This window comes from Lipophrys pholis, assembly GCF_963383615.2.
Source record: "Lipophrys pholis genome assembly, chromosome: 18".
NCBI lineage: Eukaryota > Metazoa > Chordata > Actinopteri > Blenniiformes > Blenniidae > Lipophrys > Lipophrys pholis.
In genome coordinates this window covers 8379839-8524017 of record NC_137646.1, presented here as the reverse complement: position 1 = coordinate 8524017, position 144179 = coordinate 8379839, and the positions used below count along the sequence as shown (strand labels likewise).

At 42.9% G+C, this 144179-nt stretch overlaps 4 protein-coding genes across 8 annotated transcripts; 1 reads left to right on the top strand and 3 right to left on the bottom strand.

Moving 5' to 3' along the window:
* Positions 1-29809: 29809 nt before the first annotated feature.
* On the top strand, positions 29810-57343 carry rap1gds1 (RAP1, GTP-GDP dissociation stimulator 1). Of its 4 annotated transcripts, none has more exons than XM_080486471.1 (15): positions 29925-30245; positions 35434-35541; positions 39106-39228; positions 40184-40309; positions 46043-46189; positions 47805-47933; positions 49282-49407; positions 49976-50119; positions 51528-51659; positions 51745-51879; positions 52919-53050; positions 53892-54031; positions 54193-54319; positions 55100-55228; positions 55664-57343. In XM_080486471.1, the coding sequence occupies exons 1-15, from the start codon at positions 30242-30244 to the stop codon at positions 55789-55791; spliced, it is 1830 nt and encodes a 609-aa protein (XP_080342597.1). In that variant the 5' UTR covers positions 29925-30241; the 3' UTR covers positions 55792-57343. The 4 variants fall into 4 exon arrangements, with proteins under 4 accessions (XP_080342599.1, XP_080342597.1, XP_080342598.1 ...); XM_080486472.1 differs by having other exon boundaries at positions 29927-30245; positions 52919-53044; XM_080486473.1 differs by lacking the exon at positions 46043-46189 and having other exon boundaries at positions 29810-30245.
* A 2960-nt stretch (positions 57344-60303) lies between these two features.
* LOC308123799 (tetraspanin-5-like) lies at positions 60304-67065 on the bottom strand. Its single transcript, XM_080486481.1, has 9 exons — positions 66714-67065; positions 64812-64862; positions 64252-64398; positions 63994-64164; positions 63619-63744; positions 62742-62789; positions 62515-62631; positions 62365-62426; positions 60304-61372 (listed from the first exon to the last, which is right to left on the bottom strand). Exons 1-9 carry the CDS (start codon positions 66792-66794, stop codon positions 61360-61362), a joined length of 816 nt encoding a protein of 271 aa, XP_080342607.1. The 5' UTR covers positions 66795-67065; the 3' UTR covers positions 60304-61359.
* Positions 67066-72648: 5583 nt separating this feature from the next.
* On the bottom strand, positions 72649-120796 carry ndrg2 (NDRG family member 2). Of its 2 annotated transcripts, XR_013936257.1 has the most exons (17): positions 120589-120794; positions 89839-89924; positions 86816-86857; positions 85870-85975; positions 85247-85367; positions 80984-81046; positions 80502-80562; positions 80326-80412; positions 77842-77898; positions 77655-77758; positions 77541-77579; positions 77397-77448; positions 77010-77057; positions 76890-76925; positions 76209-76260; positions 75466-75896; positions 72649-73322 (listed from the first exon to the last, which is right to left on the bottom strand). XR_013936257.1 is itself a non-coding variant. In XM_080486475.1 (16 exons), the coding sequence occupies exons 2-16, from the start codon at positions 89911-89913 to the stop codon at positions 75733-75735; spliced, it is 1107 nt and encodes a 368-aa protein (XP_080342601.1). In that variant the 5' UTR covers positions 89914-89924; positions 120589-120796; the 3' UTR covers positions 72649-75732. The 2 variants fall into 2 exon arrangements, 1 of the variants encoding a protein (XP_080342601.1); XM_080486475.1 differs by having other exon boundaries at positions 72649-75896; positions 120589-120796.
* A 7259-nt stretch (positions 120797-128055) lies between these two features.
* On the bottom strand, positions 128056-141946 carry LOC308123930 (uncharacterized protein; the record flags this gene model as incomplete). Its single annotated transcript, XM_080486678.1, has 8 exons — positions 128056-128079; positions 129039-129161; positions 131076-131134; positions 133170-133261; positions 133423-133576; positions 133658-133815; positions 135059-135169; positions 141942-141946. 8 exons carry the CDS (start codon positions 141944-141946, stop codon positions 128056-128058), a joined length of 726 nt encoding a protein of 241 aa, XP_080342804.1.
* Positions 141947-144179: the final 2233 nt, after the last annotated feature.

Here is a 144179-nt window from a genome sequence, read left to right as displayed (position 1 = left end):
ATAGAGCAGGGGTGGCCAACCAGTCAGAGACTAAGAGCCACATTTTTAACTGTGATACTGCAAAGAGCCACATCATACACATGGGCACACATGATCACCACCCCATCCCTTCCACACACACACACAGATCTCTGCTAAGCCAGATTTATTGTAAATGTCACACACAAACATGATAATGACAGATATTGACTCCTACAAGACCACAGGCCAGTCATTTTCAACAATGAACATTGTGTGCACTGTCTCACACACACACAAACTCTCAGTTCAACCAAGTCCACAAACAAAAATGTGATTTACAATAGCGTTTTTTCTCTTACTTTGTTTGTTGCTTAGTGGGACTTCTGGCACTCCTTGTCTTGAACAATCCTCTTCAAATCTGGCTTATATTCCGTTGTTGCCACTCGAAGCAATTCTTTCACATGGGTGTCAGTCAGAACAGATCGATGCTTTGATTTCACATGTTTCAGGGTAGAAAACACAGACTCGCAGACGTATGTTGACCCAAACATTGACAGTATCTTCAGCGCAGCCTGTTTGACATTGGGGTATTTTTCCATTGGCACACTTTTCCAGAACTCAATGGTCCCTTCCCTTAAAGCAGCTTTCAGTTGGTCCTCCTCACAAAGATCAATCATTTCCAACTCAGCCGCAGCCTCATCTGTGACTAGAGGGGCTTTCAAACAGTCCATCTCCGCATTAAATGGGTCGACGAGGCACGTAATCTGTGGCCTTTTCAGTTGTAGATCACGGAACCGGGTCACAAAGCTTTCGTGCAGGTTTTCAACCAGTGTTGCATATCTGGCTCTTTGCTTATTCAGGGCGGCGCTGGTGACTTGCCCGCAGGCTTTTGAATATGAGCCTTGAACAGCTTCAGTTTGTTGACAAACGCAAACACACTTTGCACCAGGTCAGGTAGCATTTCTAACTTACCCTGCAGGGTCAGGTTCAGTCTGTCCAAGTGACACAGCATGTCGACCAAAAAGGCCAGATCCATAATCCACTCGAGGTCCGAGAGTTCGGGATAGTCCTTGTCCTTCTCTTCCATGAACAGTTTCACGGCATCCAAAAGCTCAAAAAAGCGAGAGAGTACTTTGCCTTTTGACAGACACCTCACAGTGCAGTGCAGCGGCAGGTCACCTGGAAGCCCTTGGTCCAGCTCAGCGATGAGATTCCTGAATTGCCTGTGGTTAAGCGCATGCGTGCGGATGTAGTTGACCATTTCCATCACTGGCTTCATGACGTTGTCTAAATTCAGTGATTTAGACACGAGTTGCTCCCTGTGGATGATGCAGTGGAAATTCCAAAATGCGGGAAATGTTTGGTCAGCTTTGCACAGCCCCACAAGCCCGTTCACAGATCCGATCATGGCTGGCGCTCCATCCGTGGCTATTGCAGTTAGTTTTGGTATGGGCAGATGTGCTTTCGCGAATGCAGCCATCATTGTTTCTTTCACATCTATGCCACAGGTTCTGTCTTTTAATGGCACAATATCAAGGAGTTCTTCTTTGATCACACAATCGTTTGACACAGACCGTGCAAATATTGCCAACTGAGGCTTATCTTGTATGTCACAACTCTCATCCAATGCAACACTAAAATACTCACATTCTTGAAGGTCAGAGTGCAACTGTGTTTCAATAGCCGCGTTAATGTCCGATATTCTGCGTTCAACAGTGTGGCGGGACAGTTGGACGTCTGATATCATTCGTTTTAATTTGTCATTTTCAGGAGACAATATTTCAACAGCGTCGCTGAGGCATTTTTTCACGAACTCCCCTTCATTGTATGGCTTTTTAGCCTGTGCAATGTTCAAAGCCAGTTGATAAGACGCAAGCGTTACGGTCTCGGAGTGCTTCGTAAATCTTTGGAAAAACTGTGTCTGCTTTTCTGCCTGACTTTTCAACGTTACCAACTTGTTTTTGCGAAGTTCAGTCCCTTTTGGAAATTCCTGGTCGTAGCTTGCGTGGAGTGAGCTGAAGTGCCGTTGAAGATTAGAAGCTTTAAAATGCGCTAGCGACGCCTGACATATGAGGCAGAATGGCTTGTCATTACGTTCAATAAAAAAATATGAACTCTCCCACTCTGTTAAAAATGTCCGGTGTTCATCTACATATTTTCGTTTTGCGGTGCTTTTTTTCCCTGCCATTTTGAGAGCACACAAAATTACTCGAAAGATCTATTTTCATCTCACGCACATGCGCGTTTGACGTCACTCAAACCGGCTTCCTGGTCAGGTTGCCATATAGGGAATGAATGACAGCGCCAGCGCCGAGCATTTTTGACGCCTGTCATGTGAGCCCCTTAAGAGCCGCATGAAACCAGCCAAAGAGCCGCATGAGGCTCGCGAGCAGCTGGTTGGCCACCCCTGGGATAGAGGCATAGTCCATTGAGCAAGGCTTTATAGGGAAGTTCAGTGTGTGTTGTCTTCATACAAATGAAAGTTAACATTAAGGCCACCCATAACAGACCCTTGAGGGACACCACAACAAAGAGCAGCACAAGAGGAAGAGGTCTCTCCAAGCTGAACAGAAAATGATCTGTCTGATTAATATGAGGAAAACTATTTATTTCGAACGAACGAACGAATGAATGAACAATTTAAAATTCGATGAAACAAATGGAAAAGACAGAAAATAAAAAAATTATTCAAAAATGAATAAAAAAGCCCATTTTGATATAATACACTTTGACTCGTTCGAAAACGGATAGGAAGAAGCCTTGGCTTATCAAGTTCTACCCCCATTCTTCACCCAGCAACACCAGTTATTCAATATGATTTTTCAGAGTGTTAATTAAAATCTTATGATTGACTGTATCAAATACTGAGTGAAGGTCAAGAAGAATTAAAAAAAGTACAAGTCATTATTGGCTGCAAGAAGTAGATGGTTGGTGACCTTAACCAGCACAGTGTCAGAGCAGGACCAGACTGAAATGTCACAAAGGTTTTATTTGAATCCATCAAAGAAATGAGCTGGGAAGCAAAGCAAGTTTTTATAAAATCTTTGATCAAATTAAGTTTTGAGGCCAAAGTAGAGGGAGGCTGGGTAAGAAGAATTCTAGGATTCTGCAATGAAGTGTGCTTTCAAACACTTGTGGAACAAACAGCGCCATCTCGTGGCTTCGTAAAACAAAGGCAGTGGTTCATTAAGCTTCATTTGGCCATCACTACCTCAAGGGCAATGGGAAATAAAACCACTGCATGAAAGAAACACTAGACCAGGGATCGGCAACCCGCAGCTCTTTTGTCCCTCTGCCGAGGCTCCTTGGCCCTTGGTTCTACTGCAGTTCATCCCTGAGCGCGGCGGGCCGGGACGGTACGTTAAGGTAAAGCGCACCCAGACCGAACTGTGTTGCATGGTCCCACTACAGAGAGTGAGGTAAATTGTAGGTTGCTAACAATGCAGGGATGTGACGTTATTACGCAAAAATAGTGGTGTGAAGAGCTTGGAAGATGCGACAGCTCTGCGGCCATCTGAAGCCGTGAGCTTCCTTTATCTGTGACACAGTGAAAACATTCTCATTCCGGACTGCAGCGTCCATCTCCTGCTGGATCTCCTCTCCTGTTACTGAGAGGAGCGTCTGAACCTCGTCAGTAGACCGTGGTGCTGTGGAGCAACGACGTTTCAATAAACCCAGTCAGCAAAACAACCAGTGTGTGGAAGGCGGCGTATGTGAACATTAACAGGAGGGTTTACGGCAGACGAGGTATTGAAAAATACTCACAGTCAAAGTCAAATTTATTATCAATACTGCAATATGTACAGGACATACAGAGTTTTGAAATTCCATTTCTCTCTGGCCCGTGGTGTGAACATAAAAGCATAAGAAATAAATTTAATTTCTTAATATCCAATCTAAAAGAGGGTGATAGGTGTGCACATTTTGCACAAATCACATTTTTACTATTACTGCTTTTTAACAATACAAAGTTGTAGTATATTTTGCATCATTTATCTATTTATTTATTTGCACTACCTGCTCTATGTGACCTTTTAAACACCTACACAACAGTACCACTTCAATAGTAACGCTACAATAGTAATGCTACAATAGTAATGCTACAATAGTAAAGCACAGTGACTTGGATAAGTAACTGTAATGTGATTACTGGTTTGGAAATAGTATAGATTATTAATACATTAGATTACTTGCTACTGAAAAAAGTGGTCATAACAGAGTAGCGCGTTACTAATTAACTCGTAAACAACAACACTAGAACTGACCAACTTTTTTTTTAAAGTTGCTCAAACTCAAAGTTCGGCTTTCTCCTCTCCGGTGCACATGGCTAATTTGCATATTGCAGAACTGACTCCAGCAGCAATACTTGCTAATAGCGGTATTGGTCCTTGTTCAACAAAGAACACCATCTGATGTTGCTCATCCACAAACAGTTATGACGTCCATATAGGATGAGCACGCAACTCAAGCTGTTGCAGGTAGTGTGGCAGAGCAGTCCAAGGCGCTGGATTAAGGCTCCAGACTCTCAGGAGGTGTGGGTTCAAATCCCACCATTGCCACTTTCTCTTTTGGTTTTACTTCCTGAAATCAGCAAGTAATGAGACTCTGTTCCTGATAGATTGGGGAATTTCTACACCCCTGTGAACTTTCACCCACTGGTCCATTTGTACAAGCAGGCCAAGCAAGGTGACACTGTTTGAGAATGAGCTAATTACTCACACCCTAAATAGAAGACACAATTATTTTAGGACATCTTGTCAAGAAAAGACAGTCAGTTGAAGGAAGCTTTGCTTGTCTGACTAGAAACTCCATCTTTGGATGAGTGAGTGGGCCAATTGTTTTTTTTAAAGTTACTCAAACTCAAAGTTTGTCCGGTGCACATGGCTGATTTGCTTATTGCAGGACTGACTCCAGCAGACTCTAACCTTCAGTTGTGGATGAAGTTCATCTGCAGATACTTCTGGAAGAAAAACCCTTGAGTTATTACCTCCTGCTGTGATTGAAACTCCAGTGTTAAAAGTTTGTAGCTCACAGGTGTGTTTAGTTGCATAATCAGAGAGCAGCAGAGTCCATCAATGTCTCATTACCACCTGTTGATTCAATTCGGGGGAAGGTTCAAAATCATAAATGGATTTCAAGTTACTCAGTTTCCACTGGTGGGGGGTGTGACAGAATCCGAACAACAGTGAGCAAACAGAGACAGATCCAGGATCAGCTGGGTCGGAAGCGGTGGTCTGACCAGAGGTGGCTGGGGCCATTCCAGATCCAGCTGACCACTCATACCGCCATAAAGGTCGCTGAAAGGACAACGTGGGTTCACACATCGCACTGCAAGAAGGTTCCAGAACCCGTCGATCCGGTTCCTGACTGGACTGCAGCACCAACCAGCTTGACCACACCAAGCCGACACTTTAGCCCCGTCTAATGCACGGAAAACATACGGAGTGACGTGCTGGTAACCTCTCCTCCCAGGCCAATAGAAGATCGCTCCTATAACAATAGAGGATCGGTGCAACGACACACACACACTGTGGTTGAAGAAGAAGAAAGACGGCTGCATGACCACGGGAGAACCCGGAGTGTGGGTTACCCCAGGTCCAACCATCAGGTCTCCTTTTAATCCTGAAAACACTGCACAGGTTGTATCTAATCATTCTTACACCCCTTAAAATGCTGATGCTTTGATTGTGACATATTTTGTGGGAATCTAAATCTATATACAACGTGGACAGCAGGTTCATTTGACTCGGTCAAGATATTCCTGCCATGGACTTGGGTAGACCGCCATGGCATCCTTTCAGACACCCAGGACTTTGTGGACTCAGAGGAACGACCTTAGCACTCCTGTTAATCTCATTAATAGTGGTACTGCCATTAATGTTCCTGCCGACATGGACCCCGACTCATCCTGCCACAACCCCGACTCCTACTCCTGCCAACCCTCCGACCACCCTCCTTAGTCCAACAGACATGCGAGCTCAACCCGCTGCTGTGATTTTCAGGTTTTCACGATCTTTCCTGACCCCTTTCCTGACTTCTTCCCCTTATCAGACTACTTTGACGACTCTGACATGGTTGTGTAAATAGCTTCTCCCTCCATATTTACTTGCTCTGTCCCCCACAGAGGTGCCTTTGCCTCGCAAAAACAGCTATTTCCATGTAATGATTTCTGAAGTAATGTTTAAAACTGTTTTCAGGGTAACATGATGGATGTTTTCATTACAGTCTTTAATGATAATTTTTTTCTTTAGTTGGTCAGAAGTAGATTATGACCAAGAGGAGGGGATTGTGATGGAAAAATTATTATATGCGACTGTTGGGATTTATGGTTGGTTATTAGCATTAAATTACTGTAAGTAATAGATTACGAGAAAGTAATAAATCACTGGAAGTAATTTATAAAAAATGGAAATTATTAATGGGAGTAAATTCATGAAGTCATTTACTCATTAACAACTCCTAAAGTAATGGAGTAATTACTTAAGAGTTAATAAATTATCAAAAATAATTTATTAATGAAAAATTATTAATTTGCATAAATGTGTTATTTATGTATTAATAATAAATCGGGGCACCACCAGATAAACTGGAAATAGCCAATACCAAAATATCAGTCTCTTTGTAAAAGGTTTATTTAAGTTAGTTAATATTTCTGCATAAAATATAACAATCTTAAATAAAAGGGAAGGTGTGAGATCCGAGCACAGACTGTTACAAACCAGTGAATTGTCAACAATAAATACACAATAATCACCAAGAATCGTTAAATTCAGCTAACAGGCGTTTATTAACAAAATGTATTAATTCGTAAATAATTCAGAAATCATTCCATAAATCAACACATTCAAGTAGGAAACGACGTCAAACATGGAGATCTAATCTATTAAGCAGGTGATGGGTGTAATGACCACGAACGTCCACCAGGCGGAGGCAGACTTTGGCAGGTCAGTGTGAGTGGGTGTGATGACCCCGAACTCTAACTGTAACCTCTTCACCCGAACTCATCCCACAACTCTGACGATAACTGGGATTGTTGGGAGCTCCAGGTGACCGTAGACGTGTGTGGACACGCTGTGGGATGAAAGTAGATCTGTGCATGTCTGAAAGAATACGCTAAGGACACTGGGAAAATAAATAGTTTTTCCTAAGTTAATGTAACTGGGATACATCAAGTTAAGCAAGTTATCCAACCCCAAATTACTACTCAATTATTTAAAAGTAGTCTTCTCAACAGGTTGGTAAAAATGAGTTTGGTTAACTGATCTTTTTTCATTCATTTGTATGTTAACATTAACAGTGTAGCACCTATCAACGAGTGTTGCAGTAACCAGCTTTGAACCATTTCATCATCGGTGGCCGCAGTGCAGAAGTCAAACACACAGAATAACAGAAGAGTGAACAAAGTGCTCCACATCTGAAATGCTGCTGGTGGACCTTCAGACCTCCATGTGCCAGTCAGAGCTGGAAATTAGAGGCACCAGAAAGAGCATTGTAATCTGGAAGAACAACTCTCAAATCATGAGATATTAACTTCATCTACTTCAGTGCTTGTATTTGTTGTAACATTTATTGTGACAAGATGTTCACCTGATGTTAGGTAGACCTTAAGGGTTTTTCTTTTTTGTTTTTTTTTTTGACACATTGTCAGTCGCTTGGCACTTGTGTGCATTTCCATGATAAAACAGTTAGTTACAACTTTATTTATTATTTTGTTTAAACCTTGGGATTCATATAAACTTTCTTTTTCAAGCCTGCAAAAAAACTTACCACTACCCATTCCTGTACATTGCAGCCAGTCGTACTTATTATATTTATTTCCTTCATATTTTATTTCAGCTGCTTGTATTTGATGTTTTTAAAGCTTGTTGTGGCTGTGTTTTTATAAGAGAAGCCATCTTTGTATGTTGTTTTTTTCTGCTTCCATCAGGTACATATTGCTAGTTAACAATAAAAGTAATCTAGATTTACTGAATCCAGTCTGGGTTGAAATGAAATCTCGCCTTAACTAATCTTTGGTGTTGTTAAAGCCATTGAGGCTGAGCTGCACTTTGTTTTTTACATTAACTTTTGACTGCCGGTGTTTTTATTCAGGGCGACACAGTAGTCGCAGAATCTGTTTGCTGAGCCGTGGCGAGTCATTTGATATTTGTCTCAACGTGTATGCTACGCTTAAAAAAAAAAATTATTTTGAAGAACCTGTTTAAATATTCGCAAACTTCCTCCTCCTCCTCCTCCTCCTCCCCCATCAAACAATAAAAACAAACCCCTTCCACTTCAAAGCCGTTGTAAAATAATTTGGGAAGTTGTAAATTTGGTATTTTCAGAAGTCACGTCTGCAGGAGCCATTTTTATACTACTATGATAACAATGGTTGAAGCTTTTCACCATGTCTTGCAAGCTAATAACAATAATGAAAATAGTGGTAATAATACAGTATTCATACATTTAAGATAAGTAAAGAGATAACGTAACGGTTAGCAGATAGTCATTATGTTCGGTCAGTCCCCGACGATCACAAAGATAGGCCTGAAATTGTCTGAGAGGTCCGGTCACAAAAACCCTATCCCTGGCAAATTGTATCCTGGCCAACTTATGCAGAGTTTAGCTTTTCTTGAGAGGATAAGGATTCTTTCACATCTTCTATCTTGACTTCCCTACCCGTCTCGTTTTGACGTCCCGGCACTCGGCTCTGTTCACTTGGAACCTCGACCGAGCCGGTACCATTAAAGTACCAGGTCAAAAGTGAGGCAAGTCAAGTAGGGCTGAGCAGGTACTTGTGGAAAAGCACCAAAGGTTGACCAAGTAAGAAAAAAAGCCACGGTGTAATACTTATATCAACTCGTCACAAAGATGGGTTTGCTAAAGTTCTGTTGCATTGGCAGGGAATCAAACCCACACATCACACGTGGCAGGCGAGAATTCTACCACTGACCCACCACTGCTTATATGGGATCACAGTCCAACCAGGGGAGGTCAGGTGAAACAACTGGTCTGGTCCGTGAGCCCCTCCCCCACAGTTTGAGTGATACTCAGCTCTCATTACACAAGAGTAGATGTAAAGTTTGGCGACTTTGACTTCTGAGATGCTCTGACAGAAAGTTGAAGCTGCCAACATTTCCTCGTTAGTATAGTGGAGAGTATTCCTGCCTGTCACGTGGGAGACCGGGTCTCAATTCCCAGACGGGGAGAGCAAAACCTTTTAGTTTTGTTATTGAAAACCATGGGGTTCAGATTGGTCCCCTGGCTAGCTCAGTTGGTAGAGCATGAGACTTATAATCTCAAGGTAGTGGGTTCATGTCCCATGCCGGTTGCCACCTTCCCGTGGGCTCACTCCCCCAGGAAAGGTTCTGATTGGGAATGCCAATTGCCAATGTGAACATAAAAGTTGCACAGTATGACTCTGGAGTCCATTTGTGGTTTGCTTTCTAGGACCTCATCACTGGACACCAGGTTCTGTAAACCTTTTTCTTAGGGGCCGAGCCCGGAAGGGAAGCCGCCTGGAGGCGAGAACCCTATTGGCACACTCATCAGGACTGGTGCAGACTAGGGATGTCTCGATCCGATAGGTAGATATCGGATCAGGGCCGATATTATTGATTTGTGAGTGATCGGGAATTGGCAAATCCAGCCGATGACCCCCGCCGATCTAAAAAAAAAAAAAAAAATAACTTTTTCACGTCAGCTGCCATAAAGCAAGCCGTAAACTGACGTTAGCAGCCTAAAGCCATTGAGGGGATAAAATGTCAGCAGTCTGGAGGTATTTTAAGGTTGACAACGAAACCAGTCCAGCAGCCAATTGTACTATTTGCTTCACCACAGTCCCGAGAGGTGGAGCACCAGAGCTTCGTTTAACACAACTAATTTGATAAGACATCTAAAAAGTAAACATGCGGTGGAGTACGCTCAGGGGCCGTCCACACCAGGAGACCGGTGAACCTAAACAAGCTGTTTTTGGCCTCTCATCCACATGAGGCAGTGTTTTAGGAGCCCGAAGACGGGGTTTTTTGAACACGGGTCCCCGAGTGGGTAAATTCTCAAACCTCTGCAAAGACGATCATCCGTGGAAAAAAGATGACGTAATCACCCCCCTCCTCCCCCCACCGCGATCCGCAACGTCACCTAATAACCACAACAATCACGGACTACAAGCTCCGGTCGAGCTGCAGAAGCTAAATGCAGGCGGAGCGGGGCCATAGACCTATAAAACTAGAGTTATATGGCGGTTTATTTGTTTATGTGCAGAAGTCTACTTCTAAATTTCTATGTGGTCTGTCTTCTTCTGCGCTTTTGTTGTGTTTGGTGCGTCACAGCGCCCCGAAAGGCCTGGCGTGTGTACTACATGCTCTGAAGCTTCGTGTTGAGCCATGAGGTGTGGACGGAAGTTTTATGGGAGAAGGCCAGGGAGGAAAAACATTGTATTCTGAATAAGTTTTTGAGCGAACTATGTTCAGACTACTTTTGTCAAACAGGTTTTACCACTTTGAAGTGGAATATAGTGTTTATAATTCACATTGAAATGTAAATGTTTTGTGACAATTCAGGACAAACCTCTCATACTGTGTTAAGTGAAACTGAAATTGAATACATAAAGAAGTTACATTGGAGCCTAGGAGCATTTATGTTTAAGATTTATTTATTTACCTTTTATTATTGTATTTGCACTTTTTTAGGACTTATTTTCAACCCGACCTGTCAAAGACACTTTGAAGTGGAATTGGGTTCTTCTGATTGGTTTTACTGAATATTGTTTATCTTGTACTTTTTTATGGTTTCTCTGTTAGTCAAACTGATTCACTGGGTTTCATTTAAAAAAACAAAAATTTTTGCCACAAAATCCAGGTGAAGTTGTTTAAGTTAACATAAATAAGAGATACAAGACTGCAGAGTTTAATTGGGTTTTTTGTTGTTATGACTGAATAAAGTTTAAGTTCTTAAGTCATTCTGAGAAGAATTTTGATTCAATAAGTGAGTTTTACAATACTTTCTAGCTAAACAAAGCTTCTGTCAATAGTGCTTTTAGCTTCAGACATCTTAGTTGCTCCAAAAATAGACTATTGAGTATATTGGCAATAGAAATGTAAGTATCGGATCGGGAAAGTATCGGTATCGGCCGATATTCTGAAAAATCAGATCAGTATCGGGGGCAAAAAAGTGTGATCGGGACATCCCTAGTGGAGACTATAAGAAAATGTAAACAATTAACAAACAAAGTGCCAAAGTGTGCTCTCTAGTGCCACCTACAATCACTAAAATGACCAATGACCACCACAGCCATGGTGTGATCTCTCTAGGAATGTTGTAGAGAGATCAAACCAAAACTCATTTGTTCGTCTCACCAAGATCAAAAAATCACACGCTGACACCCCTGACCTAAGTCCAACAGGAAGTCTGCAATTTGACTTCAGAAATACGATTATCAGCAGAAATTTAAATTGGGTCTCATGGCCTGTAGGAAAGTCATAGAGAGATGAAAGCAAAACTAACTTGTTCGTCTCAGGAAGACCTGAAAATCATGCAATGACACTCCTGATTTAATCAAACAATAAGTCCACAACATGCCTTTCAAAACAAGATTTTTGCCCCTAATTCAAATAGGCTCTCGTGCAAATGCTATATCCTCTGAGGGTGAACATCATATCAGCGTCAAAACACTAAATGACAGAGGAGACACTTCTGCTAGAAATGACTTTGACTGATTTTGTGGTTGCTTGAAAGGTTTGGATTTAATGAGCCCTCAAAACTCCGAATGACAAGTCCCAACGCCTGCCTCCTCTCATTCAAATACATTGGAATACCAAACACCACGGTCAGTAGAAATTTAGTAGAGAGATCAAACCAAAACTCACCCTGTTATGGCCACTCTTGTGTGTGTCAAAAAATTAAAAAAATAAGAGTCGGCCTTTGAGGAGATTTTTGACTCGCAGAAAATAAAAGCACTCACGGAGAGATTTTCCAGGTTTCAAATCAAAGAAAAACTATTTATTTAAACAGACAAGAAATACTTGACTACTTCACTGACAAACATTTAATATAAACTTTACTTTCTACAGGCCTCTCCCTGTGCCTGTTTGCCTGCCTGCGGTAGAAAAACGGTCACTTCTTCCTCCTTCCCCCTCTCAGCTGCACCTCCTCCTGATTATAAGGAGGAGGCCAGACGAAGAGGAGGAGTGATCTACACTATTCTAATTATCGAATAAACTATAAAAACAACAATAATTCAAGTAATATTTCTTATCATTACACAAGTTTGCACCAATTTTAGAATGAAAAACTTAAGACACAATTGGCTCCAACACACCCGTTCATCTCATCAAGATGTAAAAATTACGCTCTGACACCCCTGACCAAAATCCAACAGGAAATCCACAATTTGCTTTTGTTACCTAAAACTTTAATATTTGCCATCAAACAGGAAGACTACTGTAACTAGAGGTTTGCATTTCCAGAAGAAAATGCAAGTGTGAATGCTGAAGGGGCTGAATAAAGCTGCTTTCTCCTTTGAATAAATCTCCTCTGATCTCAAGATCTCCATGGCTCCATGGTGTCTCCAGTTCTGAGGTCAAAGCAGATCAAAGCAGAGCATCAGTGTCAGTGTCTTGCAGATCAAACCCACTGAGCAAGTAACATCCAAATATGTCCAAGACACGTCCATCCGTCCAGGTTGTAATTCTGGACGTCTATTTGACCGTCTATTTTATCGTCATGTAAAATATGTCACATTTAAGAGCTGTGTATTCCAAAGATTCTTCAAAGTAAGTACAGGAACTATCGACCCTTAAATCATCCATAGTGGGGTCAATATGACTTGATACTATGATAACTTTGTTTGATTATGTACCAATTCATCATAAATATGGTGAAAGAGAATTTTACTGCATTCAAAATGGAATTCAAATGTATAGTAACTGTGTTCAGGTTATGGGATTTAGGCATGTTTTGTTAGTTACTGGTGCATTCATGATCTCTGCCATTTGCTTTCAAAGTGAAAGGATCTAGAATTAACTATGTTCTGCTTGGTATGTTAAGTGACTCTACAACTGTAGGATCATTATCAGCTCATCAACATTTCTTTACCATTATTATAGTTCATGTTATTGTATATAGTACAGTTCTGTAATATCTTGTCTCTTTTCACTGCATGACCTGAATTTCTTGAAGAGATTGAAACTGCAAGAGTAACAAGATGTGACCACAAAGGAGTTTGTACTCTCACACTGTTCAATGTCCACAAGTGTCTTTCTAATACGTTCCTCATGTAAAAGAATTAATCAGTCTTTCATTACAGAGTTGAGACAACTGAACTCCACAGATTTTCTTGTTAGCAGTCAGTTCTATGGCCAGGTTGGGAATTGAACCCAAGACCTTGGTGTTGTTAGCACCGCACCCTGACCTGCTGAGCTCACCAGCGAATCACATGACATATCCAGAAGAACCAGGAACCATCAGGGATCACCAGAAGAAGAACTAGACACTGACCTGCAATCTGCATGTGATCCAAGTTTCAATTTTCAGCATTTTTACTGCAAAATCCTCCAGAAAACAAATGAATAATCAACTACTCTGACAATCAGTGGGTTGCTGTAAAGAAGTTGCATTTAAATGAAATCATCATGTAAGTTTTAAAGTGTCTGTGTATTCAAAATTTGCAGACGCCCTGATGGTTCTAGCTGCTAACTCTGTTTGGTGATGTCATAAAAGAATGGAAAATATCAAAGTGACAAAATTCCTTTCTTCAATTTGATCCTTCTTGACTTTGATCTTGACAAAATTATTCTCTCAGTTTATTAATACTTTCAGTAATAAAAATAAAGTATCAAAGTGTTTCTGAGTAACATTGATGAGGAGACTCGTGATGTAAAGGTTGACTGAGTCCAGTGACTTGAGTTGAAATGAAGGTGGGAGTTGAGGTCAAAGAAACACACTTTGACTCCAAAGATCCAAGTTTAAATCTTTAGTGTTTTTACTGGAAAATCCTCCTGAAAACAAATAAATAATCAACTAGTTTGACAACCAGTGGGTTGATTTAAAGAACTAAAAAGAATAAAGGTGCATTTAAATTAAATCACCGTGTACGTTTCAAAGTGTCTGTGTATTCACAGTTTGCAGACAAACTTAAAATAGCTCTGAAAAAGGTTGCAGCGTCTGTAGTTGAATTGTTTTCATTGACTAGAATTCCATGAATGCACCATGCTGAGCTGTTCTCTGTGGTTCCATGGTGTAATGGTTAGCACTCTGGACTCTGAATCCAGTGATCTGAGTTCAAATCTCAGTGGAACCAGACTTTACAAGTACTGGGCTGCTGTGGTCAGCATTCACCACCATAGTAAGAGCTTTACATGGACAATAAATAATGATTGAGGACAAGTGATGAGTTATTTTCATTATCAGGTCCAGCAGACGACCTTTGTCAGAGCAGAGAAGAGCCTCCTGTCTGTTTTGGGAAGTGACGCAAAAAGAGAAGAGGAGACACATTGCGAAACGTCTTTCTCCTGAACGCCGTCGCTATCATGACTTTGTCTCTAGAGCCCCACTGTTTGCAGGACGCCTTGAAAATGTGCTTGTTCGTCTTTTCAGCATGTTGAGGTGCGACAGAACAAGCTGCAGCCTGGACTTGAGGCCAGACGTCTTGCAGCAGCCGGTTCAGAGTTTTCTGGAGAGGAAGTTGACTCGAGATCTGGTTGGCTGCTTTAAAGCTGGCTGACATCAGCTTGTGCAGCACTTCTTCAACACAGGCTCTGGAAGCTTCCTCCTGCTCTGTTTCCTCCTCTGTGTGATCGACAGCCTGAGCAGGAGGAGCCACTGTGTCAAACTGTGCTTGGAGCTGGAACGCAGCCTCCTTTAAAGCAGCAGCACAGCATTACTGTGGCTGAGAGTCTGAGTGTTCAACCACCACGGAAACGCCACAGCTTGTCTTCAGTGTCAGCAAGCAAACCATGGCATGTCTATGAAAGCAGTTGTGTTGTGGAAGGCTCAGCAAGTGTTTGTGATTCTTTCTGAGGCTCTATCCCCGCTGATATGTTGTTGAGGAGTTGACCAAGGCTCCTGGTGAACGTCACCACTCTTCTTGTTAAAATGTCTTTGAAGTGACGGAACTCATTGGCCCCTGGCCGTGAGCACCCAGCGTTTAGCTGAATATGGAAACGCTGTGTGAACTGACGGAACTCATTACTGCCGATACAGGATCAGTAGCAGAACTTTTTCAGAACCATGACATCATCACAAGAACAGCTGATATTGCAGAAAGCCTTATTTCTAAAGAAACAATAGCACTTGGATTCATTCTTCAGAGGAGAGAAGGAGCTGCTGTTTGAGAGGAAACACAATCAAGCAACACCTGCTGAGAAATAGACAAGTTCAACACAATGTGAGCTTCAACTGGCTGAAACATTTCTCTGAGCTCAATCCTTTGAGGTTCCTCGTCTCCAGAGGTTTTCTTTCAGCTCACTGTTCTTCAACCTCTGTGGTGTGATCTCAACTTGGAGTTTAAATAAGCAAATTGAAACAGAGAGAGTTTGGTCTTCTGCTTGTCATCAGGCCTTGTTTTCTTACTGGGAAGAGAAAATCCCTGCTGAGGTTTAGTGAAACTTCTCCTTCACAACAAAACGTGCTTCTCTTGGTTTATCCACAAGTTCAAGAAGGTTCGGAAGAACTTGGTCAGATGTAAGGTCCTCACAGGGTGAGGTGTGGACAATGTGACAATGTGACTGTCACTCCTTGTTGAGAAGTGTTTTCAGCAGGATTTGAACCCAATGGATTTCAAGTACATGGCCTGAACCACTCAGCACAACATTTCAAAAGCTCTTGTGACAACAAACAATGTCAATGACAAATATTTGAATCAAGCAATGTTGTCATTCTGTCCACCAGCCGGGCTTCCTTGGGGCGATCTTCACTAATAGAAATGATTTGATACTTCTAGACAAAAAAACCTTGAGGTATTACCTCCTGCTGTGATTGAAACTCCGGTATTTAAAGCTTGTAGCTCACAGGTGTGTTTAGTTGCATAATCAGAGAGCGACAGTCCATCAATGCCTCATTACCGCCTGTGGATTCAATTCAGCAGATGCGAGAGGCACCTCATGGAGATCAGAGGAGATCAAATGAGATCAAAGGAGATCAGTGTGTGTTACCACCTACTCAGTCTTGTAGCTACCTGGTCTACCTAGTTAGCATTGAGATGAACTATTATTTTATGATATTTTTTCACTTTTACTAATACTTTATTGAAACATCGTCATATAGCACACATTAGCCCACATATATATTAGCATGTAAAAAAAAAAAGCATGCTAGCATGTTAGCTTTGATGCAAAAAGCACATCAAAACATTCAGAACATTCCGGAATAGTGTGCTGTGACTTTTGTTAAGATTTGGCTAATTGTTTCTTGAAAAAAAAAAAGAAAATTTGAAAAACTTCCCATTCAAAGTGGATCGTGGTTTGATGAAAAACACAAAAAAAGCCTCTAAATTTAAAAATTAAAATGTTGCAGCATCTGTCCTCTATTATGGAGACGATATGAGTCGGCAGCAAGAGACAAAGTCGAGGCACAAAGATTATTATCTTAGGAGTGTATTGATTCTTGAGTGTAATGTGTAATGATTCTACCAATATAAGAGTCATAAGAGCAGGTCTGGGATGAACTTCTTTATTTCTCTGTCATGTGTAGTGAATCAAGCTCAACACCACAGAAGCTGTTCTGCCCTTCATCATCTGCAGCCATATGGAAAGGACATACCAGTACTATACCAATACTAGTGCAAATGCAGAACGCAGTTTCAGCCTGAAATGAATTCAAAACTCTCTGTGGGCATGAAGGAGGCCAGACTCTCAAACCTCACTTTGCTCTCCATAGAGAGACGTTGTGCTTGATAGGAAGGAGGTGGCGGAAAGGTTTGTGAGGATGAAGGAGAGGAAGATGGTGCTACAAGATATGAGGCCACGTTACTGTACATAGTTCAGAAATACCTTGGAGACTGGATGTTCAAACTGTTGGAGGCTTTTATATTGGACACTTTGGACTCTGGACACTTCATGTGGGCTAGAATGGATATTTTACCGGATTAGAGACATTCTTGTTGTCATTTCTTCTGGATGGGATTCAAACTACCCACCACTGGATGACAACATCATCAGTAAGTTATTTGTGATGACAGAGGCTGAGCTTGTCATCAATGCTGGCTGTCTGTCCTTTTCCTTAAAGAGCCTTGTTTTCATTGCTGTCTGTGTGGTGGAGCGCCGTGTCTGCTTGGTTATTGCTTTAACGACAGGCAACCATGTTGCTGCTACACTGGTTTGTTGTCCTGTCTGGGTCCATCATGTTTGACTTGATTATTCAGGCCAGAGGACTGTGTGGCATCCGTCAGGGCTGAATGCCATTGACCTTCTATCCTTTGTTTCCCACCCCGTGGTTCAGTCTGCTTTGCTTTTAAACCTTATTCTGACCAGAGGCCTGTAGTATGAACCCTGATCAACATATCCAGGATCTCTCTGTTTCCTGGGTTGACTGATCCAGACACACGTGATCCTGATCACCGTTACTACCAAGCAGGTTATCAACTCTCTGGTCCAACCCAGACCTACATGTGCGCGTTCACATGGAAGGGGCCAATCAAACACACACAGAAACTTTGCAGCGCAGTTTACAGATTACTGAAGGAGAAGTGATTTAATTGAGAAAATGAAGAAGCATTCCATAAATTCATGTTTATGTGGTTCTGTCAGGTGTGATCATTAACCTCATTATTCCAGATCAACCCTCATGGAGATAAACAGACCTGGAACAAGTCAAGAACAAAAATATCTTTCAAAGCCTCAGAGACCAGGATTTAATTTATTATGTCAAAAACATTGTTCTAAATTAATTTCTCATCTCCTCTCCGCTGCAGCTCAGAACTGAACCTGCCCACCAATCACTATCATTTAAGAATGGGCGGGTCATTTTCCAAGAGATCTGGAGGCGGAGCTCTGACCTCTTATCGAGAACATATCCTGCTCCGGAGCAGGTTAGACATTCAGCGCAAGTTACCATGGTGATTTATCCTGGTGAAGCCTTCTAAGACCTTTCCTTAACTTCTTTAGTCAGCCGCCTAACACCTTTCCTTAACTCCTTTAAGAAGCCTCCTAACACCTTTCCTTAACTCCTTTAGAAGGCCTCCTAACACCTTTCACTAACTCCTTTAGGAAGCCTCCTAACACCTTTCCCTAACTCCTTTAGGAAGCCTCCAAACACCTTTCCTTAACTCCTTTAGGAAGCCTCCTAACACCTTTCCTTAACTCCTTTAGGAAGTATCCTAACACCTTTCCTTAACTCCTTTAGGAAGCCTCCGAACACCTTTCCTTAACTCCTTTAGGAAGTCTCCTAACACCTTTCCCTACCTCCTTTAGGAAGCCTCCGAACACCTTTCCTTAACTCCTTTAGGAAGCCTCCGAACACCTTTCACTAACTCCTTTAGTAAGCCTCCGAACACTTTCCTTAACTCCTTTAGGAAGCCTCCTAACACCTTTCCTTAACTCCTTTAGGAAGTCTCCTAACACCTTTCACTAACTCCTTTAGGAAGCCTCCTAACACCTTTCCTTAACTCCTTTAGGAAGCCTCCTAACACCTTTCACTAACTCCTTTAGGAAGCCTCCGAACATCTTTCACTAACTCCTTTAGGAAGCCTCCTAACACCTTTCCTTAACTCCTTTAGGAAGTCTCCTAACACCTTTCCTTAACTCCTTTAGGAAGCCTTCAAACACCTTTCCTTAACTCCTTTAGGAAGTCTCCTAACACCTTTCCCTAACTCCTTTAGGAAGCCTCCGAACACCTTCCTTAACTCTTTTAGGAAGTCTCCTAACACCTTTCACTAACTCCTTTAGTAAGCCGCTTAACACCTTTCCCTAACTCCTTTAGGAAGCCTCCGAACACCTTTCACTAACTCCTTTAGTAAGCCTCCGAACACTTTCCATAACTCCTTTAGGAAGCCTCCTAACACCTTTCCTTAACTCCTTTAGGAAGTCTCCTAACACCTTTCACTAACTCCTTTAGGAAGCCTTCTAACACCTTTCCTTAACTCCTTTAGGAAGCCTCCTAACACCTTTCACTAACTCCTTTAGGAAGCCTCCGAACACCTTTCCTTAACTCTTTTAGGAAGTCTCCAAACACCTTTCCTTAACTCTTTTAGGAAGTCTCCAAACACCTTTCCTTAATTCCTTTAGGAAGCCTCCGAACACCTTTCCTTATCTCTTTTAGGAAGCCTCCTAACACCTTTCCTTAACCCAGTGACATCATCCACGGGGTTAAAGAAAAGTGGATATGAAAGGAGATAGGAAGGACTATGAGGAAGCACCCTGTGAGTGGACCAGAGCAGGACACAACAACTTGTTGGACATCGGTCGACACTCGCGCTGCAGTTTCAGCTGGAAATGACTTGAAAAGCTTCTTCCTGACGCCACAGGGACTTGAACTCTGCAGGACAATGTGCTTATCAATCAATCAATCAACATTTATTTATAAAGCCCTTTACAACACACAAAGTGACCAAAGTGTTTCACAGTAAAATTGAGAAAGAAAAGAATTAACAGAGAACAAGAGTAAAAACATCACTATATCAACAAGAGTAAAATCAAATCAAATCAAGATAAAATAAGATAAGATCACATTGAATAAAATGTCTCCATATTACTGTTTATTAAAAGCCAGTCTGAATAAATGTTAACAGAGATTTGTTTTGTCCTATAAGAACAATGTACAAAGTTTCTAGGGTGCTGAGACAGAGTCAACAGACAGGCTTCCAGGATGTTGTTAAGACCATTCTCATTTGAATCCACTCTCGTGGAGTGGAGGGGCTGCTTGATTATAATAATGTGAGATTAAAAGAAACAAAAAAAAAGTACATGTTGTAAGAAATTGCATATTTATTTAAATATTGGGAGACTTTTAATAATTCCCCCCCAAAAATTTTAAGGAAATAATAAGAGGGAGAAAGAGAGAGAGATGAGTGGATGTCACTACACACCATCCTGAATAAGTTCATATATGCTTTTATTGTCACTGTGGGGATTTTCTTAATCAGCCTGTACTGCATCACATGTATTGGGTGTAACTTAAGTGTGTAATTGTGAAAAAAGCTGCAGTCAATCCATTTGGAAATCCACACAAAGGAACCTGGGGTCATGTAGAACAAGAATGTGGTGCAGTTTACTGAAAACAATTGTATCTTTTAGGGAGTTTTAAAAAATCTGCCTTGACAGCAATATTTCAATTTAGTGTGATTTTAGTGTGTGATTGAGAACAAAATGCTGCAGTGAATCCCCTTGAAAACTGACACAGAGGAACCTGCAAAAAATACACAAACACTGAGGGTTTTATCTCTGTTGATAAAGTATTTGCTGATTGTGATTGTGAGGATCGATTTTCCTCTGAGGACGATTGGTCAGCCACGGAGGGCAGAGTTACGTGATGCACCTGAACGCATCACCCATGTACTTTCGGCATGAATCTCATTTACCAGTAAAAATCCATAAATTAGCCTCATTGTTTAAGCCGCTGGGTTCAAAGTGTGTGAAAAAGTAGCCGCTTAAAGTCCGGACATTGCAAAAAGTTCCGGTACGTGCCATATGTTAGAAAAATGTCCCGGTACGCTGAGGGGTAGAATTTAAAAGTGCTGGTACTTCGTACCGGTGTATACTGGCCCACTTAGAGGACTATGTCGGGTGATGTCACGCTTATTGGAAGCCCCTATGGTCCAACAGAGCCCGCTTTATGAACGGGAGAGTGAAAGTTATGTCACAAAGCCATGCTGATATGTATCTTTGTGCATTTCTTAGTGGGTATACGGAAATTCTGGACCTTTTCTAGTGGGTATACAACGTATACCTGAGTATCACGTAGACCTACACCACTGGTCGACAGTATTACTGATTGGTTCCAACACAAATGAGTTAAAAAAAAAATCTGTGTGTGTGTGTGCATAAGCACATGTATGTGCCTGGAATAGTTACATTGAATTGAATATACTCACAGCACACAAAATCATAAATATGAAGACATGTTTGTGTTATTGATGTGTACATAAGGTCTCTCCCTCTCCCTCTCCCTCTCTCTCTCTCTCTCTGTCAGTTTCAAGATGTAAACATTTATTAATATACTATATCATATGTCAGTCTTTGTAACAAATCCTAACACAATATAATCAATAATTGGATTGATCGGCCCACCACTAGTCCAGCAGGTGTCAGTTTGTGACTGGTAGAACCACAACCAGCAGGTGGCGGTAGTGAAACTATATGGAAGCAAACTGCCGTTAAAGAAGAAGAACGTCCTGCAGCCGTTAGGAGCTGGTTGAACTTTGTTGTGTTCTGGATTCTCCTGGAGGAAACATTTCATCTCCTGCAGCAACAATGAGTTCACTTCAGGCTTTGAGAGACTTTATCAACGAGCGACTAACTGCTGCTGCTGGAGAAATCTCTACCGTGTGTCAACAAACTATCCTCCAGTACCAGGAGGAGATTAAACGTCAGCGGATTTTATTGGAATTCAGCGGGAAAAATCGAATCCAGCGCCACAGAACAGGTATGGAAAAGTCAGAATGAAGACATGAATGTGACTGGTGGAGGATTGATGCTTTTCTTTTGAAGCTCCAGACAGAAATGAGGCTGCAGCTTCAGTTCTGCTTCAAAGTGAAACAAGAGAGATTAGAAGTCAGAAACCTTCAGCATTAAACCATATTAATCTGAATCACAAACAGAGGAAACAGGTTTTGTTCTGTTAGAAGTGATTTATTGACCGGAGAAATAAAAAAAACGACTTGAGCTCAAGAAAAATGATGTTTTCAAATGTGTCTGGAAAATAAAAAGACATGAAGCAGGTCAAAGTGGAAACTTCCCCCTGATGTTTCTGAGTTCAGAAGAGCAAATGTTCCATCCTGTCAGCTTGGTGGTTCAAATATGTTCATTACATTTCTTTATCCACAATCTTTTATTTTGACAGATGTGTTGTAACAACAATAAAGAAGCTTTAAGCTCCAGAGACTCATAATCAACCTCTCCTGTGGGCCAGACTGAGTATGTGAACATAGAAAGGTCACCAGGCTGAAGCTCTACAAGGTCTTATTATTAGTAGTAGTGGTAGTAGTAGTATTATTAGTATTATTATTATTATTATTGTTATCATCACAAGAACTTTATGCTGCATGGAGTCAGAACAACCAGGCCTCAAGGAAGGAATATACACACACACACACACACACACACACACACAAAGGTGAGATGAAAACAACAAGTCCTCAGATGGACTGGTTTGGACAGGTTGACAGCTCCGGATCAAGAGGACCAGATAGAGAACGCCGATGTTAGAAGAAGTTCAGTGTCATTGAAGACGTTCTCCAGGGTTCTTCTGCTCTCATCCTGCGTTCTGTTGACAGTTTGAGTCCTCGGCCCAGTTTGAACACACAAGCGTCCAGACGAGACAATAAAACATGAGCTGAGACCAAGAAGATCTTCTAAGATTCTTTTCTGGATCAAACCAGAACACACTAACACATCCAGACACTTTTCCCCTTTATTCTTTAAACCCTACAGCTACCGTCAGTTTGATTGAAATGAGCAGACTTTTACTTTTCTGAATGTTTGTATTTTAAAGGGGACATATCATGCTAAATCCACTTTTTTAGCCCTTAAATGCATTTTGGTGTATATTTAGAGTGTTTAGAAGTACAGAAAAGTTCAAAGTAGTCTCTTCAGGTGCTCCGTTGATATCTTTATATTCTGTTTTGGTCATATTTTGCGATCGGTTTCGATTTTTCTATTCTCTATTACGTTTTTTGAACAATGACGTCACAGTATTCTCAGCGGAACTGCCAAATTAGGACATCGACGTTTCGAGCAATCCGCCATTTTTGTTTCTCGCTGCGATTTTGTAGTCCAACCGAAGTTACGAGAGGATAAGTCGAAATGTTCGGTTGTTGGATGTAGTAACCCACAAGCTTCGTTACACCGTCTCCCAGCATCAGAACCTTTTCGAAGTGCCTGGTTGAGTTTTATTTTTCACAGAAATGTACCCACATCTGTGGGTAAGGTCATTTTTGTGTGCGCGAATCACTTTAAGGACGACTGCTTCAGCAACCTCCGCCAGTATAAAGAAGGATTTGCCGAAAGACTTCGTCTGATTGAGCGGTCAGTTCCTTCTATCTATGGAGACGACGAACAGAGCACTTCGGTAAGCTGTATATAACGCTAAAAAGTGTGATGATAAGACGTCCCTGTCATTGTTTTGTTAGCATTAGCAGTTGCACCGTCTTCATATGTTAGCGCTGTGTGCTCGTTTTAGATTATAATGTAACTTCTGTGTTAAATAGTCGTTGTAATACAGGCAGTATTGTAGTAGTGGGCATGGATGGAGAAGTTAGTGTAAATATAGTAACACACCATTGCGTTACATCCATATGAAGACGTTGTTCTGAAGGTGCATCATCGTCATTTTCATCTCGCTCCGCCGGGTCCGACTCTGGCTCCAACATGTATGGCTGGATGGACAAATCTTCCGTTGTTGACATTTTGTAAATAATGTGTGAATATAAAGTTTCTGCGCCGCTAGATAATTGTATCTGTTCTATCAAACTACAAAGATGGCCGAACAGGGTGACGTTGAACCGAGTGTGACCTCTGCAACCTGGAGAGGAGGCGGGGTATGAAGTGTGTCATTTGCATTTGAAGAGACCGCCCCAAAACGAGTTGCTCTCAGAAGCGCATCAGAAAAGGGGTTGAAAAGGGGCCTGTGGAGCTATAATAATGAGGAATTCAGACCCAAGCATTGCAGTTTCGCGTTGTATAGACCACAACTGTATGATTTATATGTAAAAAGGAAGGATTTAAAAGCATGATATGTCTCCTTTAAATGCAGCCTGTCCCGTCTCCTCCATCCTTCACTGTAAAATACTGACGCCATCACATCAGTGACTTTTGTCTTGTTTTCCTCCAGAGAGTCCACAGCCACACATTGGTCACCAGGAGACGAGCTCCAGTGTGGAGCAGGAGGAACATGAAGCTCCACACATTAAAGAGGAGGAGGGTGGTGTTGAGGAGACTGTTACTGATGGAGAACGTGACGATTCCCATGACTCTGTGAGAGACTGGACCACCCAGCGACTAACTGCTGCTGCCGGAGAAATCTTCACCGTGTTTCAACAAACGGTGGTCCCCTACCAGGAGGAGATGGATCATCAGAGCAGGCTGCTGGATAACATCTGGAAACCTCAAATCAAGCTCCACAGAACAGGTATGGAAAAGTGTGAATGAACACATTCAGTCCCACATAGACGGCCCAATCAAGTTGTGGACATTGATGTTTTCTGAAGAGGCATTTCATTCAAACGCAGGACGTCTCATGATGACTCCATCTCAGGTAGCGTGGTAAACAGTGAACACAATGTTGTGTGGAAATAACAGAAGATCAGTGGAATGTGGAAAGTTTTCAATTTCACCGCTCGAGGCCCAGATTAGTTTTAAAGTTCGAACTGTAGAAGTAATGTAACTAAACTTTCATCTGGTACTTGTTTGTCTCTCCAGAGCTCCACCAGCACCGTGACTGCAGGGAGGATCTGCTCTTGAACCAGGAAATAGACTTCCGTGGCGAGAGGGAAGAACCAGAACCTCCACAGATCAAAGAGGAACCAGAAGAACCAGAACCTCCACAGATCAAAGAGGAACCAGAAGAACAGCTGAAAACATGCAGCGTAGTTCTTGGCGACCGTGTGGACGAGGTTCCTGAGTCAGAGCAGCAGGCTGAAGGTGAAGAGCTTCTTAGTGACGGAACATCTGGTGAAAATGTCCATAAAAAACCTAAAACCAGTCCCAGCTTAGGAACCGTCACTGATAAAAAGAAAAGGATTTGTGAAACATGTGGGAAAATTTTAAGTAAAAAGAGTAGTTTGTTGATCCACAAGAGAACTCACACAGGTGAGATGCCGTATTCTTGTGAAACATGTGGGAAAAGTTTCAGTCAAAAGAGTAATTTGTTGATCCACAAGAGAACTCACACAGGTGAGAAGCCGTATTCTTGTGAAACATGTGGGAATAGTTTCAGTATGAAGAGTAGTTTGTTGGTCCACAAGAGAACTCACACAGGTGAGAAGCCGTATTCTTGTGAAACATGTGGGAAAAGTTTCAGTAAAAAGAGTAATTTGTTGATCCACAAGAGAACTCACACAGGTGAGAAGCCGTATTCTTGTGAAACATGTGGGAATAGTTTCAGTAAAAAGAGTGGTTTGTTGATCCACAAGAGAACTCACACAGGTGAGAAGCCGTATTCTTGTGAAACATGTGGAAATAGTTTCAGTATAAAGAGTAGTTTGTTGGTTCACAAGAGAACTCACACAGGTGAGAAGCCGTGTTCTTGTGAAACATGTGGGAAAAGTTTCAGTCAAAAGAGTAGTTTGTTGATCCACAAGAGAACTCACACAGGTGAGAAGCCGTATTCTTGTGAAACATGTGGGAATAGTTTCAGTATGAAGAGTAGTTTGTTGGTCCACAAGAGAACTCACACAGGTGAGAAGCCGTATTCTTGTGAAACATGTGGGAATAGTTTCAGTAAAAAGAGTAGTTTGTTGATCCACAAGAGAACTCACACAGGTGAGAAGCCGTATTCTTGTGAAACATGTGGAAATAGTTTCAGTATAAAGAGTAGTTTGTTGGTTCACAAGAGAACTCACACAGGTGAGAAGCCGTGTTCTTGTGAAACATGTGGGGAAAGTTTCAGGAAAAAGAGTAGTTTGCTGCGCCATGTGAAAACTCACACGGAGATGATGCCATGAAGGATTCTGGGAAATCCTGTTGTGTTGATTTGTGTTCAAATAAAATATTGATTTGAATCCAATTGCTTTTTTTATTCTGTTTGTTTAATCTTGAACATGGATGAGTCTTAGTTGAACTATTCACTCTTTTTATGTTGCATCAAAAAAAACCTTTTTGCCTAAAATATAATAATAATACATTTTATTTGTAGTGTGCTTTACATTTGTAGATCTCAAAGTGCTATAAACAAGAATATCAAGTCCTTCAAACTGCCGTCAAAATCAATGAAGAAGTGCAAAACAAAGACGGTCTGGTGTCTTCAAATGGTCTGGGAGTAAAGTCCACAGTGGGGAGCAGAAAGCCCGGTCCCCCATGGGGGCTGAGGTTGGTCCTGGGGATCTGAAGGTGTGATGAATTATTGGAGTGGATGGAGGTGTTGTGGTGAGTGGGGGGAGGAGAGTGACTGTGGATGCATTGATATTATTAGTATTATTATCATTATGCATTTTATTTAAAGGTCACCTCATAAACCTTTAAATCAACAAAAAACAACAATAACCAAACAACAACCAATTTTGTAAACATAATGGTGGGAGGCTGTAGCTCCCCCTGGAATAGCCATAGCACCCCCAAGAAATAGGATTTTTTAAAGTGGTTATTTTAGGCTTGTTTTAATTTTTTTTGTGTGTGTGAACATATAATTAGTTTTCTGATTAATTAATAAATACAACACTAAAACATCATTTATGTATTTATTTTGTCACTAAAAAGCAGTTTGATCTCATTCAGCCAATCGGTGCAGCGGACGCATTATCCTTTGAACTTACCACTTACTGTTATTGAGAGCGCCGTTTCCCTGGTGACTGCGTAACTTACAGTAATAAAACATGGAGCGCTTTATGGAAAAAAGAAAAAGTGACAAAATCACTGAAGCCTTGGCTCTCAACCACAACAACCTATGGATGGTTTTCTCATGACGTCTCATGGTGAGTGATGATTGTTGCTGTTTGGTGGTTGAGATGTGAATTGGGACTCCTTCTGGTTCTCTCCATGCAGTGCTTCTTAATGTCATTAGATCATTGAAGAGAAGAGTTTTCTTTCACTGGAGGTTTTGGTGACTGGCAGCAGGAGTTAGTGTCTTTGTGTTTGAGGCCAAAATGAAAACTTGCTGTGTGATTTGCTTCCTGCTGCTGTTGAGGCTCCATCAGTGACATTCTGCTGGTAAAGTTTACATTCAGTGGTGAGTTGAAGTGGCAGGCTGGTGAACCTTTCATCACTTTGGCTAAATATCTTGTGTATTGTGTCACATAGTAATGTTTTAAATAGCGGAGCTTTACTGTATGTGAGCGACTGTTAGGTTCACGGTGCGGTGAGCACGTTGTTGGTGCGACAGTAGAAAATAAAGTCGAGATCCCTGAAAGATGAAAGATGGAGCTCCCCCAGAGCACCAGCAGGAAAAAAAAGAATACTATCAAAGAATACTATCACTATCACTCCAAATGTCATTTCCCTGCACATCAGTTAATATTGTGGGGTCATGACTTCCAATAGCATCTTGCTCTTTTCCACTGATTCCCTGAAGGGAAGCCTCAAACTCCAAAAAGCAGACAAGCAGCATCCTGCTGGGACTCAGTCTTCCAACAAGCAGCTCAGCAAGGAACACTGATCTGAGAGAAGATCATCAAATAAGTCTTCTGTCATATGAGGCATTGATATAGTTCATTCCCATGTGCATTTTACTATATACAGTGGTGTGAAAAAGTGTTTGAGGTCTGTATGAGGCAACAGGGGGCGCTCCGCTATGAGATGTTTCACAGCACTTCTTTATGAGGTGATACTTTTGGTTCATCAGTAACTACTAAACAAACTACATACTACTGTAAATGAAAGCTTAGAGTTTTTTGTCATAAAATGAGCCTTTTAATGGCTTCATGTGAAAGAGAAGTTTAATCAGCTTGTGTTTTTGCAGGTTGTCATGGAAACGGCTGTAGAGCAGCATTCTATCATTCTACACCTCCATTCCTCCATGTTGAAGCATTTGATTCAGACACGTCCAGAAATAAAGAGAAAGGAGCAGAAATTCACTACAGGTCTTTTGATTGAATTTGATGAAGCCATGGAATGACCATACTATGACTATTTCACGGGCCTCCAAAGTATGTTAAGTGATTTTATTTTCTGTCACAAATAAGTCAGGGAGAGAGCATCAAAAGTTTGTTCCTGGGCCATCTAGGTTCATTGAACAATTGAAGAACTGGACAAATGAGTAAAGGGGGAATATTGTATGTATACTGCTCACCCATAGGGTATAGTTTTAATATTTTTGATAATCTCAAATTGTCAATATATTTTTTAGGGCTCAAATTGTGGCTACATGTTGACACTGGTATCAACATGACCAACTACCTATTACACATGGTTATATAAACCTTAAAAGAAATCCCATAATAATCCCCATAATTGGAGGACTTAGTGAGGCAACCAGTGCTTGTTTCAAAGACTCAGAAGTTTTATTGTTGAAACAATGATACACCCCCCACTCTATTGATAATGAAATTCACTATTGTTCAAATAAAAAACATTTTTGACAAGTTGCAAAATGTATTTGATTGCAGTTTTAATATATTGTCAGCTCTGACAAATGTATCCGGCTGATGTTACAAGACTAAAACATTCTGTGGATTAGTGAGCACCAAAACCGGGCCGACAATGAAGGCCTACAACTTAGAGAATATTCATAGTATGAAGGTCAAACTTTCCACAGCTAGTGACATTGATTTGTGATTTCCAATGAAGTGACTTTTTGGGTATGGAATCACAGGAGTGCCAAAATTAAAAGGAAATAAATGTGGAAATATAAAGAGAATCAATAATACAAAAAATATACAAAGGTAGTCATAGTCTTTTTATATCTTGTCTTTGCTTATTCCATTTTGTCAACGCTTCTCCTGTTTTGTCTTTGTCTTTTCCATTTGCTTTTTGTCATTGCATTTACTGGATGACAAAAGCAATACAATGTAAATTAGCGAGGGCTGTGGGGGGTCTTTCTTTTCAGGGGGACTAGTCCATACCTGATCACACCATTCCTGCTGGAAGGACGCCATGTTGAGCAATCTCTGTTTATGCCAATAGATGGCACTGTGGCATTAAGAATAAGTTTGAAGTATGTAATTTATTTTTCCTTTTACACATTTTATTTATTGTACAATATTCTCTCTCTCTCTCTCTCTCTCTCTCTCTCTCTCTCTCTCTCTCTCTCTCTCTCTCTCTCTCTCTCTCTCTCTCTCTTTCTCTCTCTCTCTAATAAATAAATTGCCTAAATAAATAAATAATTGACTGTAGCTTAAATGATTTGATTCATCCATGTATTAGCCAGCTGTTCTGGCTTCCAGTGACTGTAAATAGTTCAAGTTCTCAACATTGTTGAAGTTAATGGGAAGACGCTGATTCTGCATAAAGTTAAGATGATATTTATGTCACATGAGCTTATTTGCACTGGGACTGATTTTGGTAATTGTAGCCCACTTATTCTATGGCATTTGCCTGTTGAATCAAAAACTCAATCAGCTGCTGTGCGGGCAGGTCGTTGTGCGTTTTTCAGCACCACAGGTGTGGAAAGCGGCGGGAAGAAAATAAAGAGAGAAGGGAGGGAGAGAGGGAGAGAGGGAGGGAGGGAGATGCGCTCAGTATGTGTGTAATTTAGTTTTGTTTTAAATTGTTTTGCATGTAGTCCTCATACAGGTCATTTGTGATGCAAATAACGAAATATATGAGGCCTACACATCCTTATGTGCAGTTGGCATTATTACTAACCAGGGCCTGGTGCTAGGATGCCAGAGGTTCATTTTGCAGTTTGTGTAGCCTATGGTTGATTTACTCTTGTTGGTTGCAATTTGCAGAAACCTATTTATCTATCATTTATATGTGGTTATTTGATGCAGATATGAAGCACTGGGTGTTTTCTTTTGCATGTGTTGTGATTTTGCGGGTTTGCACCGGTGTCTGGCAACTTCGTGGTTTGGGCTGGTTTCATTGGAATGGGCGGGTTCTAAGACGTGATTGGGCTGGATACTGTCAATCTGATCTGGCAACACTGAGTGTGCCACATGTAAATGTGTAAAACGGACGTTGGGTGGTTTTTTTCAGCTTTTATTTTGACGAACCAGGAAGTAGCGCGTTGTCTGTACGCCTGCACTTGACAGTAGCATGTCAGAGTGAAGCGGAGATCCAGCCCGGCCCGTTCCGTCCTCCGCCCCGTTGGAATGGATCAGGGAGCCGCTCGGAGTCGTTGATCCGCGGGTCCTCGCTCTCAGCCTAGGCCGCCTCCCATCAGCCTCTCCCGGAGCTCCGAGTTCCCTCCGGCTGCACCGCCCCGAGCTCGGCTTCCTCCCCGGTGACTCCCCCGGTCTATGGCGCTTGGTTAGCGGCGGTGCGAGCAGCAGCAGCGGGGCCTTGGACTCGGCTTTCGGAGCCTCACGTCGTCTAATCCGGAGCAGCATCGTGTCGAGATGGGTGAGTCGCAGCGAGCTGACGGAGCCCGGCTCGCCTCGGCTCGCCTCGGCTGCAGGAGGAAACGGGATTGGACCTTTGATTTTAAGTGTAATTTGCTCCATGTGGGATTTGAGTGTTCTGCTGCGGCGGTGTGTGTCGGGGTGGCGGATGGTGCCGCTTCGGGTGGAGCGACTTCCTCCACTTCATCCACCTTCCGCTCGCTCTCCGTTTTCATTCATTTGGTTGTGATGGTGCGGTTTTGCGTGGCTGTTCGTGCTCGATGTGATCCGGGGGGCTGTGATGTTGCAGTGGTTCCAGCTGTTAAATGGATGTTGATCCGTTGAAATGAATGGAGACGTTCTCTTATGCAATGTGACTCGGTGGAGCCCTGCAGCGCCTCACTCCTGCTGCTGGCCACACTGCCGTGGACACCCATCAGTTTAGATCGTATCTTCATTCAGCCTCACCATTACATTCCTCATATTGCAAATCCTCAGTTGTTCCTTTACACTTGTCAGTTTTATGATTGCAGTGCTGCCTCGTGCCACTCGATCTGAGGAAAGTCCATCAACCCCACATGAGTAAGCAGGAGAGGACAGAGAGCAATAAGCACACATAGACAGAATATTCATCTTTCAGCAGAGATTAAAAAACACACCCAAGTCAGAGTTTTAGTCATATTTTTAACATCTTCAACTGTGATGCTCCCTCCCACCACTAGTGGGTGCTACGGAGCGTCGGTCTGCAGTCCTGCAGCACTGATGAAGTTCCTGATGGAGTCTGAATGTGTGCATGAATGCTAAACCTCTAGAATGTTGCAGGGAGCAACGAGCCTGGACAATCTGACAGAATTGTTGGAGGTTGACGCCTCGAGGGAACTGTGTTTAGAAAACCTGGCAATACACTGAGATGTTAGTTTCTGCTTCACGCGGTATTGTGGGCAGTGTAATCCTTCGTCACAATCTTCAGAGACATCCAGGGATTAATGTGTTCATCACCAACCACATGGATTAATGCTTAATTCCAGAGCCTCCATCAGCCTTTTGTACCTTTGTGAACATGAAGTTGCTTTTCAGCTGCACCGCAGTGGTTTGGCAACTGTCAGATGGAGGCGGTTTCAACAAATATAAAGTACTTCATAAGACAGACTGAACTGTAATGTGTGTTCCTGCACCATCACATTAGTATTTGACCAATCCGATGCTTACGGAAACAAAACTGTGTGTCAGGTTGTCTCGGATGGGGAGTTTAGTGAAGAGTGTTTGTTATATTCTGCCGGATGATGTTCCCTGAAGAAACAGAGCAGAGGCCTGTACTAGGAACCCTGATCAACATATCCAGGATATCTCTCTGTTTCCTGGGTTGACTTATCCAGATCACCGTTACTACGAAGCAGGTTATCAACTCTCTGGTTCAACCCAGACCGAGGTGTGCGCGTTCACGTGAAAGGGGCGGAGTTTGGAGCATCTGACCAATCACAGACAGAGAAACTCTGTAGAGCAGTTTACAGATTACTGAAGGAGCAGTTATTCTCTGAGATTATGAAGAATTAAAACACATCCAGCAGCTAAAAGCAACACTGCTGCTGCAGCCAAAGCCAGAACATTCCTGACTTGTTAATGCTGACTTAGTGAGATTATACAATATTAATTTATCAGCGATATAAATGAACAGCACCTCCGCTGATCAATCAATTTCACTTTATTCCAGCAGAAACGTGTCGGGCTGAACTTCCTCACTGATCTTCTTTTACTTTAGATTTTCCATCCAGTTGTTTTGAGGCTGAGTTTCTCTTGTGTTTTATGTTGGAATATTAATTCATCACCGTGACGACATGAGTAGTTCTGGTTACGTAAATTCATGTTTCTGCAGTTCTGTCAGGTGTGATCATTAACCTCATTATTCCAGATCAACCCTCGTGGAGATAAACAGACTTGGAACAAGTCAAGAACAAAAACTTCTTTCAAAGCCTCAGAGACCAGGATTTATTTTATTATGTTAAAAAGATTGTTCTGAATTAATTTATCCTCTCTGCTGCAGCTCAGAGCTCAACCTGCCCACCAATCACCATCATTTAAGAATGGACAGGGTGTTTTCCAAGAGATCTGATTGGTCAGGAGGCGGGGCTTTGACTTCTTATCCAGAACATATCCTGCTCCAGAACAGGTTAGACTTTCAGCGTCAGTTACCAGGTGATTTATCCTGCTGAGAAGAGAGCAAACGTCGTATTACAGAAAACCCAGGGTTAATCCTTGAAGTTATCTCGATAAGCGAAAGTCCAGCTTTGTATTACAGACCTCAGGAAACTGATAAGATAAGCTGGGGAATTTTTGAAATATTCCAAATTGGAAACTTTCTATGGGAATTATTGGAAATATATGGGAATTAACTGGAAATTGGGGCTAATTCAAACAAACTGTATCATATACAAACATAAATGTAAATATTTTTGTTTTGTCAGAAGTAAACATCCATGTAAAATAATACAATTTAAAAAACATGACATTCCAACAGATTTATTCGAGTAGAACTTTAGTTTTAATTTTTGAACAATGAACAATCAATTATTTTAATGAACAACAAGAACGTGAACATGAACTCCCCCACCCAATCAAAAATTAAAGTCCCATTAAAATTTTAAGTGAAAGGAGTGAGGAACTCTCATCTGCATTTCTCTGGCTGCGTTCATCCATCGAGTCAAAGACTCTGGTCCCAGAGGGACCGGGAGCTGATGAGAGGGTATCTGACTCTGATACAGCAGATTAGTTTTCTCCTTGAGTGGAGCTCTTGTCTGCTGAATGTTTTGAGCCTTGAAATTTGGGGCACTCTGCAATATGCTGCTGCATTTTTATAGCATTCTTACATATGTCTTTCCACAATAGTTCCACGTATATAAGACTTTTCTTTAACATTAGCGTGTGGGAAATGCTTCCACACATCAGATGGCAAATGTGGCATTTTTCTGTAGAATATCATAACGCTTGTAAAAACACTAATGCCATGGCATGAACAGAAATGTAGTTGACTAAACAACTGGAATGGTCTTCAAAATATTTTACAATTGATGTATAAATTCTTTTATGGTTACAGAAAACCGTCTTGCAGGAGTCAGAAGAAACAGCATCACATTTGACGTCGCTATAATAAGCTGGCCTCTTAAATGGTTAATGAAATGACAAATAGTTTACATTTAGCACCGAACTTACCAGCTAGTTAGCTACTGTATGAATACATTTTTATAAAATTTTTGCAAGTTAAACAGTAATACCATTATAGATCAAATATATTTACCCCATAATATTATAAAAAAAAAAAAACTTACTTGACTTTATATAATCTGCAGGCTCACCTGTGTGGCCTCCAGGGTTTAATCAATCATCTGCATGTGATGGAGGAGTGCACAGTGCATGCGGGGGGCGTGGCCTCAATAACCCTGCACTAAGCAGTGCCATGTGCATGTGATTGAGGAGTGCGCTTGCATTAAATCTGGTTGTTTTAGCCAAGATTATGCTACAGTATATTTTCCCCAACTAAGTTCCCTGTTGAGGGCCAACCTCCAATTTAGTAAATTTCTGTTTTATTCCAATAAATTCCCGGTAATTCCCATAAATTCTCGTGAATTCCCATGGAAAGTTTCCAACTTTGAAATTTCCCAGAATTTTGCAACCCTAGTTAAGTCAGTTCATCTTTGTTCTTTGGAAGCCCACTAAACACGCTTCTTTAGATTTTTTTCAAATACATACCGAGATGCACTGTGTTAGCGCAGACCGCTGCACGTCACTGTTTGATCACAGACAATACCTTAAACCTACGGAAAACTTTAAATCAGGGTATTTTGAAGGAAGAAAACCTGTTTCCTTCCTGCGACTGTTTGATCGTCCACATGCAACCATACGAACCTCCGTTCAGTTGGGCTGCGTTCACACTGCAGGCAAAGACGCTCAGTTCTGATTTCTTTGCGTGATCGTTCACACTACGTTTTAAAAGCCACCTCCATCACACTGCAGTGTGAACACCATCAGATCCCAAAGTGCAGGGAAAACAGAGTACACTATATGGAAGGAATTATGGACGCTACACCTGTCAGCGCACGCAGATCCACTTTCAAATGGTTGTACAACACAAAAAGACGCACAGCGGCTGCTAGCGCCGTACAGAGGGAGGAGTGGAGACGGAGGCGGAGCAGGAGAGGTGGGATTGTGACGCCAGGAGAGTCACTGAGTTCTTTAAACCACAAGTTCAGGAAGACGATTGAATACATCTGTCAGCTTCTCTCCGATCTCCGGCTCACGTCAGTGACGTGTTAGTCACGTGCATTACGACTTGACCGTTCAATCCAACTTTATTTCAGCTTTAAAAGACTTTGAAGGACAAAAGATTCGTATCCCATTTGGTACCACATACGATCGAGGCCTGGCTCTGCTGGACAACAAGTAGAACTGTGACGTCCACACGGCCACTGAACAGATCACATGTTGTCACTTGTGAGCAGAAGTAATAAAAGTTTGTCATCCTCACATGAAAACCTTGTAAACAGGGCAGGAGTCGATTCCTTCAATCACTAATATACAATCAGACTTTGGTAGAAGCCCGGTGAGCAGTGCATCACAGTACAAACTGAGCGTGAGTGAGTAGAATGACGGCCTTAATGGAGGAGGATCCAGAATAACGGCTTAATAAACCAAGTTTAAGATGTTAACTGGAGCTGAGTCACTCCAGCCTCTGATTCTACACACGGATCCTGTTTCCGTATTTATCTCAACGGACAACATGTCCTATTCAGGCAGAAGAGGATGAATGAATGAATTAATGGTTTCTTTTCTGCCGTAGTGCCACACAATAGAAATACAAATAACTTGAGAAGAAATGAGTTGAAGTTATGTCTCCTCCTCCTCCTCCACAGAATTTGGTGATTTTCAAACTCAAGCATCGTATTGAAGACATATTTCACTGTGTCACTGTAACATCATGTTGTTTCTGGTGGCCACAGGGCAGGAAACACAAACCAGGCCTGGTCATGGCTGGTGATCCGAGGCGAGACAAGGCGCACTATAATTTGGCATCACAAAGACATAAACATCACATACTGACGTGTATTTGTCTTCCATCACGTCTGTATTGAAATATTCCATAACTATGTGGCATGTTAATCATATCTGTGACAGAGGGGGGATTTCACTAACTCCTGTTCTGTTGTTTCTGTTTTCAGAAAACCTCAGTGACGCCCTGGAGAAGCTGAAGTTGTCGTCTACGGACAAAACGACTGACAGTGTGGAGAGCAGTCTGGACTGTCTGCTCAAAGCACTCTGCAACAGCAGTGAGTAAACGGGCCGATCCTCCTGAAAGCCCGGCTGAGGGACGGAGCCTCGCATCAGCTGCATTTACACTGTCAGCGTCATGTCACCCAATCCTGCGATTCTGATATGTTGGCTTCTATGTGCCACAGATTGCATATGCCTTTGTACAGCGTAAACAGGAAGAACACATCCATTTCAGATCAGATACAGGCCGCATTCACACGTAGAAATTAATCAGATATGTGCCAGTTCGACCACCGTGTAAACAGCTGATCGGATACTCTTTACTCTAACGTCATTAAATCTGCGACCATCTAGTGTAAATTCCTGCATAGAGAAGAGGCGGTAGAGAAACAAGAAGCATGGAGGCGATCCGACAGGAGGAGTGCTCAGTTGAAGAGGTCACATCATGACTTGTGTCTTTGTGGAATGGAGGAGATAATTGCAGCATACTGTATGTATATGATGCAAAGGCAGTTCTGGCCTTTTTCCTCCTCGTCTGCTCCTCAGAACGTCTCAGGCACCGCGACGTTTAGAAGAAACATGTTAACATCAGCTCGGTTCAGAGTTCGGGGGGGGGCCTCGCCAATGTGATGTGCTTGAGAAGAAAGTTTCCTCTCGGTTTATGTTTAGATTACCTTTGGATTTCCACTTCATGAGGTTAGTCTTTTTGTGACGCTTAGGGACATACAGGATTAATCTTTCTCTACTTTAATCTTTGCAATGTTGCCTGGCAGGCAAAGTGAGGGTGAGACCAGTACAGGATGGCCCGGGCAGCAGGAGAACAATCACTAGTCCTTTTTTTTTTTTTTTCCCCTATTTGTCCTGTTCGGCAGCTGAGGCAGACATTTTAATGTGATCGCCATTGCCATTGCAGTGTCGGTACAGGTTTTGCTCTTGCTGCAAAAATAAAAGAATCACTACCTCTAATATGATCGGTTCTGTAAATACTGTGTGAGGAAAATAAAGGCAGAAATATGACTGAGTTATTCATAAAAGTACACATTAGATGAAGCCCTGCACACGTGAGTCTTTTGTTTGCAGAAGTGGGTCAAGTTAAAAGGTTAGCCACTCCAGTTTCTGCAGAGGTGAACTGGACGGAGAGAAAGAGCCTCTTATATGTATGTAAGTAAATCCTTACACACTTCTGATCGTCCTGTATGTTACTGCCAGTGTGCGAGCTATACCGCGGCTATCGGGGGAGGGGGCGGCCTCCGGGGCCACAATTAAAAAGCCACAATTGAAGTTTTGTGGATGAATTCCATGGACGTCTTGTCTGGAAGTCATATGAACATCGATGAAAACAAGAACTTTTAATCCTCAGATTCGACTCCAAGTGAAAGAACAAATCGTCAGACTTTTTTTTTTTTCCACACAAAGTCTCAGTGAAGTAAAGTCTTGATGGCAGCAACAATGTTTCATCACAGAAAAAACACCAAGACAATTTCTTCAAGAATCTGACCCAAAAAAGAGTTTAGGGTTGGATAAGGTTGTTTTCTTTTAATCATATATGCATAGTTTTAATTTGTGATCACTGTTGACGCTTTTCCACTACTTCCTCCTCAGCCTTGTTCGACCCGCCTCACCTTTTAGGCTTTTCCACTACGTGTCCTCACTACCAGGTACTTTCGTGGTACTCACTCCACCGAGGTTTTAAGCGAGCTGAGGCGAGTAGACAATGTGACGTTGGTTCATTCACCCCGCCATTTTTTTAAACACCAGAATGATCACAGAGATAGATGCTCAAAAATAAACCCTGTCCGGCAGCGACAATGCGCAAGTGTAGGATTCAGGAGCTCGATGGAGCGACCCACTACGAGTATCAGGAGGTCTCTGAGCCGCGGATACCACCGGTGTTTTGGATTAACCGGTTTCCTTGTTAACTGGTGACCAGCGTCCTCGAGCGTCGCTTTTCACAGTAGTTGTGAAAAACCCGACCAAAATCCGTAGCTGTCCTGGCAAACGTTGTTTAACGGTATTTCCACTAAAGTTTAAAGTATCGTACTGTTTGTTTGTCTTATTTTAACATCAGCTGCTGCTAACGGCTGGTGGCAGGTCACCAGTTAACAGGGGCACCAGTGAAACCGAAACACCGGACACTGAAGCACGATCGGAACGATCCACATTTTTATATTTATTGTTAATGAATATATAAAAATATATACAATTTAATTTGTTATTTGAGCTGATATCCAATGCACATTTGCTCCACATTATAAGGAGTGATTACTTGTGCACGACAGGGAAAAGCTCTGATGACTCCGCCCACGCCTGGTAGTACTATACTGTAATGGAAAACCACCCGAGGCTGAGTTGAGTAGGGACTGAGTAGGTACTAGTGAAAAAGCGCCATACGTTTAATTTTAAAGTGGTCATATTATCGAGGGTTTCGTTGATCCAAAAATGTTGTATTCAAAGTTTATTTCCCTCAATTCCTTGATTTTCCTCCATTTGAATATTGGATCATAGGAGCTGCATTCAGAATCTGCTGTGTCTGTGTGAGCTAGACTGGCTCCACCCACACATGCCCATCTCGGGAAGAGGAGGAAGTACTTCCTCTGGTGGTGCCATGTGCCAGAACAGAGCTGCCTAATTGTGGGAGGAGTCAAAGGAAGGGCCAGTGTTGGGGAAAGTTCAGTTTCTACATGAAATAGTTCAAAGTTCAGTTCACAAATTCTTTTCAATATGTTGCTGCGAGCTATTACCCTCAGAATACTGCTATTTCTCCATTGTTGCCACCCAGTCAGTCCACACTAGTAGCAGCTGCAGCTCCCCACCCCGACAGTATATTCTCATAAACATGAGGAACAACTTGCTGCTTTAATCGTCTTTTTAAATGAGGAATTATTAAAACAAAAACAAAACGGACAGTAGTTCTTAAGGTGCAAAGGAAAATATACCAGGCAGGTTCTACAAACAAATTACAACTTAAAATAGTAAAACTCTCAAGGAATGTTTAAGTTACTGGCACATACCTTGAAAGGCGAGCGGGGTTCAATGTTCTGTCTCAAGTTTGATGTTGACGTTGTTTTACGAGTTGCTTCTTGAAACCCGGCGGGCAAAGTTTATACAAAAAGGTACGATTTTTTCCACCTGGATCATCACTGACTTTTTCATAAGATTCTTTTAAGTACCAGGATTTCCGGACTATTGAGGCACCGGAATATAAGCCGCAGCCACCAAATTTAAAAAGGAGAAAAATAAATTTCGGAGTTACTTGATGCACCTGAACGCATCACCCACATATCAGTAGCATGAAGCTTGTTAACCCTTAAAAAGCCGAGTCGTCCTCCGCAGAGTTCAAAGCATGTAAAAAAAAAAAGAAATGGGGAAAAAAAAGCGGGATATCATCCGGAAAGTACGGTAACCATATGAAGATGAAATATTAATGGTGGAGGCAGAGTCTGAGGTGGTGCTGCTGTCTTCCATTTGTTTTTGCTGCGATGCTTCACATTTTGATGACGTTATGCGGCGGTGCGACTCTTTGGTGGCTGCTGTTGCCATATTGGCTGTTTTCCCCCCCGACATGTAGAAGTGTTCAGATTTCACCATGATGACTGATATTTATTGTGTTTGTCCTTCAGGCGCCGAGGCCAGCATGAAGATCCAGGAGATGGGCATTCTTCCGGTGTTCCCGTCCCTCCTGAGCCCCCAGTCTTCCTGCACCCCCAAAGTAGCCAACATCATCGCTGAAGTGGCCAAAAATGGTAGTTTGTTTTCCAGGCCCACCCTAATAAGAACAATATAAGGACTATAAACGCGTGTTTAACCGGTTATTTGTATGTTTTTTTCTGAATTACATAGGGGTGAATTTTTGTAGTTGATTATTTTGTACTTCAAGTAAGGCTCCGTTTAGACAACGTTTCACGTGACAACACCTAATCCGTTATAAAAAGGAGTGTGTTTACACTGCGTTATCGGACAAACTGACAACGATGTAGTTAGTCTGCCGGGCCACGGGAGGGCGCTTTTGCTTGTTTTTGTAATGAAACCACACAGACATGTGCAGAGAACAATACACTATAAACGTGAAGAAAATGGAGAGAACCCAGCACCCGTATCGACTGATGAGGAATCGCATGCTATCAGGGGAGAGTCTCAACAATTAAACTACCGATATGGACGTTAAAACTAGAATACGGACTGCGAGTCATACTACTAGGGGGGCCACCTTGTTTGTTTACTGGCACATGAGCAGAAGGAACTGTTTAACACAGGGGGGACGCGCAGTAACGGGCTCCATAGCCTCTGGCAGTCTCTGCATGAGGGAATCGCACCCGTGAAAGAAAAGTTCTGCTTTGGAAGCCGCTATAAAAAAAGTCACAGATACAAAACAGACTCTCAAAAATGAAGAAAGTTTTGCAAATACACTCATTTTTCTTGTCGTGTAAAGGTGGCCTAAGAGAAACATTTGAAGTTGTGACTATTTTAAGGTCACCAGGTGACTTTTCCTGGGTGTTTTTCTTTTCCTTGTTTTGCTTTGTGTGGGTTGTTCTGTCTGTTGGTGATCTGATGCAGTGGATCTGATCTGAACTAGTCTAGTCTGATCTGAACCCTGCTGAACTAGGTCTCTCTCTCTCTCTCTCTTTCTCTGTGTGTCTCTCTCTGTCTGTCTGTGTCTCTCTCTCTCTCTCTCTCTCCCCCCCCTCCCTCCCTCCCTAGAGTTCATGCGGAGTCCTTGTGTGGAAGCTGGCCTCATCCCTCCTTTAATTCAGCTGTTAAACTCCACTGACCAGGAGGTTTTACTGCAGACTGGCAGAGCTCTTGGAAACATCTGTTACGACAGCCGTAAGTAGGAATTTGCTTTGCTTGGTTTGCATTAAATCCCTTTGAGCTTTGTCATCGCCCTAACAGACGGAGTCATAAGAAATAAACCTGTTGTGATGAAAATCACAAATGCCGTGGTTTGTCCTAACGATATTTGTTCTAGGAATATGTGTAGATATCGAGTAGCTCTCAGTTCAAAATTCATCTTCAGGAGCAACTCATTCAGTTCAGTTCAATTATATGCGTCATTTCAAGGCACTTTTCCTTAGAAAGACCCAACAATTCCACATGAGCTAGTAGAGGAGATGGTGGAAAGGAAAAGCTCCTTTTTAACAATAAGAAACCTGCAGTACCAGGCTCAGAGGTGGAGACGTTCTGCTGTTGTAGTTGGGGTGAGAGATTGGATATCAGCTCAAATAACAAATTAAATTGTATATATTTTTATATATTCATTAACAATAAATATAAAAATGTGGATTGTTCCGATCGTGCTTCAGTGTCCGGTGTTTCGGTTTCACTGGTGCCCGAGTTAACCGGGGTGGAGAGGGGAGGGGGAGGGGGAGGCCGCACCCAGGCCCAACTCTGTCACGTGGTCCCACCACAGAAAATATGGTTAAAATGTTGGCGGGTTGTGAACAAAAAACACGGAAGCGGCCGGCGGCAGCCGGCTTTACCGGGCCACAATTCTGTCCTCCTCACAGACCCGTTCTTCAGTGCTAGGTACCTCAACAGAGGGGTAGCGGAAAATTGTACCCGGTGGTCGCGGGTTCTTTCCGTACCATCCACAACTTTTTCAGTCGGACCACGCCAAAACCCGACCTGGCACAGAAAGTGCAGTGGCTCTGTAGCTCCTCCAGCCGCTCCAACTGTAAACTTTCGTAAATAGAAAAGTCTTGAGCCTAACCTTTAAAGTAGAGACGGTGTCATCCCCGGTTTCCACTGCGCAGTAGGTGCTGATTTCACAACTACCGTACACAACCGGTACCTAGCCTATTGGTACGGGTTCCATGAGGAGGAGCTCCAGCGCAGCCGTCTGCTGATTGGTCAGTGACAATCACCCCTCTCTACCAGCCAACAATATTAAAATAGCTCATGGGCTGGAACCACGCAACAGACCGGACCGTACCGGACCAGACTGGACTGGACTGGACTGGACTCTCGCTGCAGCATTTTGAACCAATTGGAGACTTTTTAAGCAGTTTTTCTGACACCTTGATAATAGCGAGTTACAATAATCTATTCTGGACGTAACAAAAGCGTAATTTGTTTTTCAGCATCACCCTGAATCAACATGTTCCTGAGTTTAGAGAGTGAAAGTGAAAGAAAGACTACCTGCAGATTTATTTAATGTGGGAGTTGAAGGATCCTTCCTGGTCCAAATTAACTCCCAGGTTCCTCACAGTGGTACTGGAGGTCATAGTAATACCACCTTGTGTTAATAGATCTTTAGATCATTTCTCTCTCAGATGTTTTGGGCCAAATATAATAGAAAGAAACATCTGTCAACAGGCTTCATGAGACGCCGCAAATCAGCTCTGCAAACCAGAGCAGCAAATTACAACGCAGCGACCACATAAGAAGCATTTTATAACAGATCTGTTTGACAGAACCATCTTCTGAGTCACAAGCAACAGGAAGGAAAGAAATCAGAGACCTTTGTTTTCTCATGAGGGGCAACATGGCGTCTTCCTGAAGGTGATCAGGATCAGGATCTGTTGGACTTTCAGGACCACCAGGCCTTTTTATTGTTTACAGACAGTCCATGAATGAAAAGATTGTCATTTTAACAAAGAAACAAAACCTCCAACACATGACTGACTCAGAAAAGGTAAGTCAGCTCTTCTCTACAGTCTGTTCAGCCGCTTCTGGGTTTTTTTATTTTTCACTTTGGATTGTTTTGAGGTATTCGACTCGACCATTTCTGCGTCGTTCCTCAGACAGACTGAAATGAGGATTGTGACACTGGTTTTTTGTAATGTCACTCCTTAGTTTCGTTTTTTAGGGAGCGATCCTGAAATGCGAGGCTCCTCAAGCTTTACTAGCCCGCAGAGCTGTAGTAATTCCTGTGTTTCTTTTGTAAATGAACCCCAATTTGACCCCCTAAACACTCTAAAAAAAATCACCAAAGTTGGCATGCACATCTTGACTGGGTTTTAATTTTTACAATTTATTAAACTTTTCACCAGAGTGCCAACATGTGCTCCCTAGCGCCACCTAGAAATACTAAAACAGCCACCACGTCCCGCAGGAATGTCATAGAGAGACCAAATCAAAACCCACTTGTTCGTCTCATGAATACCTAAATCCAACAGGACGTCCACAATTTGCCTTTCAAAATAAACCTTCTACTCCAATTTTGGCCTTCGCGCAAACGCGATCTCCTCCAAGAGTTTTTATCGTATTGGCTTCTAAGGGATTTAACATGACAGAGGAGATCCTGCTGAGGAAAACTTCAAATGGTTTGGATTTTATTAGCCGTCAAATTTCCAACCCAAATCCCGTCGTCTGCCTGCTCTCATCTAAGAAAACGGGGAAACAAACTGAGAAATGGCCCAGGAGAGGCCATTGTGGCTAAACCGTGACTCCTGTGGACAAAGCAGCAGATCAAGAACCCGTCGAATAAGTAACATGTGGGGATGATTCAATAAAACCTGGTTGTTTTGGTGAGATATAAGAGGTGGCATCTGCTCTCTTTCTGACATTGTATGCGTGACTATAATTTGGCCGAAGTTGTGGGATCTGCGAGGAGTTTCTTCCTCCAGCAGTTAGTTTGTTTTCTCTTCTCCGTCACTCTAGTTCACGTGTCTCAGTGCAGCTTGGGAGAACATCAGCTATGACATAGAAAATCCAAGGAATGAAATTGGGAGCAGTTTTACATTCTTCCAGTTCTTCTTTGAGTTTCTTGAGTCGAGGGACGTAAATTAAATTATGTAGATGTTTAGGTCTTGAAGAAACATTCACCCCCAAATATCTGAAGCTGTTTGGAGCCCAGGTGAAAAGCGAGACTGTTGAGTTTATAAGAAACTAGTGAATTCATTAGTAGGACATTAGTGATTGACGATCTGAGGCATTCGATTCTTTAATGTTATTAATGCTGTTTTCATAGAATTGGGGAATTTCATTTTCCTGGAAATCTGTAAGCTTGAGCATAAAAAGGGGTTGGATTTGGAGCCAAAATGCCTTTTAGAATTCTGAGGAGTAGAATGAGTGAAAAACCTACATTTGAACATGCTCGGGTTGAATGAGATCGAGTACTTTTCATCTGTAGGTGATTGTTTATGAGATTGTTCTAAATTGACGATTTCTATTTCAAGTTGTTCTGGTAAAGCACTTTTTCTTTGCAGATGTAAGAGATCAGCTGGCCCCTAATTGCAGCTTTGACTGCATCCCACATTACTGCTGGCGTTACAGGGGAAGCTGCATTGTCCTGTCTGTACTGTTCCAACCATTGTTGTGTATTATTACAGTCTTCAGCGTCTGTGAGGAGTTTAATCTCCAACACTTATTCTGGCGTGTCTGTAAGAGGAGAATGAATTGAAGATGATCTAGATCTATTCTAAGAATGGGCCCTATATTACAAGAAATGACATGAGAATTGTTCCTGGGATATGAGAAATATTTCTAATCGGGAGTAAGAGTTGTATAACTTTTCACTGTGGGATTAATTTCTCTCCAGACATCAACAAGGCCAAATGTCCAATGAAGGCAACCTCAGGGTCTTGGACGCTTTAGGATTAGACATTATGGATGAAGACCTGTCTAAATTACTGTCCAAGCAGCCGTTAAAATCTCCAGAGACTTTCCTGAGGTCTGTGTCCTCCTGGCTAAAGAAGGTCATCGTGTCGGTCATGAAATTGGTGGAATCTTAGTGTTAGCTGATGTGTTTGTAACAGTCCCTGCTTCAGTACTCGGCTACTCTGAGTCGATATGTTGGTCTGTTTGTGTAAGTACTGCTTTTCCTCTCATATTGCTTGAAAGCTGCTGAAATAGACCTGTCCAACCCTTTCAAGTGTTTTATGCTCCTCATTAGACCAGTGACTCTCCTGCTTTTTTTCTTTAGTAGAAGTGTTTTCCTCTTAATTGTATGGCCAAGGCCTCTGCATTGAATGTTATTACATTAAGAGTATTCTGCATACTGAGCCTTGAGCATTGCATTGATTATATTGAAAGTGGTATTAAAGCCATGGTGAGCAGCTCTGCAGCTCTTCACTGAGATGATGTGCTGTAATGTGCTGAGGGAGTTTCACACAGTGTTTCTCTCAGGTTCACAGCTGTTGGTTGATTGACAGACGCTTATTGGCGCTTGTGTGTGTGCGTATTAAATAGTACACAGAATATTAACTGGTAAATTACAGAAGTATTATTATTTGGTTGGTTTGGTAAAAGGAACTTTAGAAGACTTCCCAAGACTTCTGTAGTTATTTCACACGAGGATAAAAAGTTGGGTTCTGGTCTATACGACGGACTTTTGTTATGTTTTGGCTGCTTGTTGACATGACAACAGCTCTATGATCGTCTGAAAAGACACGTGGAGAAAGTCTTCCTGAGTCTGAACAGGGACGGAAACTCAAAGCACCATAGGTTCATTGCTCCTCCAGCGTATACAACAGGGCTGGGTGACTATAAGTTATGAAAATGCTCCTCATCAGCCTCATGGCAGCCCTCATGAGTTGTGACAATTCTCCATCAAAGAGGAATCGTGTCTCACGACCCTGTGCACGTTCCAGTCTCCCTCAAACTTTACCTGCTCAGACCAGCCCTGCTCAATTCCTAACGCCAGCATCCATTCAGACACTGTCATGTGCTACTATCAGCCACTTCACTGAATTAACCTCAAGCGCCGCCGCGACTCTTACGATGTTGATGACGACTCACCATGAGAATTGTGAATTTTCGTCAAAGGGCGCGACGACGGTGGCTCTCTGAAATTTGATGTTTCTGACAGACGCATATATTTCTAGTAAATGTCGATGTACTGCAGCGTTCTGTTAATCTGGGGTGGGGCTTTTGTTTTTTTCATCGTTCTCATAAAACTGGAAAAGAAATTACCAAAATAAATGTCGTGGCGTCTTTGCAGACAGATCTGATCTCTCTCTGTGTTTGACACTGTTTTCTTCACGCTGTGGGAAAAGTACCTGCTACCCAGAGCAAACATGAAATCTTCTTAAAGAGCGGAACTGAGCTTCCTGTTGCCACGTTGCAGAGGGTCTCTGACTCATGTGATACTTCCTCCCCTCGACAGCTCTTCTACCCACAGACTATTATCTCTGCAGCGTTCACACTGTGCCCCGAACAAACACAGAAATCCAACGATGTCCAGTTTCTCTGCTCTTGTTCTTCAGATTGTAGGATTTCATTCGTCTAGTTTCAGTTCTGTTTCCTAAACACAAACCTGAGAAACAAGTGGGATGAGACGAGATCAGAACTATGGGTTACCGGAGTAAATTTGAATCCTCGTCTGATTCCTCCTGTAAAACGTGTAGTTATTGATCCCGGAGCCTGAAGTACTTGATTACACACCATCACTCACATTGCACTGGAGATAAATCTGTTTGATTTCACACTGCTGTAATTTCATTCTCGACTGTTGGTTTTCAGCACAAGGTGGTTCCACATTGCTTTGAACTTTATATATTGCACTGCTAATTTAATGCTAATATCATGTAGAATTGTGTATTTTGAGGTTGAGGTTATTTTGCTTGACTTTTGCTTTGCTTTGTGGTTGATTTGTGTTTTGGCCTCTTTGTTTTGCAGATGAGGGCAGGAGAGCAGTTGACCTGGCAGGAGGGGCTCAGATAGTAGCTGAACACGTTAAATCCCTCTACCAAAATACTGAGCCGGAAAATCAGAAGCTCTTGACGGTTTTTTGTGGCATGCTGATGAACTATAGCAATGACAATGGTAATGACCGGTGTCAGTCCATGTTTACTCTCTTGTGCTCATGAAGGTGGAACAGAACCACAAACTCTGGTGCTTCTCTGGCTTTGACTGTTTTTAAACCTTTTTCTCTGCCTTTCTGTTTCTAATCGCTTCTTAAAGCTAATCTGCCTTGTTGCTCAGAGCTTTTGTTTCTCTACAATTAATGTCTTCATCTGGCTGAATGCAGCGTTAAGGTTCTTCTTTAAGGGATTTGTATGGCGCCTCTGAACTGTGGATCCAGTCGGTATCTTCAGGATTCCCATAAGAAGATAGTTAGTTGTTTTGCTCGCCAGTCCATTGACACTGGAAAAATAACTTCTTCATTCTTCTTAATGTAAGTCCAACCCTTTACCTGTGTCTGATGGATATGAGCTGTGAAAAACGTGGCTGTACTGTGAGCGTGCTGCTGTTGGATGACCTCTCTGGCAGTAGCATAAGAACCCTCCAGTACACATTTCCACATACTCCAGGACAGCTCCTAACGATCCGTTTGTTGTCATTGAAAGTGAAAAATAAGTGCATTTTCATCATGAAGTTCCTTAATACGGTGTTAATGCTGAATAAAGTGTCGTGCTGAAAGACCTCGTCACATCACTTTGACTCTTCTCCCTCCCAGCCTGCGTTTGCTTGGTTTTGCTCTGATGCTACTGACACTTGGATAACAGTGAGGTTGTGTGATCATTGTGGGATCGAGTTCCGTCCTCTAAAAACCGTGAAAATAAATCAGAAACCAACTCATTCTTATTGAAAAGGTAAAAGTTTTCTTTCTTTTTCTAGCCTGCAGTTCATGCGTTTGGCATTGCATCTCATTGTGGAGGCAGTCAGAGGACGAGAACGAGACCAAATCATTTAGTTCAAAAAATATGTTTGTTCCACAAATCTAGTGACAAGCTAGTTTTTTGGTTTTTTTTCTTTCTTTCTAGATTTTCAGCCTGGATCATTTTTATCAGGACACAATGTGCGAGTACATCAGTCACGAATGATGCACATCTGTGAGCTTGAATATTCCTGCTGTGCTCCTGATGCTGTCATACATGATCAGACCTGTGAGAGCCGCCGCCTCCTGAAGGTGTCTGTCTGGTTCTCCTGTCCAAAAGAGAACGAGATCTGACAGGTGGTCTATAGTTTTAGCCAGATGTCCATGGTGCAGGAGCATTCAGTGACGGACCAAGGTCTTTGTTGCAGCTGGTAAACAGCTTTATCTGCATTGATCTTGAGTTGCAGTGTGACTCTTGCGATGGAACCCTTTGTGAAGGTTTGAGGACTTTTTGAGGTTTTGTGACTTTAAGGGTTCCGTTTCTGCTGCAGCTACATTTCTCTGGTTTCCATTCAGAGTGAATGTAAACCTGTTCATCCTTTCCTCCTCTGCTGTCTGTCCTGCTCGTTCAGTGACACTGGTGTTCAAATAAAGAACCACAGTTGGACAATTGAAGCAGTTTATTTTTGTGCATGAAGCAGAATCTGAGGAAAATGAAGTGAAGTTGAGATGTGGTCTGTGAATACAGGACATCAGCTCTGATGCAGTGAAGAAGTGAGCCACTTGTTCCTGCTGTCCAGAGCCGAGCTCTACAGTCTGTCCTGTGTGCTTCTATTGCAGATTCCTTACAGGCCCAGCTCATCAGCATGGGGGTGATTCCCACTCTGGTCAAGCTGCTTGGCATCCATTCCCACAACACAGCTCTGACTGAGATGTGTCTCATCGCCTTCGGAAACCTGGCTGAGCTCGGTGAGTACCTGTCCAGCTTCATTTGTCGTGTCCGGCTTCAGTTCTCGTATCCAGCTTCAGTTGTCGTATCCAGCTTCAGTTCTGGTGTCCAGCTTCACGTCCAGCTTCAGTTCTCGTGTCCAGCTTCAGTTCTCGTGTCCAGCTTCAGTTCTCGTGTCCAGCTTCGGTTCTCGTGTCCAGCTTCAGTTCTCGTGTCCAGCTTTACGTCCAGCTTCGGTTCTCGTGTCCAGCTTCAGTTCTCGTGTCCAGCTTTACGTCCAGCTTCAGTTCTCAAGTCCAGCTTCACGTCCAGCTTTGGTTCTCGTGTCCAGCTTTGTTTCTCGTGTTCAGCTTCTGCTCTTGCTTCCAGCTTCTGCTCTTGCTTCCAGCTTCTGCTCTCGCTTCCAGCTTCTGCTCTCGCTTCCAGCTTTGGTTCTCGTGTCCAGCTTCAGTTCTCGTGTCCAGCTTCAGTTCTCGTGTCCAGCTTCATGTCCAGCTTCAGCTCTCGCGTCCAGCTTCAGCTCTCACATCCAGCTCGAGTGTCACCAAATAACCTCCACTGAGTTTTTTCATAGATGCAGCATTATTCAAACAATACTTCAAAGCGACAATTTCATTGTAATGAAGATCTCATTCATACAGTTTTAAGTTTAAACCAGAGATTATTCTTGGTTCCAGCCTGATCTGTGTGGAGTTTGCATGTTCTTGCTGGGTCTGGAAGCATGTATGTGAGTTAATTAGTTACTTAGGTATGAATACGAGGGTGTGTGACGGGTTGGTCTTGTTAGTCCTGAAAAACTGGTGACATGTTCAGATCTAACTTGGCTGTTTTCAGTCAGTTGGATCAGTTCCAGCCTCCCAAACCCTCAGTTGGGTGAATTGTTATGTAGGGGAGAAATAATCTGCAGCGTCTGCGACCAACCTGGTAAACGGAGAGCTGTGTGTACGGCTCAGCTACTGTCCACCACAGTCCGGTACAGAGACGCTATTACAGCAGTAATAATCCCATGATCCTCTTTCATCGCTGTGAATCAAACCCTGAGAGCACGGCGCACATTTTGAAACCGGAAGGAGGCCATTAATTGTGATTATTTTAGAAATCACTGATGATGTTGATTGTTGTCCAGCGGTGGTTTTGATCCAGATCATGTTCCACAGCTCCTTTTAATCCCACTGATGGTACAAATATCTGAGCGATTACATACGAAGACAAAAGACTTCCAGAAGGAATGATGTTTGCTGTACTTTGCACCAGTGAAGCATCAGACGCTTCAGGAGTTCAGAGGTTAAAATAAAAACTCGGAGAATTCTTGTGCAGCACTTGAGGCAACACTTCTGGTGTCTGTGATTTAATCTTTTGTCTTTTCAGAATCCAGCAAGGAGCAGTTTGCCTCCACTAACATTGCAGAGGAGCTCGTCCATCTTTTCCAGAAGCAGACGGAACACGAGAAGAAAGAGATGATCTTTGAGGTTCTAGCTCCTCTTGCAGAAAACGGTAATCAAATTCGGGGTTTTTTTCACAATGAAAGCTGATCTTTTATGTATGAGAAGTGTAATTAATTATAAAACCAGTGGACTTTTCTAGCCGTGTTGACTGCTTCAGTGAAAATGTCCTGTAATGTTCATAAGCTCATTTACCCTTCAACATGTACACAGAGTGAAATAGTCCTCAAAATGAGTCATGCTGGCAGCTTTTCTTTCTCACGTGTTTTTTCTCTCCTGTTCAGATAATTTCCTTTTTAACTGTTTACTTGTCACTTTGTCTGATTTATCACGACTGATTCATGTCACCTCGGCAGATAAACATTTAAAGATCTGGTCCCTCATTAATCGGTACAGAAATACTATGCTATTAGTTCACGTAAGGATCATTAAGACGGCAGTCTGACGGCTCTTCAGCTCCAACTTGTGGCAGCTGGTTGTATGACACTGAAAAAATAAATGAAACAATACTCCTGACAAAGTGCTTTGTCAGATTGTTAAATAAAAGCTATTAAACGCTCGCCTCCCTTCATTCCACATCCTGCTGCGTGTTCCAGTGAGTTTGTGCTTCTCCTCCTCAGATCTGATCAAATTGCAGCTGGTGGAAGCGGGTCTGGTGGAGTGTTTGCTGGAGGTCGTGGCTCAGACGGTGGACGGCGAGCGGGAGGAGGACGTTTCCCAGCTGAAGACGGCGTCTGATCTGATGGTCCTGCTGTTGCTGGGAGGTAAACTGGGGGCGGGGGCGGCTGACTTCAAGTTCACACTGACGTTGTCTTGTCAGGGAATGTTTCAGTCGCACCGACATGTGCAGATACAATGAAATTACATCTTGTGTGTAAATGAGCTCATCCAAACTCATGAATACATTAAATGATGGTTACATTTATGAATGAATTTCACTGGAATGGGTTGTTTTAGTGGAGTTTTGTGGTTAACTCTCAGTATTCTGGACAATAACTTCAGAAAGGTAAACTCTTGCTGTGTCTGTTATGTAATGTCTGAGCCTTTTCAGATTTTTCTCTTCTTGCAGGATCCAGTATGATTTTGTGTTCTTTTCTCGTCTTAGTTTTTAAAGCTTATTCCCTGATGTCTCCATTCTGGTCTTAGGTCTTTGTCTCATGTCCACTATTCTACCTGAACCTCTTTAGTTCCCTATTATATGAAAGTAGCTGCATTGTTCGCTCGCTCGCTCATCACCCTACAGGTCTAAATGGAGCTTTTTTTATTTATAAAAGCAGAGATAATACCAGGGACACGAATGAATTAACCAACATTACTTTACTGTAAATGTCCTTTACTTGTGATCTACCTTCATTTTCTACCATTAGTGATGGCCAAATGAAGCTTCATGAAGCACTCTTTATTTTGTGAAGCCACTAGATGGCAGTGTCTGTTCAACTAATGTTTGAAAACACACTTTATTGCCAGTCTTCCGGCCTCCATCTTCAAACCAAGAGTGCCATCTGGTGGACTCGGAAAATAAAGAAAGTGGTTCATGAAGCTTCGTTCAGTCCAGTTTTATTCACAACCAACCGACTGATGACACAAAAAACTGTTTCACATGAGCAAACACTGGCGATGCTGGCGAGGAAAAACCTTTTAACAGGAAGAGATTCAGCAGAGCCACTCAGGCCCTGTCCACTCCAGCCAAAACATCTTCTTTTTCCCCGTCATTCTTAAAAAGTTTCCCATCCACACGGTGTCGGTGCAGGAAACACCAAAAACAGAGAGAAGATATGGAGAAAGTAATAACTGAGAAATGGACAAATCTGTCTTTATTAAAGCGACGACCATCAGGACCTTCTGCAGCTTGGGTTGGAACGTGTAGTCCGCCATTGTTGTTGCTGCGTTGTTGTTACGTTGCAGAGTTAAGGGTCGAGGGGCGGGGTAATGACATCAGTGTTTTCCCCAAATGTGCATCTTGTCCGTCCACACGTCAAAGCCGAGGCGGCATTTTCAAATTCCTTCCCTCTGGAACCCCGTTTTCAAAACAGCCCTGTTTCAGGCTCCTACAACACGGGGCCGTCTGGATGATCCGCCAAAAATGATGCGGTTACATGAAATGGCGCTGTCGTGTGGTGTAAACTTGCCTCAGATTGTCTCACCACTGTCCGTCTCTCCTCCTGTGTGCAGACGAGTCCATGCAGAAGCTGTTTGAGGGGGGGAAGGGCAGCGTCTTCCAGAGGGTTCTGTCCTGGATCCCCTCCCACAACCATCAGCTGCAGCTGGCCGGAGCTTTGGCTATCGCTAACTTTGCTAGGAATGGTGAGTCTTTGTCTTTTTACTTTGTGTGGAAACATTTTGTTGACGCCAAAGATGTGCTGATGTTGATCTGCTGGTTTGTCTGCAGATGGAAACTGCATCCACATGGTGGACACTGGCATCGTGCAGAAGCTCCTGGAGCTTTTGGATCGTCATGTTGAAGAGGGAAACGTGACCGTTCAGCATGCAGCTCTGAGCGCCCTGAGAAACCTGGCCATACCAGGTCAGTCACAACACACAGGAGTAGAGCGACACTGAAACGGCCAGAATACTTGGGCTGGACCTGAATATTGGAATATTCAGGCCGCGGGTGATTAATGATTACTACCGTAATACACTCTGGGTTCACTTCCATGCACATAACCTAATGTAATGCAACGAAAATCCCCACAGAGGGTCGGAGCCTGGTGCACAGGGTGGACGACGAGTTTGACGTCACGAGTACTTAAGTTTCACTTTCACGTAACGGCAGAGAACATAAGGCCCGTGGGCCAAAACCCACCAAGAGGCTCCAATCTGGTCCCACCAAGCAAGGAGGTTTTAAAGGATTTATACTAGTTTTTTTTACATTTCATTGTATTTTGCACCAGAACGTTTCATAAAATTTGACTTCATTTTCAGGAACTGTTGGACCTTGTAAAAATATAGAGAAATTCATTACATACACTGACACAACAAAGAAAAACGCCGTGATTGGGCCGACCCAGACGGGGGGGGGGGGGGGGGGGGAGGAGGCATGCTTTTTAATGCTAATGCTAGGCTAGTTAGCTTAGCAGATTAGTATGTGGGATAAGACCAGATTCCAGGTCAGGGACACCTGGGGAGTCACCTGTGTGATTTTCAGGTACATAACATTTAAAGGGGCCGGAGGCCGTGATTGGGCCGACCCCGACGGGCCGGGGGTGAGGTCCCGACCAACGCTGCTTGCAGCTTTAATTTTGTTGGTAATTGTTGGTTATACCATGGAGCTATCCCCCTGAGTTGTTGCTTTTATCATCAGAGGAGCAGTAGAATCACGTGTGGAGCGAAGTGAGGCTGCTGCTCCCTCTACTGAATCAACCTGAGTCGGGCTAATGCTAATGCTAGTGCTACCACAACTGCTTTCCACTGGATCCACAGATGGAACATAGTTGGCATTATCAGCAAGTCACATTGTGTGTGTGATATATATATATATATATATATATATTTTAGTGGATGTAATGTCATCAAATCCTCCGGAAACAGTTTTTAACCGTGTCCTGATGTTTTCTTCTCTCCAGTTGTGAATAAATCCAAGATGCTGTCAGCTGGAGTAGCAGACGTGGTGCTGAAGTTCCTGCAGTCTGAAATGCCTCCAGTTCAGTTTAAACTTCTCGGGACGTTACGTATGCTCATCGACACACAAGGTGGAGGTTTGACCTTCTTTCTATTCGCATGGTGTTCAAACTACCGCAGGCTTATGAGTCAAACACCAGTTCACTCTGGTGGATGGAAAAGTTTTCCTCAGTAAAGGCGACAGTAAGATGATTTTCTGTTTTGAGATGTATTTTGAAAATCAACAGAGATTATAAGCAGACTTGAGGAGTATTTCACAAAACTATGATAACGATCACGCAGCACCTTTAGCCGTCAAATCCTCATGTCCTCATACACTCGTGTCCAAAAATCCTCATGATGTCTCGCACAGCACTGACCGCAGACAAAGAGCATCAGAAATCAGATTGACTGGAATCACTTGAACATACTTTGACCAACTGGTGGGGCAGCTCCCTGTGAACCCCAGCAGGGGGTCCGGGGGAGACGCTTCTCGTTTCCTCATGAGTTGGTGGAAGTTCAATATATCAATTGTTAAAATACATTTTGATAACGGGATATTTTGTAAATATAATAACTTTGCATTATCAACTACTTTTGGATGCTACTCCTTTAATTTTTTAATTAATGTGAAATTTGAAACCATATTTCATTTCCCTTCCACCCCACAATGATACGACACGTTTGGTCTATCACATAAAGAAACAAGTAAAATTAATTTATATTTGTGGTTGTAATTTGATATTCGGGCATCGATACCTTTGCAAGCTGCTGTCTGAAGCTGGCAGCAGTTGAACTCCATCGTGTCTGAACTTACTGATGGCTTCACTCACCATCTGGGTTTTGTGAAATACTCCTCAGGCCACAGAAACTTGAGTTTACGTAGATGGACGCACAGATGTAACGAGTGTGATGGACTGTTGTTGCTGTGTGTTTCAGCTGAAGCTGCAGACCAGCTGGGCACCAACGGGAAGCTGGTGGAGCGACTGGTGGAGTGGTGTGAAGCCAAAGATCACGCTGGAGTGATGGGCGAGTCCAACCGGCTGCTGTCCGCTCTCATTCGACACAGCAAGTCCAAGGTCAGACGCAGAGAATCCTCCGGAGTCCCACTCTAATGGCCGCCTCACACTGCAGGACCGTTTAATTAGTGGACTTCAGTGACACATTACTTCCTCTCTGCTTTGTTTCATGAAGAAAAATACATGTTCCAGTCGCTCACTCTCACCTCTTTGACTCTCAGGAGGTTGTTAAGGCCGTCATCCAGGGAGGAGGGGTCAAGCACTTAGTAACCATGGCAACCAGTGAACACATGATCATGCAGAATGAAGCTCTGGTGGCTCTGGGCCTCATCGCAGCGCTGGATCTGGGTAAGAGCAATGACAGTCATCCGAGTCGATCCACATTCATCCCAAATAACATGCATTCATACATGTTTGGACAATAACCTGCAAATTCCCCCGCCGGCGCCACGGCTGCGTCACGCCAGGCGCTTTGCTGCTGGCCGTCTGGAACAGCGTCTGTAACGACGTCAGTAACAGATGAATAACTGCACTGAGGCTCAAACCCAGATTACACTGGACGCCTTCCAGATGTGATGCACAGCGTCACGCCAGGCGCTCCGTGTTAGCGGCGGCGAGCGGGGAAAATACTCGCTGCATAATGTATCTTTGGCACTGTGCACAGTGCGGTGTGGCGCAAGTAATATGCAGAGCGGCGAGTAACAGCCATCGACTGAATGAGAATGAGGGCGATTCAGAGCGCCTGGCGCGGCGCGTCTAGTGCAATATGGCGAGTATTTTCCCCGCTCGCTGCAGCTAACGCGCGTCAATCTACACAGAGCAGATCGCCCCAACCAGGAAGTCACATACAGAGCATCCGGTCCTTCAAAATAAAGCACCCCTTCCAATCATATCAGCATGTCACATGATTATCACTGGCACCAGGCCAGAAGTCACTGAAGACTGAACGGCCGCTATGACAATGAATTGCAGGAAGTAGTTTTATGGTGCAAACTGCAGCGGAGCGCCTGGCGTGACGCCGCACATCGCATCCGTAAGGCGTCCAGCGTAATCTGGGTTTGAGCCTCACTGGTCTCACTTGCAGCTTTCAGGTGGTATTTCTGACACTTTGGTGTTTCTTGGTTTCAGTTGCAGCTGAAAAAGACTTTGTGGGCTCCAGCCTGGTGTCGATGCTCCACAAGCTGCTGTCGGATGAACGGAGTGCTCCTGAGATCAAATACAACTCCATGATTCTCATCTGTGCCGTCATGGGATCGGGTGAGAACACAAACAGACTCGACAGTCTGGACATTGAACATCTTTGGTCGACGTCGGCTGTTTTGTGGCGACTGTACCGAACAACAATACCACCGACTGAATGGTTCACTGACATATTGAAGTAAAAGTAATCTGTATTTGAAATTCCAAGTTGTTTTATAGATGCTGTTTCCACACAGACCTCCTGATCACCAATGTATTGATTCCCTTGATCATTGTCCTCATGACCACATAATCACATGAGAAAGATTCTACCGATACAAAGACCTGGATGTGATTTATGAGTCTGATTCATTCATTTGATTTTCACTCTTCAATTCCACCTGAATCTAAGTAGAAATGTTTGTAAATATATTCTGACATGTTCTGTTGGAGTGTGACGGTATCGGAACGACGGCGTCGGGTTCATCTCCCTGTCGCCTTGTGTTTCCTCAGAGCCGCTTCACAAAGAAGTCCAGAGTCTGGCCTTCATCGACGTGGTGTCCAAGCTGCGAGCTCACGAGAACAAGACGGTTTCGCACCAGGCGTCGCTGACGGAGCAGCGGCTAACTGCTCAGAGCTAAAAGACTGTGTTCTGCTCCACACACACACACACACACACACGCACGCACGCACACACACTCCTGCCACCACATGCCTGCTCATCACCCCGCCGCCCCCGGTGACTCCGTCCGGACTCCACGCCCCGCATCTCCTCCTCTAAGGTTTTTATACGCAGCTTACTGAGTCAGAGTGTTTTACTGTTGAACTTTATTTTGAAGGATGGATTTAGACTCCTGCAGTGGGAACGGGCTGTGAAACCGTTTTTAGACGACCGTAGAAAACCAAAACTCTTGTGAAAGCCATAATGTCCAGATCTCTGAGAGCAGACTTTACTGACTGTGATCAATATTCTACACATTGATGGTTGAGATGCCTCCTCCTCTCTCCACTCACTCATTTGAATGAACGGACGCATCAGCCTCGCTCTCCTTCCACCTCCACACACGCACACACACACACACACACACACACACATGAGCATCGTCTGTTGGCTGAACGGGAGCCAGAATAGTCTCGGAAGAAGAAGATAAAAAAAAAAAAAAAAGCCTCTTTCTGACCGCCGCTGTGACGCCGTGTGCACACGACCCCCTCCCAACCTTCACGCCGTCACTTTGGTTTCGATGAGAAAACAAGCTGCCACTCATGATGTGCCCAGTCGTGTTCCATGTAACTCCAGTATAAACTGACTAGAAACTGTGCATGTTTTGTCGTGTCTATAGTGCGCCAGTGTTCCTTTTACCGCTCGTACGCGTTCATACTTTTAAGTCCAGCTCGCCCGTCTCTGAAAACTCCCATAGTGCACCTGTTCTCCACAGCCGCCGCAGTGTGAAGCTCCATGAATATAAACCTTGTTGCTGAGGGAAGCGTAGTGGACAGTCCAGTTTTCACAGGTTCAGCCACCAGAAGATGAATCTGAGACAGTTTGTCCTCCTGAAACATAACGTCGGCAGGAATCGAGCGTTCAAACACATTTCAGAGCGAGGAAATGCTGACAACCAATCCTCTACATTTCAGGAGTAAATACACCAATGAATTTGAATAAATTCCGGTACCGACACACCGAGAGGAAAAGAGCCTTTCTACAGGTTTTCCCATGTTTTTGTTCGAAAACATTCCATTTTGCTGACTCGGTGAATTCTCCAAGTTTGTATGATTTTGCTGATATTGGTACAAAACCGGAGCAGGAATTGGTGACGAGCGCTCCAGAACAAAGCGAAGTCCATCCAAACACCAGGATTCCGAAGAAAAGTAGAGAACCTGTTCAAGGTCTGACCAATATTCCTCCACTTGTACAGAGTTACTGGAATGGACAGCATGAAACCCGCCGGTAGTTTATCCTGCAACCACACCTTTCTGTTCTGTACGAGCGCCAGAAGGTTTCTCTGGATCTATTTTCTTCTGAAGGTATGAATGACTATTTATCAGACTCGTGCTCCCCTGAACACACATGCCAGTTAAAGTGTGTATCTGAAGTAACTGCGTGAAATATTATACACATAAATGTTGTAAATGTAATGAGTTGTACATTTCGAGGACTGTAACTGCAGACAAATTAAAAACGTATAGCTGGTGGCGGCTGATGTCTTATTTATTATATTATATATAACTTTACTCCAGCGAAGGGAGAATGAATGAACGAATCATCAGACTCAGGACCAACTGATGGACCTGTAATCAGATTACAAATGGTAATGGAATCATTATCAAGAGTCATTTTCAATCTACAAGCTCATCTTGGACTTAAATTAAAGCTCGTCAACTTGGGAAGTTGCTTTAAAATAATCACTTTTATTGAGTTTGTCGGGCGGACAGACGTTTATTTGATCTTTTTGTAGGTTCAGGGTGAAATTGGAAAATAGAAATGCAGCAAAACCCAGAATCTTATTTTGTTTGTTTCCCCTCGCACAATTTCATACATGTACAACAATCTATGCAGTTGTACTGTCTTTATATTTACATTTGCATAGTTTCTCCAGAAACATTTCCCTTAAAGGAGGTTCCACTTTTTACCAGCTTGTCAGGGTGAGTTGGTAGAAACATGAAAGCAGAAGACTGCAAAGTGACAAACTTATAGTGGACGTTTCCCTGGAGTATTAAAATTCACTTCATGCAGTAATTTTACACTAATTGTGAAACATTTAGCAAAAGAGACTTTTTCAGAACTTTTAGTCTGTACCACAACAAAGAGTCTAAAGGTGGTTGTGGCACTATTTCACTGGTCCGGCCCACTCCGCATGATATTAGTCCGCCTCTGACCTGCGGTTCTGACTCATGGCAAATAATAGTGAGAAAAAGAAACTGACTGCTATAAATCTATTAACTGGAATTTATAATATATAACATATATATACTGTACTTGTAAAAATATATATAATTGATAGATTTTTATAAGTATAAATTATATTTACATATCAAAACATATATACTATCATTCTATTGTCATTTTAATTGCGTCCACCAAGAACATAAAATCTAATTTGTTGGTACAGATTTTGTCTAAACTTTCACCAGGTGGATTTCAGTCCTAGAAGATATTTTTACATTTTGGAGGTGATCCTGAAACTTTGTTTTGAGTGCAGGTCAATCTTTGACGGACGCCAAAAATCTGATGTCTTATTACGTAGTACAGGACTGTCTCCGAAAATTAGAACATTGTGATAAAGGTCTTTATTTTCTGTAATGCAATTAAAAAAACAAAAATGTCATACATTCAGGATTCATTACACATCAACTGAAATATTGCAAGCCTTTTATTATTTTAATATTGCTGATTATGGCATACAACTTAAGAAAACTCAAATATCCTATCTCAAAAAATTTGAATATTTCCTCAGACCAAGTAAAAAAAAAAGATTTATAACAGCAAAACAAAATCAAACATTTGAAAATGTCAATTAATGCACTCAGTACTTGGTTGGGAACCCTTTTGCACGGATTACTGCATCAATGCGGCGTGGCATGGAAGCAATCAGCCTGTGGCATTGCTGAGGTGTTATGGAGGCCCAGGATGCTTCCATAGCGGCCTTTAGCTCATTTGCATTATTGGGTCTGCTGTCTTTAAACTTCTTCTTCACAATACCCCACAAATTCTCTCTGGGGTTCAGGTCAGGGGAGTTGGCAGGCCAATCAAGGACAGTAATGCCATGGTCAGTACACCAGTTACTGGTGGTTTTGGCACTGTGGGCAGGTGCCAGATCATGCTGGAAAATGAAATCATCATCTCCATAGAGCTTTTCAACAGATGGAAGCATGTAGTGCTCTAAAATCTCTTGGTACAGTACACAGCTGCATTGACTCTGGACTTGATGAAACACAGTGGACCAACACCAGCAGCTGACATGGCTCCCCAAACCATTGCTGACTGTGGGAACTTCACACTGGATTTCAAGCAACTTGGATTGTGCTCCTCTCCAGCCTTCCTCCAGACTCTAGCGCCTTGACTTGCTTTCGTCTGAAAACAGGACTCTGGACCACTCTGCAACTGTCCAGTGCTTCTTTTCCATAGCCCAAGTCAGACGCTTCTTCCGTTGTCTTGAGTTCAGGAGTGGCTTGACCATGGGAATACGGCTATTGTAGCCCATTTCCCGGACACGTCTGTGAACGGTGGCTTTTGATACCTGGACTCCAGCTTCAGTCCACTGTCTTTGAAGCTCCCCCAAATTCTGGAAGCGGCTCTTCTTCACAATGCTGTTAAGGCTGCGGTCCTCTCTCTTGGTTGTGCAGCGTTTCCTGCCACATTTCCTCCTTCCAACAGACTTTTTGTGAATGTGCTTTGAAACTGCACTCTGTGAACAGCCTGCTCTTTTAGAAATTTCTTTTTGTGTCTTACCCTCCTGATGGAGGGTGTCAATGATGGTCCTCTGGACAGCAGTCAGGTCAGCAGTCTTCCCCATACTTGTGATTTAGTTTACTGAACCAAGCTGAGTGTTTTTAAAGGCTCAGGGAAACCCTTGCAGGTGTTTCGAGTTAATTAGACGATTCAAGTGATTAGTTAAATAGCCTGCTAGTATACTTTTTCATGATATTGTAATATTTTGAGATGGGATATTTGAGTTTTCTTAAGCTGTATGCCATAATCAGCAATATTAAAACGACAAAAGGCTTGCAATATTTCAGTTGATGTGTAATGAATCCAGAATGTATGACATTTTCATGTTTTTAGTTGCATTACAGAAAATAAAGGACTTTAACACAATATTCTAATTTTCTGAGACAGTCCTGTATAGTTATGTTATAATACGTCATGGAACAGAGATTAGTTTTCTCCAATGTTTATCATTTGTGACACATTGTGATGTGGTGTTGCTGAATATCGGCGTGGAGGTTCTACTGTATCTGAATAACTGTGTGTGTGTGTGTGTGTGTGTGTGTGTGTGTGTGTGTGTGTGTGTGTGTGTGTGTGTGTGTGTGTGTGTGTGTGTGTGTGTGTGTGTGTGTGTGTGTGTGTGTGTGTGTGTGTGTGTGTGTGTGTGTGTGTGTGTGTGTGTGTGTGTGTGTGTGTGAGACGTGCGAGGCAGCGACACCAGGAAACTCCCATTTTCTACCGTTTATTTCTGTCAGTCACTTCATATTAAAGTCAGAGTGGAGCCGGGTAAGAAACAGAGGAGGTAGTGAGATTACAATGTGGTGGGGTGAAACAAGGTGAAATGAACGAGAGCAAATAGTGAGCAAAGTACACATGTAGTGGGCGTTTCATGTTTAGTATCAAAAAGTGTTTTCACGCTGAGCTGATGTCTGAAATACATCAAGAGACTGAAGATTCATCTACAAACATGCGTTCAGCAAAGAACTCACTTCAAATCATCAAGAACAAACCGACATCAAAAGGTTTCCACTTCTAACTCGTCTATGGATCGTTTCTAATCGATGCTGATTTTATCAGCATGACAATAAATATAATACAAGTCAGAAACTTTTCATTCATCAATCAGTGAAAATCTATTTTTTTTTCTTTTTTACTGCTTTGGCCCAGATTCTAATTTCCCACCAAACAAAAGCGGAACATCCAACGGCCACGAGAATCTTTTCTTTTTATACACCAGTGTGCAACTGACCGTCAGGTGTCGGGACTTCAACACAACTTCTTCATATGAATCAGAAAATCCCTTCAGTAGTTTAAAAATCATGAACGAATCCTGATTATCTGTTCCAGTTTGAGGAAGTCTGACATTGTTTGAGAGTGATCCGTTTGAGAGTGATCCGTCTGGCGGCGCGGTGCTGCAGTGGTTAGTGCACTTCTACATTAAACAGAGTGAATCCATTCATTTTCTTTCTCCAGCTTATAAAACCATCGTCAGTAGGATTATTCAAGTGTTTTTCTTCAGTCGTAATTAGTGCAAGTTTCTTCAGAAGCTTTCCAGTGACACACGACAACCCCCAGACTCTAGAATACTCTTTTCATTTGCAGAGCTTGTGAATATTTTCCCTTTAAAATAAGATGAAAAAAACCTATAAAAGTTCTATTCTCTGCTTGAAGGATCTGGACGGAGGATCTTGTAGAAAGGTGTTGAGGGATTCTCCTCTAGGTGGCGCTGCTGGTTAGTGGAGGAGCTGCAGGCGGGTCCTGAACGTGAAATACTGCCGCGTCTTTAAGTGAAGAAACTGGAAGAGAAGGAAGGAGGCGGTCAATAAAAACAGCAAACGTGCAGAAAGTTTGAATAGACGAGACGCAAACAATCCGGAGAGGAAAGTTTACTAGTTTAATAATATTCTCACTTTGTTTTGAAGGAGCTTCATAATTCTCTGATTCAAAAGCCTGTCTGAGTATAAACTAGATTTGGGATTGTGTGGTGGTTTTAGTGGCTGTGTCACACATTCCTTCACCACATGTTGCTCTGCAGGTGTCGTAACCTTCCTTGTAAACTTGTTTGTGTGTTTTTCAGCAAACGGAATAGAAACGAGGCTTCGTCAGCATCACGCCGTCACCGCGAGCAGATGAAGCCTCAAGAATCAACTGGAGCAACATGGAGGAGAAAGATGGAAGCCAGAGTGGATCAATAATCTGCTAGAAATGTCTTTTCATTTTCAGAATAAAACTGAACTTTGTTCTTCATAAACGAAGAAGAAGAGTGAATTTTGAACTATTTCTTGGGGAGCAAGCCTGAAAACGGAAAAGCAACCTCCTCCTCGTGGTTTTTTTCTTTTGCGTCATAAAATGTTCAACCTGAAGAAGAAAATGAAAAGGTAATGAAAAGATTTGCTTTTATAGAAGAAGAGCTTGGAGAAGATCTGTCATTTCATGTTTCTACAGTAGAAACGATGAAGAGGAGCTCTGACATTTACTCTGATGACTCAACAATTGAAGAAATATTTTGGTTTGATCCTGATTTATGTGTTGGTTGTTTGGATCGGTTGCTCTGTTGCTCTGTTGGCAGCGCCGCTACATCACTGCAGGGTGACGGTGTCCTAAAGACTCCTCTGGCCAATCAGCAGCCCGACGTCAGGTGATCCTTCCACCTGCCCGTCGACACGTAAGACAGTTTGATCCGTGTCGGAGGTAAACAACGTGAAGTGAGCTCATGAGGCTTGAAGCACCGAGCCAGTTAATGTCCTGGTTGGTTCTTCTGTAAAGAATGACGAGGAAACCGTCTCACCAGCTGGCCTGCACGGCCTCGATGTCGCTCACCAGGTTCTGAGCCAAACAAATACCGAAGATCTGTGGATGAAAAGAGGAGAGCAGCTCAGTGGAGTGACGCCAGAAAGCAGTGGAGGTTTTTCCACTGAGGAGGAGGAAGGGAAGAGACCTGTAGCAGAGCGACTCCGATGAAGATCCCGGCCACCAGGGTGAGGTTGTCCTGCAGCCACTTCTCAAACTGAGGGACGCAGCCTTTCACGTTGATGTAGTCCTTCTGCTCCGAGTCCTGGACACAAAACAGGAGAACATCTCGGACCGTCACTCTTCTCTCTTCACGGATTCATCCTTTCATTCTGGACTGCCGGAGGAGGGAAGCAGTGAGGGAGTGAAACTTACTGGTTTGGCTCGAATGTCGTATCCACACTGAGTGTTGATCACGTCCTCCTGCAGAGGACAACAGGGACACGTCACACACTGCTTCTTTATGGTTCTCACACCGAGTCTGATCCTCTGACAGACAGGTGAGGACAGAGATGGACAGGTGGAGACAGAGGTGGACAGGTGGAGAAAGGGGAGGACAGATGAAGACAGATGTGGACAGGTGGAGAAAGGTGAGGACAGATGGAGACAGATGAGGACAGGTGGAGAAAGGTGAAGACAGGTGAGGACAGATGGAGATAGATGAGGACAGGTGGAGAAAGGTGAAGACAGATGGAGATAGATGAGGACAGGTGGAGACAGATGAGGACAGGTGGAGAAAGGTGAAGACAGGTGAGGACAGATGGAGATAGATGAGGACAGGTGGAGAAAGGTGAAGACAGATGGAGATAGATGAGGACAGGTGGAGAAAGGTGAAGACAGGTGAGGACAGATGGAGATAGATGAAGACAGATGGAGATAGATGAGGACAGGTGGAGAAAGGTGAAGACAGGTGAGGACAGATGGAGGCAAGTGTAGAAAGGGGAGGACAGATGGAGACAGGTGAGAACAGATGATGACAGGTGGAAAGAGATGAGGACAGTTGGCGACAGATGGAGGCAGGTGGAGAAAGGTGAAGACAGATGAGGACAAGTGGAAAGAGATGAGGACAGGTGGCGACAGATGGAGGCAGGTGGAGAAAGGTGAAGACAGATGAGGACAAGTGGAAAGAGATGAGGACAGGTGGCGACAGATGAGGACAGGTGGAGAAAGGTGAAGATAGATGAAGACGGGTGGAGACAAATGAGGACAAGTGGAGAAAGGTGGAGAAAGGTGGAGACAGGGGGTCTGGTACCGCAGGGTCCTTGGTGCAGCAGGAGAAAGGAACTCCACACTTCTCCCGGCTGGGGTTCCCGTCGGTGCAGTTAAAGTAGATGTTGAGGTTCCAGTCGTCGGCGCCAAACGCTCCACAGCACTCCCACTGGAGGACAGGAGAACAGCGAGGCACCATGGAAACACAGTCCTGTCATTTCTAAAAATCTCATCATCATTATTCAGGATTCAAACATCAGCAGGCTTCACTGTACGAACTGTACTCATTGTAAAGTTTTAATACGTTTTGTGGGAAGTGATAAACACAGAAATGCTGAGCTCAGCGTTTGGGCATCAATCACCAATCAGAATATTCAATCAATGTGTTTTTCGAAGGAAAGTAGTTTTTTTATCTTACGTATTCTTGAGTGAAATCGATGAGATTCTGCAGATCGATGTCGTCCCGATACGCTCGAATGTTGTTGTTGATAAACAAGTTGAGCTGATCTTTGATCCAATCCTTGAAGACAAACGCCAGGACTCCTGTGGTCAGTTCCAGGAAGAAGATGATTCCCAGAAACACGGAGAACTAGAACGAGAGCAGACACAATCCAGCCGATTCACAATCTTGTGGTCGTCCAGCCGGCCGGCGCTGCAGTGTGCTGACTCAACTTACAAACTTCAGCAGGAATGTGTTTTCTCGCAGGGCTCCGATGCATCCAGCAAAGCCCAGAATGAACATGACTCCGCCCACCACCATGAAGAGCCAGACGGGGTCCAGACCCCCCAGGTCAGTGATGGACGAGATGTTGGACAAAACCCCCTGAGAGACAAAGAGGAACCACATGAGTCACACAGAGAAACCAGATCCACCTGCATGGAGGAAGGTTCTCCTCGTATGCAGATGATGGTGGAGGAAACATTCGGCATCTCACAGCTTCTGGAAACTTGGGTTTGGGTTCCTGAGCAAACATTTGGAAAACTTTTCTCTGGATGCTGCAGTCGCGTGAACAAACAGCCAAACACATCCAACGGCTGGAATCGTACTCATCAGAGAGTCTCAAATATTATTAAACTGTTGTTTGTTGGCAGCCAAAGTAAAAGAGCAGAAGAAGAAGGTTCCAGAAGAGAGGATGGATCAGTGTTCTGCTGAAGGAAGGAACTCCGGCCATCAGGTACTGTCGCAGGCTCGAGTATCGACACACAAAGATGGTGATCGCAGAGCTTCACACTCACCTTCTCACTCCACGCCCACAGTCCAATTCCCACGAGAGCCATGCCCAGGAGCTGCAACACAAACAAACAAACAAACAAACAAACACAGCTGCAGTCAGTCGGCGCGGTGGTTTTCTCATAGTCCGGCCAGTTCCACCCTCTGTCCCATTGTGACTGATACAGTAGAACCTCTGGTGAGGAGACGCGATAGCAGCAGACAGGTGTCAATGTCCCGTCTTCCCGATGTCCGCCATCTTGGAAAAACAAAGCTTGTCCAAGGTATACGGAAAGTGTCAGGCCGTCTCCCGCAGGCCGGGACATCAGCGCTGCAGCAGCCCGGTCCCACGGCAGTTGTGACATAGTCACATAATGTAGGCCCTGGTTACAGCGTGGAGGCAGAGACACTGCGGGCGGTGCAGTTAACATGCCAGGCCACTAGGGGGTGCTGTGGGTTGTTTTTGTAAAGACGTTGTGAGAGTCAAAGAAAAGTTCCGCCTTGGGAGCCGCTTTGAAAAAGTGACGTTTGCGGTCCCTCTGAACACCGGCGCCATCTAGACGGACCTCCTGAACGCCTCGAAAGTTTTGGAGTTACACTCATTCTTGTTGTCGTGGAAACAGATTTAATCTATTGACCGGCGTCCAGAACACGGATCTTCTATCAGACTCCTTCAGTCCACAGTCAGTGGAACCACGAGGTTCCAGGAGGTACGACTGATAAACAGGGTTTGTTTCAGGGTCACTCCCTGTAATCAATAGTCAAACTGTCAAACTGTCAAACTGTCAACGTAAACAAGATGTAGGATGAGGTGTGACGTTATGTCGTCTCAATGCTTCATTCACACTTTCTTTTCTTTTCACGCTTACATTTCTACAATATTGTTTATGTAACTAGACAACTGCTCCTTGTCTCTTTTCTCTACCTGATTTACTGATGCATACGACTGTCTTGTTTCAGGCGTAAATATTTATATGAAATTTATTTCTAACTTCTTTTTTTTTACATTATTTATGTACATGTTTTATTTTGTAGACATTTCCTGGTAATGGTTTAGTTATGTAGTATAAAATAAAAGTACGTTTCTTCCATGTTTGGTTCATTCAGTATCAACTGGTCCTACAATTTGTCCTCAAGAGTGAAATAATGAACGTTTAAAGACAATAAGATTCACTGACACACCATCACTCCAGGAGTCAAAACAATAAAACTCATTTATGTGGCAGAGACATTGATTTATGTTACGAACAATAAAATATTCGCTCCATGTTATTGGGTAATATTATTTCACATGTATATAATGTTTATAACACATGAAGGTTTGAAACTTGCACCAGTTTTATGAGAAAGTCACAGTTTGTTTGTTTCTGATGATATTTTCAAAGTTAAAGCGTCACTCAGACAAACTGAAAGAAAGAGCTGCTTCAGAGAAAATCAGCAACATGATGAACGAATCGAACCACCATCAGCTTCAAATGAGTTCTGACACTTCAGGTCCTGGACCTGGACCTGGACCCTGAGTCTGGACCTGGACCTGGACCTGGACCTGGACCTGGGCCTGGACTCTGAGCCTGGACCTGAAACCCAAATCGGACCCTGAACCTGGACTGGGAAGCTGATCCTGGACCTGAGTCTGGACTTTGTCCCTGACCCTGGAACTGGATGATCCTGGACCTGGACCCTGAGACTGGATTTTGACCCTGATCCTGGACCTGGATCTGAGCCTGAGGCGCTGAGCTGTCATTTTTCTGTCCTGAAAGAGGATTAACCTCTGTGGATTGCGCTGCGCGCTTCTATCCGGACCGGACCGGTCCGAACCGAACCGGACCGAACCGTCATCATCGTGCAGCAGAACCGAACCGAGGTTGAACCAGAATCGGACCTTGCCACTGTCCACCGGGACCGACGGAGAGGTTCGGGGCTCTTACCCAGAAGAGGATGTTGAAGCCGAAGATGAAGTACTTGATGCAGCAGCTCACTTCGTGGCCTTTGTACTGGTTCCCCGTCATGGTGGAGCATCATCAGCCGGACTCGGAGCTCAGAACTCGGCCTGCTCACAGGCTTTGTGCGGGGCGGGGAACAGGTTCATCCATCTCTAGAACCGGCCGTTTCAACTCCGGATGCGAACCAGACACACGGGTCACCACAGTCCGGACAAAGCGCCGACAAACGCAGAATAAAGACGGAATTCAGAAAAGAGACGGAATAAAACAGGCGGCGTAAATCCAGTTTACCGTCCGAGGCTTCAGGAGGAGGGACTACTGCTGCGGGAGATCGTCTGCGATTGGCTGGGAAAATAGTTGACAGACAAAAGAAACAACCAATCACAGCAGAGAGATGCTCGCGCTCTTCCTGTCCCTGCCTACGTAATGTGGTGTAATCTCGTGATAGTACGTTGTTGTGGGTCATAAATTGAATTTTCAACATATTTTATTTGGCCTTTCACACACTGATAAAATAAACCCAGAAAAAAGATATAACATCAATCTTAATTAATTATTAACTATTAATGCCAAATTTCACATACATTGTACGCAGCGTCCAAACAGAATTGCTTTTAAAGCCTTGTTCTCCTATTATCTAGACAATCTAAAGAACAGCATAAATTCCTAAGCAAGTAAAATCCAAGAGCATGTACAGTCTTGTTTGATTTATATAATCTTTATTTATACCTTGAGCACCCTTTTCTCTCTTTTTTTCCTGATGTATACCTTTTTTGTTTACTTGCATGTGTATCTATGTGTTTGAGATGTAAAAGATTGTGAGTTGTGAGGATTTTCATCCTTTCTTTGTAACTACACTATTATGTATATATATTGTTTAATTGTTCAAATAAAAATAAAATAAAATAAACGTTGTTGTGTGTCATGGACATAATACACATTAGATTCAAGATTCAAGATTCAAAATACTTTATTTACCCCCCTAGGTGCAACTTAAAGCAGCCCACTCTGAGTAGTCATATAAGCACAGATATAAGAACTTAAAACTCATAGCATAGAAAAAGTGCACACAAACCACATAATAAATATCATAAATACAATAAATATTCATCTACAGTCCTCATATAACGTGCATTGTAGTCCCAGCAATTTGGCAAAGAGGGAGAAATTTAACAGTTAGAGCCCAGTTCAGAGTCACTGTGAGGAGGGGTCATGGGGTCATGGGATTGGGGGGCTGAGTGGGCGCCGGCAGCGAGACAGCGGGTCAGGCTTGGCTGAGCATTGAGGAGAAGGACCGCTCTGGGGACAAAAGTTTCCCTCCCCCTTTGAGTCCGACCGCCTGGGCAGCGAAGGCGACTTCCAGAAGGGAGCCACTGGAATGCACGGATCAGTGGGAGTGACGGGTCCTGAAGGATCTTGCCCGCCTTCCTCACAGTCTGTTGCTCACAAAGGGTGGAGAGGGCTCTGACAGGGAGCCCCATCATTTTGGAGCAGGTCTTGACAACATCCAACAGCTGTTTTTTATTTTGTATGGAGATGGAGTGGAACCAGCAGATGAAGGAGAAGGTTATGATGCTCTCTGTCAATGAGTAATAAAAAGTTGTGAGGATAATTTTGCTCACACCAAAAGAATTGAGCTTCCGCAGGAGATACTGTCCTTGATGGCATTTTTTCAGAATCTCATCCGTGTTATGCTCAAACCTCAGCTGCTGGTCGAAAACTGTACAGAAGTATTTGTATTCTTCCGCCACCGCCACGGGCTCCTCGTGAATGGTGGTGACTACAGCCTCAGCCAGCGCCCTCTGTCTGTTAGAGAAGGTCACTACCATGTTGTTGCAATGTTCCGACGCTGATAATTTTTTAAAAAGTATGTTGAAAAGATTTACAAAAACAATGCAGCATATCAACATACAAGAGTTTAGAAACACTGAGCAGTAAACACAGTAACTGTTGACCTTATTCCGCGACAACACGAGGGCGCCCACATATTGCATAATTTTTTCCAACAACTTCCAGTGGGTGGGACTACTGTAGTGTAGTGTCGTTGTTTGTAGTAGCTGCTCGTTCTGGACGGTGAACGGGATTGACAATCTTTAAGAGTTTCTATTTAGAGTTTTAAACATCTTTTATGCTCCGTGTCTAGCCGTGGCTGGCTGTGTGTAGCATTACATGCTCCGTGCGAGGCTGTCATAAGGAGAAAGCAGCTGAAACAACAACATTTTAAACATAAAGAGAAGAGGATGTTGTGCAGCAATGTGTAACCTTTAAAACAACATAATCTCTGATGTAGAAGATGAGTTAGTGCAGATTTGTCCACATCTCACTGTGTAAAGCTCATGGTTGTAATAAAGAATAAATCATTTAAAAGGATTTCATCTTGGTTTATTTCATACAATGAGATTCAAACCTTCCATGATATTGAAGCAGCAGGAACAGCTGGTTGCTCTGCTTCAACCACTCTGAGTGGTTAGCATGGTGGTTAGCATGGTGGCTAGTGCTAGCTGACCGGCTGGGACTCATGTCTTCCTTCAAAAGAGGAATTCTCTGTCTCTGGATGACAGCACATGGCCTACCTTTACACTGTAGATACTGATACACCTCAGCACTCTTAAAGTGTATCATAGCTGCTCTGTGAGCCGCTAATAAAGGACGAAGGCGTCATCATAAGTTACCACTGTCCACTTTCTCATGTTGTCTTCTCAGGTCAAAATTAAAGAAGGATGAGGCATATCGATGTTATATCAGTTTTCATGTGCTCCCACTTTAATATCCTAGTAGCAGTGTTGTTTGTTAAGTTTTATAGACGAGATAAAAACACTGGGCTGCCGACCACCACAATGTAATTTGTTGGTAACCGGAAATGCCGACACAAAACACGGCAGAACAGAGTATTGAAAGTGGGCGGAGCGGAATAAGGTCAAAAAATCACGGTTTAACTTGGCATAAATATACATAACGTAAAATCTGTGATGTACAGACAGAGTGGAGCAGATTAAGTCAATATTCCATCAGAATCTTTCACTTAAAAATAGAAGCACCAAATTTGGCACCAAAAATGACCAGGATGTACTATTTAAGAAGAGTACCTTATCCAACTGAAAACCCGAGATGGCCACCAGTTTCCAAGATGTCCACCTTGTCAAATACAAAAAAGGTTTTTGAAGTAGATCTCGAATGAACATAAATGTATTAATGATTCAAACATCAAAATGAATGTACAGTGACCAGAAGAAATCAATAGTATGGCCGCCAGCTTTCAAGATGGTGGCTATTACGTGACTCAAAATTAACATTTTCGGAAGATGTCTGATCACAGATATTGCATTAAGTTAAAGGGCAACACCAATGATCATTCATAGAAACCCTGTGGTCAAGCTCTATTGGTTTGTAATTTTCTATAACGGGCTTGTCACGATAGCCACACTCCAAAACAGCAAAGAAAAAAACGGTCTAGAGAGCTGGGAATATGGTGGCTATGCTCTCATCCGGCTGACCCAGATTCAAATCTCATTCAGTCTGTTAGATGATAAGATTAATGTCAAAGCACAACCAGGAACACTGGTGACATCACTGCTGTGAGACTCAGCGTGCAGTTCAGTGTAGACTTGTACTACTGTATTTGTACTTTACGAACTGTTGTAGTGGTCTACTCACTGTAGTTTGAAGTATACTGTAGTGTCCCAAATGCTATCTAATAAGCCGCTGTATACATCTCAACTAGAAGTTTAGTCAGTTCTATTATGTGGTTACTTAGACAGACTGAATTGACAGGATTTGCCAGTGCGAAAGAGCTGAGCCAAGGGTAACAGAGCTTCAGTTACCTGGATGGTGTACAGATCGCATGGGACTTTGTGCAATCGCATCGATGTGGACCGAAACATACATGAACGGAGCCTCAGCGTTGTGGCATTTATATGTTTGGAAAGAAAAACCAAGAACTGAGAAGAAGGTGAAAATGGACGCGGTTGTGACTCAGAGAGAGAACAACCTGGAGGGTAATGTTGCAAATTAAGTCTTGTTAGCATCTATTAGCATCTACTACCATTTTAAGTTAGCTTCTACTGTTGTGGTCTTTCATTTTCTAACAAAGCAAAAGAGTTTGTTTTGTGCAGGCAGCAGCTCACAGCACCAGCTGCTGTAATGACTCCCCTGAATATCAGACACACTCTGATTGGTGGTCGCCAGCTTACGACCGATACCTCAGCCGTCCTAGAACCTTGCACAAAGCCCAACGATTCTCCCACGATCCGATCTGTCATCTCAGACGGCTGAAAATCACAGTGTTTGTGGGAACCTTTACAGCCTCCACCTCTCCCTAACAGCTGGTTCTGGAGGAAGGCGCTCTTCTTAGCCACTTCCCACACAGCATCACAGTCGGTCCTGCAGTAAACTGAACGATGATCCCTCGTGGTCTGGTAACACCTTTCTACAGTTGACCAAGCCGATGAAACGTGTCAGTAAAATCAGGCAGTTTGGCTTGAAGGGCAGGTAGGACAGCCTGGCAGATGTTTAATCACGTCCTTATGGACGTCCTGCTCCTTGTTGCCCTGATATAAGCGTAGGTTCCAGCGTCGTACAGAGTTTTCCAGATTTCATCTCGGCTTCACGGACTCTAACATCCATGTAGGTCTGGCTGATATGGGCTTTCATTAATATCTCGATATTTGTTGCCCATATCACGATACACGATGTATATCTCCATATTTTGCCTTAGCCTGAAATGAACACTTTTGATGCATCAATCACACGAGTATGACGATTCTGTCTACATTAAGGAGGGTGGATGGGACCTCCGCCGCAACGTGGGAGACGTTGGACCGTGGACGGTGTGCTGGGTATCCAGAGAGGACAGCCTAAGCCGGGCCGCCGCAACCGCTTTAATGCTCACTTGGTCTCTGAGAGCAGCCGGAAATTTAATACCTGCGGCTAAAAGCTACAGTGTGATAGTCAGATTTTCATGATATAGTCATTTTCCATATCGCATAGAGAACAAGCATATACATCAAGTATATATAGATATATTGCCCAGCTCTACATCCACGTGTTCTTTTTGACCTCAGATATCTCTCCAAAAGCAAAGTCAATGCTTTTCTTCAAACCCTCAAGAGATTGACTTCCTTGCTTTTGTGACCACGTCGTCAGTATCCAGGATTTCATGTCATCTATTCTTCCTGTGGTGTGCAGTTCTTGATCTTGCTTGTGCTCACTCCGCCATCTTGACCAAACTCTTGTTCGTCTCCGTATGTCTTTGATTTTTAAGAGGCATGACGCGACATCTACTTCCTACCAGTTCATTGGTAATTGCGTTGGTAGAAATGCCTTAGCAACCACACAAAAAAACCTCGGCTTGTTGTGAAAGCTGAATGAATGTATGTCAGAATGAAAACGCAAAGTAAAATTTGTTTCTTGGAACTAGTTGAATTGTGATAGTTTTCAGATCTTTTTTTGGTTCTTTGAAAACTCATCTCTCCCATCTCATAGCCAAGGAAACACAGAACACTGTTCATTGTGGGTTTTTCCCCTTTTTGGTTCAAAAACTTAAATCCTCTTAAATGTTTTTGATCTTGACCGAATCAAATCAAACCACTGAAATAATAAAATAAGAGTTCATAATTTAAATAGGCTAATATATGATTCACACATAAACTTGTTCTGTTTGTGAATGAATGCTGTAGTGCCATGACGTGGTAGAATGTGGTATTGAGCCTTTATTGCTAAAGAAAAATGCACCTGCAGCTTTGACAAAAATATCAAACTGGAATGAAAAACTTGTGTTTTAATAAAATGCACATAATTTAACATATATCTTGCTTGGTTATATAACTCCCTCTAATTGTGGTAATCGCTGGACATTTGCTGCGAATGTCAGATTAACGAGTAGTAAAACAGGAGACACAAGCATCACAGAAACCAGACAAAATGTTACTGAAGCTTTTATTATATTTCAGGTTGCTTTTTTTAAACGATGTTCATTGTGTTACACAGAGAAATTAGTCACACAAGTAAAGTTTGATTGTATTCTCATTACTTTTTAAACATTTTTTTTAAAAGTGTTAATTATATTATTCTCCTTTACAAGCGCTAATGCTAAAAAAGTTACACAAGAACTAGCACACGGTTAACTAACTTGTGGACGGTAAACTAACACTTCACATTGATAAAAAACAAACAGAGAAAACAGAAAAGGGGGAAAGAAATGTATGATCCTAAGTAAGAATTGAAAAACAAACAAAAGACAAAATGGACAAGCGTTTCCAACCACGCAGGCCTGCTGGGAACTGGGAGAAGATTCACCTCGTTTCCTACATTTGGCTCCTCCTCCTTCATCCGTTACCCCGCAGGCAATAAATGTTAACTAACCAAACATCTACGATCTGAGGAGCAACACATGAGCCCCACATCCACCCTGATTCCTTTGCTTTGACATGACATCCAGTAGTTCACATGATGGAACTGTGCAGAGGAGGGACGGAGCCAGGAAGCAAGGAAACTCGTGTTTGGGAGATTATTTCTTATCAATGTTTTTTGACAAGAGCATAAATCTGGAAATCCTGTTTCTCTTTAAAATGGCGCCACATTTGTAAAGAACACGCACTTGTGGGATGAGCAGCCGTCACCTGAATGTCACTTTCTTGGGACACCAGAATCTCAAAGCAAGAGTTAATAACAACAACAGAAGAAGAAACAGAGGTTTGGCATTGGCAGAGAAGGTTTGGCAAATATTACCAGGTGCAGCCCCACCACTCAGGTCTGGTGCTCATCCCACAAATGCATGTCCTTTATAAATGGGGCACCATTTAAGAGTTAAATAGTATGAGATTTATTGTGAAAAGCACTGTCATGAAGAAATACCCTCCCTAACATATATTTACTGGATTCCTGTAGTGTCACCGTCCCCCCGAAGCTCTGTGCCAACATTCCTGAAACTTTCCTACCAATCAGCCTCCACCTCCTCCAGCAGGTTTGGTAAGCAGCACCAGACTCCCACAGGAAACCAACGGGCCATGTCCAGCTCAATCAAAACAAGCTATCAAATGCAAAACCTGCATCAATGGGGGAAATTTATAAAAAAACCAAATCAAAACTCAAAACACAGCAGTCGCATGCTGTTGATATCAGACTGGGTTCAAACGTGGGTCCTTAAAAGCACCCTCAGCCAGATGGAGCCATGTCACAGGGCAGTGGTTAGCTTTGCATTAATCTGTGCTGAAGTCGTCAGTATTTTGTGGCTTTTTAGATGGACTGACTCTCTCACAGTATTTCTGACAGTCTGAGCGAGGAACAGTTTTGGCTCGTACTTTTGGCAGTAAAGCAGCTTATTGGCTGCAACCGATTGGTTTAAGGTTCACATGTTGGCTCATCAACACAAACAGTCTCTGAGGGTATCAAACAATATTTCCTCCCTCCTTCAGTTTGGTGGCAGTGACGGGGCTGGTTCATTGTCACTGGGGGGGGGGGGTTTACAACTCTTTCCTTACTCTTTGCTGCATTATTGTGCTTACAAGACAAGCATTCACACTCACACGTCATATTCACACCCTTCAACAGTCACACATGTCGGGACGATTTTAACTCTCTCAACCCGGCGGCTTGTTAACGGAGGAGTGTGTGTTGACTGTTGTTCACCTCATAGTACACAGAAACTCATGTATGGCTGCTGGGTTTATTAGGAGGTACAGTATCCGTGCAGAGATTAAACCCAGTGATCTTTCTGGCGACACCTAAACCCTGAAATGCAACGTCCATGCCGAGCATGCTACTGGTGGAGAAACGCTGCCTGGTGAGTCGGAACCTTAAGATAAGCGGTGCAGCTGGAAGCTCCATTTATAGTGTTGAGACCCCAACATCTTCAGTCGCACCGAGGCTGACCTTCCAACACACACACACGCACACGCACACGCACACGCACACGCACACACACACACACACACACACACACACACACACACACGCACACGCACACACACACACACACAAATCCATGCAACTCATTAGCAGAATATAAAAGAAAAATATTTTCTAGGAAATATTCACCAGGCATGCAACTTCCAAACAGTCCAGAAAGTACAACTAAAACTTTTCCAGCCCATCTCCTCTGATCCTTCAGGAAAATAAAATAAAAATAAGATGAAATGAAATATTCAGAGAGAGAAATGGGGCAAATGGAAGACAGAAACAACCTGGCAGGAGAAAGTCGTCACTATAATGGCTCTCATTGGCTGCTACCGTATGACAGGTCAACCAATCAGCAGCTGTGTCGCCCTGCACTGAGACACATTACAAATAAAGTCAAACCCAATTAAAGAAATGAAAAAAAAACACAGTAAATACTAGCTTAAAGTAGTAGACACACACTGTTGTATTTTTTAACTATAGTATTTTTTTTTATCTATCTTTAAACTCATTGTGTAATAAAGACAAAATTGTAAGTGTTTTATTTTTTTTTCTATTACATTATTATCATCATGAGCTTCATTATCATCATAAACAACGTAATCATCAACAACAATACCAGTTTGAGTTATTACTATTGGTTAAGGTGTGCAGCTTCTACAGGCCACACTAAGTTAAAGGGCTCTGACGGCAGAACGAGGCTCCGATAGAGGGAGCGAGGGAGGGAGGACTGGCAGCCATTCTTCACCTCCTGTCCTCTTTACAGACGACACCTCTTCTATTCACCGTGGGGAAGCCCTGTCTACATGCTTTACAGAGGGGGGCGGGAAGAGGAGGACTGGACTTGTGTGTGGGGTATAAATGGCCTCTCTCTCTCTCTCTCTCTCTCTCTCTCTCTCTCTCTCTCTCTCTCTCTCTCTCTCTCTCTCCCTCCGTCTGGCCTCCTCTCTGCTCTCCTGGGGAATGGTCGGAGTTGTTTAGTGACAAATACGTAACGTAGCCCATCCATCTCTGTCTTTCCTGCCTTCCTCTCCCTAACACTGCTCTCACTAACGCTCTCACGACTCTCTCTCCTTCTACAAAATTAGCTTTTTTCGTGATGCGCTGTGCTTCAGCAGGACACCTCCATGGTTTGGGAGGGGCTGGGGGGCATCTGGCCGCCCTGCGAGCCCTGCGACAGGGTGCGGGAGCGAGAGCGGGACCCATCCATGGAGTAGGAGGAGGAGAGGGACGTGGTGCGGGAGCGGGACAGGCGGGTCATGCAAGAGGAAGCCACTGTGGAGAGACGAAGAGGAGATCAAACCCAAAAATCTGCGACAGTACGAAGTGTGACAACCAGAGTTAACCTGACGTAACAGGTACATCCTGGAGGAGTGGGAGTTCACTACACTGCAATGAAAGAAGCACCTTAAATAAAAGCCACATCCAGATTGTCTTCTAGTTTGTTTGTGTCTGTATTTATATGAATGTGTAACTTGTACAATATTGCCATCTTTTTCCTTTGGCAGAGCAAATAGCAATAACACACCGTCAGTAAAAGAAACCGAACTAAAGAAGCCTGTTCAGCATGAAGCGCATTAAACTTACTGTAGCCCATTCCCTGGATGAAGTACTTGAACGCCTCAGTGAGTTTTGCTGGCTGGAAACGAAGATGAAAACAAGCAAATAACAGTGATGAAACTTCATAATAGAGTCCAGAGCTTCTGGAAAGAAACTAGAGCTCCTGCTGCTCTGGTTACTCTGAGGTCAGGCGTCTGCAACGATGTGGCGTCAAATCATGAGCAAACTATAAGAGGAAGTATTAATTCAACAGAGAGCAGACGTTTTAATGGTGGACGTTCTGAGGGCAGCAGTGGCTGGACCTTCAGGACAGAGCTGTGTGTGCATGAGGAGGAGTTTTGTTCATTGTTTAAATGTGATCCTGCGGTTCCTCTCCTCCTCTGTACAATATCGTAACTGACTCCTTGAGATGATGGGAAAGTTGGATGAAGTGTGACATAAATGTGAGATATGTGGTGAATTTAGGAGCTCAGATGAAACTGATCTGGGTTCTGATTTGAAATAAGAAGATTTCTGCTGTTCAGAAAACAAAACAAATAGATATGGAGAAAACGCTGATTCAGACCACTTTCTCTTACAGTATTCGTCGTTTTTGCATTCATACATCTGCTTTCAAGTGTATGAGCAGTTTTATCTGTTACAGAAATTCAAAATAACAGCTGAGCAGCTCTTCAGCCTGGCACAGTTTCATTTGAACTGAGTTTTTACCTGAGTCAGCTGAGGGAGGCCGCCAGCGTCAGCCATCTGTGGCGGACAGAAGACGGTCAGCAACATCGTACAGACACACAGAGACGATGCAGACAGTAAATACACAGACGGGACGTTTACCTTCAGGAATGAGGTCGTTGTTGGGTCCATTTTGCTGTTGCATTCCACCTGGAGATCACAACAATACAACACACCAGACACCAGAATGAAGCGTGGATGCAAAGGCACACACACAGACACTGGACACACGGTTGCTTTGTATCGACGCGCACACACAAGTCCACATAATGATCTGCTGATGAGTAAAAACAAGCTGATACTTGATTTTTGATTTATTTTTGTATTTGTGAAAAGAACATGAAAAAAATGTCGATAAAATAAAGCAAAGCAGAATGTGTTTCTCCTGAACAACGAGACATCTAATAAATTAACAACTTAAAAGATAAAAAAAACAAACTAGCACTGTTCTTTCACACACGAGCCGATGCTTAAAAAACCAAGACTTACAGCAGCGTCTTCATACGGAGCTTGATCTCCAACCACCAGCATTACTGGACACCTGAAGTCGACACAGGAAACATCATTACAGTGAACTTTTAGGGTTTCAGAGCTTTCAGGTGAGAAACAGAGATAGTGGGAGATGTTGCTCACTTGAAGGTGCTGTTGCGGTCGATGTTCAGGTCTCTACGACTGGAGGAGGTAAAAAGAAAAGTTTTATTGAGGTTGAATTTGTATTTCCGTCCCGATGTTTACGCGGCTGTTTACCTGTTGTAGGTTTTCCACAGGAGCTCTATGTTCACCAGGTTGGGAGCTTTGGAGATGCGCTCTCTGTGAGTCTGCACTAGATCTGTGCCCGATGAGAGCTCCTCCTGTAGGGAGGGAAAAAAAAGAAGCTTAGAAACGTGTAACTGCTGTTTTCGCCTCCAATTATAAACGTAACGAGTGTTTGTACCTGACTGAAGAGGTGCGACAGGATCTGCTCCGTGAGGGAGTGAGTCACTGAGCTGAGCTGCAGACGGAGACGAGGAGAAGCTATTCATCACTTCATAAAGACACACACGATGCATCACATATTGAACCCTGATCAGCCAGAACATTATGACCACCGGTCTAATATTGTGATGCTTTTACAGCCATGACAACCCCAGTCGAGCTCTACAGGAGTGCTGTGGTGTCTGACGCCAACAAGTCAGCAGGAAATCAATATTCCAAATCTTGTAGTTGTCAAACGTGACTTCAGTGAGAAACACGGCATGTACATGTAAACAAACATGTTGCCACAAATCAACCTGGGGTCTGTATCACGACTCAGGAGTTTCTGTTATGGAGATAACTTCAGGATTACTCTGGGTTTTCTGTACTGCGAAGCAGCTTCACTTCTTACCAGGATAAATCACCCCGGTACTCTGATGTTTAACTCCGGAGCAGGGAATGAAGGCTCCGTCTCCTGGCCAATCAGATCTCTGGCAAGATGACCTGCCTATTTTTATATTATCCTGATTGGTGCTGGATTGTCCCGCCCACTTGGAGAACTCAGAGCTCGGTGGAGCGGAGACGGAGTGTTTAGAGCGCTCACTATGACTTAATAAAAACCAATCCTGCTCACTGAGGCTTTGAAGGATGTTTTTGTTCTTGTTCTTGACTTGTTCCAAGTCTGTTTAGTTCCATGAGGGTTGATCTGGAATAATGAGGTTAATAATAATGGTCACGTCTGATCTAACTGCAGAAACATGAATTTATGAAGCGCACATCTACTCTGCTGCCAAGGTGAGGAAATAATAAATAATATTCCAACACAAAACATGAACATGAACACACAGGGGGGAAGCAGCCTCAAAACAAACTTTTTTTTGTCACATACAATGTTAACCACCACTAACATGTAGTGAACTGATACCGATTGACCCCTCGATAGCAGCGCTCAGGTACCCCTAGTGCATGTACTTTGGGGAGGAAACCCACGCGCCCACACGGAGGACATGCAAACTCCACAGAGAGAGGCCCCGGCTGGATTTGAACCCATGACATTATTGCTGTGACGCGAGAGCACTAACCACTGCACCACAGTGGGAGTGGTGGAAAACATAAAGTTAAAGAAGAGCAGTGAGGGATAATAAAGAGAAACTGAGTGACCACAGTGCCGTGCAGGTCTGCTTATATAGTCCAATGAATTAATATCTATAATCTCATGAAGTCAGGCATTAGTCTGGAACTTTCTGTCTTTGGCTTCAGCAGCAGTGTTGCTTTCAGCCTGGTTGGTTTTCATACCGGTTCACATGAAGTCACACCCCCTGCTGCTCGGCTCCTCTAGCAGAACACACTACAGGATTTCTAGTCACAAATATCGAACATGTTCATTATCTACGATCTCGCCTTCTGAGACCTTCTGAGCAGATCGGACAGGATAAAATCACTCTTAACGCTCCCCACACCGCAGGAAAATCAGACCCGATTTTTTTTGCAGACATCCGACAATCAGGCCTGTGCTCCTGATGATCGGGAGGAGAGATCGGGACTAAAATCGGCCCGATTATCCTGTAGTTAGCCGGCCTTAAAGCGACTACCTTCAGCGGCTTCTGCTGCTTGACCTGGAGCACCTGCCATGACATCATCTTTCTCAGCAAATGTCTGAGTCTTGTCCATCCACATGTTGAAGCTGAGTGGATGGTCGGACAAAAGCGATGCTATTACATAAAACGGCGTTGTGGTGTGGACAGGGACAGGTCAGCTCCAACATCTGGTAGCTGTGTCTCTCATTTGTGAAGCATTTTTGCTTTCCGGTTTGGGACAAACGCTGCAACAATTTTGCGGCAGGTGGTAAACACCAAAGTCCCGACAGACGGCAGAATCCAAGGTGTTCCAGGAGGACATTGCAACAAGCGTCACACCGCCTTCGCCGGCTCTCATTCTTCCCACAATGCATCCTAATGCCATATGTTCTGCAAAGCTTGATTCAACAGAGCAGACTACCATCTTCTATTGCTCTATAAACCATGTATACTTCTGTGTACATTAATGCAGTATAGGCATCCTGACTGTCCTTTGGAGCTACAATATCTCATCTGGACCCTGTCATCCCTTCACCACTGCAGGCTGAAAACACCAAACAAGAGCTGCAGTTACTGAGCGTATTAGCCTTTTTCAAACTTACAGTACATATTGAAGCTGTAAATATTGTTCTATTGTTTACACCATCACTGAGTTTAAGCACAAAAAATGACTGCTACCAAATTAAGCCCTCCCTCTTATTGCGACAATAATAAATAAATAACCAGCGTTATTCCCTTCAACGGGTTGGCGGTCACAATATTATGGCCGATCAGTTTATATCCACAGCGAGATTCCATGAGTTAAGGAAGGATTCCCACTGAGGCTCAAACGATTAAAATACTAGACGTCTGCATACACAAAGCAAAATATGAGAAAAGTAAGGTACTTTCTGAGCAGCCCAGTCGATCCAGCCTCGAGCGTTGGTGTCGATGTTGATCAGAACCAGACCTTCAACTGCGTCTGGGTTGGCAAGCTGCAGAAAGACAAGACGCAGCGACATGATGAGTGTGAATGTGAATGAAGACAGTAAAATGACAAAAGCAAACGACAAAAGATACTTACAGCAAACTTGGAGAGGATGTATGCTCCTGCTCCCACTCCGACTCCGATTACAGTCTGGAAACTGACCAAGGGAGACGACACATTAGCAACACACACCGCCTCGCCTCATTCTTTCATTTAGAGGAACCCTGCTTCAATAAACTGATTTAATAAACTTGTAACCACCTTGCGTGCACATCGAATAAGTTCTATGTTCTTTTCAAATATATTTCTGACCTGCAGGAGGCGCCACTACAGCACAAACTGAGCTAATAATGTAGGAAACTACTCTTCATCTGATAATGTAGTGAAATAGTTACTTTAATAATAACAGTAGAGGAAAATTTGTATGTAGTATTCCATCAGAAGGCAACAAAGATTCAAGTGTGCACAGTTGTTCTGCAGATATGTGGAGCAGAAAAGTACACGAGATTCCTAATCTTCAGTACGTGCGTACAGGATTGAAAAGCTGTCGACATCAGAATAAATGTAACTCAGCTCACTTGAAGAACTGCAGGACGGCTGGGATCATCTCTGCGATGGTCTCCATGGAGGGATACTGATAGCTACAGCAGCAAAAACAAGAATAAACTCACAACGTGACCAGAAAGTTAAAAAACCAAAAAATGAAAACGCGACAATAAAGAAGAAAAATATCCATTTGCATTAGCGACGCAACGGTTTCCAGTAAAATATTGAACTGTTTGGTTTGTTCTGCACGGTTCAATTCCTCATCTCTTGATGGAAGTTCCGTCTCATCCTGAACAGAAGGATGTTGTTGTCCAGGGAAAAGGAGTTAGACAGGAACAGAGTAGGAAGAGCGGATCTGTTGTTAGCCTTTAGCCTGGTTAGCTCGCCGGTGTCGCGTCAAAGTAGTTACCCGCCCATAGAAAGTGTATCTCCTGCTGTGGTTCAGTCTTTACATATCAGCTTAGCTTCTCCTCAGGTGACGTACGGGTAACACTGTGCTTTATTCTAGAGACATTTCTGATGATGTAAAACAAAACTTGTGAATTAGGACGAGTTTCGTCAGTGACAGCGAAAGTTATGGGAGGATGCATATCACCTTTTCAGGTGATAACTAACGTCATATTAGAAATATCACATGTTACATTACCGAACGTCTTTGACAGTCAAAACATGATCGTAACAATACACATCTTTTTTTATATTCATAAGCTAAGCTGACATATTAAGACAGACCCGCAGCAGGGGATACACTTTCTATCGGGTCACTACTTTGGTACAACACCGGCTCTCTTCCCCCTCTTCTGCCGTGGGGCGTACCGCTGTCTCCTTCCAGTTTCCTAAATTCACTGTCTTGTAAGGCCAATTCTTACTTTCTACATCCACGTGTCTGCACGGTGCACCGTCATCGTCATCCACCCCTGTGCGCTTGAGAAATCTTTTTTTTGTCTCGTAAAGAATGATGTGGAATTTTGCAGTCTGCGTTTCAAGGATGACCCGTGTCAGCACCTTTAGAACCTCCGTGCTACTTTTTGTAACCTTCAGCGTCTACAGTGCAGGAAGCAGGTGGATCTTTCTCAAAACAATTCAGCCTTTAAGAGGCGCTGTCCGACTTCATAGTTAGACAAACTCCTGGACAATCATATAAAGGTTGTACTGTGACTTTGTCTCTTCTTGCAGGAATAAAGTATAAACATTGTCTTAAAACTTTTTAAATCGCTCTCAGTCTGATTCCTGTGTTTTCTGTCTCCTGAGGTTTATACTAGGAAATTCTCAGGACAAATATAAACTTTAGGAAACGAGGAAAACACCGGCCACCAGAAGTGGAAATATTTTGAACCCCACATCTGACGTCTGATTCCAGTCCCACGTTTTGGTTCCTCAGAAGACGGAGGTCATAATGTCTGTATTTCAGCCTCGGTCTGTCGTGCAAACTGCTAGCAAAAGTACCAACAGGTAGTACGCTAGCCGGGAGCAGAGAAGCCGCTGCACCACAGCGCGCCGCTGAGCGCCGCTATCGTAAATAAGAGAAAAAACAAAGGGAGACGTGGCAAGTGGAGGAGTTGAGAGTTTGAAGAAGCACTGGCTTCATACAAATCTCATTTTGGTTTCACTGTTGAAAACAACGACGAGAGAATTAAAACAAATTATACAAATTTTGCAGTCTGAGAATGTCCCATACATGAAAGGAAACACGAGTATCTCGAGCGTAATGGAACGCTTTATGACAGTTGAGGACTCGAGGAGGAAACACAAGCGAAAAATCAACCGTCCAACACGAACCGAAACCGAACCGAAGCTGTGGTCCGAACACCGAGGCCTGAACATCGAGGCTCAGACTGAAGCGTGGCCTACCTGAACCGTGGCACCCCTAAATAACTACATGTTTATTATACCCATTCTAATGCTGATAAACACTTAAAATGACAAAGCTACTTGCTTGTTAACAAGAAGACTTTGTCAAGATATTGATGAATAATAATTACACAAATGATTAGCAGCATGTAAACTTTATTCTGCAACATTTTGTCAACATTTTCTGACCCTGGTCTCAAATAATTATTCCTAGAATCCACCCTGTGTTCCCCACACACATTGAATAAAGATGATTTTTTGTAGTTGTAATATTTCATCCATCCACGTGGGTTTCAAAGGAGATAAAACATTAAAAGAGCTTCGATCTCTGGAAAAAGCAGCAGGAGTTTGAGATCACAGCCGAGATGCTGAGACAATGTGTGTGACTAAATCCTTCCTAAGTCACAGAAAAAGTTACGCAAAGAAGGAAAGTGATTAAAGAAAGTGCGGGGGATGAACTGACAAAGAAGTGTGGGAGAGAAAGGAAGAGATTTTGTCTAAATCTCTAACAGGAGTGCATGAGAGAGAGAGAGAGAGAGAGAGAGAGAGAGAGAGAGAGAGAGAGAGAGAGAGAGAGAGAGAGAGAGAGAGAGAGAGAGAGAGAGAGAGAGAGAGAGAGAGAGAGAGAGAGAGTTTCGGGTGGGGGGGGTGAAAGATGGGAATGTTGAGTATTCTTAGAGGAGATTATGTTAAATCCTGCACATAAGATTGTGTCCATTTAGGAGTTTGAAAGAAAGCAAAGATCATTTCAGGAGGAGATGAGAGGAGAGAGGAGTGAGGAGAGAGGAGTGAGGAGGAGGAGAGGAACAAGGAGAGAGGAGTGAGGAGACGAGACGAGACCAGAGAGGAGTGAGGAGACAAGACGAGACGAGAGAGGAGATGAGAGAAGAGGAGTGAGGAGGAGAGAGGAGGAGAGAGGAGACGAGACGAGAGAGGAAATGAGGGGAGAGAGGAGACGAGAGGAGACGAGAGAGGAGTGAGGAGGAGAGAGGAGACAAGAGGAGATGAGGGAGGAGTGAGGATGAGAGAGGAGAGGAACAAGGAGGAGTGAACAGACACTTGGGTGACCGGCGGGAGTAGACGCCACGAGAGAGTCTGAAAGAGGCAGTGCTGTTGTGTTTTTGTGTTTTGGTGAAACGTTTAAACGGATTTACTTTAATAAAGAGTGGACATGGGAACTCTTGACTCAGCGTCTCTGTGGGGGAACCCGGCGGTGGCATGCCGACTGCTACACTGACTTCCCGTCGGACCCACAGAGCACGGAGGGCGGAGCATTGGCTCCCCAGAGGACGGCGGAGGAGGCCCTGGGACAACCAGGAGCTGATGGCAGCGCTCCTACAGGAGAAGGACAGACAGGGATGTCTCCTCGGGGCGCTGCTGTCCCGGTGGGGGACCGCGCCGGAGGACAGTTTGGGCCCCACGCTGGCCGAGCCGGCAGCGCCGTCCCGTGCCCCGAAAGGGGAGGAGGAGTGGCTGCCAAGTGTGGCGCGGCCGATCCCTTGATACGAGATGGCTTGCCCCATTCCCTTCCCCACGGGGCCCAATGTGGCCGGCCTCCTGAGGGGCGCTGCCTACTGCTCACCGACCATCTGTATTTCTGTTGCTTTCACACACAGACACAGTGTCTGATCCGGAGTCGTACTTCAGTTCACCCTCACATGAAGCCTGGGTATTGAGCATTTCACCAACAGAGACATTCTCCAGCCTGCAGAGCTTGTTGAGGCTTCAGCCTCTGAAGCCGGAGGCCGGATGTCAGTGGGAGCAGACTGAGAGCTGCTCAGGTTCTCTGCTTCAACAGAAGCCTGCCGCTTTGGATGAACACTCTTCCTCCGTATCATTACTTTGAGCGGTTGCTCGCTTGACACTGCGCTCCTCAGGCGCGGCGTCGGCACAAGCAACCTCCGAGGCATCCCCAGGCCCAGCGCCGGGAACGAACCTGGACGTAGCGCTGGACACGTCCTCAGGCGCAGCGTTGGACACGTCCTCGGACCCGTCAGCGCGCTCAAGTGACTCGTTCGGAATAAACGGCGGCACACCGGAAACGGTGAACTCCATTGACGGGACTGACAGCGGTGAGACTTGAACAAAGTTCTCCTCAACAAACACTCACAGCTGGAGCACCTGAGCCTCTTCGCTCAGGAAAACAACCACAGCCTGATTCATTCGCCATGCGGAGATGATGATGTCATGTCCTACCCGGTCACCGACGGCCAGCAGAACATCCTCTACCGTAACACTACTATCCGGCGGTACTATCCGTACTCCCTGCCGGAGAGACGGAGGTCGCGTCTCGGGGGACGCCATTCCTCCAGAAACCCACCAGGGAAACAACCCCGGGTCATTCAGCAAGAAAGTATAAAAGAGGAGAGGAGAGGAGAAGAGAGGAGAGACGAGAGGAGAGGAGAGGAGAGGAGAGGAGAGGAGAGGAGAGGAGAGTGACGTACCCTGCGGGGTAAGCAGCAGCTCCTTCATCTTGTCCCGGGGCGTCGATGTGAATCAGGGTGAAATTCTTGACGATCTCCTGCATTTCTTCAAACTTGAAGAGCGTTGAGAAGCAGCTCTTACCTGACAGAGACAAACAGACACAGGGACAAACAGAGAAAAACAGACAGAGACAAACAGACACAGACAAACAGACAGAAAGACAAACAGACAAACAGAGACAAACAGACACAGACAAACAGACACAGAGACAAACAGACACAGACAAACAGACAGAAAGACAAACAGACACAGACAAACAGACACAGAGACAAACAGACAGAAAGACAAACAGACACAGAGACAAACAGAGACAAACAGACACAGAGACAAACACAGACAAACAGACAGGCAAACAGACACAGAGACAAACAGAGACAAACAGACACAGACAAACAGACATAGAGACAAACACAGACAACCAGACACAGACAAACAGACACGGAGAAAAACAGACACAGAAAAACAGATGGACAGACAAACAGACACAGAGACAAACAGACACAGACACAGAGGCAGCAGGTGATGAAGAAGTCTTGAACCGGTTGGGTTCAGAGGTGATGAAGAGGATGAGAGCAGTACTCACTGTCCAGACCCACGTCGTGGAAGGTGAGGATGGCAGGCCTGCGGGTGGTCCGTGTTCCGTGGAGGGTCACATGCAGGACGCCGTGCGGCGTCTCCACACTGTGCTCCTGCAGGAACAGACAGCCAGGTATAGACATGACAGCGCTGGAGGCTCTCTAATGGCAGGATGAAAATCCTGCTGATACTCAAAGTGTCGGTATGCGGGTTCTACTGGAAACATTTTAAATTCAAAAATAAATCTGAATTAATAACGTGAAGATTTCTTTTTAAATTGATAAGATTTACAAGATAAATTTAAAAAGAGCCCCCGGCGAGCTCAGTAGGTAGAGCATGAGACTATCTCAAGGTAGTGGGTTCACGTCCCACCTTCCTGCGGGGTCACCACCTGCAGGAAGGTTCTTAATGGTGCAATGTGATCTGGGTGACGGTGCTCAGACTGTCACCACCGTGAAACGGATAAGAGGGAGAAGACGGATGGATATTTAAAAAGAAGTCAATATTGAGCTGTGGTTGTGCAAACAACTTAAAATCAATACCTTGGTTATATCTATCTTTTTTATAAAGTACTGGAGATAATTTACAAGTTATTGGAAACAAAATGTAACTAAGTACTAGAAAAAGTAACTATAGCCTTAATAATGTGCTGCTGCTGTATGATTGCAGCACACTGAGCTATCGGCTCCGGGTTTCACTCTAATGATCGATTCATTCATTAAGATCAGTGACATCAGGTGTACTGACGAGGTGTACAGTATGTACCTTACCTGACACACGTCACACTGAAACTAACCTTTTTTGTAAAAGTGCACGAAGTTGAAAATTTAAATTGAGTGGGAAAAGTATTTTTGTCCTGATACATTTCTCTACAGTTTTCTGGTCATGTTGAGGTCGCCTATATAACTGTAGTAAATACAAATGTACTTGTGTTGAAAGGGAGGCAGTCTGACCTGTCCTTGGTCCAACAGTATCCTGGCAGCCAGTTCAGCATCCTGACAGAAACACAATGTGGTATTATCAGCAAAAAATGTGCTGCAGACAAAAAATACATTTTAAAAAACTATTCACTCAGATACTCAGTCGATTTTTTACCAGCACTCGCTTTTTATTCATATTAATTAATCAAATACAACCGAATATACTTTGCTCTCAATTCAAAGGTGTGAAAAGAGAAAGTGAATTACACACACACACACGCACACGCACACGCACGCACACACACACACACACACACACACACACACACACACACACACACACACACACACACACACACACACACACACACACACACACACAGTAACTTAACCTAAAGCAATATATTTCCCTCGATTTCCCTCACACCAATATAGATGACATTTCTCATAACTGCTCTTTATTATCAACTCTTTTTCTTGTGACATTTCAATAATTAAACACTTTCAATACATATTCATCAATTACAAAGATATTCACCTACACATAACAGAAGGATTCAAGCAGAGCTAGTTTTCATAAGGGAGCATATTCTTCCGTAAAAACACAGAATCAACAGAAACACCAGCTAATTTACATAAATCATCAGTTCAACCTTTTCCTCTTAAAAGAGCAAAAAAACTTCTAACATAGTGAAACTCCTCAGCTCCTCATTCTCCAGTTCTGCCTCCCCTGCTCATCAGCGCCACACAGAACGTCCTCGCCGTGTGAAGCAGGTGGTTGTGGGTATTATACCCAGGATCCATGTCAGCAGGTGTCAAATGGCTTCTTCAGTTGCACTCTTGGATCCATTTACCCCCCTGCTGGTGAATTACTGGGATCATGAGGATAATGAGCAGTGTGGGAGTTTGAAGTGGAGGCTTGTAAAAGATTCTTCTGAGTGTTGATTCAGTTAAAGACTCTCATCTTACATTCTATTTAACGTACATGAGGAAATAAGTATGTCCACTTCATCCTCTTCAGATAGGAACTTTTCTCCGGCAGAGGACAAGGATTTTTTGTCTGTTAGAAACCTCTAATTGAAGCCTCTTAGAACTGGGACGTGGGTAGTGCGCAATGCATTCTGGGTAGTAAACAAACAAAGCTAACCGCGTGAAGCAGAAGCAGAAAGAAAAAGTTGGAAAATATCTTGCGGGCAGACGTGGAGTAGTGAGGAAGAAGTAGTGAGGAAGACTCTCATTGATATCTTGTCTGAAGACTTTATATCGTGGTTGTTTGTGGCTACCCATTAGCCACGCGCTAACTAGCCTAGCCACCATGAGCTAAAGCGGCAGGACTTCCGGTTTCAGGCTGGACCAATCAATGAGCCGTGTTTCTTCTCTACTTCCTCTCTGGTCAGTGTTTGTTTCAGGCGACAGTGCCCCCAAACCAGCAGCTGTTGTAATTGCGACATTTTCCAGGCGGTCCGATCTCTAAAGTGAACATGAACGCCACTTGAACATTATAAAGGTGTGAAAATTCTCGGCTCCCCTCCGTCCCAAGTGAACCGAGTCCCGGACTATCCCAATGTGAAAGGCCCCGGAGAGAATTCTGGTCCAGACCAACCAGGGGGATGTAAACACCACCTTACACTGAAGCCACATTCTCCCAAAAGCCTGAACTTTCAAAATCAAAGCACTTCGCAGTCTATTCTGGTTGACTTTTAATTTGTTCAAATCTAATTCTCATCACCTCTAAAAAGGAAATCTCCCAGTCATCTCTGCCACACATCTTCAAATTGGTCCCAGACGCCATGTTAGATGATCTACGACAGGGTTTTATTTACTTTCACTTAAAATTTAGTGATTTTTATCAGTTTTGCTCTTCTTCCATAAGTTTATTAAAAATTTAAAGTTTCAAAACTTCATCAAAATGCGGAAACTTGACTTCTTTTTTTCAATGAAAGCCATTAAAACACAAAAAACAACTACTTTCATCAATCACCACAAATGCAAATCATTAATTTGAAATAATATAAATTTTAACTTTTTGTTGTCAAACTGACTTATTTTGAATGGATTTTATATTCATTTTTCAATTGTTTATATTTAAACATACAAACCTTTTGCAGTGATCCAAATTCCCCATTCAAAAAAATGTGTGAAAAGATTTGTGGTTTTAGAGCAAAAGCAGTGAAAACTGGTGTCAAATATTTCTGAGTCCTGCATTTGAAAATTTCAGTTTTATCTGTTGGAGAGTGTTTGAATAAATGAGAAAAAAATCTCCTAAAATTAACAGGAAGCAAACTAAATAGGTCAGAATTCAGTGGAGCCACTTATGTTTGTTGAATTCTTCAAAGACTCGAAAACCATCTTAAAAATGCAAACTGCGGCATGAGATGCATTAGCTCCATAAGAGTGAGAAGAACAATATTCTACAAATATTCTGGAGGAAAACCTGGGAAATATTTTGTAATATTTCACTGACTTTGCTCGAGAACTAGCGACTGCTGCATTTTAAATATATTGACAAAATGACATTACTGTTTTTCTAATGTTATCAATGTACTTCTTTGGCACACAATAGATTTTTAATGTAGGAAAATAATTATTCCACCGCAGCAGGCAGTGTTTTTCCCTCATTACTGATCATAATAAAGCAGCCGTTTGAATACTGCTGGAAAATTGTGAAATATCTTGTTTTGTCACGAGTTCAACTCTCCAAAGAAACAGACAATATGCACATTATTTGTGAGAAAAATTAAGAATATGCAAATTTAATTTCTTCTGCCACTGCTTTTTTGTCTTTGGCCACTAGATGTCAGCAGTGAGGGGCAGAGAGCTGTGCAGCTGCAAACATCAGCATAGCAGAGTGTCTCAAACGTTCTCAAACATTCTCACACACACACACACACACACACACACACACACACACACACACACACACACACACACACACACACACACACACACACACACACACACACACACACACACACACACACACACACAGATCTGCAGCACTTCTCCATGTTTGGAATGCGTGTGGATGTGTGTCTACATGTGGCGTCTCCTCTGACCTTGGTGCCGTCAGTCTGACCCGTGAGCAGAGGCTTTTCCTCCGTGATGGCGATCTCCTGCATTTCTGTGGTCATGGCGTCGTCTCCTGCACAAGTAAAAAAAAAAACAAAAAAAAAAAACAAACACAATAAGCTGAGCTCATTCTACAGGGAGCTACACACTGATCCAGCATTTATGCTCTCACACACACACACACACACACACACACACACACACACACACACACACACACACACACACACACACACTAGTGATTAAATACTGTATGGCGCTGCTCTCTGGGAGCTTGTATGTGCCGTGGGACCTGATGAAAGTTAATTAGCAATTAGTGTCGCCAGAGAAGAGCAGAAACGGGACTTTGAACAGGAGAAAAGGGCTGGAAGGTCATGTTCACCTTTCAGTAGCACGCTCCAATCTCACATGGAAAACTAATGTGTGACGATATTTTACAAATTGTGAGACAGAAGAGGAGGAAAGTTCTCCAGGAACGGCTGAAGACAGGTAAGCCGCCCGACACACCGAGGAGAAGCAAAGGCAGGAAACAACTTCCACCCGACAGGTGGCTGCAGTGTCGGAGAAGAGAAACCACTTTGTGTTACACCACTTTAATCTGGGGAGGTTTAGGCAAGCACAGCACTTCATTTCAGACAACTTCACACCTTCACGGCCACAGCTTGTTTTGTTTGTTGGTGCACGTCTGGCTGAGCAGAAGTTTGTCACAAAAGCACATTAAAAAAAAAAAAAAAAAAGGTCAAATTAGCCTATTTATCATATTCTTGGTCCCTCTGCAGGTTTCAATTGAAACATCAACAGGCACAACTTCAGAGCTGCTTCACTTTGTTTAAAGGAAAATCGTGGCTACTCGGTAGGAGCTGCCTCTTATTTTATGAACCAGGGCCACAGTAGATCCACCACTTCCTTCCATCGCAAAATGTTCTGACATCCAGGTGTAAAGATTCTGGATTGGTTGCCAACATGAGGGGTGTGGCCTTTGTTGGGACTCGCCATGTCTGATTTAAGGCCGTTGTTATCAACATGTGGCGCAGGCTTGACAAAGGGAACACAGGCCGCAGTTTCATTGGCTTTATAGAGCGCATCGGGGTTCATAAAGATTCCTTTGAGATGTGATTGGTATAATTGTCAGAGTTCACCTCGACCTTATGTCAAAGGGAAATTTGGTCAATCAGCTCCAAATCTGTACAAATAATTTACTACTTCTTTAATGGGGTAGGCCATCTTTCAAACAACGCTGAGGGTTTAATCCCCCGTCTCACCCTGTGTATGAAAGTACTCCTAAAACCCAAGCAGCGCCTCTGGTGTGTGTGTGTGAGCACTGTGCATGGCAGCTACTGTCACTGGTGGGTGAGGATGCGACAGAGTGAGTGAATGTGTTGGAGCACCAAACTGAACCAAACGTCTATTTACCATTTAACATCGTCTTCCTGTAAAACGGTTTTAAACGTCACAACTGCAACTTGTGTTTGACACGTTTTTACTGAAACTACACACAAACACACAGAGAGCAATACGAGGCCAACAGCTTCCTGTGGCCATCAATCTATTCATTTTCCTGATAGATTAAATGTCAGCAGAAGTTTATAACACAATTTGAAATAAGCAGTTAAACACACACACACACACACACAGACAAACAGTAAAAGCGAGCCGGCCCAGGTTGTTGTTGTGTCTGACAGAATTAGGCTCAGTCTGACATTTCAACCTGAAATATGGGACCTTCTGTCATCGTCTGTGTTCACGACCTTGCACTCTCCATGCTCTCGTAAACCGACGACTGCGTTTGTGGCTGTGCAGCAGGAGCGGAGGGAGGTGTGTGTGTGTGTGTGTGTGTGTGTGTGTGTGTGTGTGTGTGTGTGTGTGTGTGTGTGTGTGTGTGTGTGTGTGCACTCATCAGAAAATAAACTGCTGCCCGCGGGGAGGCTGAGTCTCTCTGGGTCACAAACGGAAATGATTAGTCACCGAAGGACCCCGGCACACAGAAAAACACTCGCCGTCGCCATTGTTCGCCATCCGTCTCCTCCGCCCGCACTTCTCTGTTTTGCCTCTCTCCACCTTTATTTCTCTCAGCGTCAACATTAGAAACACTCAGGAGAGGAACCTTGAAAGCACGCCGTCCCCTCACTTCCTAAAATGCTTTTTCCAGATCCACCTCGCTCTGAAAGGAGCGTCTGCACGCGGCGATCGCCGTTCCAAATGTTGGACTGTAGTTTGGGATCAGAACAAAAAAGGTAATCATCTAATGGTGGAGATTCCAATGACGGATTACAGCCGACTGACCTTTTAGCTGAGTCGACTAAATTGTATCCGAATTCATTTCAGGGCTGTAACTTTCAGTAACTGTGGAATAATCCAGGGAGCGGATGGAGCTGTATGGAAGTCTTCACCTTATCCCGATATCACCGAACAATTTTAGTATTTATTCAGAGTCTATTGTACTTTCCACATTTTAAATCACGCATGAGTAAAGGTCTTCCAATGCAGTGTGTCCTGGTGGAAGTTCATTTGTGTAAAATGTGAAAAAAAATAGACCAGCGAGCCAAAAATAGCTCTGAGGTTGGAAAAAAAAAAAAAGAGCTACACTGAGAGTGGAGGAAACTAAACGAAAATCACAAGCACTCCTTAAAATGTTCCTCTGAGTCAGAACAAGTTGTTCCTTCAGGAGGTTTTTCCGTGACATTTCCCCAGAATGCACCACCTGGGAGGCGTTCAATTACAACCCGGAAAAGTTCACAGTCTGATGGGCACAAACTGCTTTTTCAATAAAAATGTGAAGAAAGTGAACCTGAAAATCTACTTATGCTGTCGTCATTAAAACAAATGAAAATATCAAAGCTTCATTTGAAAAGTATCCAATAACCTTTTACTACCAGGATAACAATATATTTCTTGCAGGACATGCACCATACTCCGTTTGTAATGTTTCTTATTCATCGCTAATTAAAAAGTGTTTAAAAACGTTTAAAAATAATCCAAGACAAAACCAGCCTCTTTTGAAGTTTCATTGTATCTTCTAAAGTATTATTATTGCAAAATGTTATGAAATGTTGCTATTTTAGAACAACAAAACCAGCAACAATACTTCAGAACCAAACCAATGAATATTTAACAATTATTTTAATCTTTGGCGTTATTTTGTCACTTGACTGATCAATTAAATGATTAAAGTTTGATTCACTCAAAAATAAAAAGAACTAAACTAAAGACATTTGTTCTCAATTTATCAGAAGTTGTTCCTGGGAAACTGCTTGTGTTATTTCAAAGAGCAGCTAATGAAGCAGTTTGTCAGGAAATCCCCAGCTGATTAACTAATAATAACAATAATCTTTGTTAGCAGCCGTTTGTGTGACACCAAGCTGAGAATTAGTGCAGCAGCAACCAGCAACCAGCAACCAGCAACCAGCAACCAGCAACCAGCAGCAGATTAGAGAGAAAAAAACGCTTAAAACTAATACCAACAATCTGCAATGAGAGGATTAAAATGAATAACGGTGTTGGACCAACCTCTGGAAATAACAGTGTAGTAAAGGAAAGAGGATGAGGATCTGCGGTGGAGTGACCAGATGCTTTTCAAAAAGCTGGAACAACAAAAACAAAAGTTATGCAGATCTAATGTGAGGAGTTGTCCCACACGCAGTGAAAACGTTGTTCTGGAGTATTTCATGTTGGCGGTCCGGCCCGACTCATCGGTGTATTTATTCAGAAACGTTTTATAAAAGTTAGTTAATTAAGATTGACAGAAATACACATTTTGGGTTTGTGCTGATTTAATCTTGCCCTATTTTTATTTAGATTTCCTCAGGTGGTCAGAGAGGGCAAAACTATTGTTTTAACCATCTTTCTAAAATCAAAAAATAACTACCCCATTTTGCTTCGCCTTACGTAGTTCCTTACTTTAATGACAGGCAGTAGAGGACTTTCAGATGGTACATTTTTTATGTATAATACCTGAGACTAAACATTCAGATGCTCTGAATTGTCCATTAACGCGTCTGTTAAGTGAACTAGGAGCTGTCCTTGAACGCCTCTCAGACAGTTCACAGTGCTGCTGAAGAAGGAAGAAAAACCTTCAAGCATTAACAAACTATTCTCGCTTATTAGGATTAGCATTTTGGAAATGTTGACATCATTTTTCTCATTGTTATTACAGTGACAATCTTCTTAATCTGTGAAAAACCCAGGCTGATACCAGAGCTGACCCCCCCCCCCCCCCCCCCCCCCCCCCCGGGTTTCTGGAGCCGGTTTCTGGACAGTGGCTTTGCCAGAGACTTTGTTGGCTCCACTGCAGATAACAGGCCTCCAGCATCGAGCACATTAGCACACGTAGGATGTGAGCGCTCAAGCTGGATCCTGAATGTAGATAAAGCTGCTGGGACTTCAGGCGGAAAGAGGCTGACGGTGGCTTTAATCCTGACCACGATGGCTAATGGCTGCTCTCTCTCTGGAGCGGAAGGTCAGGCATGCCCCCGGTTGCTTACAGAGTAAATCGTTTTTATTCCTCTGTCTGTGCATTAACAGTTCTCTGGTGCTTCACTCTGGAAAAACACATCGTGTGATTTGTCATCAGTGATTTGCACGGTTGAGAAGTTATAAGAGAACTACACCTTCATGAGAAATTACAACACATGTTCACCAATCATAACTTTTTATCCATCTGTAAGAAGGCAGTTTCTGAAAAGAGGAGCCGCACGGTGGCGCAGTAGTTTTCTGTGGCAGTGGCTCACAGCGAGAAGGTTGTGGGTTCAAATCTGCATGGAGTCTGCATGTTCTCCCCGTGTGAGTGTGTGTAGGTGTGTGTGAGGGACTGGATGGTCCAGCTGGATCCTGCCCAAACATAATAACTTCTCTGAAAATGTGACATATCTCTCAAGTACAATTTCGAAATCATGCCATTTTTAAGCAATGTATCCGAAATGTCTCGTTCAATACTGCTGCAACTAAAAGTGCAACAACGACTCGACGATTAAATCGACCAGCCGATTAATCGGTTGGGTCTCAATAATCTCCAGGGACAATCAGGCAGATGTGTGATCATTTACACAGAGACAGAGATTATGACGCTTCCGCTCTGTGAAGGTAAAGGTTTTAGGAACTTAAAGAACCACATTCAGTTTGTGGTTCCATTTCCTGTGTTTCCTGTTTCAAACTAATCCACACGTCTTAAATGATTTTCTTTTAATCACCAGAATTTCACCCACCTCAATCTGGTGAAGCATTTCTATCAAATTTGTAATTACTCCTTAAAAGTGTTGAGCCAGCCTCCAGCTGCCTGCGAGCTACAACAATAACAGCATTATTTGCTATTAAAACTATCATTAACAAAGTGCCGTGGGAGCAGTTAGATAAATTATTTAGTCGACATGAAACCACTTCTAATGAGTGCTGATGAAACGTCCCACGGTGGTCAAGAGTACGAGCGAGTAAATCTTCAGCTGCAGAAATGTGCAGACATAAGGAGAAAACAACATTACTGCATTGTGGCATAAGCAGCATTGATATGGGTCTCACGTAACTCCACCATTATATTTAATCTGCTCTCCCTCACATCTACAGTTTTCTGCTGCTGCGAGGTTTTAATCGGCCTAACTCCCTCCATCCTCCATCATCCATCACGCTCTCTGAGTCAGTGTGTTTCAGAGCGTGTAATAACAGCTAAACTGCACAGGAGGCACCGTCTGTCGCCACAGAACGAGACGAGGACGACGGAAGGGAATGAATAAGACTGATTTATGCGAAAAGCGACAAGGGAGGGGGACTGGGAACCGAGGGGGGGGGGTGAAGTGAAGCATGCCTCGCTTCACATTTCATACTCTGCTTCCACATCTCAGCTGTCAGACAACAGTTGCTTCGTTCGTCTGTTGAAACCAAACAGGTTTGGGGTCTCGGATATCAGGCGGTGTCGGATAATTGCTGCCGCTACGTTAATCCAAACGTGCTTTTGTGCTCGTCCACGAATAAAGGACTTTCATTTGTTTCATGCTGCTGGCGAGTCGCCTCAGTCCAACATGTCAGAGTCTGTTCTTGTCAATCGTCCCCGTCATTCCTCCCCTCGCTCCCGCTTCATGCCTCCTCTCTCCTGCTCTGTCACACTGACTTCCTCTGGTTGCCCTTTGAGGCAATGTGTTGTCATTGTGCAGTAACTTGGGATTCAGGCCGTCACAGCGCGGTCGCAGTCGACCCTGCACACTGGGGGGCCGCGCTGGACGGAGTCATGGGGATCGAGTGCTTTGTGCAACACAAGAATCAGAATAGAATATTAGTAGTATTTCAATATTTAAACGCCCCTGCCACTTGGGAGTAAGACTTTGGAGCAGCATGAAAGTGGCACTGCCATAAATATCACATTACAGTCACTACTGGATCGAACACTAGACACCTATCAGCCATAACAATAGACCCGGGGTCAGCTCAGCCCCCCTTAATGAGACAGGAGCTCCCCCTTAAAACATGATTTGTTCAATTTTGGGGGGGGGGGGGTTCTAAAATATTGGTAAAATGCTGTTTTTTTCTGTGAATTTCCTTTTTGTGTGTTTCCAGTTTTGTCATGATATTGTGTCAAATTAGATAATTTTTATTTATTTTCTATTTGTACATGAGGGTGAATCTTCACTCTTTCACTTTAATAAAGTTGCCGTCCTGCATGCAGTTCTCACCATTGAAGTGTGGGGGCGCTAGTCAGTCTTTAAATCAGACAGCGGCTTAATTTCAAACAGGGAAACCTGGTAAATTTCTGATTTCCTAATAAAAATAATGTGGAGGACTCTGAGGAGCAGCAACAGGAGCTGATCCAGGTCTGTGGTGCTTCTGTCTGAAGGTAAAGTCTATAAACTGTATTATTCATATTCAGCACTGGGTTGTATACGATGGTACTGAGGACTGGATCGCTGGTCGTCTGGACCTTTTTTTTTAAAATTCTGATGGCCATCCGTGTTTGGTGTCAGTTATTGGTTTGTTGACGCATATTAATGTATTTCAGAGGTTAATTTGTGTATGTTAATGTGGATTTAGTTCCCGGTGAAGTCGCACTTCTTTTTTTTTTAATTGACGTTCATATGACGTACAGACAAGACGCCCATCCAATGCCCAGGAAATTCATACAAAAAACTTTAATTGTGGCTTTTTCTGTCCAATTGTGGCTCGCATTTTGAGAACCCGACCCCCCTCGAAAGCCGCGGTATAGAGTAGACCTAGATTGTGTAACCCAGATTTATCCACTAGAGTACAAACTCCTCATGGCACCAAGATGTTCCCAGAAGTTCTGTTAAGTCCAACGTTTTCAAGGTGGGCTCCATCCCAAGATGCTAAAATCGGATTGAGGCTTGAGGACTTTGGAGGCCAAGTCAACATTGGAAATTCGTGCAGATGGTTTGCGCCAAAGCAATACACACATGGATGGCAGGACTTTGACCAAAAAAATCACATTAGCTCCAAATTCTGATGCTTTTGGTTGGACAGGGGACTCCATACACAACAAATCGCAATGCACCATGAACCCTGACTTCTTTCCATCAAAACCAGCGTTAACCTCTACAGCAGTTGGAGCTACAGCTAGCAGGAGCTCGCCTTCACTCCCGACATTTAGTGCCCATAATGCTCCATCACTGTGCAAACGCACACAGACAATGGCCTTTGTAAACACTCAATAGTAGCAGGTGATAAACATGTCTTTAGATGGTGAAAGAAAAGTCATGCGGACACAGGAGGAACATGCAACTATTGCACAGGAAAGCCTGGCCGGCCATCAGGGTAAACCTGGAGTGAAGTGACAGTGCCAACCACTACACTGCTGGAAACAATGAGAAGGAAAACAAATGACAAATTGACATTTTCCCTGAACAAAACCAAAACAATCAACATCTTACGTATCCAAAGTTGCATTTTCGCCATCACAAGAATTTGTTTTGCTATAGAATTTGCTATATTGTGAATACCACCATACCAACCCAGTATTTGGATATTCAGGTCCATCCCTAGAAATTACACTTATTTTTCCTATTTGTTTCTGAAGCTCCGGTCAAACAGGAACAGCAGAAGAACACTTGGTTCTCTGAGTGCTGCCCCCTGGAGGTTCCCAGGTTTCACGGGAGGCAGAGTTTTCAGCCATCAGGCTCCTCTCATGTGGAACCAGCTCCCAGTTTCAGTTAGGGAGGCTGAAAGTCTCTACTTTTAAGGTTAGGGTGAAGACTTTTTTCATTTAATAAAGCTTATTATGCTGGTTCAGGCCATCATGGACCATTTTCTAGTAATTCTACCGGAGGTTAAGACTGCTCAGAGACTGAGATTGAATCCCTACAATCTAACCCAAACCAGGGATTGAATCCCCACAATCTGTCTGTCCTTTCTTTTTATCTAAACCCAACAGGAACAGCAGAACTTCTCCACCTCTGTGGCTGGTTCTGAAAAGGCTTCTCCCTGTTAAAAGGGAGTTTGTCGGGTTTCTCTCTGTCAAGTGTCTTGAAACGACTGTGGTGTATTTAGGATTAAGTTTAATTGACTCTTTGTCACTCAATCTGCCTGCTGTCCTCAAGATTCATGTCGTTCTCTCCCTCTTTCACAGCTCTATCCATTCTTTTTTGCTCTGCATCCATCTTTTTGTCATGCGGCAGGCCTTTTATCCCTCTGTCTCCATTTAGCCGGCGTCATTGTTGGTACACCCTCTTTCTTTCACGCCATGCAACAGCGAGTGAAAAGCTAAACTGGGCAACTGGTAGTTGGCTTTGTTGCAGTTGATCTCACTCTACTGCCACCACCTCTGAATGAAAGAGCCACGCTTCAACACTTGGATACTCGTAGCCAGACACATAAACACAAGTGGAGAGTAGAGCAGAAGACAATAGGATCACTGGTACTGAGAATGTAGGCTGAAATGCTGAAAGGTTAAACCTGTGGCATTTGGGGGTCATGAGCAGCTGCTTCAATGCGTGAAGGTGATGATATCGAGGGCTTTAAGACGAGATGGGACGGAAGAGGTTTAAAAGTGAAATATTGCTTTAAAACCTCCATGTAGTCCATGACATTTTAAAATGACAGTTTACAGTGAGGGACCTCAGGTTGAGTTGTGTAAATGTCACATCTTGGGTATAATTGTACCCGGCACTTTGGCTTTTGACAAAATCCCGCAGTCAAATAAAATGAAGTAAAATTAAACTATTGAGGGTTTTGTTTCCACACATCTAATACCTCCGTGCCTTGCTGTTGTTTGCCTTTGTAAGTCAGATTCCTTTTCCATCAATTTCAGCAGTGTCCGGTGTTAGCAATAGCATCATCCGGAACGGTTGCCGCCAGTGAAAAAAAGCTTTGTTAATATTTCAATGACCTCCTTTTCACTGGGAAAACACTTCACTGATCCTCCACCAAGTCAATCATCCTGAAAGCAATATGACGACTGTGGCCCTCTATATAATGTTAGCATTAGCCACAGTTGTGGTGATTAGCTTGATTAGCTTAACTTTATAAGATCCTTTTATATGTTTGCCATTTCTTTCTGCTGTTTTATTGCTAGTTTATGATCATAAATTGTTTCTTTCAAGCAGTGCTAATATCCAGACTTTAGAGCAATTCTTATGAAGAACTAGTCATAAAAGTTCAGTGAAGGCATCAGATGTAACAACAGTCAATATAAGGGTCCAAATGCCTGCCAGTTACATTGTTACCATGGCAACAGTTAGACACAGGTGAGTTCATCTGTGATTGGTCGAGAGCAGACAAGAGGACGGTTTTCCACGATACCAGTTATGAAGACTGGCGAGTATCTCTACTTCCTGGTTCTAATGAACCTGAACGACACAAACACAGTAGAATACAGAGACCAGCGCCAGTCAAAACTAGTTTGTATTTATTGTTTATGTTGAACTATTTTCACTTATAAATTCTTCCATGTAGTAGGTATGTGAACATCACGGCCGATCACGGCCGCTATTTTCTTCCCGATTTGTGATCCGCATTTTGGTCAGTGACACACTGCGTCTTACCCGGAAAATATGCATTTTGATTGAATAGTGTTGCGTAATTCCTCGGGATTCCCTCGAATTACGTAGTTGGGAAACTCCTCGTCCTCCGCCATTTTGAATTTTTCACTTCCGTCAACATTCAGATCGTCACCGGAACGTATTAAAAACTCACTCGACTTCAACACATAAAAACACACAATTACCATGTTATTAAAAAAAACATGTATACAGATAAAAAGTGACTAATACAATAAATATGGTGTGGTAGTAAGTAGTAGGTAGTATGTACTAGTCTGGTAGTAAGGTGTGGCAGCTCCAATCTTAATACTATCACATTTATTTCAGACCAAGAACAAACTTCAAATATATATTATTATTCCTTCAGATTGTAGAATATAAAGTGATTCACCTTCCCTGAAAGTGTCATTGAGGTATCTTTATTATTAAAGAAACTACAAGTGTTTTCATGTATGTGTGTGTATGCTTTCGGTCACAGATTTGTGCACCAATTACCTTCAAGAAAATTGCACTAATTCATAAACTTCTTTTGCCTATAAATTCCTTATTTGTTAAGATATGTGAATGGTTTTGGTGTCATTTTCTTTGTTTTTCAGTGGTATCAGTTGCTTTCTATTTGGTTGACTTTTACATTTTTCTTCACATACCTACTTGTAGTCTGCCATTTTAGCAGCTTTGCATTCTTCCATGTGCTCTGCCACCATTTTGGTTTCAGTGATGCTCAGAGTCAGTAGGTTTTGATATGGAAACATGGACCCAGGAAATGTTCCCAACCTGAAGCTGGAAGCTTGAGTCCACCTTCAGAGAGAGGAGGTTGGCTGAGGCAGGGAGTCTCCCACCGTGATTGGGCCAGAGAGGACAGGAAGTGAGCAAACGGTCACAGGCAGTGGTCTCTAGAAGAAGTCCGCCTGTTGTTGTTTAAAAGTGTGTGTAAATGTGAATTAGCTCTTTTCCTACACGTTATGTGGAGGGGAGAGCACGGCCATCCAGTGTGAGCTGCCACGTGGTGAGAATGTCTTTGTTTATAAATACTTGTGTTAACTCTTAACTTAATCTCGGGTCTGTTGTCTTTAGCCAGCCACAGTTGTGGAACATGCAGGATATTGAGAAAATAACTTACATTTATTTTCCTCAGAAGTATTTCAGCTTTTTATTCTATTCCACTAGAAAACTATAAATACATGACTCCCCCAGTGCTTTGTGCTTGGTAGTCATGGAAACATGACGCTCAGTTGGTCCGACTGTGGTGCAACACACAAATGCAGTGAAATAAGTTTGAAAGAATTCCATCTATCCATCCATCCATCCATCCATCCACCCATCCATCCATCCATCCATCCATCTTCTCCCTCTTATCCGTTTCCGGGTGGTGTGGGTGGCAGTCTGAGCACCGTCACCCAGATCACATTGCACCGATTAAGAACCGTTTCTGTGGGTGGTGAGCCCACGGGAAGGTTTGAAAGAATTGTAAAGGTTAATTGTATTTTGTGAAAATAAAAATAAAAATGCTCAAACTGATGTGGGTGATAATTTCAAATGTTTCAGGGTTTTTGCATTTTCCGTCCCATCTGAAAATATAAAACATAAGAAATATTGTTGTAAAAACATTTGTTAAAAAGCCATACAAATTTTTGAAAAGAAAAATCTGATGAATCAGGAAAGTGACCAATGTTTACAGTTTGAAAAAGTGTTTAAAAGAGTGTTATTGTGTAAAGTCTATAAAAGTGCACATCCTAGTAAATCATTTACACTTTTTCCGTTTTGAGAATCACACGGACCAAAAGTCCAGTTTAAATGTTACAAATTGAGTTAATAAACTGAACTTTGAAATAGTTTAAAGCCGTTACAGATGTTATCTGTGTTAATGATCAGGGATTGTGTGCAGAAAGCTGGAGCCAGCACAGACCAATAATAATATAATTATATATAATAATAATTAAAAAAATATATATTATCAGGTTCCCAGTAGCATTTAAATTCAGGGATAGCCTGAAAGAAAACAATTTACATCCACTGCATTAAACTGACTTTTTTTTTAAATGATGAATGAAAATATGAAATATGAAATTAAACCTTTTATAACCCCCCCCCCACCCACCCACACACACTAAAAAACCCCACCAAATCCTATGTTTTGAGGTTTTATTAAAGCAGTACATCCAATTTGTTTTTGTAATTTCAACCAATGTCAAATTGTGAGAAGATGCAATTACATATATCACCCTGCTCCCACACCTGGGTGCGCACACACACACACACACACACACACACACACACACACACACACACACACGACCCAGGTGTGAAGGACACACACACACTCTCGGGGACCGAAGCTGTTATGTCCTGGAGCAAATCACGTTCGTCTGCGGCGCTTTGCCGCCGTCACACCTGGGTCCCACTACTCCGGCTTTATGTGTGCAGTTCAGACAGCTGCCTGCAGCCACAGTCCCTGCTGAGGTCGACGTTCTCACAGTTCAGCACAATCGTCCAGAGATGAGCAACACACAGAAAACAACAGATGAAGGCAGATTTTCACTGCGATCTGGATTCCCTGTGCAGGAGAATGGTGGTCGCCAGCAAAAGAGGTGTTTCTTGGCTTTGTGCAAAATAAAGCAGAAAATAAATCGTGTTTAGGGTTTATCTTGGTTGTATGACAGACTGGAAAATAAACATTTTCCCCTTGGTTAGCCAGAAGAGGCTCTGGGTTTTTATGAACACAGCACACATAAATGTAGTCTAATCACCTTTCTGACCTCACGGTGGCCGAGAGTCTACGTATATTAATGAACACAAAATGACTTCTAAGGCTGCCGTGCTGGGCGATGAATATGTGTTAACACATAAAGGCATTGTTGGCACCAGAGGGATGAATTCCGGACAGCAGATTCTTTATCCCCAAAGTTGCAACGGCATGTTAATGTAAAAGTGGTTCAGATGTGTGCAACTATTGCCATCAAGAGGGACACTGGAAAAAAGAATGTCCTCTGTTAAGAGGGAAGAATAAAACATCTTAGGTGAAGTCAGCTGGTTTGCCTCTTCTCAATCCAGTTGCTGACAAGGCTCCATTTCAGAGGCATATTAAACCAATAGACACCATTTATGTCTGATGGTTTTCTAACATTAACTGGGGATAACAAGAAAGTTCCAGTCAGAATTCTCAGGGGGAAAGGGGGGACCTTTGCGAGGGCAGCAATTCTGCTGACAGGCAGCTGCGTTTCAGTTAGAGCGATGGGTGTGCAAACCATTTTTGTAACTGTTCTTGAAATGTTTCTGTTTTGTGGAGGTTGCTAAAAAGCAACAACAAGGATCTTACAAAACTGTCCTTCAGGGTATCTCACTATTCTCGACTTTGAATGCTTAGGCCCTGTGTATACAACAACATATTCAAGTGAAAACTCTAAATTCGGGTTGTGTTTGAGGAGTCCATTTACACGTCGAAGGTACGCAGAATCACTGACAACACAAAATCCTGCAGTTTTTTGTGGGTCTCTCAGTGGAGCTCACAGAATAATCATCAGCCTCATAGTTAAGACTCACTGGTATAGACGAAATATAAATCGATTCATCTTATTCTGAATCGTCATTTTTTTTCTTTCACTAAGCTGGTTTATGTTAGGCTTGGTGTAAACAGGACTTCAGTTTCTTGTCCTCAAAAGTTGATTTCACCCAATGACCAGTATACTGTTTATCAAGAAGCATCAATCACATCCTCTTCTTATACGATCATCAAAAGTAATTGATGAGTTTTAATAGTCCTGGTGGATGTTCTTTTTTCTTAACTTCTTTCTTTTTTAAATTTTCCATCTGAACAATACAAGAGAAAGGAAAACCTCATTTTATCAGTAGAGGAGTAGTTGCTTTTAATCAGAAGTCGGCCCACATTCACGACTGCCTATTTCTAAATGAATCAACCCTCCTGGAGTCAGCACAACTATTTGGGTTGTTGGTGGGGGGGCTGCTGGACAAAACCTGACGCGAGAGCAGTCGAAGGGAGAGAAAAAAAGAGCAACAAATATCTGGGTAGAAAAGGAGGCACAACAGCAGCCGCCATGGAGATTCAGAGCGGAGCCAAAACTCCCGCGGACAAAGTCCTGTTTTCCTTCTCCGTCTCTCAGCAGGTTCCTTTGTCTACTGGGATTTTCTGTCGCCCATCACTCAACGGCTCAGCTCGATTCTTCTTTTCATTGTCAGACTTCCTATTATTCCCTCTATCATGACCTCACCTCCACCGAGACGTCCAGCCTCTCGTAGTCTTTCTCAGGTTGCGATTGGAGCAGGAGATCTGTTGCATCCTCAGAGATATCGTTGAAAAGACTGATGAAGTAGATCAAGAAGGGGCACCTTTGACCATTGTGAGGATCAGCAAGCGTTCATTCCCAATGCTAGAGAGCTGGAGCACTTTCACCTGGGGATGCAATACCACTTTCTTAAAGGTTGAGTACAAATACTCACCTTCTGCTACTTACCAATACCAATTACCAACACAAGTGCTTATTAAAAACCATAAAGACTAATACATACTCAGTATGTAAATGATATGCGATGGCTATGAATTGCCGTGAACCACCTCCGCACAGCCTCTGAATCAATGCTTCGTACATCTCCTTACAGTCTACAGTACACACAGGGCAGTGTGTAGCATCTGTCTCCACACTGCCCTGTGTGTACTGTCAGGAAGTACGTCAAGTTTATTTATATAGCACCTTTCGCAGATAACAATTACAAAGTGCTTTACATAAATGAATGCAGAAAAGATCAATACAGAAATATAACCAGTAAAGATATAAGTATATCTAGTAATAAAATGGGAGTAACAGCTAAGATACAGAGCACTAAAAACATAAATGAACAAAATAATAAAATACTTAAAATTGAGCAGTGACACATCAACCAGGCCTGTCTGGGGGAAAAAAACAAGTTATCCGACCCAGGGAGACTCAAATAGAGTGAGAACATTAGTGGACCCAGGACAGAGCCCTGTGGGACACCAAAAGACAGAGGAGCTGTGTTGTACATCAACTGGCTGCTGAAACAGACAACCTGCTGTGAGAGAGGAAGGATGAGAACCAGCCCAAGGCAGATCCTCAGATACCCACCACCTGCCTTAGCCTATCAAACAGAATACTACGATCCACGGTGTCATAAGCAGAGCTGAGGTCATGAAGTACCAATAAATAATGAGCCATCATCTGCTGACATCCGAAGGTCATTAGTGACTTTAGTCAGACCCGATTGTGTTGAGTGCAGTTTACGGAAGCCAGATTGGAACGGGCCATACATGTTATATTTGTTTGGCGGAGCTGCGTGCCGCCTGGCAACAACCTTTTCCAGCATTTTAGAGACAAAGGGCAGTTTGTCATGCCTATAAGTAGTTGGAAGGGAGGGGTCAAGATTTGGTTTTTTCAGCAGGGGCTAGATTATAACATGCTTAAAAAGTGTAGGGACGAAGGGAGAGATTTATTATGTTAAGAATGGTGAGACCTATTTTTTTTTAAAACATAAAACAATGATGGGGAGAAAATCAAACGGGCCATACAAAGGCTTAATTTTGTGCAACAAACCAGCAACCTCCAAGGAAATGTGGAAAATCAGTTAAAATTGAGAGGTTGGGAGCACCAGCAGAAAGATGGTGTGACGAAGGAGGGATCTTGGCTCTGATTGCGCTGACTATATCAACAAAGCTCCTTAGAAAATGATTGCACTCGGTGTGAGAGGAAACAGGCCCTTGTAGAGTGGAAAGAGAGATTATTGCATTTATGGTATAGAAGAGAACTTTGGAATTTCTTTTGTTGGCTGAAATGAGGTTTTCAAAGTATGCTGTTCTGCCAACCCTGATCATTTCATTAAGTTCTAGTCTTTACGATGCAGCCGGAGGACCTGTCGTTTAGTGGATTTCCATAAAGGCTCCATCTTCCTACACCTCCGCCTGAGACAGCGGACAGACTCGTCAATCCGAGGAAAGGAGATCACAACAGAAGGAGTTTTAGATTTGAGAGGAGCAAGTCTGACAGACCGTGTTGGTCAAATAAAGCAGTGAAATCTTCCGCTGTGTGTTTGTTAGTGACGTGTCTAGGATGGGACATGGAGTTACAGTGGCAGCAGGTCCAGAAAACACCAAATAGGAAAACATTCCTGAGCACTGACCAGGAGATCCTCAAGGTAAATGTTATTCATTGTTAGTCTATGAGTACAAATTAAGTCTGAAGTATGTCCAGCTTTATGCGTGGGCCCAGAAACATGTTGCTTGAAATTAAACAACTTAGGAAAATCTACAAATCCCGCGGGAACCTTAGAGTTATTATCATTAACTGTGAAAATGAAAATGAAAAGAGAAGTGAAAATGAAATTCACCAATAATTAAACCTTTTCCAGCTTTATAACTGAACATAAAAACTCACTGGAGACCGAGCTCGATGCGCCGCCACACACTCCAGTTAGTAAATGTATCAGTCAGACTTTAATCATGTTTCAGTCATCATAAAGGTACTGCCATGCAAATTCATCATTGTCAAAATGAGAGACTCAATGGACGAATCAAAATCAGACAAACCATGGATAAAAATTTGGTCATTGAATCGCTTGATGTTCCTTTTTGTCAGACGCAGATCTGCAGAGATCCACACAATCTCTCTCACACGTACACACACATGCACGCACGCACACGCAGCTTTCAAGCGAGGGTAAATTGATACGTCGGAGACATAAGCTAAGACCTGATAACAATAAATAACTCCACGATGACGAGCTGCTGCAGCCAAATACACAAGGGTTTGGGGTTTTTTCCGGCTCCACATCTCAAGTGACCAAGCTTTAAGTATACATGACGAAGTTTGGCACACACATCGTAAGATCCAACATCTACTGTGCAATGGTGGAAATCCACATCGAATCGATCCATGCTCAGGAAGAACATGCAAACTACAGACAGAATTGACTTGAAGAAATGGTGATGAAGTATAATGGCCTAAAAGGAGCTGTGGCTCAGTCGGTTGTCTTCCAATCTCGACTTTGGCAATTTTTTCACCCAACTCACACCTTCCCAAGTGTCACTGGACAACATGCTGAATCCCTAACTGCTCCCAATGGAGGGATAGATGCCTGCATGAGTGTGTGCATGAATGGGAGAATGTGACTAATAGAGTGAAATGATTTGAGGCTGCTGCAGTCATGGTCATTTCCTAAATAAGTTTGAAATCCATTCATCAACACTTATTAAACACAAATTAAAATAAACTAACAAACAAAGAGATGAATATATCGATTTAAGCCCAAGGTATCATAAACCTCCAATGCAGAAAGGATCACTGAGGCGAACCAAAACAAACTGTCCTACTATGTTGCCACAAGCTTATATCTCATTACTGACTTCATGATCGTTGGTTATCCGAGGCTTTCATACTTTCTAGAGTAGGGAAATTCTAAAACCCCGACTCGGCTCTGAGGAGTGGAAGGCAAAGACGATCATCTGTTGAAAATATTTTTGGTATAATGGCCACCCTTCTCCCCCCCACCGCGGTCCGTGATGTCATCTAATAACCACAACAATGGCGGACTAGAAGCTCCTGTAGAGCTGCAGGAGCTACCGACGCTACCGGAGGAAGAGCAGGAGCAGCAGCAGGAGCATAGACCTATACAACTCAGAGTTATATAGAAGTCTATGAGCAGGAGTCTACTTCAAAATTTTTATGTGGTCTGTCTTCTTCATTTTTGGTGTATTTTGTGATACACAGTGCCCCTAAAGGCCTGGCATGTGTACTACATGTCCTGCAGCCTCGTGTTGAGCCGTGTTCATAGTGAGGTGTGAAAAAAGATCGTTTTGGCTTGTTTGGACGTGGCCAAAATTGCAAAACCATATAAATCAAGGTTGTTAACTGACTTAAATATAGTCTGAAATAAATCTGAAATATGAATGAATTTAAACAAAAGGTTTGTCTAAAAATAGGGTGTTGTTAAGGTCTGCTTGGACTCGTGGGAACAGACGGACCATTGTACTCTCCGCCCGATCTGTGTCTGGCCTTTAGCCATCAAGCAGAGGACTGAGCTGTCCCTCGCGCGCGCGCGCACACACACACACACACACACACACACACACACACACACACACACAGGCCTAGACGCTTACATATATAGACTGCTGTAATCTCACACACCTACACAGTACAAAATCCATACGCCCTGACCCAGATGCAGGAACAATCTGCTCATGTGCGCCTACACATCGCTTAAAAAAAACACACACATCGATATTTCCACACACTCATACATCCGAGACACTACGGTTGGCAAACACATACAGATTCAGATGAAATGTCCATGAAAATGTGTCCAGATTAGGGTTGGACGATACTGCGATAATAAAGTATCGTGCAGTATCTAAAAATGGCAACAGTATCAATTTCATTACCAATATAAATAAAATCTGCTGTGTATATAGACAGATAGAGGCCGAATATATTAGTAAATATAATGTCTGTAATGCCTAAATAATGAGTGGTAGTCCAGCACTGATGTATGTGTGGTTGAGTTTTCAATTTAATACAAATACAGTTTAAAACTAGCAGCTTTGCTATCATGTTTCTCCGAACTGTTGTTTCACAAGATGACAGTTAATAGTTTTTGGATGTGGCGTCATAATGTGAAGGCCCAGAAGTGAAAGTGAAACAGAAGACAAGATGGCAAGCTGTGCATCAAACCAGTTGGTCCCAAAAAAGACTTAAAAGAAGATGAAAGTGCAGCTGTCGGGGACTGGCAGTTCCCTCACAACTCATATGTGGTTGTCAGTTAACATGACACCATATATGTCGCTGACTGATCACACCATTACACCTGAGAGGAAACCTGAATCTAAATGCCTCCAGACGACTTATTTTCCAGTCATTCTGCTGTGTTCAGATGCGCTTCCGGAATGGGAACCCGATGAGAATAAACTGTTTGCAGTGCAAGACCAAAGGCAAACACACAACGCGCCCTCAGACTGCTGTAATATCATCGTGGCTTTTCACACGGCTGGCAGCGGAAAAGTGAACTGCCCCTAAAGCTGAATTGAGACTATTAGAGCAGAGTCTCTTAGCAGCTGGCCAACATCAATTTGTTGTTGACCTCCAGACAAATAGCCAGAAAGTCCCAGAGTCCGATGAATACTGCGATGTTTCCCCTACATGCAACTAGTTACATGTACATGCACCTTCATGCGGCCTGCCGCTGCCGATTTACTTAGATATTTTTCCCCGTCTTCGCTCTTTAGAAACTATTGTTCTATTACTTTGTAGTCCAGACGCTTAATATCCACGTCAATTCACTCTATAACCTGATAACTTATATTGTTATAACTGGAGACTTATATAAGGAAACTGTGTGGACCCACAAAATAATTTAATTTGTCACAGTCATACTATATATCCCGGGGAAATGTGGGGACGGTTTAATGGTATCAAAATGTAATACCGCCCAACTCCAGTCAAAATTTCCTTTCAGACGAGACCGACCTCGAACGCCTACACAGCGAGAAGCGCTGTTCCACACCGTCTCAGACACCAGCGAGTTTGTTCGTCTTCACTCTGCACGCAGTAAAAATACAACTGAGCTCACATTACAAGGGCCTGTGCACGCATTTGTTTTCTAAAAGTGGACAGTGGATGAACGGAAGATGAGTTTTGGGACTGATTACAGCGCTTACATAAGTGTGAATAAGCTACTGCGCGCTGGTACAGATCAAGGCAGCCGCTGCGAGAGCCGTTTGAAATGGAGGTCAGAGACTGGCTCCAGCCGAACACCAAAGCAGCCAAACCAGTACTTCAGCGTCTGATGAAGGATTAATCTTCCAGAAAGATTAGCTTCCTCTCAAATTGTGCAAATATCCGCCTCGAGTTTCCACACCTCATTATAAAACTGAAATGTTTGGAGTGAAACATGCAAACTTCTCTCCTTCTTCTCTTGTTTTAGCCAATTCAACATGGCGCTCTCCATGTTGTTGTGCTCAGTTGTCATGGGAACAGGACACTTAGTTGATGTAGAATTTGGGCAACAGTAAAAGAAGGTGAAATTACAATGTATCAGTTTGCATTTCGGTGCGAACTGAGGTCAGCCATGATTAAAAAAACTAAAGTTCCATATCGGTGTGTTTGTCCTGTGCTGGACTTATGAACTTTCCAGGTTTCAGCCTTCTGTGACCTGATCAGGCATAAATGAACCGAAGATGATTAAATGTCAGATTTTGTAACATTTTTTATGATTTAAAAAAAGGGTTTAGGAACATTTGCTGAATTTCCAGAGCAATTGTTTTGTGCAGAAGCCCATTAGAGATGAGTGTTTCTGATGCTGTGCACGAGCCGGCAGGCTTTGAAATCCATTATGAAAACATAATTAAAAAAAAATTTTAAAAATCCACTCGGAAACAGAAACACGTAGTTCTGAGTGGGAGAAAGGTTCCGGCTGTGTTCGGTGTGCTTTGGATGATCGCCTGTGAGCACAAATTTCAATGTTTGTTTTGCATTTTTGACTCTGGTGAGTCATGTTTGCTCAGTTTGAGACACTGAATTAAATTCACTGTCAACAGAGAGTAATCAGTGTTGCTGTCGATGTTCACAGGTAGAAGTGCAACACTGGAATATGCTAGTTACAGTTGATGCACACAGATCTTCCTCAACTGGAGAGGTTGGGTTTGTCTTACGATATCCAACATATTGCATTTTATTAAGTCTGCAGTAGACGTCTCACTATAGTCAATGGACACTTGATAGCACAACCTAAATTGAAGTGAGAAACACCGTAGCAATCACAGCTTCCACTGAAGTCATAACTCAGGATACCAGGCATGAGTGCTTGTACTCGTACTCATAAAACTGCCACCGATACCACGACACCCGATGCCGCTTTACGGCAGCGTGAGGTTTACGGCACTTCGCTGCAAGGCGCGGCGGGCAATGAGGAGTGCACAGCGCTATTTTGTCGGCCATCTTTTTGGAGAATTGACCGTCATAATGACGGTTTGAGGCTCCTGCTTGCAACAGTGGACTGAAATGAAGCAGCAGGACTTAGACTGGCTTTAGCAGCCTGTGTTTGGTCTGTTCCACCGAGCTGCCACTCCTAAATGAATGTAGAGGAAACCCTGCAGTTTTATTGAAAGCACTTTTGCGAAATGTTAGTTCTCAGTTTATGACAAAGCGTTAACCCTTCCCGCTCCGGTCTCCAGACCGCAACGGAGATCAACTCCTACTCCGGGCCGTTAACTCCGTCTCCTCACAGCCGGTGGAAAGCAGGACAATGGAACTCAGTTTCAGAGATGAACACTTGTTGTATTTCTTTGTCAGTTAGTTTTATGTACAGCTTCGCGCTAGACCCGCTCTGCATAAGCACGCTCGCTCTCTCAGGCACACTGGTCAAGCCAGCAGCGCATCTGTTAAAGGGGTCACGCACGCAGTATATTGCTATTCTAACAGTATATGTGGCAGTGCCATAAAAAAACAAAAAAAAAACTATTTTGAATGTCAGTACAATGTAGGAATGTTATTCAAATAACATCTGTGGAAAAAAAAAAAGAGGGTGTATTGGCCTAAGTACTCGGTATCGGTACCAGTGAGTACTCAAATGCAAGTACTCATACACATATTAGAAAAAAGTGGTATCGGTGCATCCCTAGTCTTAACTACACATTTAGACTTTTACCCTGAAAACTGGGCTTTTATTAAAAGAGAATATGCTCTAAAATGTTACTGTCAGCTGCTTTTAAACACAAACACACCTGTTCTGTCTCTATATTTCCCATGAAGAATCAAACATTCAGAGTTGATTTGTATTTTGATGGTTGTGTTAAACCACCAGTAACCATCAGGGAACCACACCTCAGCATTAGTTTGCGTCGTTTCTGGATGCTTAACAAGTATCTGTCCAGTTTTCACACACGGCTGCTGAATGAAATGTTTGTTTGCTCCTCTAAGTGTTCCACTGTGTTTTCCAGCTTGTGGTCGCTTTGTCTGTTTTCAAAGAGGTTAGTTTTGCCTTCAGCAGCTCGAAAAGAGTTGGATAAAAGAGGAGCTGCAACACAAATATATAATCACTCAGGAATTAGATCCTCTTTAGTTGGCCAACCAGGATCCCATTGGTGTGGAGGACGCAGTTCTCTTCGTGCTGCATCGGGTCCATGCCTGTCTGAATGTGCCTGGTTCTTATGTGAGGATAAAGTTTGTGGACGTTCAAGTGCATTCAGCACCATTCTGCCCTCGACGCTGAGAGAAAACCTCAGTGTCATGGGGTGTAAGGTCACAGCCTGTCAGGCTGGGGAACCGCACAGCAGTGCAGCACTGGGGTTCCTCGGGGAACAGTTCTAGCCCCATTCCTGCTCACTCCACACATATCAGGTTCCTGCTACATTCAGAAATACTCTGACGATACTGCTGCTGTAGCTTGTGTGCGAGGAGGACAGCAGAAGGAGAACAGGGAGCTTGTGGAGGCCTTCACTGACTGCAGCTGTAAGAACAGGCTCCTCCTCAACACCACCAAGACCAAGGAGACGGTGGAAGACCTCAGATGAACAAAGCCACTAGGGATGGGATTCGAAAACCGGTTCTGACTTGGAACCGGCTCCAATTGATCAATTCCATCGGAATCGTACACCTTAAATGTGATCGATTCTTCTTAGCGATTCATTTTCCAGGGCGACATCAAAAAAAGTCTCGGTGCAAATCCCGGCAGGAGCCTTTCTGTGTGGAGTTTTCATGTTCTCTCTTTCTCTGTGTGCTGGTTCTCCTCCGGTACTCCGGTTTGCTCTGATAGTCAAAACAACCTGCACCGTGATTCCCTGAGCTCCACCCCCGGCCTCAATCATCTCCTCCTGAGCTCCACCCCCGGCCTCAATCATCTCCTCCTGAGCTACACCCCCGGCCTCCATCACCTCCTATTGAGCTACACCCCCCACCTTGTGTGGCTGCTGAAGACGGTCCATTTGGTGAAGAAATGTCCTGTCGGAGGACTAATGAGGGACTTTTAATAAATTACCTCTGCCGCCAATCTGTCCGGTGTAGTGAATGTCTGCTCCAACGAGCCGACACCGTAGACATATGCTAGTAGATCTTCACTATATATGTGAGCCTCTAGTTTTCACACCATAGTAAAGGATCTACTAGAGTATGTCTACTGTGTAGACATACACAATCTAGTAGAGGATAACTACTGTACGTCTATGTATTCCATCATTCTGGGTTGAATATCCCCAACACAATATGAAAACACAGGATTCCCTGCAGACCGAGAGAACGAGTTCCTCCTCCTAGGTCACACCTCATTCCTCTTCAGTCTCCGACCTCCCAGAGAGGGTTAACGTGTCAACACCTCAAAATTTGAAAAAGTGTAAATTCCAGGGGGCATCCAATGAAGGCAAATACACATTTGACTGTTCTTTTTTAAGGGAAAAATTATAATTCAAGCTTCATGTTTGGAAAAAATAAAATTGTTCCTTTTGGTGTAAAAGACTGTAAAACTACTTTTTTACTCTCAAAAAAAATACTCAGGAATTGTTAGGAGAACTGATAGGGAATTGGATTGAAAAGCAGAATTGACAATGGCATTGATATTGATCAAATCTTATCAATTCCCACCCCTAAAAGCCACCCAGGCAGCCTGTCCTCACTCAAGGAGAGGCTGGGACTGTACAGCCTAAAAAATACTTGGGTGTGGCTCCTGACAACAAGCTGGACTGGTCTGCAAACACAGACACCGTCTCCAAGAAGGGACAGAGCTGGCTCTTCTTTTTTTAAGGAGCAGTGAGTTCCTGTACCTGTTTTCTCACACTGTGGTGGATAATGCGCTGTTGTGCTGACTAAATCTCCAAATCTTTGCACTGCAGCCAAATGCTACTGGACACACCCGCTTCCACTGGCATACGATCACAACACCCTTCGGATTGTGTTTTAATAAGGTCTCTTTAACGTGACCTTTTTTTTTTGTTGCCCACATAAGGGTAAGAGTGGCCACATAGAACTGGGTGATCCATCTCGGGGTTTCAAACTCCAGGTTGGGAACCATTGCTGAGCATGTTTTATTTGACTACTTCACAGTATATCACATCGTGGTATGTCAACAATACAAACATGGTGTATTGAACACTTCCACAGCGTTTCACAATTACACTCACTTTCTACCACAGTAGATTTGACAGTATAATGAGGTACACCAGTACACAGCACTGGTGAATTAATCAAGTAAATGTACAACGGAGCTGCCAAAAAGACCTCAGTACAAACACCATTGTGGAATTATGATCAACTATTTTACAGGAGACCCTGTGTGGCTGCATCTCTTCTTACCGTTTCTATAAACATTTGAGTGAGCGTGGCTGTAATGATTACACTCTTGCTTGTTCAAATAGGATTATTGTGACAAATGAACAACGATCCTTCAGTTCAGCAGCAAGTGAACCTCCAGCTCCATAACATCCACTGCTCTAAAACACTCAAAAAGTACCCTAACAAAGTCCACAATGTTGCTTATTGAATAAAGTACAACACTACAGTGTTACTTCACATTTAACCCACAGCGCAGCATAGCAGCCGCAGTAAACTGCAGCTGGCCGACGTCGTCACATCAAGACTATTTCTGAGACGTTAAGATGACAACAGTATCTATTTTCAGATGTTGTGGGACCTGATTCGACCTCAGACGCAATGCTGGACTCTCATTATAGCTGTCCTAGTTTACTGCATATACAAAGTAATAGGATTTTAAATTTTTTTTTAAAACACTTCAAATTCTATGTGTCTTAGTTACTTTTAGAAGCAATGTTGATTTGCTTGGAAAGAATGCTGTTATATTTGTGTTTCAGTTTTACAATGTCCTTTAGAAGAGGTGGAGATGGAGACTCTCCGTATTGTTTTTCCAGCAGAGGAAGCTGCTGCTCGATTTCTAACAACTTCTGTCTCCTTTGATTATTTGTGCTGCTTCATATATCACGTGTCCTCTGAAAACTACTTTAAAGGCCTCACACAATGTTGAATCTGAAACTTCCCGTGTCCTTGAATGCCACATACGTCTTGATGAATTCTGACCCTTTAACACAAAATATCTGATAACTAAGTAAATTAGGATTACATTGCCAACTGTACTGTTACATTGCTTTCTTCCTGCCAGCATCCAAGCCAATAGAAACAGGCCTATGATCTGAGATCAAGACATTGTGGGATTTTCATGAGGATATTGCAGATAGTAGTTCACAATCGAAAAAGAAGTCAATACTTGTGTAGGTACAATGAACTTGTGAAAAAAAAAAGCAGTATTCCTTCTCAGCGACATGCTGGATTGTCCAAACATCAATGAGGTTAAGTGATTTCAACAAGTTATTCAAAGGAACGGTAGAGTCTTGGGTCGGCAGGGCAAGAAGCTGACATCTACAGCATATTTACTTCCTATTCATCATAATATAATTATTCATTATTGCTTGATTTGATCAGTCAAAACTGTTGCAAAGTCAATTAAAATATTTGTTCCACTTCAGTCCAATTTTTCTAGTGTAGACTTATTACATTGTTATAATGTATGTCTTTACACAATATGTCTTATTGTCAAATTCTTTTGTTGAAAATAATTAAAACGGGTAAAAAAAGAAAAAAAACACAAAGCAAAAATTTGCACATTTTCTCTCTGGAGAGTCTGAGTAGTGAAGTGAAAGTCAGAAATAAACCACAGTATAGAATCCATTATCTCTCTCTACAGTACAACCATGAGCACTCCAGCTCAGAGGCATTCCCTGCGGTCAACACTGATAGATTGGCAAACAGCGCTGGAGTAAATGTTAACACTGGAAGACTAAACAAGCAAGGTGACAGGCTGAATATGCTCCAGCAAGTTTCCACCGGTGGCTCAGGAAGTGCATTTGTGCTTCAGGAAACAATACTTAATGTCCAGGATGAGAAGGCTTCTGTTGCCAGCAGCTTTCTTCCACTACAATACTTGTTGTGAACAAAGTGTGATGTTCAAATTGACTCTGGCTGCAGACCGAAAGGTCAAACTGTCACTGACAATCCAAATGAACAGTGGGAAAGTCCAATGATGGCACAGCTCGTCTGTAATGAGGCCAGGCGAGTTGATTGTGGCCAACAAGTTCAGTGGTGCAGAGACGATGAAGCCTTGCCTCTTTAGGTCACCATGTATGACAGGAGCAAGTCTGCTTTAATGACCAAAGGAACTAATACACTCTCACCAGAGATTTCTCTCCGTGGTATTCTGGGCTTGTGCGTGAGCTCCACCAAAGGAAACTGAGCCACACTGATTCTCGTCTGCCACAGTTTAATGATGTCAACAAGTTGATCTCCTTGGATTACTAGTCTGGCCAGAACACAAACACTGGGGAGATGTAGCATCAGACCGAAGGGCGGCTGTTCCAGCTGGAGGGTTTATTTTGGGCCTTGACAGATGCCCATGACACGACACTACAAAGTCGTCACCAAATCATATCTGAACGTTGTTCAAAGCGACGACACGTTTGCCAGCTGTCGAACAAAAACAAGGCCATTGATTTCTTCAGACTTAATAGTCATTTTCAATTTTGAACTCACTCGATTAGTCTTACTGTGGAAAAAAATGCTTGTTTTTTTAAATTTTTTAAATAAATGTCACAAAATTATTTGTTTGAGATGAAAGGAACAAATCTAGAAATAAAGTGTGATCATTTTGCTTTATTTGCTGCAACCCCACAAGGCAATGTGTCAATATATTTCACATTACTGTACTTATGTCAATGAAATATCCATAAATTACTACACATGCATGTGTTTTCTCATCTAATTTAGTCTAATTAACAACCTTGTGACCGGAAATATGCAACAAATCAAACGTTTTCCATAAAACAGATTAAATTCTAACTAATCTAAACAGATTAGGGAGCACACATTAAGATTGCCAGAATTCAACATTGAAAGCTTCAAGGTTTTCGTGCAGAGAATTTATTTTTTCAGACATTTTTTCAAGTCAGTATAAATCCTTGTGACACTTATACACCTGTTGAAAACCGATGGCATATGCCAGATTTCAAAGTGGAATATATTTGTGAATAGGATAAATGGGTCCCTGCATTTCTGTACATTCTGTTGTCACTCCAATGACGACTGCTATCATATAATATAATGTCTTGCGGTCTGCCCAGCATGCAAACGGTGAAAGTTTCCTGGAAACAGTTCCAGACAATACCAGAGGGGAGGAAACATCTCCCGGGTAGATTTAAGTCTCCCCCAGTGCATATCTGTTGTTATTTGTGCCGATCAGAACACTAAAATGCGACACTGTAGCTCTGGTAAGTGAAACATTTAGAGGCTGTACATGGAGGCAAACCCCTCACGAGATAAACCCAAACAAAAGGTTCTAAGTCCCCTGCAGACTCCCATAAGAAGCCATAAGAACAAGAAGAAACGTCTGGCTGTGACGCGAGTCAGCTGCCGAAAACAAATGCTTGCTTGGCAGGAGAGTTCATACTCAGAAGACGATGTCGAACCGATGTCGGCCACGCCCCCTCACGGCAGCCACACGACTGCACAGCTTTTTTCTCGCTTCAAATGTTTTCGAAAATACATCTCGCTAAACTGTTTTAGTAGTAAAAGGGAAAGTTTGTGTCCGAGCCGCCATGTTGGTCTGGTTTTAATCGCAACTTTTAACAGCAATAGCTGACAGCCCTGAGTGCTGCGTTCAGGTGCGTCACGTAAACTCGGATCCGTGCTACATGCTACATGCTAACAAGCTTTCAGGCCCACACAGTAGCGAGGCTACATGCTAATCATGATTAAATATGACTGATATATTCATTAGCGAGCGTAAATAGAAGCCACGTACAGTCCTGTCGCAGACTTGTGGCGGAATGCGGAAGTAAACAAGAAAGATCTGACCAATCACACAAGAGTTTGCAGACCATACTGCCGAAGATACTTCGGCCAGGACTGTTGTTGTTACCGACACACTTTGAAAACCGACATAATGATGATCAAATTTGTCTTTGAGGTCTTTAACACCGAACGCTCGGGGCCCCCATAAAACCACGTACATAACCGCCAGTACACAAAGAGAAAGACGGCGTAACGACCTTAATTACAGTGTCAATTTCACACATTTCAGCGTGACGGTCCATTAGGATGAAATGTGCTGGCGAGAACGCTGCTCCTGTGCTTGGCCAGGATATTCTTGGCACGTCATCAACAGCGGCCAATAAAGATTTTAAAAGGGAAGACTGAACAGAAGGCATGATTATTGCTAATATGACAGCTTCAATCATGCATGAATGCTCGATCAAAAAATGTTTCACTATTACGTTTTGTTTTCAATTACTATAAATGATAATGTTTTAAATCTACGACGTTATTAACCTGGTATTATCGGATAATGGGCGTTAAAACACATAAGCACACATGTACCTGCAGCAATAAGTGGTAATACATGTTGGAAAATGTCTTGATAGTAATTAAACCAAACTGTGAATAAGTGGAAGAAAAAGCCCACTTGAAGGTAAGTCTTCATATAAAGTCTGCAACTGCAATAACTGTTATATTAATGTTTTTTTTATTGAAACCTTTCAATTTGTATTTCAACAAATTCAGTGTTTTATTAAAAGAATTAATGACTGTACTTGTGACCTTTGATCATGATTTCCTCTCAGAACTTGAAACACAAACAGTCATGGTGGGAACACGATGTGACGCCCTTTGAGCTTGAAAGTTCAGATTTCAGTACCAAGAGAAGTCATAAGAAAACATTGTATTTTGGGTCTGCATCAGCCAAAATGTAGTGCATTGCAAAAACACAATGTTTTAGTTTTTTGCAACAAGAGAGGCTCAACTTTGTCTGCAACTGTGTTTAAAAGGAAAAAAAAAAACTCTTCTAATTACAATACCAGCACCAGGAGGTGGGCAAAAATGTCCCAAAATATATTCATATCCATGCAAAATCACCCCCATTGTCACCATGTACACCAAATCTAAGAAGACAAAGATGATGTCAATACACAAAACAATTGTGTGAAGTGACACTTTAGCAAAGCCTTGATCCCAGAAACCCCCAGAATAATTCAAAGCCAGTTCTACATTGCGCCTTAACCTGCCGGGCCACACGCTGAAGCACTGGATGCCACATTTGCAAGAAGGTCTGGTCATGTTTCCCTTGGGTGCTCCGGTTTCCTACCACAGCCCCAAAACATACATGTGGTGTTAATTGGTGACCTTAGGTGTGAATGTGAGTGTCTGTCCCTCTGTCTGTCCGGCGATGGACGAGTGACCTGTCCAGGGTGAATCCTGATCTCACACGGTGGGAATCGGCTCAAGCATCCCACAACCCTGAACAAGATAAAGCGGTATAGAGGATGGATGGAAGGATGGATGGATGGATGGATGGATGGATGGATGGATGGATGGATGGGTGGATGGATGGATGGATGGGTGGATGGGTGGATGGATGGAGCATCAGTGCAAGGCTGCTGGTAACACCACACCCACCTTTCCAACCAAGATCACAAAAAGCTTGTGTGAATGATTTTCATAGTTGTTCCAGTCATTTCTGATCCTCTGCATTTCCACATCTCAGCGCTGAACAATAATGTCAATGATGTCTGAGAAGAGGCTGTCTGTGCGCGTGCACGAACGCACGCACGCACGAATCAGACTCCAACACGCGCGCTCTCTATCAGCAGGGGCTCTACTTCACTCAAAGAGCTTCCAAATGCGGTATGACTCACAGACGCTGCGCGCGGGTGCGTGCGTGCGTGCGTGTGTGTGTCCGTCCTTGGATTTGGCACGACACACTGAAGCAAAACATTCTCAGGCTATAGCACACACCAACAGCAGACTCTTATGAAACCCTTTTCAGTCCATTGTTGTCTGTCTTCTCCCCTCTGATCTTTGTTTCATCCAAACCAGCAAAGGGCAAATGAAATCACACCCATATGGGGGACACACCTCTATTTGACATTGACACACATTCCCCTCCTCTGGCGTCCTGAGAGCAACAACACCCCCCCTCCTCCCCCAGATCCTCCCCCCTCTGTGGCCACTGTCAGTGCTGCGGCCTGAGGAGAACCTGACTGTTAAAACACAAAGAAACGAGCGGGGATGCTCCTCTGCTGGGAGGCAACGGGAGGGGGGTGGAGGGAGGAGACGGGTGTGTGTGTGTGTGTGGGGGGGGGGGGGGGGGGGGGGGGGTCAGGATATCCTATGTTTCAAGTTCATGCGACAGTAAATTGTCAATAGTGGCCTATATATTGAGTGTGCAGCAGCCATGGAGCTGTCATGCCTGGCTCGTTATTATGGAGGGAGGAGGGGAGAGCAACAAAGACCAGCTGGCTGTGCCACATGTGCGCGACTCTCACTGTCATATGTAGCGCGCTCGAAAATAAATGCATCCTACATTTATTAGCGCTTGCACGAAGGTGTTTTTTTTTTTGGTTTTTTTTTTTTTTATGGATTTATTTTTTAAACAATAATCCCTGGCACTGGGCTGCCTGTATTCCATTGGATGTGTTGTGGGGCGCGCAGGGTGCGTGCACAGCACAGATCAGGCTACTTTGACTCGGTCTGCATGAGGGGAAAAAAGAAGCATCCACGTTGCATCCCTGCAGGTTTCAGCTCATGAGCTGAAGTCCAGCAAGAAAACAAAGCACTTTGCACGTTTTGCCCTTTTTCTTGCCTGGTTGCAATCAATGAACAATGACACAGGCGACTCCCTCACTTTCCTGCAAAAAAAATGAGTCTGAGCCTGTATGTGCATGCAATAATAAAGAGGAAAAAAAATATACCAACTCACCTTTTATTCAGCAGATGAAGGAAACGATGATAAATGTTTTCTGGGAACTTCTCTAAAAAATATAAACGTCAAGTCGCGTTTTCCACTTGGGTGATTTGTTGTTGCTCTCTGCAGCTCCTGTTATTTCTCTTTATTTCCTCCACCCTTATCATCCAGTGTGCGTCCCTCCTTTCAGTGCCCCAGTGTGTGTTTGTGTCTTTTCTCCTACAGGAGGAAAAAAAAAACCGATCAGAAAGCACAGCGGAGCTGGAAGAGTTTGTAGGGGTGGTAGAAAGTTGTGTGGCTGTAAATCACAAAAAATACAAGTGTGGTGATTGATTTTAGTCTACATGCATCGAGAGTGTTAAACTGTAGTTTTGACTATAAACAACTGGAACACAATGTTTTTTGAGATAGTGAGAAGGAAGAAAAAATAAAGAAAACCATGCCTCTTGTGTTTCCGCCCCCCTGTTTGGAGAGCACAGTGGTACAGCCCACCCTCGGTGGGCTTGTGGACGTGAGACCCAGAAGAAGATTCCCGCCGCCCGGGCTCGAGCCGCAGGGTAAACAAACACCTGTACATAAAAGACGGAGCAGGAAGGAAAAGCATCGCAGTCAGACCTAAAGACTCGCTGTGAGCTCCGGGGGCCACAAAGCTTTATTCTCAAAAACTGTTATAGGTGAATTTCACTTCTGGCTTCAATACCATCCTTCTGAGTCCCTCAACATGTTCTGGTGTGGAATCAGTGCAGAACATTTGCAGTGATATAAAATTACTCTTACATTATCTGAATTGTCCATAATTAAATGTAAACTTAGCTTTCAATAGTCAACCAAAAATAATTCTTAGTCGTTGTTTACATGATGTTTCACGTGACAACACCTCCTTTCAGAAAGGTTTCACGTCTACACCAAAAACAAAATAGTCGGCATGCCAGGCCACAAGGTGGCGCTGTTTGTTGTTTTTGTAATGAAACCTCACAGAGAACAATATGCTATAGAAATGTGCAGAGTGTTTGTTCCATGTTTGTTACTCCTGCATGAGCAGCAGAACGGCGGTGCGCACACACAGCAACAGCGCTCCGTAGACTGCGGCTGCAAGTCGGACTGTGAAAAGAAAGTTCCACCTGCGGAGCCGGTTTGAAAAAGTGATGCGACTCCGATGTGACAGTGGCTCCGAGCACTGCTGTTGTGTAAACAGACACCCAAAACATGCAGAAGTTTTGCAGTTACACTTGTTTTCGTTGTTGTGTAAATGGAGCCTCAAAAACTCCCTCATCCCGGGTATCAAACAATAGAACCCACCTGCCGGAGGGTCCGATCCGCCCTGCAGGATGACTTTGTAAAGTGTAAAGATTTTAAAATGAAAGTGACTGCTATTGCTAATTTATGCTCTTGGGTTTTTAGTGTTTAAATGCTTCTGCATTCTGCAGACTGGGAAGTTTACTGGGAAAAAAAAGATTGTGTCCATCCATCTCCTATACTGCTTAAATCCAAACAGCCATTAGGATTGTTCATCTTTTGAGGTACATTATATGAGGTTTATAAGACTTAGAAGCAGTGGCAGCTGGCCAATAGAGGGCGCTAGGGCACTAGCTTGGCCAGACTCACCCCACCCTAAACCCAGACACAGAAATATAATTACAACATAAATTAATGTACTATAATATTGTCCAAAATGTTTATGTCAACAAACTAACAATTAGCTCTGAACTGTTTGTGCTTCATTTTTGATAAATAATCGACAATAAAGGAGCTGATTTCTCCATATTTAGTGTGTGTATAAACAGCCTGGGCGCAGGAGAAGGTCCCATAAGGAAGCAGGGTTTAGTAGCTCTTTCACCAATTACTGATAAACAATATCAGTGAATGACAAATATAAACCAAACAGTGTCGTTTGATGTCTTGGGCTTGGAGCGACTTTTAAATCGCTCATCACCAGACTAAAGGCTCCTACATACTCCCATTTAGAAACCATAAGAACAAGAAGAAAATTTGGCAAGACGTCTGTGAAGCGATGTTTTAACTTTTCAACTGCAGAGTTTATTTCTCGTCTCCAATACTTTAACGTTACTCTGAACTGTTTCAGTAATAAAATAGAGTTTTTGTCCCAGCCGCGATGTTGGTCCGGTTTTAACTGCAGGAGCTTTGAGTGATGTGTTCAGGTGCATCACGTAAGTCCACCCTCCGACATGTTAACGAGCTGCGGGTCTCACACAATAGATCGTTTGCACTGACATCACAAATTTCCCATGATCCTCTCTTTTTCATTAGTGTCCGCCATCTTTTATGACAGCTTTTATTTACAACACACCGGTAACTGTTGAGGAAGGCGCAAAATGTTTCGTTGTTCATATTGTGTTGGTGCTTTTTTTGAGGGGATTTTCAACACAGAATGATATAATACATAGACTTGCAGTAGTAGACCTCTACTAGGTTGTACACATACTCTTTTAGATCGTTTAGTATACGGTGTAGACTGGAGGCTCTCTACACATATATGAACGATCTACTAGCATATGTCTTCGCTGTCAGCTCGTTGGAGCGGCCATTCACACATGGGAGACATTGACGGCAGAGTTGATTTATTAATAGTTCCTTATTAGTTCTCTGATGGGAAATTTCTTCACCAAATGGACCGTCTTCAGCAGCCACACAGTGCAGTGCTCTGGGAGGTGATGGAGGCCAGGGGTGGAGCTCAGGAAGTTACGGTGCCGGTTGTATTGCCTATCGGAGTAAACTGGCGTACCAAAGGAAAACCAGCACACACAGAGAGAACATGAAAACTCCACACAGAAAGGCTCCTGCCGGGATTTGCACGAGGACCCTTTTTTTTTTTTTTTTTAACTGGGACCTTGTGGCTGTGAGGCCAGAGGCTGTGGACTAATTTACATGGACGTCGTGCCTCCATCGTCCTCAAATTGTAACACATTTCTGTAGGGGTCAACCCCACCGCACTCCTCTATCTTACTGCGATACATGAATGGAATTCATCAATCATATGAATCCTATACGAAGATATGTTCTTATGCAGCTGTATGCATAAAAGATGGCGGAACCAAGCGAATCGGAGAGGATCACGGGAAATCTGACATCAGTTGCAAACGATCTATAATGAGGTTACAAGCTAAATATGATTAAAATATGATTGATAGTTATTAGCGAGCTGGAACACGCATGCACAGGTAGTGCTGAAGTTTCGGCAGTTCTGCATCCACATACTTTGGCCCAGACGGTTGGCACAGCCAAACCAAATTTCTTCGGCTGGAATGAGCTGGCAGAAGAAAATGACGTAATTTTGTTGGGCAGGATCCCGCAGTGCCGAACTTTCTTCTTGCTCTTATGGAGGATGAATCGGCCTTTAGTCTATCATTGGCTAATGTCAGTTCCGATTTGTTCTCTTCCCTTTCAATGTTACATGTCTTCTAATTTACCAGTTTGAAAGGCTAAAAAGCTGCTGGTCAGCTTCAACTTTCTCCATTATAGTTATTTTTAAAAGCACACTGTCCTCTGGTCTTTCTTCACAAGGTGAATATTTTCTGGGCTGCAGGATGACGGCGTCGACTGTCCTTGATCCCCTTGCTGATTGCCTCAGCTCTGGATTTCAGGACCTGGTTGAGCCTATGACGATCTCAACCCTCACTCAGTGCCTTGGAGCTGCTGCTTAACATGTTTAACATGCCCTTATGTACATGTGTGTACTTATGTACATAAGGCCCGAACATACTCTCCGCGTCCGCAGAGTCCGCTTTGGTCAGTCTGACGTCAAAACCGCCATCCACCCCGGTGCGCTTCGACTGCGCATGTGCCAAAGCCACTGGGCACTAGTGTGAGGAGATCCTCGTTTATAGAACCACAATTTAACAGGATATAAAGATTGGCAGACGGCTCAGAGCTCCGGGAGTGAAATATAAACAACTTTAGGAAAGGAGGAGAACGGCGCCACCAGAAGTGGAGATATTTTCGAGATCGTTTCGTTACGTTTTAGAAACGCACACCAACGTGAACCCAGAAATTTAGTATGAATGGAATTGTGGACGCAACTTTGAGTGGTCTGTGGACATGCAATGTGCGGGCCTTAGGTATTTCAGTTTTGCCCCAGGTACATAGGCTAGAGGGACTGGGTCGTACATTGTATATCCCCTGATCAAGTCTAAACTCATGACTGTTCATCTTCAATTAGAAACAATTTTAGTCCATCTTTTATTCATAAATCTGATTAATACTAAATTTGTTTAAGTGAGGGCATTTGGACCCCCTTTTTTGACAAAATATGAATATTATTAATGTTAATGTGTAAAATTCAAACAATTTTAAAATGAATAATAAAGGTATTAAGTAGGTTTAACAGTAGAAACGCTACATTGCTTCGTTTTGAATCACCCACCCCCCAAACTCCAGTTTATACGATGTGCTGCTTTCATTTATAGAAACCCAAATCAACAAATCAGACATTAAATGCACATAAATCTCAGGTTTGGTGAAGGTTGTTTAAATAAGGGTTGGACCTGTTTGAGTTGGTGTTTCTCGTTGAATTCACAGTGAGTTCTCTCATGGAACAGAAGGAAAAACATGTCATATGTAATCCCAGCGACACTGAACACAGAGCGGAGCCACTGAAATCCACGTCACCAAACAGCTCTGCTGTTATGTAAGTGGGTTCATAGTTTGTCATCGGATGCCCACATTGTTTCCTGAGCATGTTTCCTGGCTGCATTTCTATTGGAAACATGAGTGCAGAATTTACTGAGGAGGATCTGTAATGGATCTGTAGATCAAACACACAATCATTTTTGATTTTTATAAGGATTTGTCACAGTGGCTGCACAATTTCATTCAACAAACTACTGCCAGTCTGCTAAATGGTCATTGAAATGCTGAATTTTCCTCTATTTGTAAGCCAGCAAACAATTTAATTAGATTAAAACCATATATATATACAGTATATATATTCTCTGAAATATAGATGACGGTTTAAAAAACTCTACTTATGTCATGGGTGCTTTGGGGAGCCAGATATTTGTTCCACCAGAGCACACTGATGTACGTTTGAACAAGTCACTGTGTCACTATAAATCCAGATACAGTACAAGTCCTGTCACACTCCACTGGGTGGGAAGGAAAACCCAAAACTTGACTTTCTCCCTCCGTTTCAGGGGAAAATATGAGCTCATTGGTAGAAGACTAGTGGATATTTTCTCTCTGCTGACTTCAGTGGGTTATGAATGAATGAATGAATTTTATTTCGAATATGTATAAAAAAATAAGTACTTATTTGTATATCCAAAAGAAAGAAAAAGTAAAAAAATAAAAATAAACATAGAGCCAATACATAACAAAACACCGCACATTGTTCGAAAGAGGAGTGGGAAGAAGTACAATTTTTTTTAATTTCCCACCCCTTATTACCTATTTTTTAGTTTGTACACAGATATCCTTATAATTATATAAAACAGCTATAGAAATATATTCCATATATACATTTTATACATATCGATATAAATTTATACCATATATACATTTCACAAAGATCTATATAAATACATACCATATATACACTTCATAAATATCTATATGAATATATAATTACAAAAACAAAAATATACTACATACATATCCTTATAAATATACACTACTGTTCAAAAGTTTGGGGTCACTTAGAAATGTCCTTATTTTTGAAAGAAAAGCACTGTTTTTTCAATGAAGAAAACTTTAAACTAATCAGAAATACACTCTATACATTGTTAATGTGGTAAATGACTATTCTAGCTGCAAATGTCTGGTTCTTGGTGCAATATCTACATAGGTGTATAGAGGCCCATTTACAGCAACTATCCCTCCAGTGTTCTAATGGTCCAATGTGTTTGCTCATTGTGTCAGAAGGCTAATGGATGATTAGAAAACCCTTGTGCAATCCTGTGAGCACAGCTGAAAACAGTTTAGCTGGTTAGAGAAGCTATAAAACTGAAGTTCCTTTGAGCAGCTTGAGTATCTGGAGCATCACATTTGTGGGGTGGATTCAACGCTCAAAATGGCCAGAAAAAGAACTTTCATGTGAAACTCGACAGTCTATTCTTGTTCTTAGAAATGAAGGCTATTCCATAAAATAAATTGCCAAGAAACTGAAGATTTCCTACAACGGTGTGTCCTACTCCCTTCAGAGAACAGCACAAACAGGCTCTAACCAGAGTAGAAAGAGAAGTGGGAGGCCCCGCTGCACAACTGAGCAAGAAGAGAAGTACATTAGTCTCTAGTTTGAGAAATAGACGCCTCACAGGTCCTCAACTGGCAGCTTCATTAAATAGTACCGGCAAAACGCCAGTGTCAACATCTCCAGTGAAGAGGCCACTCCGGGATGCTGGCCTTCAGGGGAGAGTGGCAAAGAAAAAGCCATATCTGAGACTAGCCAATAAAAGAAAAAGATTAATATGGGCAAAAGAACACAGACATTGGACAGAAGAAGATTGGAAAAAAGTGTTATGGACGGACAAATGGAAGTTTGAGGTGTTTGGATCACACAGAAGAACATTTGTGAGACGATGCTGGAAGAGTGTCTGACGCCGTCTGTCAAGTGAGGTGGGGTAATGTGATGGTTTGGGGTTGCTTTGGTGCTGGTAAGGTGGGACATTTGTTCAGGGTACAAGGGATTTTGAATAAGGAAGGCTATCACTCCATTTTGCAACGCCATGCTGTACCCTGTGTACAGCGCTTGATTGGAGCCAATTTCATCCTCCAACAGGACAATGACCCAAAGCACACCTCCAGATGGTGAAGAAGTATTTAGCGAAGAAGCAGGCAGCTGGTATTCTATCTGTAATGGAGTGGCCAGCACAGTCACCAGATCTAAACCCCATTGAGCTGTTGTGGGAGCAGCTTGACCGTATGGTACGCAGGAAGTGCCCATCCAGCCAATCCAACTTGTGGGAGGAGCTTCTAGAAGTGTGGGGTGAAATTTCTCCAGATTACCTCAACAAATTAACAGCTGGAATGCCAAAGGTCTGCAATGCTGGGATTGCTGCAAATGGAGGATTCTTTGACCAAAGCAAAGTTTGAAGGAAAAAATGATTTCAAATAAATATCATTATTTCTAAACTTGTCAATGTCTTCACTATATTTTCTATTCATTATACAACTTGTGTGGTAAATAAAAGTGTGACTTTTCATGGAAAACACCAAATTGTCTAGGTGACCCCAAACTTTTGAACGGTAGTGTATATATACACACACACAGACATTTATACACAAACATATATATAAAAACAACTATCCCCATAACTAAATATATACCATATATACCATATACTTAATTACAATCTAACAATCAATACTAATCTAGTTAGAGACTATTCTGTTTTTTGGGACATACTTCCTCTTCTATATACTTGTTCAAAACTATTGTTTTGTACCTTTTTTTAAACAGATTTATATTTGCACTTTGTTTTATTTCTGTCTCCAAATTTTTCAACAAGTCACCCCACAGCTCGACCTTTAGGTGGCGCTGTAACTCTGCCACTGAAAAACACAGAAAATGGAGAAGACATGGAGCTTAGGAACCGCAGAAGAAGACAGAGAGACAATACTCCTCATCCTCATATTCGGGAAATCCAACATATCACCTTACCAAACCGACTAGCATCACTAGCTTCTGTAGTCAGCCATTGTTATTTAGTAGTGATGTCACTGAGAGGGGTGTGTGTGTGTGTGTGTGTGTGTCTGAAGAAAACCCCAACTCGTTTTCAGGCTCCTAAAACGCCGCGCCACGTGGATGATCGACCAAAAACGATGCAGTTAATGAAACGGCGGTCTCGTGTGGACAGGGTCTGAGGGATCGACACTGAGTCACCCGACACACCGACACGTTCCCTCCAGTGAACCGGGAGTCATGACGAACCAGCCTCCGCCAATCCCGCCACCGCTTTGGGCAACATTGCATCCTTCTCAATCTGCATATTTCACCAGAAGAAATATCCAGGTGATCTAGAGCAGTGATTCTCAACTAGGGCGTCCCAACCGCCACAGGGGGCGGCCTTGCAAAAGCAAGAGTCAGGATAAAGTTGACATCTGGAATCATGAAAGCCCGTTTGAACGCCCTCAGAGGGCTCAGGGTGCCTCTGACAGGACATGTGAAATCATCGGTGCATGTGTTGTACTCTACAATATCCTGTTGTGAGGAAGGAGAGGACCCCTCCGGTTGACCCCCCCTCCCCCTGATGTGGTGGACCCCTTACCCTCCATTACCCTGCAGGGACGGTTGTAAGAGCTGCTATAACACAGCTTCAGCTTAATTCTTTGGATTCAGTTACCATATCTAAAAAGAGCACATTTTACTTTCATTCAGGTCCTTGAAATCCCAGAAAATTAGATTAAAGTTTGTGTTCAGCATCTGAGAGGTGTTTAAGTTTGACTTTGTAAAGTGTGTATGGCTCTAATTTGTTCAACATGCCTGAAATAAACCAACATTATTGAATTACCTTCTGCTCACGTTTGTCAAGTTTCTTGACCTGCAGTTGAAGTTGTCTGATTTTGAGTTTCTTGTATTCCAGCTCCAGCTGAATCTGCTTCTTGTAGCGCCTCCTCACAGTGTTTGCTCTGACCTGAATCAAATTGAATACAGTTACTTCTGCACAGCCACTTTTCATTGCTCACTTTACACTACTGCCAGCGTCACACCGACATCCTTCATTCAATAAGTTCATTACATTTTTATCGTCGTCTGGTGGAATGTCTTGAGGTGACAGCCTCAGGCTCAGAAATGTTTCTCTCTTCTTGTAAAATAATAACAATTTATTATCTATAGGATATGGAGCACATTTATTAGAATGACCCGACCACCAATATTAGTAAGACAGTAAATATCCACCCAGCATCCACCACACAGCCACTGTTTTAAGTGCTTAAAGTCATAAAATGAGGACTGAGTTGTACCAGCGACGGCTTTTCCAACTACACCGACAGAGTAGCTTCATCAATGGCCTCCACCTGAGTGGCTACATAAGATGTAGAAGAGGTCTTTATGTATTGTTACTAACCAGCTGAGATATGACAGTTATAGTGCTGCTTACCTCTGTACAGGATGGTGGTGTTTCTGCAGTGAGAATGTTGGATTGTCACTGTAGGTAAAATGTTTTTTAGCCTCGGCTACTTACCTTAAATGGTATATTGGATACCTGTGTTTTATGAGCAACCCAGTTATTTTAACATGAACTCACTGAAACATACCCTGATATTGTGAGCTGGCAGTGCCTCTACTGGGGTGTGATGTTACCCATAGACATAAACACTAGACGCCGCGCAGCCTGTGTCCACCCACCGCTCCGATACGTCAGAGCGGCCACCATCTTGTGAAGGGCAAGTCTGACCCGTCAGCCTAAACAAGTCTATGTGACCGCGATGTGTTTTCTGAAGAAAACCAGGCAAATATACATTTACATGACTGTGAAGAATCATTGCTTTCATTTTTAATTTATTAAATCAAAAATTATTTCATTTATTTATTTATTTAATGTAGCATACTTATAGAAAGTATTGAGAGGAAATGGAAGAAGTTTGCATGCCCATAACAAAAATATGCAAAAGCGTTTATTTACACACAATGTGGCATTTATGTACAATGAACATGTACATTAGGGCACAAGTTATAACTTTTTTTGTGGAACAAATGTAGATTTTGTTTTTTACATATTTATACACAATAACATAGTTGCCTATTATACATTTATTTATTGTTACATATTTACCTTTAATATTACATAAAGAAAATTATTGTTACATATTTACCTATTACATATTTATGCTATACATTTATCTATTACATATTATATGACATTATTCTTACATATTAACCTCACATTATATATTTGTTGTTACATATTTACCTATTATATTAGTGATTTATTCATTATATTTACATATTTGTTGTTCCATATATTTACATATGTATAGATTGATGACAGCAACCACAAACTAATTTTGAGGTTGCTTCATTCAACAAATTCAGAAGCCTTGGAAAAGGACTGTCTTGCACAGCCTCTTCCGTGAATTTCCAATTTGGAGTTTTAGTGTTCTCATTTTTGCAATGTGATGGAATCTTAGTTTGTGGAAAACTGAAACTACCACTGACTTGAGCCCAAAGTGATGGTTTTCAATGCCATACTGTGTGTCCTCGATGTGCCCCTTGAGAAAAAATATGTCCTGTGATCCAATGTCTGCACGGACCAACCGGTTGAGAGAGGACACGCTCATGTTCTGCCCTGGTTCTGACTGGCGAATGAAACGCTCTGCTGAATTGACAACCTTCACTGTCCCCTCAGAAGGAATCATGAGCCCTCCCCTATTCCTGAGGGTCAGCAAGTGGTAGCTCTTATCAAAAGATGCAGATGCAGCATCTGTCACCAGGCTACCACGGCACACACTACAAGACAGCGTCTCACAACAAACCCTGATCTATAAGTCAGAGCATTGTCCACAAGGCCACCAAAACGTGTGGGCAGATAATTGTGGTCACACACGAGAGCAGGGATGTTGGCGAACGGGGATGGGAGGTCTTCAGATTCTTCTGCTGCTGGAGCTGAGGACAGATCAACAGCAGACAGGGACACAGTGTCGTTCACTGCTGCCACGTTTCCAGACTAGCCAGGAGACACACCACAGTTGACCATGAGGCAGCGGAACATAGCCTGGAATTGGCCTGCCGATGGATTGTTATTCCAGCCCCCTTAGATAAACAACAAAAACACATTAACATCAACGTACACAAGTACTGTTTATGTTTATTGTCGAGATTCCCATGACCACAGCAGAGCTGTCGCTATTCTTCCTGGGGTCCAATAAAAACCATTCAACAATACTTTACATTACAACATCTAACATTACAACATATGATTTTATTCGTTCAAAGACAAATGTTTCAATTATTTTCCTCAAAACAGACAATATAGTAATTGGACGACTGTTTACATCTGAGAATGGTTGTTTATCATTTTCTGGCAATGGGATCATTTTGGCTATTTTCAACTGTTTCTGTTTCTGTTGCACCGACCCTGTTTGAAAGCTTTGATTTATTATATGACACACCACTAAGGAAATTTCATTTGCTCTGAGTTTAATAAGTTTTCTATCTAATTGATCCACCCCCAGAGAATTTTTTATGTTTTTTTTACAAGATTTGAGAGCCATTACATCCTCTATGGTTACCTTCTGCAGTTTATATTCACATTTTTTTACTTTCAAAATTGTATTTTATATTAAGGGAATACAATCATTCAACCTGGTCTGCATATTGTTTCTTAAATTACACGTTTTATTAAAAAAAAAGTTGTTAAAATTGCTTGTAATCTCCATTGGTTTGCCTGACCATCTTTTTCCATGTAACAAATCATTGGATTTTTGTTCTTTCCCATTAGTTCATTCAAGGTGCACCGTATCTTCTTACTACTTAGTCAACCATCATAGCTCTCAGTCACAAGGGGGGAAAAAGGAAAACTTTGATATCCCTACCAGATGCCCTGATGGAGTTGAAGAGGAGCTCCAAGTGGTCTTGGCTGAAGCGATAGGTGCAGATGTATTGCTGATTTTGAAGCTGCTCCGGTATCATAAACATCAGTGTGTCGATGTTAATGATGAACCCCATGACAGACAAGTACCTTCAAAAAGAAAATGCATTAACAATATTTTCATGGTCAGCCAAAATAAACCATAGTTGCAGAACATTTTATACCTCATTCTATGACAGTAATGCCACTAGGAACAATGGCATAAAGCAACAAGCAGCACACTAGAAAAAGATGGGAACCAGTGAACAGAGCATCACATGAACTCGATGCAGTTCAAGAGAACAGAAGGGGAAGGGTTAGAATGTCTTGAACGAGACATTTCTGAACGGATTTTCTGAACATAGACATCGTATTGCCAAAAACCTCTTTGATCGATGAAGGGGTGTGCCACCTTTCATCTTCAAAGCCATCAAGTAATTCCTGCCTCTCAGCAAGAACTCTACTCTCTCTGACCAGTTAAGAGTACCAAGGGGGGCTTTGAAACCTCCAGCATGGGGGTTACGACTGTATCGGAATCATGACCAAAATATATATAATGTTTCAATGACTTGGTAGCCGTCTTTCTGAAATGAAAAATGGAATCATTTTCACAGCATGGGCAAAAAATGGGTACGTTTCAATTTTATTTATGTGCTATTACCTCAATGAATTCAGCCGTTGCTTCACAGTGCCGAAACTGTGAACATCCAAGGTCCCTCAGTGTGCACAGAGCCACTGCCACAGAACGACTCAGTGTCTGAGCAGCCAGGGACACCTTCATCTTCTGGGAGTCAAAGTTTACATGTTTTGCTGTCACTTTATTCGCAGCATGTAGTCCTTCTTTGACTTGGACATTGTTCAGTTGAACAATGTACCCCCAGTCGATCTGGCCAGTGCTGCTGATTATTGGGCTGTAAGCCTGCATCATGTTACGCGTTAGTTTTAACGCGGTAGCAACATCTGCCTCGTTCACTCCATCCTCCATATCCACAAAGCCGGACATTTTCTGAGTATGAGGATCATACTGGACATGTTTTCTTATTGACATGGAGTCCAACATGAGACACACACGTCCAAATTTAGTGGGGTCCTCCTGTTTTTTTCTTAACATGTCCAACATCATTTTATTCAGGCCAGGTTTGGCGTTCACAGAACTCATCCACCTTGGTGAAATGAAAAAGGAATTAGTGTGAATGCATTATCAAGATTGGCGGGATCCATATTGACGTGTGACTAAGTCCTTTCTTATTGTTAATTTCATAAAGCGATAACATTATAGACACTGCTTGTACAGACAGTTTAGTTTAAATGACATGAATAATACCTTTGCAATGTATGTGGATGTGGGAGATTCAAGTGAAGGGACTCCAGCAGATATGTGTATGCTATAGGGCCATGTAGGTGGAGAGTAAGGGCGAACTCCTTCTGACCCTTGGTGTATTCCCAGCCCTGTTTAGACAGTAGGTCAACCGGAAGATCTGAAAGAATTTTAAACACAGATGGAAATGTTTTACACTTGTGTTTATCAAACCTTCTCAAAACTTTAAATGTAATTTTACCTGAGTATAAGTCCAGCTTCTCTTTCAGCTCTTCATTTATTAGATTTTTCGCCCTCAGTTCCTCCAGAAGACCACACACTGTGCTCTTTGCCCTCCGTTCTCCATCTTTGGCATTCCTCTTCTCTCTTCTCAGACTCTCCACCTCGGCCGTGGCTTCACTGCAGTGACGTGCAGTGAGGTTCATGGCTGGTGAGGCACTGACTTCATCACAGTCAGATTTACAAACATATGAACCCTAAAGAGTATCTTATTCACCATTTGATTGGCAGCAGTTAACGGGTTATGTTTAAAAGCTCATACCAGCATTCTTTACACATACAAACTGTAGCACACAAAAAAGCACATTTAATAAAAAAAAACGTTATTATGGTCTTACCTTTACTTATAAATGAAGTCCATGTGCCGCTCCTTCTGAACAAAAGCATCGATAACTTGTTTATAGAAGTTTAGAAAACTGTTTTATTTTAGATATATAATCTTCCATGTTAAATGTAAGTCCAGGCGAGAGGAAAAAATAAACGATCGCTGCCGCTGCACTTGACTTGCTAACTGTAGCTTGTTGTCACTTATTCTGCAGCCGAGGAGTCGCAAGAAGGATCCCTGGGATCACTAGCGCCCTCTACCATGAGGCAGGAGAACTGCGTGCCTCACCCAGTGCGTCTTCGCAGCCGTTTTATGATTGCTCAGCACAAGAAACACGTTACACACATACAGTTGTTGACAAAATACACTGTACATTATATATCTCAGTTAACTAAACTATGGAAATTTATAATATAATTCATATAGCAAAAGTGTTTGAACATTTTAATAGCGACATACAGAGAGATAGCAATACGGTCTCACTGCACAGCAGGCCAGCAGTTAGCCGAGTCATTGCGCAATCCATGGTGAGGCTCAGCTGGCTGCTGCCTCACCGCAAGTCTCTTCTCAGTATTTGAACGTTAAAATGTGAAAATTCAGCGATTTTGAATAAAAATAATCTAAAACTGGTGAAGTTAAATGGAAAATAACTTTATCGTATAATCACTGGATACATATAACAATTTAATCAATTTTTTTTCTTTTTACATTTTTTTTCTTTCCATGATGGCAGGTGAGGCACTGCCTCACCTGACTGCACGTCACTGCTTCACTGAGTCTGGCTGTGGTTCTCCTGCTGGAACAGGCGGGGAACAGTACACTGACTGGTCCTGAGGCGCTGCAGTGTCTGCCTGTTTGGATGTCCAGCTAGTCCTGGGTGCCACCGGCTGAAATGAAAGCAATCACACTTGGAAGGCTATATCTAGTTACCACACAATGTCGTAGAAATACTTCTTTGAGTCGAACATGTAGTTAAACAAAATCATTCTCCAAACTGTGTGGTATTGTTTTAACTTTATCACAGAGTGATGCACCTACTTTTTTAGAAGAGCTGGGAAGTTGAAGACAGATGGCACTACTCCATCCGTGATCCGGACAGTCTGACCCGTCCTGTCGAAGTCCACCTGCCTGAAGTGTTCACTGCAGAGCCTCGAGTACACAGTGGCAATAAAAGCATCCCTTCAGAGGGCGACCTCCCACTGCTTCCTCGCCGTTTGGTTGGTGGGAAACCTTCAAATGCGCAAAAAGTCAGTAGCCGTCATATATGACCACAGTTCAGTTGAAAGCAACTGATTTCTTTTGAAATGTAATATTCTACACACTGCAACTAAAATAGCCTCCGTTAGATGAACCGAATAGACGTTGATATTGTTGTTGTTGTTTGAGGGCGAGCTTAAGCCAGGGAATAGAGAGCATTTCCCACGGCTCCAGCTCATCTATGTCCCAAGTTAATGTTATATGAGCTAAACACAACGACAACAACAATAAATATGTTTTTCCTACCTGTGGAAGGTAATCCCACGCAGTCGATTGTCCTTATTTTGTCTGTTAGCACAACCAAACGCAGTACAGTGATGCGGCATCGTTGCTGAAGTCCTGACAAATGCCCCTCACAAGATGGCGGACGCACTGACGTATTTTCCTGCCAGTCGGTGAGGCGTCTAGTGTTTATGTCTATGATGTTACCCCCCCCCTCCTCTGTACCCTCCATCATGGCGTGACCCTGATTGTAGGACCACCTCCTCTAATTTGGAGTGCGTTTAGCTCCACGCAGGTTGCATCTGAAATAATAAGGTTCATGATAATGATCACACATGCAGAAACTTCTGGAATGCACAACTACTTGTGCCGTCAGTGAGGATTAATAATCCAACACAACGTGCCATAGCTGCGCCTCAATATAAAATAAAAATGACAGTAACAGCACGTCTGTGCCATTAGAAAGTGAAATTCAGAATGATCAGTGTGCTGTCCTGTTATATTATCCAATGTATTGATTGATATTGTATAATATCTCTGTCGTGGTAAAATTATATTTTATCATCATAGGCTTCCTATCGTCCTGGCTTTAAGCTAGCAACTCCTGGTTCACCCCCTTTTCCAGAAAAGCCTTACCTGCCTGGGAACCAAGGTCAACGGTCTGCTATTGCTAAAACTCAACCGTTCAATTGTTCTGCTTCAAAGCCCCTCCTTCTCCTCCCCACTGGTTAAGACTCACAGGCACAACTTGTGAGGCGCACACTCTATCCTGCAGACAGCTGAATGCACTCTGCAGGATCCTGTGCCTTGGGACCCCAATAAAATACTGCTGACAGAAAAACCTTGTTTTAACACTTTATTTCAAACAGCAACACCAACAACAACAAAATATCCACATCATCCCAAACTTACACATTTACCGAGTCGGCAATTTTCTGCCAGAATTCCTTCCTGGCTTTGGCCGCGGCAGCAGTGTTGCTTTTGGCCTGGATCCCACTACGGAATACCTCAGTTTGTGCAGAATGGTGAAGTAAGCTGCTCTGCAGGTTTCCTCTATGTTTGTGATTAGTAGATTTATTAGACTTTCATGTGAACGCACACTGCTCAAGAAGGGAAAACCCTGGGTTGAATTACCGAGTTGATAACCTGCTCCGTAGTAACGCTCATCAGGATCGTGAATGTCTGTGTAAGTTAACCCGAGCTATCCCGGGTATGTTTAGCCCATGTCGTAGTATCGGCCTCTGACCTCAAAACTACAGAAGCACAGGAAGTCACTAACCTAAGGAATTAAAACATGTCTGAAGGAAACAAACACAGAGTTGGCAGAATACTACACCGAAATCTAATTTGCACTAAACAATAAACACACGGTGAAATGGAGGAAACATAACTCACCCGGGACAACACCACTGATCTCCACTCAGGAGGAGAGCCCGGAACGTTCTGCAGGAATAAAACAGGAGAGGTCAGAATGCAGCCAGGAAGCACCAAGGTCCAGGAGACTACCATCCAGCGTCTGGCAGGTCAGTCCAGTCAGCACGCACACACAGGGAAATCTCCAGTTAATAACATATGACACAAATCGTCACAAAGTATTTCAATACTCAGTAAGGCAGAACACTTTCTGGACCACAGTTCCCTCCACATTCTCTACCGTCTACTGGTATTATATTTAAATTACTGTGCAGAGATTTGAGACAATACATACAAATTCTAATTACATTCACTGTCTCTACAGCAAAAAAGAGCCATACGGGTCATTCACAACAACGGCGAGATCACACTGATTCACTATTCTTAACGTGGTACACATAAAAATTCACTGATCTGATAAATTTTCATGTACTAAGCATGAAATAACTCCCTCCCAGGAAACATCCAGACACTGTTGAAGGGAGTGTAAATGAAGCAGGGAGTTACACTTTAAACATTCATGTGCACACACAACTTTAAAAACATTTAGTGTTTCAGGATGTGGAGAGAGACTGTGGAACAGGCCGCCGGAGTCCAACCGGCTCAAACAGCGACACTAACAACTCACCAAGTTCATGGAAGAAGGTGGACTATGCACGAGGTGTTTTTATTTTTTTTCATTCTATTTCTTTACTTGCTGGTTGTTTAATTTGCTTTGTCTTGCAGTTATTCAAATTCCTGATGTTTATGAGTTTGTGATCTTCCGACTCCTGTACGAGCTTGATAAAGTTTTTATTTTCAGTGTCTTTATTGTCCTCGTCATTAGCTCTCTATGAGCTACTGTCAACCAAATGTTTGTGAGAAATCTAAACTGGTGAGTTTGAACGGTTTTAAAGTGATATAGAACTAAAAGGTGTTGACCAAAATAAATAAAGTATTTATTATGAATGAAACCACAAGACACTGAGTAATAAATACATATTTCAGTTGTTTAGAGGCTTAACTTGGCAACCAACATTAGGAATGATCACTAAGCTTGCATTACAGGAAACAACAGACTAAGTAGTGCTCTGATTTTGTCAAAACTAGTAATGTATCCAGATATTATTGTTTACCAATAGTTTACATACTGCATATAGACCTCCATCATTTTCTTATTCATTTTTTTACCCCTGTCCTGTTCTTGCCCTTGTACCTCCATCATTTTGTACTATCACTGTGCCTTTTAAATGAACAACATGAGGATGATTAGCTGGCCTTTGCCTAAAGACTGAAGCATGGCGGGAGACTGTGGACATGGTTCAGTCCATGAAGTAGAACTAAAGCTAAAGAGAACATATTAAGGTAGTTTGTGTAGTGGATACTCAGGTTGATAGTAGGCTTCATATCACGTGAAGTGATGCTGCAGTCTCTGCTAAGCAGGAAACTCAATATAGGGACAGAAAGGTAAAATAATACTCCAATGATTTATAGTGGTTGCCAGTAATGAGAAAATGCAGATTTCTTTGGAGACCAGTGATGTGAAATATTAATTAGAGTTTCCTCTTTAAGCTTCCTCGGCTCAATACACCTTTGCAGCCTTCCTTTCCTTTCCATTTTTTTATTTTTTATTTTTATAGTAAACCCACATAAGGTCTGTCTTTCTTCATCATAAGAAACAGTATGTGACAGTTTTCCTCCGTTGTGTCCAGACTTCTGTGAGACCTGAACCATCTTAAACTTTAAATGAAGTCCTGAAGCTGGTTGACTTTCAGGAAAGCACTCAGACGCTGCAGGATCCAGTGATTGAGCAGCTGCACCGAGCCAGCAGTAACTGTTGATCAGCTCAGGCTGAACACTTCATGGAACTTTTCTCCTTCCCTTCATCTACTGTGTCTGCTGTGGCGGCTGGTGATACATTTCTTAGGCGAGGCTCTTTATTATTATTCCATTTCAGCCAACATTAACTTAAGTGTATTTATAAACCACAATACTACAATCTGGCCTTTCTCAGATTGAGAGAGGCCCACAGTGATACAACATTATAGTTCGTATAAACAGCCAGTGAATACAGACACTTATTAAGATGACTCATTTAATAACATACGAGGAAACAAATACAAGCAGATGCTTCATTAGTACCTTTCAGAAAATGTACTAATGGCTGGTTTACTTGAAATGACAGTTAGTCTGAGTTTAGAGAAAACAAAAGGTACATCAGGTATATTTTCAAACAACACGTCAATCCGTCTTTCAAAGCATTTCAGAATTCTTTGAAAAGAAAGGAAATATCAAAAAAAGAAGTGAAAAATAAAACAGCTTTTTTTTAAGCTCTTCAGTCATTAAATATTATTTCTAAAAATTAACAAACCTGGGCAGATTTGCAAAATTCTAAACTCATTTCTGTTTGGGCGATGGGCGATTTAATAGTCCCCAAATCTCAGACATGAAATGACGCTGATTGGTTTAATTTCATGTCAGTCACTCTGGTGTTAATCAGTAATTGGCGAGATCACGACTAAACCCACCTCCTCGGGGGGCTTTCATGTTGCCCCAAGCTGCTCGCACACGTACTTCCATACAGAAATCCTCTCCTACTGTAACTTCAAGATTATCTGTAGAAAATGAAGCAAATACAGTTCAGAGCCCATTGTTTCTTTGTTGGCATAAATATTTCGACAGTATTACAGTTTATTCATATATTTTATCTTAAAAAAAGTATCCTTCTCGATCCCAGGGAAGGTGGCGCCCTCTATTGGCCAGCCCCCGCTGCTCAGGACACTTTTAGAACCGAGAATAAACAATGTTCTAATCAGGATTTGTCTGTGAGTCTGCTTTTGGGTCCACCACAGTTAGTGCCAGCATTGTTCGGCACTAGTGTCTGTGGTTTCATTACAAAAATAACTAACAGTGCCACCTTGTGGCCTGGCGTGCCATCTGCATAGTTTTCAGCGTTTCAGTCGTTGCCGTGACGTTGGCGTGTAAACGTGAAACTTTTCAGAAATGAAAACACAAAAATGGTGTGTTTTCTCTTGGTGGTTAACCAGGTTAGGCCAGGTTAACTATTGGGTTGGGCATTCTGAAAGTCTAATACATTTTGTGTAATGTAATGTTTCTTGTAATTGTGTCACTGTGGCATCATCAGTGTATTAAACATACATACTGTAGTTTAATGTAAATTAAGGGGCCAAATCCTGCTCCAAATGGGGGTGTTCGCCCAGGGCGTGAAACAAGCCACTGACTGGGCGCCTTGTTTCCATCTGCTTGCCTCATCTATTATAAACAGACTAGCAATTACATTTATTATCTTTACTGTATATTTATTATTTTCACGTTCCACTTTTCTTTCTCAGCCTTTTGAATCAGCTCAGACTCACTGACTACCAGACACACACACACACACACACACACACACACACACACACACACACACACACACACACACACACACACACACACACACACACACACACACACACACACACACACACACACACACACACACACACACACATTTCCACTCATCAATGAGATGTGCAGCTGATTTGAAGCTACAAGTCAAGGGAACATCAGAAATAGCTGCTCTGTCGCTGTCTTCTTCAGAGCCGTCTGGCCGACTGAGGAGGTTTGGACAGGAAATAAACCGGGGAAGCAATGAGAGGCGTCGGCAGTGAAATGAGGCGAAGACAAGTGAAAGTTACTGGCTGGACCTGGGGACTGTGGCAGTCGACTGTTACTGTTCGTAGCAGTGGGACCGAGGGTGTGCACGATGTCAGACGGCTGCGGAAAACTAGAGGTGAGGCGGGGTGGGGGGGTTCTATTCCTGTGGGGTTGGCGAAGATGTTGGGGGGTGGGGTTCCTCGACGTGATTGGTCGATTGGGCTGATTTCACTGTAAGTGATATCACAACTTCGTGCCTGACCTACTTAAAGTGGCGATGACGTCAAAGCTGTCTGTTTTACTCCGTCTCCTTTTCTTTTCCTCCCCATCCCGCTCTTATGCAACCCCTTCTGTCCTTTTTCATCTTGCTTTCCTCTCGTACCAATCCCTCATCCCTCTCATTGTGTGAATGCTGGAAGCACAGTGATACTAGTCAGCAGCGAGCGGCAGGCACACACACAATCTCATCTGGAATGTTCTAGTATTATTATACTTTCTTCTCATGACTGCAGTTTTCACATCATAAACATGCTCACCTGTGCATGAAAATTTGCACACACATCAGAAGTGGCAAAATAATTTTTATTTATGGGTGTTGTTGCACACGTGTCTTCAGAAATTGCTCCACAGCGCCGTCCCTACGATTTTTACACATTTAAAATGTCGACTACGTGCAGCACATTTCACTGCATCCATGAAATTTTGTGGCCATATGAAACACGTCAGGCTGCACAAAAATTCCTTTGACATCCCGACCATGAACTCAATAGGAAGTCCCACATTTAACTGCATTTGCGAGGAATTATTTACTCACACAGGGTGGCTCTCATAATGGCCAGTATATATATACAACAGGCCTTCCTCATGAAAAGTTATTAAAATGTTACGCAAAAGCCACAGGGCATGGCCATGGTGGCCCCCCATGAAACAGGAAGTGATGTGGAACTCTGCTCTACATGCTGCAATCTGCCTAAAAGTTAACATGTATGATCACAGTCCTATCCTGATGAATTCCATAGACCAACATACAGCTACAATGATAGCACCACCTGGTGGATGGACAGTCTAAAGTCTGACCCATCCTGTCATAGCTAAGGCTAACCGTAGGCAGGATCTAAAGCCGCGGTCCCACCGCAGTACTTGCCGGAGAACTTAAAGCACACCCAGACCCAACTCTATCGCAGGGTCCCACTACAGACAGTATGGTTAAAATGTAGGTGGAGTTGTGATCGAAGCAGGTATGTGACACCATTACAAAACAGTCGTCACACGAACAATGCCAAAGCGATAAACTCCACACATAAGAGCCCTGAGTCATACTTGAACCGACAACATTCTCGCTGTGAGGTAGGACCGCTAACCACTGCACCACCATGAAACATTGTCCTACCCCATTCCATCCCGGCACAAAGAGCGCGGTGGGACCACGGCTTAAAGCTGCTTTCACACAGTTCGATTGGAGAGGGGGCGCGGAATGTTTCACACCTTCATTTGGTAGGGTTTGCTTTCACACTGCACTTCTGAGAGCGGACAAACCCACTGGACAACATCATGCAAATACAGCAGCTGCTTGTTTGTGGGCGATATGTGACGCTCACACTGTCCGTGGATCGGACCTCAGTTCACTTGCAAGTGAATAAAGATCCTCGTTTTGGACCAGAGTTCACTTGTTTGATCCAGATCAGAGTCCGGGGGAACTCACACACCTGAACAAACGAAGCGGACTTTCCCCTAACTAAACTCTAGTCCGGACCAAACAGTGCTGGCGTGAATGTGCCCTAAGACACACTGACTCAACCATCCTTGAGAACCTTGTGTACAGATGTGAGAGAAAGAAACGGGTTATTTTCAGCACATTTGAAACAGGCTCTTTGGAATTATTCCAAATTACAGTATTATTTCAAGGAAGAAATTATAAAATCCATGCATGTTGAGTCATTTTGAAAACATATAGTTGGTCATTTCAATCTAATTTACTCCCATAAATCTTCATGATAGAAGTGCCTGGTCACAATTTGGCCATATCCGACTGAAGATGGTGACATTTTTTCAGCCAAAGGCCTCACGGGCAGAAGTGTCAATACTTCTTGCCAGAAAAGTAGAGTCGACTCCACTAAGTTACCTTGGCTAAGAATTCTGTCAAAGTTACTCGACAGGCATTAGAGTATAAGCCACTCAGCCACCAGCACCAGCACGGCAGAGGAGTACGTGTATAAATGTATTACGGTGGAAAACAGATGTATCAGCAGATTTTATTTGTGTCTGTTACAGAACACAAGCAGATTATCAGTGAGGAGCAGGAGGGCTGAAGGCTGATTACATCTGCAGGGTTGGATCTAATCTGAGTCTACTGTCAGATCAGTCAACAATCGCTTAGCTGTGTGTGTGTGTGTGTGTGTGTGTGTGTGTGTGTGTGTGTGTGTGTGTGTGTGTGTGTGTGTGTGTGTGTGTGTGTGTGTGTGTGTGTGTGTGTGTGTGTGTGTGTGTGTGTGTGTGTGTGTTTTGCACTGTAGTGTTGCCCTGTGTTGCTGGTGTGAATATAAATGAGACAGAATGAGGAATTGCATTGAACACAAAAAGGGGAATGAGACGATGAAGAAGAAGAAGAGCTGGAGGAGGAAGTGGAGGACAAGAGGAAGAACGTCGCTTTGGGCTGTTTTGTGTCCTGCTTCATTTTGTCCCTGAGGGTACGTTCAAAAAAAGTTGGCTTCTCCTCAGCCCCGTGTTTTCTCTCTTCCAGTTTGCTTCTCTGTTTACTGCTATCCATCTCTTTTACATGCTCTTGCCCTACATCCCATCAATCCGCACTGCTTCACTTCCAACACTGATTTCCCCAAACCTCCACCTTTTCATCTGCACGTCCTCCACTCTGAAAACCTTTAGCGACTATCTCTCTGTTTCCATGCTACCTTCCCTCACAGACACACCCACACGCACACACACACACGCACACACACACACACACACACACACACACACACACACACACACACACACACACACACACACACACACACACACACACACACACACACACACACACACACACACACACACACACACACACACACACACACACACACACACACACACACACACAGCAGTACAGTGGAGCTCCTCTCCGTGACGCTAAATGAAGTGAAGCCACGACAGACTGGACCAAAGACAAAGAGTTTATTTGAGCAGTAAAATCACAGAACTAACTAGGTACAGAAACCTTCGCAGCTCCCAGATCAGTTAGGCTGTTTTTGTGAAGCTGAATTGAGCGTGACCAAGTGCAGCCACAGCAGCTTGAGCCCAAGAAGAAGAGCTTTTGAGCAGCTGAAGGAGTCTGGATTGCATATTTTCAGTTGATCTTTCATCTTCCACGGTAATTTAAATTATATTATACTTGTTTACTGCCTGAATGTAATACAAATAACTGTATTTGAGACTTAAATGTAAAAATGGAATTTATGGATGTCAGAACTTTACAATTGCATACAGAAAACTACACAATACCCAAATTACAGTTATCCTCTTTTTCTGTACATTTAATTAGCTTTTTTCTTTTTCTTTTTTTTCTTTCAAAAACCAGTGTTTAGACTAATAAAGAATAAAGAATGTGACTTTTCATGGAATTTGTAAA

Bases quoted from the DNA above. Each gene is read 5' to 3' on its own strand.
- rap1gds1 (XM_080486471.1), top strand. The intron at 47,934-49,281 runs GTGAGTACCTGT...TTGTCTTTTCAG, and splicing joins CGGAAACCTGGCTGAGCTCG to AATCCAGCAAGGAGCAGTTT. The intron at 50,120-51,527 runs GTAAACTGGGGG...TCCTGTGTGCAG, and splicing joins GGTCCTGCTGTTGCTGGGAG to ACGAGTCCATGCAGAAGCTG.
- LOC308123799 (XM_080486481.1), bottom strand. From the start codon at position 66,794: ATGACGGGGAACCAGTACAAAGGCCACGAAGTGAGCTGCTGCATCAAG. The intron at 63,745-63,993 runs GTAAGATAAAAA...CCTGTCCTCCAG, and splicing joins TCGATTTCACTCAAGAATAC to TGGGAGTGCTGTGGAGCGTT. The intron at 62,632-62,741 runs GTAAGTTTCACT...TTTTGTGTCCAG, and splicing joins ACGACATTCGAGCCAAACCA to GACTCGGAGCAGAAGGACTA.
- ndrg2 (XM_080486475.1), bottom strand. From the start codon at position 89,913: ATGACCACAGAAATGCAGGAGATCGCCATCACGGAGGAAAAGCCTCTG. The intron at 77,449-77,540 runs GTGAGCAACATC...TGTCGACTTCAG, and splicing joins GACCGCAACAGCACCTTCAA to GTGTCCAGTAATGCTGGTGG. The intron at 75,897-76,208 runs GTAAGTTTAATG...GTCTCTCCACAG, and splicing joins CATCCAGGGAATGGGCTACA to TGGCTTCCTCTTGCATGACC.